The sequence below is a fragment of the Ranitomeya variabilis genome, chromosome 2 (genome assembly GCF_051348905.1).
Source record: "Ranitomeya variabilis isolate aRanVar5 chromosome 2, aRanVar5.hap1, whole genome shotgun sequence".
Classification (NCBI taxonomy): domain Eukaryota; kingdom Metazoa; phylum Chordata; class Amphibia; order Anura; family Dendrobatidae; genus Ranitomeya; species Ranitomeya variabilis.
The window spans coordinates 1,008,203,979-1,008,348,157 of record NC_135233.1 but is presented as its reverse complement, the minus strand read 5'-3'; the positions used below and the strand labels follow the sequence as shown (position 1 = coordinate 1,008,348,157).

The 144,179-nt window shown below is 43.1% G+C and overlaps 3 protein-coding genes and 3 long non-coding RNA genes across 11 annotated transcripts; 5 read left to right on the top strand and 1 right to left on the bottom strand.

Moving 5' to 3' along the window:
- Nucleotides 1–27,503: 27,503 nt before the first annotated feature.
- LOC143808524 (uncharacterized) lies at nt 27,504–135,564 on the bottom strand. Its single transcript, XM_077291284.1, has 12 exons — nt 135,409–135,564; nt 132,724–132,774; nt 128,598–128,657; nt 124,607–124,681; nt 123,203–123,265; nt 115,716–115,757; nt 114,576–114,658; nt 62,129–62,234; nt 54,179–54,296; nt 42,943–43,131; nt 31,275–31,465; nt 27,504–29,743 (listed from the first exon to the last, which is right to left on the bottom strand). The coding sequence occupies exons 1-12, from the start codon at nt 135,503–135,505 to the stop codon at nt 27,774–27,776; spliced, it is 3,045 nt and encodes a 1,014-aa protein (XP_077147399.1). The 5' UTR covers nt 135,506–135,564; the 3' UTR covers nt 27,504–27,773.
- On the top strand, nt 67,096–69,783 carry LOC143810127 (uncharacterized). 5 transcript variants are annotated; one of them, XM_077293016.1, is made up of 5 exons: nt 67,096–67,423; nt 67,674–68,581; nt 68,687–68,824; nt 68,916–68,974; nt 69,083–69,783. In XM_077293016.1, the coding sequence occupies exons 3-5, from the start codon at nt 68,783–68,785 to the stop codon at nt 69,276–69,278; spliced, it is 297 nt and encodes a 98-aa protein (XP_077149131.1). In that variant the 5' UTR covers nt 67,096–67,423; nt 67,674–68,581; nt 68,687–68,782; the 3' UTR covers nt 69,279–69,783. The 5 variants fall into 5 exon arrangements, 2 of the variants coding, with proteins under 2 accessions (XP_077149131.1, XP_077149132.1); XR_013222666.1 differs by having other exon boundaries at nt 67,099–67,423; nt 67,674–68,282; nt 68,378–68,581; nt 68,916–69,783; XR_013222667.1 differs by having other exon boundaries at nt 67,099–67,423.
- On the top strand, nt 79,659–80,804 carry LOC143810126 (uncharacterized). The gene is made up of 2 exons (XM_077293015.1): nt 79,659–79,894; nt 80,145–80,804. The coding sequence occupies exons 1-2, from the start codon at nt 79,825–79,827 to the stop codon at nt 80,663–80,665; spliced, it is 591 nt and encodes a 196-aa protein (XP_077149130.1). The 5' UTR covers nt 79,659–79,824; the 3' UTR covers nt 80,666–80,804.
- LOC143810125 (uncharacterized) lies at nt 80,839–81,804 on the top strand. Its single transcript, XR_013222664.1, has 5 exons — nt 80,839–80,917; nt 80,994–81,052; nt 81,158–81,295; nt 81,387–81,445; nt 81,554–81,804. It is a non-coding gene; the product is annotated as an uncharacterized LOC143810125 (long non-coding RNA).
- Nucleotides 92,057–92,989, top strand: LOC143809002 (uncharacterized). The gene is made up of 3 exons (XR_013222024.1): nt 92,057–92,535; nt 92,627–92,685; nt 92,794–92,989. It is a non-coding gene; the product is annotated as an uncharacterized LOC143809002 (long non-coding RNA).
- Nucleotides 105,351–107,937, top strand: LOC143810124 (uncharacterized). Of its 2 annotated transcripts, none has more exons than XR_013222663.1 (6): nt 105,351–105,735; nt 105,832–105,900; nt 105,977–106,035; nt 106,203–106,278; nt 106,370–106,428; nt 106,975–107,937. It is a non-coding gene; the product is annotated as an uncharacterized LOC143810124 (long non-coding RNA). The 2 variants fall into 2 exon arrangements; XR_013222662.1 differs by having other exon boundaries at nt 106,141–106,278.
- Nucleotides 135,565–144,179: the final 8,615 nt, after the last annotated feature.

Sequence of the window (144,179 nt, the reverse complement as noted above, 5' to 3'; positions counted from 1 at the left end):
AACGCAAGAAATGAACTAGGTTTTAGCAAAGAGAGGCCCGCTAACTAATAGCAGAATATAGGAAGATGACTTATATGGTCAGCAAAAACCCTCACAAAAACTCCACGCGGAATATTCAAGAACCCCCGAACCGTCTAACGGCACGGGGGGAGAACATCCGCCCCCTAGAGCTTCCAGCAATATAAGGAATCACATTTAGTACAAGCTGGACAAAAATAAGAGCACAGAAAATAACCAAAAACAAGAAAGCAAGACTTAGCTTAATTTTGCAAAGAACCAGGACCAGCAGATAGGAGCAAACAGAAGGATCTGATTACAACGATGCCAGGCACCAGACTGAAAATCCAGGAAGTTCAAATAGCGACACCCCTGGACTAACGAGGCCAGGTGGGTACCAAGCAAGGGAAGGAATATCAAAGTGTCATATCACTAGTGACCACAAGAGGGAGCCAAAAAGTCTAATTCACAACAGCCCACAATGTGTTAAATACATCTCTAAAGAGGGAAAAAAAAGTTCTGAGTCATTTTTTTTTTTTCCCCTTAATCTTTGGGTGGTTCAGGATTTGGGTACTGATATGGAGGTTCAGGGTCTGTCCTCGCGTGTTGATCATCTCGCTGCAAGGGTACAGAGTATCCAAGATTATGTTGTTCAGACTCCGGTTTCTGAGCCTAGAATTCCTATTCCTGATTTGTTTTCTGGGGATAGATCTAAATTTTTGAACTTCAAAAATAATTGCAGATTGTTTTTTGCTCTGAGACCCCGTTCCTCTGGTGACTCCGTTCAGCAGGTGAAGATTGTTATTTCTCTGCTCCGTGGAGACCCGCAAGACTGGGCATTCTCCCTTGAGCCAGGGAATCCTGCATTGCTCAATGTAGATGCATTTTTTCAAGCACTCGGACTGCTTTATGATGAACCTAATTCTGTGGATCAGGCAGAAAAAATCTTGCTGGCTCTGTGTCAGGATCAGGAAGCAGCAGAAATTTACTGCCCGAAATTTAGGAAGTTGTCTGTGCTTACAAAATGGAATGAGGATGCCCTTGCAGCTATTTTCAGAAAGGGTCTTTCTGAAGCCCTTAAGGATGTTATGGTGGGGTTCCCCACACCTGCTGGTTTGAACGAATCAATGTCTCTGGCCATTCAGATTGATCGGCGCCTGCGTGAGCGTAAGGTGGTGCACCATATGGCGGTGTCCTCTGGGCAGAGTCCTGAGCCTATGCAATGTGATGGGACTTTGACTGGAGTGGAACGGCAGGAATTCAGACGTCAGAATAGGCTGTGTTTTTACTGTGGTGATTCTGCTCATGCTATTTCTGATTGTCCTAAGCGTACTAAGAAGGTCGCTAGGTCTGTTGCCATTAGTACTATACAGCCTACATTTCTCTTGTCTGTTACTCTGATTTGCTCATTGTCGTCCTTTTCTGTAATGGCATTTGTGGATTCTGGCGCTGCCCTGAACTTAATGGACTTAGACTTTGCCAGGCGCTGTGGTTTTTCCTTGGAGCCTTTGCAGAGCCCTATTCCCTTGAGGGGGATTGATGCTACGCCATTGGCCAAGAATAAACCTCAGTACTGGACACATTTGACCATGTACATGGCTCCAGCACATCAGGAAAATATTCGCTTTTTGGTGTTGCATAATTTGCATGATGTTGTTGTGCTGGGTTTTCCATGGTTACAGGTACATAATCCGGTGCTGGATTGGAAATCTATGTCTGTGACTAGTTGGGGTTGCCAAGGGATACATAGTGATATTCCTGTGATCTCAATTTCCTCATCCCCTTCTTCTGAAGTTCCTGAGTTTTTGTCGGATTTCCAGGATATATTTGATGAGCCTAAGTCTAGTTCCCTGCCTCCTCATAGGGACTGTGACTGTGCTATTAATTTGATTCCTGGCTGTAAGTTCCCTAAGGGTCGACTTTTCAATCTGTCTGTGCCAGAGCATGCCGCTATGCGGAGTTATGTAAAGGAGTCCTTAGAGAAGGGGCATATTCGCCCGTCTTCGTCACCCTTGGGAGCGGGGTTCTTTTTTGTTGCCAAGAAGGATGGCTCCTTGAGGCCCTGTATAGATTATCACCTTCTCAATAAGATCACGGTCAAATTCCAGTACCCTTTACCTTTACTTTCTGATTTGTTTGCTCGGATTAAAGGGGCTAGCTGGTTTACCAAGATCGACCTTCGAGGGGCATATAATCTTGTTCGTATTAAACAGGGTGATGAATGGAAAACAGCATTTAATACGCCCGAAGGCCATTTTGAATATCTGGTGAGGCCTTTCGGGCTCTCTAATGCTCCATCTGTGTTTCAGTCCTTTATGCAGGATACTTTCCGGGAATATCTGGATAAATTTATGATTGTATATTTGGATGATATCTTGGTTTTCTCCGATGATTGGGAGTCTCATGTGAAGCAGGTCAGGATGGTATTTCAGATCCTTCGTGCTAATGCACTGTTTGTGAAGGGGTCTAAGTGCCTTTTTGGAGTTCAGAAGGTTTCTTTTTTGGGTTTCATTTTTTCACCCTCGGCTATTGAAATGGACCCTGTTAAGGTCCAGGCCATTCATGATTGGACTCAACCTACATCTGTGAAGAGCCTTCAGAAATTTTTGGGCTTTGCTAATTTTTATCGTCGCTTCATTGCTAATTTTTCTACTGTGGTTAAACCTCTGACTGATTTGACCAAGAAAGGTGCTGATGTGGTGAATTGGTCCTCTGCGGCTGTGGAGGCCTTTCAGGAGCTTAAGCGTCGTTTTACTTCTGCCCCTGTGTTGCGTCAGCCAGATGTTTCTCTCCCTTTTCAGGTTGAGGTTGACGCTTCTGAGATGGGGGCAGGAGCCGTTTTGTCTCAGAGAAGTTCTGATGGCTCTTTGATGAAACCGTGTGCTTTCTTCTCCAGAAAGTTTTCGCCTGCTGAGCGTAATTATGATGTCGGCAATCGAGAGTTGTTGGCTATGAAGTGGGCATTTGAGGAGTGGCATCATTGGCTTGAGGGAGCTAAGCATCGCGTTGTGGTCTTGACCGATCATAAGAATCTGATTTACCTCGAGTCTGCCAAGCGGTTGAATCCTAGACAGGCTCGATGGTCTTTGTTTTTCTCCCGTTTTGATTTTGTGGTCTCATATCTTCTTGGATCTAAGAATGTGAAGGCGGATGCCCTTTCTAGGAGTTTTCTGCCTGATTCTCCGGGAGTCCTTGAGCCGGCTGGTATTCTCAAGGAGGGGGTGATTCTTTCTGCCATCTCCCCTGATTTGCGGCGGGTGCTTCAGGAGTTTCAGGCTGATAGACCTGACCGCTGTCCTGTGGGGAAACTGTTTGTTCCTGATAGATGGACTAGTGAGGTAATTTCTGAGATTCATTGTTCTGTATTGGCTGGTCATCCGGGGATTTTTGGTACCAGAGATTTGGTTGCCAGGTCCTTTTGGTGGCCTTCCTTGTCGCGGGATGTGCGTTCTTTTGTGCAGTCCTGTGGGACCTGTGCCAGGGCCAAGCCCTGCTGTTCTCGTGCTAGTGGGTTGCTTTTGCCTTTGCCGGTTCCTGAGAGGCCCTGGACGCATATTTCCATGGATTTTATTTCTGATCTTCCTGTCTCTCAGAAGATGTCTGTCATCTGGGTGGTTTGTGACCGGTTTTCTAAAATGGTCCATTTGGTACCTTTGCCTAAGTTGCCTTCCTCCTCTGATTTGGTCCCATTATTTTTTCAGCATGTGGTTAGTTTGCATGGCATTCCGGAGAATATTGTGTCTGATAGAGGTTCCCAGTTTGTGTCTAGGTTTTGGCGGTCCTTTTGTGCTCGAATGGGCATTGAGTTGTCTTTTTCTTCGGCATTTCATCCTCAGACAAATGGCCAAACTGAGCGAACCAATCAGACCTTGGAAACCTATTTGAGATGCTTTGTGTCTGCGGATCAGGATGATTGGGTGGCCTTCTTGCCGTTGGCCAAGTTTGCCCTTAATAATCGGGCCAGTTCGGCTACCTTGGTTTCGCCTTTTTTTTGTAACTTCGGTTTTCATCCTCGTTTTTCTTCGGGGCAGGTTGAGCGTTCGTACTGTCCTGGTGTGGATTCTGTGGTGGACAGGTTGCAGCGGATTTGGACCCAAGTGGTGGACAATTTAACGTTGTCTCAGGAAAAGGATCAACGTTTTGCTAACCGCCGTCGGTGCGTTGGTCCCCGGCTTCGTGTTGGGGATTTGGTCTGGTTGTCTTCTCGTCATGTTCCTATGAAGGTTTCTTCCCCTAAGTTCAAGCCTCGTTTTATTGGTCCTTATAAGATTTCTGAAATGTTTAATCCGGTGTCTTTTCGTTTGGCCCTTCCTGCTTCTTTTTCCATTCATAATGTGTTCCATAGATCTTTGTTGCGGAGATATGTGGTGCCCATGGTTCCCTCCGTTGACCCTCCTGCTCCGGTGTTGGTTGACGGGGAGTTGGAATATGTGGTGGAGAAGATTTTGGATTCTCGTCTTTCGAGGCGGAAACTTCAGTATCTGGTCAAGTGGAAGGGTTATGGCCAGGAGGATAATTCTTGGGTTTTTGCCTCCTATGTCCATGCGGCCGATTTGGTTTGTGCTTTTCATCTGGCTCGTCCTGATCGGCCTGGGGGCTCTGGTGAGGGTTCGGTGACCCCTCCTCAAGGGGGGGTACTGTTGTGAATTCCATTCTTGGGCTCCCTCCTGTGGTTATGAATGGTCCTTTTGGGAGTTCTGCCCTTGGGCTCCCTCTGGTGGTTTCGAGTGGAACTGCTGCTCCTGGAGTTTGGCCTGGCAGCTGACTTCACTAATCGGCTCCCTTGGCCTTGCTATTTAACAGGGCTCTGGTCTGTAATTCATGCCAGCTGTCAATGTTTTTCTAGGTTAGACTCAGTCCTCTCCTTGGATTTCCCTTATGGCCTGTCCATGTCAGCATAAGATAAGTTCTTGCTAGTTCTTGTACTTACTGTTCAGTTTAAAGTTATGTCTCTTTTTGTCCAGCTTGTCATTATGAAATATTCAGGCTAGCTGGAAGCTCTGGGGAAGCAGAATTGCCCCTCCACACCGTGAGTCGGTGTGGAGGTTATTTTTGTAATCTCTGCGTGGATTTTTAGGTTTTTTACACTGACCGCACAGTGCCCTTTCCTATTTCTGTCTATCTAGTCAGAGTTGGCCTCCTTTGCTAAAATCTGTTTTCATCCCTGCGTTTGTCATTTCCCTCTCCACTCACAGTCAATATATGTGGGGGGCTGTATTTCCTTTTGGGAATTTCTCTGAGGCGAGATAGTTTTCTATTTCCATCTTAGGGGTAGTTAGTTCTTAGGCTGTGAAGAGGCGTCTAGGGAGTGACAGGAACGTCCCACGGCTATTTCTAGTGTTTGTGTTAGGATTAGGGATTGCGGTCAGTAAAGCTACCACCTCCTCAGAGCTTGTCCATGATCTATTTTACCCACCAGGTCATATCAGCGCTGCTCCGTTCCCACCAGGTCATATCAGTGCTGCTCCGTTACCACCAGGTCATAACAGATGTGGTCCCTAAAAGAAAAAGTGTTGTAAAAATGAGAAATTGCTGGTCAACTTTTAACCCTTTTAACTCCCTAACAAAAAAAATGTTGGTTCCAAAATTGTGCTGATGTAAAGTAGACATGTGGGAAATGTTATTTATTAAGTATTTTGTGTGACATATCTCTGTGAGTTAAGGGCCTAAAAATTCAAAGATGGAAAATTGCGATATTTTCTAAATTTTCGCCAAATTTCCATTTTTTTCACAAATAAACGCAGGTAATATCAAAGAAATGTTACCACTATCATGAAGTACAATATGTCATGAGAAAACAGTGTCAGAATTATCAGGATCCGTTGAAGCGTTCCAGAGTTATAACCTCGTCAGAATTGTAAAAATTGGCCCGGTCATTAATGTGCAAACCACCCTTGGGGGTTAAGGGGTTAACAGAATGTTGTTTATCAATGAGTGCGAACAGTACTAGAGAAAATAGTATATAGCATTGAATGCGTAAGTTATCAGATTGTTCAAAGAATATATCAGATTTATTCTGTTCAGTAATCAGTAAAAAGAACACAATATAGATGAAAATAGCATTAAACATTGCGTATTTTGTTGGTGAGTGTGAATGATGCCAAAGGAAGCAATATAAATGGCTATTTACACTGGTTATAAATTTATGTCGAGTGATTTTTCATCAGTGTTTATATGCCAAAACCAAAAGTGGAACATACAGAGAAAAACTATAATTGAAAAATTGATACCTGTTCTGTGTTTTGGAGACACTCCTGGTTTTGGCATAGAAATACTGATGAAAAATCACTGAGGACTGAATAAGCCCTAGGTACTATTCAATGACACATCGGTTTATTAATTCATATGAATGGTGCATACTGAAAGAGATTTATTCATACGTGAATGAATGTAGAATTGAAATTTTTAGTTTTACTGAGGTTTTCTAAGATATGAAAATAGTGAGGATTAAAAAGATACTGCTCCAGCGTCGCCTCTCCGGTCCTCCTGCCAATCTTCTGTTTACCTGACCACAGGAACTCTCCATATGACTGGTGTAGCCAAGCGCTGGTGTAAACAGGTTATTAGGATGCAACGCACAGAGATATGCTAAGGCGGAAGTAACCAACTAAAGCTATTTTTTTTCCTAGCACAGGATGAATGAAATGGTTAATAAAAAAAACAGTTCATTGCTTGGATGCAGGTTAACAATTCACACAATATTAATGATACTGCAGACATAGATAATATAGCAGTTTCAACATCTGATTGCCTATTCTATCTGTCGCCCGATGGGAACGGCGCTGTTGGGTTCTTCTGATGTGACTCTCACGCATGTCACTCACGATGATAAGCCATCATTGCTATATGTCTTTTGAGTACTTTTAACTCATTCATCATCTTGTGATTTTTCATTTTTGGGCTTTTGTTTTTTGCTCCCCGTCTTCTCAGAGCCATAACATTTTTTATTTTTCCGTCTCTCGATGGTTACGGCTCCTATGTGTTCTTCACGCATATCACTCATGACGATAAGCCAGCACTACTGTCCTTTGAGCACTTTTAATAATATTACTGGCTCTAATGGGGGTCACCGGTATTTCCCGCTAGGCCGCAAGTCCTTACCAGCTAGTCACTCAGTTCCCTATGTGTGTTCCTCACACCAGCTAACCCTGGCACCCTCTGCAGCATAGTCCGGGCCAACACCTGTAACATGCATCTACGCTAGAAGAAACGGCCTGGTCAACTGTGTTTATCAGTGATTTGTAGCTAGGCACCTGAACAATTATGGCTATCAAACACTGCCAGGAAGTTATCAAGTTTATTGTACCATCAGATTTTATTTGCATACACACATAATAGAGTATTGCACAAATCACATATTGCACACAACACTACCTACTTATAGAGTTTGGAAACGTAGACATCACGGCTACAGTGGCCTGTAGAGCTGATTTTATTTCTGTAGGTCATGGTTCCTTCCTGATACTCTTCTAACATCCCAGTTGACAATCTCTTCACACTGTCTGATCAGCCATACTTATCATGTAGTTAGGTTCTGCTGCAGAAAAGCAAATATATCTCACAAAATTATATGCGTATCTTTGAGTGCTCTTAATGGAAGAACATGTAATATAGTGTAACGTGGCACAGCTGTGAAGGTGCACAAAGAGGGTTCCCAAACCAAAGACCGTATATAAAATAAACTTTGGCACTCAACTTGTAATGATGTGGAATTTTAATAGCAGCCACTTGTACAGACGTTTCGGTCACACTTTGACCTTCTTCAGTGTACTGCGATAATGTGCAAATAAAGTATTTACAATAATACAAAATCACATAAAATATAAATAACAACAAAGTAATGAAAAAATGGAAAATAATGAGGGGACTTATATATTATGCATCTATAGTGATGGATGGGAAGGGGAATGGGGGAATGGAGCGGAGAGAAAGAAATAAGGGAGGAGTCATACCTTGTCTCTTAGAAATGCTTATTATGTGTGGCTTGAAGTCAGATTAAGGTCCTATATTTGGATCCTAAGGTATAAATGTATCTGTTTTTAGACAGGTGTAGGTTATGGCACTTTAGACCAAACTTTAAAGAGTCAGACTAACCCCTGTTTGATGTGAATCAGGATACTGCTGTGAGGGACAATGTCCAGGGACGTTTCTCTGTTTATCTAGATAATGGACTGTATCTACGAAAAACAATATATAAGGACATATAACAGGGAATCGTTTGTCCAAACCAGTAGTATAAGGGATATAGTGATACTAACCCAAATATACCACCTGTCAGAAGTGGTGATATGCTATATATCCTTTTCAGAGGCAGAAACCGTGAGCAATCTGGTATAGCATGAATTGGCTGGGTGCGTGCGGTGTACTCAGATATATCCTCTTCAGAGGTAGAAACTATAAGCGATGTAATATAGCATATAAATAAACTGGCAGGGTGCGTGCGGTGTACCCAGATAGTGGTAATGTACGTACCCTGTATAATGGTAATGAATAAGGACCCAGTGGATGGACCAGGGTGAGAACTCCCCTGTCTAAAAGAAGAGGTGGACGGATTAGGCTATGAAAATGACAGCACCCATGATATGGAACACTGACGCTAATAAATGGGTCTTACCAGGAGAGGCAGGGATGCAGGTGTGGAACGCGGTGTCCGCCGCTTGTTCCGTGATGTGCTGCCATGCCTGCAAAGACGCCAGTATATGGCCAGGGGGCGGGACCGCTGGACGGCGTGAAACCGGAAGTGCGTCACCGGAAGTGACGCACTGTATATGCCGGCGATGCTCTGCGTGTCAGTGATGTGGAAACAATCATGGAGGTGCGTTCCACCTTCCTTTGTAATGCACAGGGACTTGGCAAATGGGGCTGACCCAAAGTGGGAGGAGCTATAAACAAAAGAAATAGTGGATGTGAGGGTGTTATTGTTAAGTCCTGTGCTAATGACCTGCACTGTAGAAAAAAGACAGAAAGGAGGGGAGAGGAGAGATTTTGAGTAATGATAAGTACAAAACCAGAGACCATAAGGATAAGTTGGGGATCCAGGGGGAAGGAGGATCGGGATGTGAACATTTGCGTGCCGTCAATTTCAATACTGATGACTCTGTAAAACAAAGCTATATGTTAATACAACATTTTAGAAGAGTGAATGCAAGCATGTACATGGTAAATAAACCATACAAAGTTAATCACAGAGTCTATAGGAAGGCCAGGAGATCATAATCCCTGTTGAGGCCTCTTGGTGTTATAGTTTCAAGTTCATGTATCCAAAAGGCCTCTCTTCTTTTGAGGGTTTGGATACGGTTGCCCCCCCGTCGAGGTGCTGGGACATGTTCTATTACCTGGAATTTCAGCTGAGGTATAGAATGTCCAGCGTCAATGAAATGGTGGGGTAGTGGCAGCAACGTATTTTTGCATCTTATTGTCGACTTGTGTTTACTGATACGGTCCCGTATCGGTTGAGAAGTTTCGCCAATATATAAAAGGCCACAAGGGCATTTAATGGAATACACCACAAAAGAGGTATCACAGGTGCTATAGTCTTTGATTTGATATCGCTTGCCCGAATGTGGGTGATAAAAGTGATCTCCCTTTAAGACATTTCCGCATTGATTGCAATGAAGGCATGGATGTGTGCCAGTCCTGGGTTGGGAGAGGAATCTCTGGGTGGAAGAGCGTGAGCCTGATCCAATGTCGGCTTTGACCAATGTATCACGGATATTACGTGCCCGTTTATAACAGGGAAGGAAGTGATTGCGGAATTCCGGTATATCCGGATATGCCTCTTGTAGTAGTCTCCAATGTTTCCTAATGCTGTGATGGAGTATATGGACGTAGGGATGGTAGGTATGTACAAATGGTAAGCGATTTGTGACAGGTTGTTTGAGGTTGGTTGGTGGATTTAGGGCATCATGTAATATGTTAGGGGGATATCCCCGTTCACTGAATTTATTGTACATCTCATTCAACCTTTCTTGCTTCTTGGATGGATTGGTAACTATACGCTCCACCCTCTGAAATTGTGAGCGGGGGATGGCATTTTTGGTAGTTACGGGGTGCAGACTACTGTAATGGAGCAAGCTATTTCGGTCAGTGGACTTTCTATATAGATCTGTACTTATGTTACCATCCTTATCCTTCAATACTAAAGTGTCGAGGAAACTGACCTGATGTTCGTCTTTCGTCATGGTGAATGAGAGACCTGGCCAAGAGGCATTTAATGTTTCAAAAAATTGGTCAAGAGTGTCAAGTGGTCCAGTCCATATACAAAAAATATCGTCTATGAACCTCTTCCAGGTGACACAGTGAGTCCTAAAGAGGGTGTTGGGGTAGACCACCCCTTCCTCGAATGCGGCCATATACGTGTTTGCATACGGAGGCGCCATGTTGGACCCCATGGCGGTCCCCTGTGCCTGGAGGTAGTAGATGTCCTCAAATAGGAAGTAGTTCCTGGTGAGAACCGTGGTAAGTAGCTCAAGACACAAATCAATCGTGTCGTGATGTAGTTCAGATGTTGTCAGTAATTGTCTGACACAGTCAATTCCTCGGTCGTGGGGGATGGACGTGTAAAGGTCCTTCACGTCAAAAGACACCAGAAAGGAGTTAATGGGGACAGTGCCTAATGTCTGTAGTGTTCTGAGGAAAGCCCCGGTGTCAAGTAGATATGACTGAGATTTTTGTGTCAAAGGGGTGAGGACTTTTTCCAAAAAAATGGATAAAGGGGATAGGATAGAGTCCGTCGCTGCGATGATTGGTCGGCCAGGTGGGTTGATAAGACTTTTGTGTACTTTGGGAAGTAGGTAAAGTACAGGCGTCACTGGATTTGTTTTGGTAAGAAAATCTTTAGTTTTAGAATCAATCACTCCCATATCAAGGTATGTGTGGAGTATGGCTGATATACTGTCACGTGTTTCCCCTGTGGGATCTCTACTCAATTTAATATAAATTCTGCTGTTATTAAGCTGGCGGTGGGCTTCTTTAATGTAGTCCGTCCTGTTCATGACTACTATGGCCCCGCCTTTGTCGGCGGGTTTAATAATAATGGATTTATCTTTACATAGGGCCTGTGATGCCTGAAAGTCAAGATTGGATAAATTGGAGGAGTAGTGTAACCTACCCCCCTCGGCATCTCGCCGGAGTTGGCTGAATGCTCTGTCTATAAATTCAATAAAAGTTTCCACCGCATGTGACTCTCTTGGTGGGCGATATGTGCTTTTATTGCGGAGACCAAGTTGGTCTATAGAGATATGAGCCTGTCGTATGGGAGGGGAAACAGTGTGCGTATTGTTTGTATTAGAGAAGTGTGTCAGTAGTCTGATACGGCGGTAGAATCGTTGTAACTCCATATCGAGTTCAAACGTACTCAATTTGGAGTATGGGCAAAATGACAGTCCTTTCTGTAGGAGATTGTGTTCCGCAATGCTAAGTGTTCTGGAGGAAATATTGATGACTAAGGAATTAGTACCTGGGAGCGTGTTACTCTGTAGAAATCTGGATTTCTTCCTCCGCTGGCTCCGACGGGGCCTTTTCTTCTTGGGTACCGCTTGCGTTGATCTAAAAAATGGCGAGTCGTGTTGATGCGATTATCTCTTCTGTCTGTGTCTGAACCAGATGTTGATGCTTCGTTTGACGAATATTGGTTGAACCTAGGAGGATCAGAGCGGGAAGTAAGGTTATTACGCCAATGATATACGCGATTATTATCATAATCTTCCAAGTCCCTCTGGAACTTAATCCTCTTTCTATTCTCAGTGTCTCTCTTGTGTTGTTCAATAACAGTTCGTACTTGACAGAGTCATCAGTATTGAAATTGACGGCACGCAAATGTTCACATCCCGATCCTCCTTCCCCCTGGATCCCCAACTTATCCTTATGGTCTCTGGTTTTGTACTTATCATTACTCAAAATCTCTCCTCTCCCCTCCTTTCTGTCTTTTTTCTACAGTGCAGGTCATTAGCACAGGACTTAACAATAACACCCTCACATCCACTATTTCTTTTGTTTATAGCTCCTCCCACTTTGGGTCAGCCCCATTTGCCAAGTCCCTGTGCATTACAAAGGAAGGTGGAACGCACCTCCATGATTGTTTCCACATCACTGACACGCAGAGCATCGCCGGCATATACAGTGCGTCACTTCCGGTGACGCACTTCCGGTTTCACGCCGTCCAGCGGTCCCGCCCCCTGGCCATATACTGGCGTCTTTGCAGGCATGGCAGCACATCACGGAACAAGCGGCGGACACCGCGTTCCACACCTGCATCCCTGCCTCTCCTGGTAAGACCCATTTATTAGCGTCAGTGTTCCATATCATGGGTGCTGTCATTTTCATAGCCTAATCCGTCCACCTCTTCTTTTAGACAGGGGAGTTCTCACCCTGGTCCATCCACTGGGTCCTTATTCATTACCATTATACAGGGTACGTACATTACCACTATCTGGGTACACCGCACGCACCCTGCCAGTTTATTTATATGCTATATTACATCGCTTATAGTTTCTACCTCTGAAGAGGATATATCTGAGTACACCGCACGCACCCAGCCAATTCATGCTATACCAGATTGCTCACGGTTTCTGCCTCTGAAAAGGATATATAGCATATCACCACTTCTGACAGGTGGTATATTTGGGTTAGTATCACTATATCCCTTATACTACTGGTTTGGACAAACGATTCCCTGTTATATGTCCTTATATATTGTTTTTCGTAGATACAGTCCATTATCTAGATAAACAGAGAAACGTCCCTGGACATTGTCCCTCACAGCAGTATCCTGATTCACATCAAACAGGGGTTAGTCTGACTCTTTAAAGTTTGGTCTAAAGTGCCATAACCTACACCTGTCTAAAAACAGATACATTTATACCTTAGGATCCAAATATAGGACCTTAATCTGACTTCAAGCCACACATAATAAGCATTTCTAAGAGACAAGGTATGACTCCTCCCTTATTTCTTTCTCTCCGCTCCATTCCCCCATTCCCCTTCCCATCCATCACTATAGATGCATAATATATAAGTCCCCTCATTATTTTCCATTTTTTCATTACTTTGTTGTTATTTATATTTTATGTGATTTTGTATTATTGTAAATACTTTATTTGCACATTATCGCAGTACACTGAAGAAGGTCAAAGTGTGACCGAAACGTCTGTACAAGTGGCTGCTATTAAAATTCCACATCATTACAAGTTGAGTGCCAAAGTTTATTTTATATACGGTCTTTGGTTTGGGAACCCTCTTTGTGCACCTTCACAGCTGTGCCACGTTACACTATATTACATGTACTCACCCTTCCGTGTGCACGCTGATCAGCATGTCCTCTCTGATTTTCTCATATAATCAGGAGGAGACTAATTCTATTCTCTCTAAGTCCAACCTATCTAGTGACTTCCTCAAGGTCCCACCTAGGGAAACCAGGGGAAGGGACCTTGAACGGGAATCTCGACATCTTGTCAATTTGGAACTACACTGTGCAACACTGTCCGAATACCTCAGAGTCAATCGCATCCCAAGGGGCCTGAGAGTACCTCTGCGACCAACACTGTTCAGCGACTCCTCCGCCTTCTGCTTAAAGTTTGAACAAATACTCAACAAATGCTCGTTCGATTTAATGACATTAACTGTTGAACATTTACAAAGTGCCATTGTTCAGTCTAGTGACACCATCAAAAATATTGAGTCCCAACTAGCCTCATCAAGTACCGCTGAAGAATTAGGCACCCTTAAGGCCAAAGTACGAACTGTTATTGAACAACACAAGAGAGACACTGAGAATAGAAAGAGGATTAAGTTCCAGAGGGACTTGGAAGATTATGATAATAATCGCGTATATCATTGGCGTAATAACCTTACTTCCCGCTCTGATCCTCCTAGGTTCAACCAATATTCGTCAAACGAAGCATCAACATCTGGTTCAGACACAGACAGAAGAGATAATCGCATCAACACGACTCGCCATTTTTTAGATCAACGCAAGCGGTACCCAAGAAGAAAAGGCCCCGTCGGAGCCAGCGGAGGAAGAAATCCAGATTTCTACAGAGTAACACGCTCCCAGGTACTAATTCCTTAGTCATCAATATTTCCTCCAGAACACTTAGCATTGCGGAACACAATCTCCTACAGAAAGGACTGTCATTTTGCCCATACTCCAAATTGAGTACGTTTGAACTCGATATGGAGTTACAACGATTCTACCGCCGTATCAGACTACTGACACACTTCTCTAATACAAACAATACGCACACTGTTTCCCCTCCCATACGACAGGCTCATATCTCTATAGACCAACTTGGTCTCCGCAATAAAAGCACATATCGCCCACCAAGAGAGTCACATGCGGTGGAAACTTTTATTGAATTTATAGACAGAGCATTCAGCCAACTCCGGCGAGATGCCGAGGGGGGTAGGTTACACTACTCCTCCAATTTATCCAATCTTGACTTTCAGGCATCACAGGCCCTATGTAAAGATAAATCCATTATTATTAAACCCGCCGACAAAGGCGGGGCCATAGTAGTCATGAACAGGACGGACTACATTAAAGAAGCCCACCGCCAGCTTAATAACAGCAGAATTTATATTAAATTGAGTAGAGATCCCACAGGGGAAACACGTGACAGTATATCAGCCATACTCCACACATACCTTGATATGGGAGTGATTGATTCTAAAACTAAAGATTTTCTTACCAAAACAAATCCAGTGACGCCTGTACTTTACCTACTTCCCAAAGTACACAAAAGTCTTATCAACCCACCTGGCCGACCAATCATCGCAGCGACGGACTCTATCCTATCCCCTTTATCCATTTTTTTGGAAAAAGTCCTCACCCCTTTGACACAAAAATCTCAGTCATATCTACTTGACACCGGGGCTTTCCTCAGAACACTACAGACATTAGGCACTGTCCCCATTAACTCCTTTCTGGTGTCTTTTGACGTGAAGGACCTTTACACGTCCATCCCCCACGACCGAGGAATTGACTGTGTCAGACAATTACTGACAACATCTGAACTACATCACGACACGATTGATTTGTGTCTTGAGCTACTTACCACGGTTCTCACCAGGAACTACTTCCTATTTGAGGACATCTACTACCTCCAGGCACAGGGGACCGCCATGGGGTCCAACATGGCGCCTCCGTATGCAAACACGTATATGGCCGCATTCGAGGAAGGGGTGGTCTACCCCAACACCCTCTTTAGGACTCACTGTGTCACCTGGAAGAGGTTCATAGACGATATTTTTTGTATATGGACTGGACCACTTGACACTCTTGACCAATTTTTTGAAACATTAAATGCCTCTTGGCCAGGTCTCTCATTCACCATGACGAAAGACGAACATCAGGTCAGTTTCCTCGACACTTTAGTATTGAAGGATAAGGATGGTAACATAAGTACAGATCTATATAGAAAGTCCACTGACCGAAATAGCTTGCTCCATTACAGTAGTCTGCACCCCGTAACTACCAAAAATGCCATCCCCCGCTCACAATTTCAGAGGGTGGAGCGTATAGTTACCAATCCATCCAAGAAGCAAGAAAGGTTGAATGAGATGTACAATAAATTCAGTGAACGGGGATATCCCCCTAACATATTACATGATGCCCTAAATCCACCAACCAACCTCAAACAACCTGTCACAAATCGCTTACCATTTGTACATACCTACCATCCCTACGTCCATATACTCCATCACAGCATTAGGAAACATTGGAGACTACTACAAGAGGCATATCCGGATATACCGGAATTCCGCAATCACTTCCTTCCCTGTTATAAACGGGCACGTAATATCCGTGATACATTGGTCAAAGCCGACATTGGATCAGGCTCACGCTCTTCCACCCAGAGATTCCTCTCCCAACCCAGGACTGGCACACATCCATGCCTTCATTGCAATCAATGCGGAAATGTCTTAAAGGGAGATCACTTTTATCACCCACATTCGGGCAAGCGATATCAAATCAAAGACTATAGCACCTGTGATACCTCTTTTGTGGTGTATTCCATTAAATGCCCTTGTGGCCTTTTGTATATTGGCGAAACTTCTCAACCGATACGGGACCGTATCAGTAAACACAAGTCGACAATAAGATGCAAAAATACGTTGCTGCCACTACCCCACCATTTCATTGACGCTGGACATTCTATACCTCAGCTGAAATTCCAGGTAATAGAACATGTCCCAGCACCTCGACGGGGGGGCAACCGTATCCAAACCCTCAAAAGAAGAGAGGCCTTTTGGATACATGAACTTGAAACTATAACACCAAGAGGCCTCAACAGGGATTATGATCTCCTGGCCTTCCTATAGACTCTGTGATTAACTTTGTATGGTTTATTTACCATGTACATGCTTGCATTCACTCTTCTAAAATGTTGTATTAACATATAGCTTTGTTTTACAGAGTCATCAGTATTGAAATTGACGGCACGCAAATGTTCACATCCCGATCCTCCTTCCCCCTGGATCCCCAACTTATCCTTATGGTCTCTGGTTTTGTACTTATCATTACTCAAAATCTCTCCTCTCCCCTCCTTTCTGTCTTTTTTCTACAGTGCAGGTCATTAGCACAGGACTTAACAATAACACCCTCACATCCACTATTTCTTTTGTTTATAGCTCCTCCCACTTTGGGTCAGCCCCATTTGCCAAGTCCCTGTGCATTACAAAGGAAGGTGGAACGCACCTCCATGATTGTTTCCACATCACTGACACGCAGAGCATCGCCGGCATATACAGTGCGTCACTTCCGGTGACGCACTTCCGGTTTCACGCCGTCCAGCGGTCCCGCCCCCTGGCCATATACTGGCGTCTTTGCAGGCATGGCAGCACATCACGGAACAAGCGGCGGACACCGCGTTCCACACCTGCATCCCTGCCTCTCCTGGTAAGACCCATTTATTAGCGTCAGTGTTCCATATCATGGGTGCTGTCATTTTCATAGCCTAATCCGTCCACCTCTTCTTTTAGACAGGGGAGTTCTCACCCTGGTCCATCCACTGGGTCCTTATTCATTACCATTATACAGGGTACGTACATTACCACTATCTGGGTACACCGCACGCACCCTGCCAGTTTATTTATATGCTATATTACATCGCTTATAGTTTCTACCTCTGAAGAGGATATATCTGAGTACACCGCACGCACCCAGCCAATTCATGCTATACCAGATTGCTCACGGTTTCTGCCTCTGAAAAGGATATATAGCATATCACCACTTCTGACAGGTGGTATATTTGGGTTAGTATCACTATATCCCTTATACTACTGGTTTGGACAAACGATTCCCTGTTATATGTCCTTATATATTGTTTTTCGTAGATACAGTCCATTATCTAGATAAACAGAGAAACGTCCCTGGACATTGTCCCTCACAGCAGTATCCTGATTCACATCAAACAGGGGTTAGTCTGACTCTTTAAAGTTTGGTCTAAAGTGCCATAACCTACACCTGTCTAAAAACAGATACATTTATACCTTAGGATCCAAATATAGGACCTTAATCTGACTTCAAGCCACACATAATAAGCATTTCTAAGAGACAAGGTATGACTCCTCCCTTATTTCTTTCTCTCCGCTCCATTCCCCCATTCCCCTTCCCATCCATCACTATAGATGCATAATATATAAGTCCCCTCATTATTTTCCATTTTTTCATTACTTTGTTGTTATTTATATTTTATGTGATTTTGTATTATTGTAAATACTTTATTTGCACATTATCGCAGTACACTGAAGAAGGTCAAAGTGTGACCGAAACGTCTGTACAAGTGGCTGCTATTAAAATTCCACATCATTACAAGTTGAGTGCCAAAGTTTATTTTATATACTTAATGGAAGAACATCTGAATCTTTTGTTCAATGCCTCATAGCTTTGTTTAATTGCAAGAAGCTAAATCATTGACTATACCTTTTAATTTACTTTACCATCTTGCTACTCAATCTGACTCCATAACTAGACTGCGAGTGTTCTGATTTTGAGACACCATTTCTGTGATGTCGCTATGTACCAGTACTCGCACAAGGAGATATCATCAGACAGCTTGACTTGACTGGAGAGGCAAATACGAAGATTCCAGAAGAAGTTTTATATTCAAACTGAATTCTTATAGTTATGCACAATTACAGTGTCAGTAGCTGCAACAGCTGCAGTAGGTAAAAAAGACTATTCTGGACAATAGCTGAAGAGATGTAGGTCTTAAGATGGCTGCCATACAGAGAATGTAGAAGAAGGGAGGGGTTACTGACATCAGAGCTAGTGAGGCAGGCAGAGGGAGAGGGACAACAAACTTCAAAACGGCAAAACGTATTGCAGAGCAACACAACTGCAATAATTCTATACAATGCTGTTTGATTCCCAACCCATGGAGCAACACAACTGCAATAATTCTATACAATGCTGTTTGATTCCCAACCCATGGAGCAACACAACTGCAATAATTCTATACAATGCTGTTTGATTCCCAACCCATGGAATATGACATTACACCTAAACAGATCAGTTACAGAATTGATGGCAAATTCCATTCCTCTATTTGGTGCACTGCAATTTTTGTAAAGGGGCACCATTTAATGTCATTTTTTTTGTCTCTAACCGAAGATCATTTCTTAAAGATGCCCTTGCCTTTACTTTGTCTTCACAAATTCTAGTGGATGCCATCATCATGTCTTGCAAAGACTCCTGCAACATCCCTACTTGTGATCTTCCATCAAATACTCATCTTCCCCTTTAATCCACGCTCTGCCTGGTTATTCCACATCCCACTTGTCACTCTTCTGCTTCTGCCTTATGCCCCTCAACTCATTGCTCAGAGAATTCAGGAGCACCTCCTCTTGTGTCTCAGACAGTCCACCAGTTAGCCATATAGTTCTTTAGCTTAGTTCTTTATTTTGAATGTAAAAAAATAAACATTAGGAATCTGTATATAGGTGGTATTCTCCCCATATACTACGACTTGGTGCCTAGCTTCTGATTTTCAGAGTTTATATACTGAGATCTTAATTCGGGATCTAAAATTCTTGGCGAATAAAGAGTAGAAAGTTAATGCCTTGATTGAATTGATACACACACAACAATGTTGTTTCATCTTCCAAACAGTAAAAGCAGCAGAAAATGACCAAAAGAACTGTAAAATGTATTCTCTGGCAATAGTATGAATCAAGCCTAATTTTTGTCAAAACAAGTAACCTTTTGCTCCCATGATGGCAGTAAATCTCCATATCATTGTGCTATAAGTGCTGAGAACTATATGTGTGACTGATTTGTGAGTGTAAGGCTACTTTCACACATCAGGTTTTCAGTGTCAGGCTAAATCCGGCGAATGTTGGAAAAACTGGATCCAGCGCAGATTGTGAAAAACTGATGTGACAGATCAGTTTTTTTGACAGATCCGGCTAGCATATCTAGATTCCTTCCGGTTCCCATAGGCTTCCATTGTAGCAAACAGCCGGAAGCGCCGGATCCGGCGCTTCAGGCTTTTTCGCCGGAGACAAATAACGTTGCTATGGACGTTTTTTCAAGAAACCGGAAGCGGCAGATTTGCCGGATCCAGCGAAAACCGGACGAAACGCAATGTCATCCGCTGCAATCCGGCACTAATACAAGTCTATGGGAAAAAAACCTAATCCAGGGGCCACATTCGCCTGATCCCTTTTTTTGAAAATTAGCCGGATTTAGCCTGACACTGAATACCTGATGTGTGAAAGTAGCATAAGACCACAATTTACATTGTGATATTGGCAAAACCCACTATTATTAAACTGACGAACGGTATATTTTATAAGAGTAACATCAACCCACAATCATACATTCACTTAAGATGTTTGTCAAATAATAAAATTTTAATTCTTGGGTCTGTTCTTCAGTCTTTGAATTTTTATTAGTGATGGGCGAACTCGTGGATGTTCGGGTCTGGCGAGGTCAGCTGCACATCCAAAAAAAGTTTGGTTCAGGTACCCAGACCCAAACCTGGACCCCTTACACATGAATTTGAGGCCCGAACATTTGTTGTTTTCCATGCTGTCATTTGCATGACAGCGCAGCAAACACAGGCTTTGATTGGCGGTAAGATTATTACCGCCAGTCTGAGATCTGTGGTTCCCACGCTGTCAGATGACAGCGTGAGCCAGCAGCTGTGACAGGTGGTAAAAAGGTTATATCTGGTCACAGGTGTCCGCTGATGAGAGTGTACTACTCCCATCAGTTTACGATTGCTGTAATTGAAAACAGTGAGAGCAGGCACCGCTGATGGGAGTATTAATCAGCTGGCGCCTGTAATGTAAATAAATAATTTTTAAAAATGCTGTGGGGTTTCTTCTATTTTTGGCGGTTTCTTCTATTTTTGGCAACTAGTGCAGGCAAAACTGGACGCTGGGGGCTGCTACACTCAGTGGTCAACTTTTTCATGGATGGTTATCAAGAATAGAGGGGTGCCCACAGTTTTTTAAATTTATTTAAATAATTAAAAAAACAGTGTGGATTGCCCACCATTTTTGACAACCAGCCCAGCTAAAGCAGATAGCTGGGGTCTGGTACTCTCAGGCTGGAAAGAAGCCATGGATATGGCCCCTCCCTGCCTAAAAACAGCAGATGGCAGCAGCCCCAGGAAAGGCGCATCATAAGGCTACGTTCACATTTGCGTTGTTGGGCGCAGCGTCTGTGACGCGACGCGACGCAACCAACAACGCATGTACACAACGCAGCGTTTTGCAACGCATGCGTTGTCATAAGATCCTACAGATCGGGACTTTCGGCGCAGGGAAAACGCTACAAGTAGCGTCCCCTGCGCCCTGTCTTGTGCGTCTATATGACGCATGCATCGTAAAACGCAATACAACGCTTCCCGGCGCATGTCCATGCGCCCCCCCATGTTAAAGATAGGGGTGCATAATGCTGCGCCCAACAACGCAAATGTGAACGTAGTCCTAGATGCATCAATTCTGTCACTTTTCCCGGCTCTTCCAACTTGCCCTGGTGTGGTGGAAGGTGGAGTAATATTTGTGGTGTTGATGTCAGCTGTTTTATGGGTGCTGACATCAAGCCCACAGGTTAGTAATGGATATCTATAAGACGTGTATTCATTACTAACCCCATAGTTAGATTGTAAAAAAGACACAGCCGGAATAAAATCCTTTATTTGAAAGACACTGACTCCTTTATTTGAAATAAAAATAAGAAAGAACATTTATACTCACATTATACCGATTCCATTGAAACCATATCACCCGTAAAAAAACAGAAAATAATAAGCAACAAAAATACTCACCTTACGCCTAAACCACCAATTCCTATGTCCCCTGTAGACAATGAAAAAGAATACACAACCTTTTCCCTTACATGTCCTGTGTGAAGATAATCCATACTGTCCCCCGACGATCCGGATGATTTGGATAGTGGTCACATCAGTGATGAAGGAATTGAGAGTAAACTGATTAAATTTGCTGATGATACAAAGCTAGGTGGGATAGCTCATACTAGAGAAGAGAGAGAGAGGATTCAAAAAGATATAAATAAACTGGAGCAGTGGGCAGAAACTAACAGAATGATTTTTAACAGGGTAAAATACAAAGTACTGCATCTGGGCAATACAAATGAAAAAACATATACAGAATGGGAGGAATAGGGCTAAGCAACAGCACATGTGAAAAAGACTTGGGTATACTAATAGATCACAGACTGAACATGAGTCAACAGTGTGATGCAGCAGCAAAAAGGCAAATACAATTCTGGGATGTATTAACAGAAGCATACAGTCTAGATCACGTGAAGTCATTATTGCCCTCTACTTCTCTATGGTCAGACCTCATCTGGAATACTGTGTCCAGTTTTGGGCACCACATTTTAAAAAAGACATCAACAAACTGGAGAAAGTTCAGAGAAGAGCGACCAGAATGGTGACTGGTCTGCAAACCATGTCCTATGAGGAACATTTACAGAATTTGGGAATGTTTAGCTTGCAAAAAAGAAGACTGAGAGGAGACTTAATAGCTGTCTACAAATATCTCAAGGGCTGTCACATTGTAGAAGGATCATCTTTATTCTCATTTGCACAAGGAAAGACTAGAAGCAATGGGATGAAACTGAATGGGAGGAGACATGTTAGATATTAGAAAAAACTTTTTGACAGTTAGGGTGAGCAATGAGTGGAACAGGCTGCCTCGAGAGGTGGTGAGTTCTCCTTCAATGGAAGTTTTCAAACAGAGGCTGGACAGACACCTGTCTGGGATGATTTAGTGAATCCTGCTTTGAGCAGGGGGTTGGACCAGATGACCCAGGAGGTCAATTCCAACTCTAACATTCTATGATTCTATGGAACACACTGAAAGGAGTGTAATCACTCCTGTCAGTGTCTAGCACTGAGCTCCCGTGAGAAAGTCCTCATGCAGTAGTGCCACAAGTGAGTTCATAGGAGTTCAGCAATGAACTCTGGTGAACTTTCTCATAGGAATATTGGCATCCATTGACTATGCATAAGGTGAGTATTTTTGTTGTTTATCATTTCCTGTTTTTTACAGGTGAGTGACACGGGCATCAATCAAATAGATGCACCTTTTTGTGGCGGCTGCAAGCTGCTATTTTTAGGTTAGGGGGTGGATATTCCTGGCCCATTACCAGCCTAAGAATACAAGACCCCCAGCTTTCTGCTTTAGCTTGGATGGTTGTCAAAAATGAGTGGGACCCCACGCCGTTTTTTTGCATAAGGAGTAAGGTGAGAATTTTTGTTGTTTATATATATTCTCTTCTGTTTTTTTTTTTACAGGGAGAAAGGGCATCAATGGAATAGATGTAAGGTTTATTTTTATTTCAAATAAAGGATTTTATTCATACTGTGTGTTTATTTCCGAACTTACTAAGGGGTTAGTAATGGGGGCGTCTTATAAACGCCTCTCCATTTCTAACCCATGGGTTTGATGTCACCTGACAATGAAAAGGTGACATGAACCCCACACATATTAACCCCACTTGCCACCTCCACAGGTCAAGTGGGAAGAGCAAGGCTAAGCACCAGATTTGGCACATCTTATTGATGTTTAGCCTTTGCTGGTTTGAAATTATGAGGGTACATTACGTCATTTTTTTTCTGAGGTCCACCCACAAAATAACCAGTAAACGCTATCGAAACAGCTGTGAGCTGATACTAATAGCCTGGGAACCTTTAGGGATATTGCCTTACTTCCCAGAATATTAACATCAGCCCTCAGCTGTCAGCTTCCCCTCTGCTGCTTATCAAAATTATGAGGGATCCCACAGTTTTTTTCATTTATTTATGGGGGAGAGTAATCGCTCCTGCAGTGTCTAACGCTGATCTTCCTTGAGAAAGTTCTCATGCAGCAGTGCTAAAAGTGAGTTCACTGCAGGTCAGCTATGAGCTCTTGTGAACTTTCTCAAGGGAGCTCAGCACTAAACATTGCAGCACTGATCATGCTTCGGTCATTGTGCTCCGGCTGGCGGGGATAGTGGTCCTATCACTGATGTGACTGCTATCCAAAACATCTGAATCGTAATGGGACAGCATGGATCATGTTTACATAGGACAGGGGAGGGATATTGTTGTTTACTATTTTTCATTTTGTATAGGGGGCATGGGCATCGGTGGATTGAGCACAAGGTGAGTATTTTTGTTGTTTATTCTTTTCTCTTTTTTACAGGTGACATGTGCTTTAATGGAAAAGGCGTAAGATGAGTATAACTGCGCTTTTGTATTTCCACTTCAAATATTCTAGGTCTTCCTTTCAAATAAAGGATTTTATTCTGGCTGTGTCTTTTTTACAATCTAACTATGAGGTTAGTAATGGAGAAGAGTCTAATAGACTCCTCTCCATTACTAACATTACTAACCTGTGGGCTTGATGTCAGCGGCCATAAAACAGCTGACATTAACCCCACAACTATTTCCCCACTTGCCACAGCAACAGGGCAAGTGGGAAGAGCAGGGCAAAGTTCTAGAATTGGCGTATTTAATGAAAGCACCTTTTCTGGTGCAGCTGCGACTGCTATTTTTGGGATGGGGCAATACCCATAGCCCCTTACCAGCCTAAAAATACCAGCACCCAGCTGTTTGCTTTAGCTTGGCTGGTTGTCCAATGGGGGACCCTACCCCATTTTTTAAATTATTTATTTAAATAATAAAAAAAATGTCATGGGGACCCCTCTATTCTTAATAACCAGCCATCATAAAGCTGACATCAGAGGGTTGCAGCCCGCAGCTGTCAGTTTTGCCTGTCCTGGCTATAAAAATGGAAGAAACCCCAAGTCATTTTTTTTTATACTTTAATACTCCCATCAACGGCACCTGCTCTCTCTGTTTTCAGCAAAAGCAGGCCTAGGCGGATAGGAGTAGTTCTTTTTCATCAGTCGACGACTTTGACTGGAGGGAATCTTTTTACGGCTAATCTCAACTACTGGCTCACACTCATCTGACAGCGCTGGAACTGCAGCTCTCTGACCGGCGGTAATGAGCTGCCGGTGTTTTTTGTGCTGTCATACAGATGACAGCGTGGGAAACACCTGATGTCCGAGGTGCCTTCCTAGAGAAGTCCGTGTTTGAGCTCTGTGCCTGAACATTTGGTGTTCAGCACGGACCCCGATATTTACTGTTCGGGTTCGGCCATCTCTAGTTTTTATACATAGGTTAATTTAGACACATCTTGTTTCGGAGGCAAATATACATAAACTCTAATTCCATAAATATATAACATTTTTACCTTGACACTTATTGCATTAGACACCATGATGCAGCATGCAATGTGTGCCAGTGCTGATCACTGGCGTTTAACCTCTCTGATGCCACTGTCCATAGAGGCAGTGACATTGATCAGTTTGCAGCAGGAGGAAGCTCCCTCTCTGATCCGATAGGCACAACACAATTGTGATCGCGCTGTCCCTGTGATCTCCCTGGTGACCCCAGGCCGAAAGATGGCCATGGGGTCATTCAGGTTTGGTGGCCTACAAGTCCCTGCTGAGAACTGAGTGCATGACCTGACATTCCTCCTCCTAGTCTGTGATTGCCTGGTCTAATGCTTTGCAATGCAAAAGCATTGCAGAATACAAGATCAGTGATCAAGACAGGGAAAGTTGGTGTCAAATAGTGGGATAAATTACAAAAAAGTGAAAGAAAAAGTTTTTTAAAAAATTGTTAAAATACTAAAAATACTCAAAAAATAAAGAGCAAAAAAAGAAAAATATTAATCCATTAATACATACAGTTGCTTCTCGCAAAAATATCATCAAAAAGTTAGTTTATTTCAGTTCTTCAATACAAAAAGTGAAACTCACATATTACATAGAGTCACTACAAACAGAGTGATCTATTTCAAGTGTATATTTCTGCTAATGTTAATTATTATGGCATACAGACAATGAAAACCCAAAAGTAATTTTCTCAGTAAATTAGAATACTTTATATAACACCAGCTTGAGCCCCACACAACCTTCTTATATACAGCATGAGCCCCACAGTCTCTCCACATACTGAATGAGGCCCCACACAGCCTCCCATATACTGCATGAGGCCCCCACAGCCTCCCCATATACTGATTGAGCCCCACACAGCCTCCCCATATATTGCATGACAGTACACAGCCTCGCCATGTGCAGCATGTCACCCCCATAGCCTCCCCATGTGCTGCATGTCACCCCTATAGAATCCTCATGTTCATCCCATAGAATCCACATGTCCACCCTATAGAATCCCCATGTTCACCCCATAGAATCCACATGTTCACCCCCATAGAATCCTCGTGTTCATCCCATAGAATCCACATGTCCACCCCATAGAATCCCCGTGTTCACCCCCATAGAATCCCCGTGTTCACCCCCATAGAATCCCCATGTTCACCCCATAGAATGCCCATGTTCACCCCCATAGAATCCCCATGATCACGCAATAGAATCCCCATGTTCACCCCCATAGTATCCCCATGTTCACCCCCATAGAATCCCCATGTTCACCCTATAGAATCCCCATGTTCACCCCATAGAATCCCCATGATCACCCCATAGAATCCCCATGATCACCCCATAGTATCCCCATGTTCACTGTCACGCTTACGCCCTGACTTGTGGGTGTGAGCTCGGGGGGTTTGTAGCCCCACTGTGCCACAAACAAGACTACCCTGGAAGGGGCGTGACTATGACAGCTGCCTTAGTTTTCACTGGAGCCTCTGATGGTGAGGTCAGGCTTGTGCAGCAGGCAGCTGCCAGGTGCTACTCCAGGGTGGTGTCTGGCTGTGACTGCTGATCCCACTTGAAGAACAGGAACACTAGGACAGGTGCGGGCATCAGGCAGGACTAGCAAATGAGCACGGATGAAACTCAGATGAGTAGGCTGGCACAGCTGAGTCACAGGGCAAGAGATTACTGCAGCAGCAGAAGCTAAGCAGAGCGGAACCACAAGGAATGCGGAGAGAAGCTGGAACAAGAGGTTTCTGCAGCAGCAGAAGCTAAGCAGAGCGGAACCACAAGGAATGCGGAGAGGAGCTGTAGCAAGAGATATCTGCAGCAGCAGGACCATTGCAGAGTAGAACGGAGCAGAACCACAGGAGTGCAGAGCAGAGGTAAAGCTGCAAGAGAGCGGAGCACAGGCAAAGCCACAAGAGCCGCAAGAGTGCACAGCATAAGCAAACAGAGGACACAAGGAAAGACACAGCAGGGTAAGAAGCCACAGACAAGGAGACAGAGGTAGGACAAAGTTCAGACAAGGTAATGGAACAAGACAAGGTACAAGAACAAAGACACAGGATATTCTGCCTCCTGGAGGGCGGACAACAAGATCAAGGCAAAGCTAGAATAGAAACACTGAGACCAGGATATACAGCCTCCCGGAGGGCAGACAGACAAGATCAAGGCAAAGCTAAGAGTAGAACCTCCAGAAGGAGAAACACAGAGCAAGGCCTGGCAGCTCAGAACCAAAACACTATCTGAGTTAACACATTGCACAGGCCCAGTCCACAGCGTGGAGCTGCCCTAAATCACTGGAGGCCTCTTGGTAATTGGTCAGGAACACATTAGACAGGTGTGCCATGGTTCTATAAGAACCAGAGAGTTCTGGCACTGCCCCCCTATGCACACAGCCAGGAAGCATGCAGAGAGCAGAAGCACAGAATATGGAGCTGGCAACAGAGAGAACACAACATGACATGGAGCTGTGGGTAAGATGGTGTGTGAGAGATAAGAGGCCATGCCGTGATGCCAGCAAAGTTGTTACATTCACCTTATAGAATCCCCATGTTCACCCCATAGAATCCCCATTTTCACCTCATAGAATCCCCATGTTCACCCTATTGAATCTCCATGTTCACCCCCATAGAATCTCCATGTTCACTCCCATAGAATCCCCATGTTCACCCCATAGAATCCCCATGTTCATACACGTGAAAAAAAAAACACCACATACTCACCTCGGTCCACCACCCAGGCACCCTGCTTCTGCTTCTGTTGCTGTCTCCAGTGCGCTGACTCTCCAGCGGTACACAGCTGACGCAATGACATGACGTATTGGCATACCAAGACCATTTATTCTTAGATTTAAAAAAATAATAATAAAAAGCAAACATTTGTGTGACTGGTATAATAACAGGCCAGGAAAACTTACAATACCTTTGTAAACATATTATCTTGCACAAAAAATATAATGTGTATGTTGCACTTGGTCTTAGGAATGAATTTGTTCATCGCTCTCAATAAATTAAGATGATTTTTTTACATCAAAATTTCGAGTAACACTATACAGTAAAAAAAAAAAGAATAAATAGTACAAACAGATTCATTTGAAGGACACCCTTTCGTTCCATCCACTGTGTAGGTTCTTCTCCCCCACTTGGTACTGTAAAACAAACTTCCTAGTTGTTGGGTCGTCCTTAGAACAGATCACGACATACATGTATTTGCATTTCTCTGTACTGCAAGTTCCTTCCCAGTAACCATCCTTTATGAGTAACAAAGGAAAAAAGTTGTTTCCTTTTATGCTCACTTCAGCAACATCAGGAATCCGAAGTTTGAAGGAAACATTGCTATTTTCAGGCAGAACACCTTCCAGTGGTGTAACAAGATCAAATTGTTCTGCCCAGTCTGTGTATGCTAATGGGAATAGTGGCCATTTCACTGTGGGGTTTTTGCATATAATGAGGTAGTTACACTGGTGTCTATACACATTACTGTTTTTAGGTTTCACATTCACATGCAGTACATATGTTCCCGGCTGTGGAAGGTGGACCCTTATCTGCACGTTGCCCTCTGTTAGAGTTTGGAAGATGTGTCTTTGAGTCATCTCTGGAGTCATTTGTATTTCATCAGAGTGTAATGTAGGAAAAATGCTTAATTCACGCAAAAATGCAAAACTGATAGTAAAGCGACCATCTTCTGAATATATTATAGGATCAGGGTGCGAAGGCTGAATGAGGCCAGCCTTCTCTATATCTGGACCTGGTCCCACAGGATTATGGAGACTAGAAGGGAAAGATGGCCATTTCACCTTGGGGTTTGAGCATGTTACTAAATAATTACAGATGTAGCCGGCAGAGCCATCAAATATCTGAAGAACGTAAGAGCCAAAGCGTGGGAGGCGAACAGTAAGCTCTAACTTATGTTTCTGTGTGCTCTGTAAAACATGCATAGCCTCCGATGCGATCTGGACTTCTTCAGATTTCAGACTAACTGTGACATTTAATATTCGGTTAGTAGAAAAGCTGAGGATGAAACATCCATCTTCCGTGTGCACAATTGGGTCTGGATGTGAAGGCTGGAGTAGTCCAGCCATTTCTGTGTCTGGATTGGGGCCTACTGGATTATGGAGAATACTTGGAAAGGGCGGCCATTTCACTTTAGGATTTGAACAATGCAATAAGTAGTTGCAGATAAAACCATTATTGCTGTCAAATATCTGGAAAACATAAAAACCAAAGTTGGGAAGACGGATATTAAACTCAACTTTATGCTTTTCTGCCCTCTGTATAACATGGTATAGTATAGTCTGTATTTTATCAGACTTTAAGCTGCTGCTTAGTTTTAGATAGTTGTTGAGCTTGAAACTGATAGTACAACATCCATCATCTGTATGAATAATTGGGTCCAGATGTGAAGGTTGGAGAAGACCCGCCTTCTCTGTGTCCGGATTGGGGCCAGCTGGGTTACGTATCAATGTTGGGAACGGCAGACATGTGACATTGGGATTTGAGCATATTATCAGATAGTTGCAGACATACCCAATACCAACATCAAATATTTGGAGAACATAATGACCAGATTGTGGCAGATGAACACTAAACTCCACTTTTTCTTCTTGTACTGCTTGTATAATATGATTAAGAATGTTTTTTCCTTCACTGGATTTGAGACAGGCTGTAAGTTTTAGCTTTTTCTTCATGGCAAAACTTACAGAGCAGCACCCATCATTTGTATAAATGACTGGATCTTCGTGTGAAGGAGAGTAGAGCCCAGTTTGCTCTGAAAACAAGCTTGGACCAACAGGGTTAATGAGGCATTTGGGAATCTTCATTTGGTTGTCAATAACTTTGCAATCAATTCTGTAATCCAAAACCATCTGGTAGGCCTCTTTTGTATCTTGTTTCCTTGCATAAATTTGTAAAATGTGTTGACCAGTCTTTTGGGGATAAATATCAAACTTGGCTTCATGATCAATGAGTCTTAGTAGACCAGGATCTTCTGTTTCTTGTAGAGTGAAGAGGAAGAGCAGGTCGTACTGGCTGTCTACAGTGATGGATACTTTCCCGTTTTCTGGAAAAGAAAAAAACATTCCTAGTTACTATAATAATACTGATCTCCATCATGTCCTAACTAAATGTATTTCCGAATACCAGAAAATGATTCAACATATAGATATAGTGTTGGCTACCTTTTTAGAGCATGTGTGTGTAATTCAGATGCAACAGATAATTTTGCAACTTGGGTAAAAAAAAGTGTTGTGGTTACTTGTTAATATTGTCTGTTTTTATTTTTCCCCTCCCTAAATTTACTTTACCTGCACTTGCATTAAACACAATTAGAAAATTAATTTCAAACTGTACTATTTTTGTCAGCACCCTTTTTTCTGCCTACACAGGTGTAGAAGAGAGGACCGGGCTGCACGTGCTGCAGAAGCGCCGGGTCCGGAACTACTGGGGACGCAGCAAGCCGGTAACCTGGGTGAAGAGGGAGTAACCAGGGGAAGTAGGTTAAAAGGGGATTGCGCAGGAACTGAAGAGGGCTTTCCGCCAGAGTGCTGAACGGGTGCGGATCGCGTCTGCAGTGAGGAGATGATAGGCCGCAGCATGCAGAGACAGGGCGGCCGCCTGAGAGACCTACCCATATCGGCGGGTACGCAGGGAGATGTGTGCCGGGCAGAGCATCACAGCACGGATGTTCAGGTATTGGCCGGCACACAGAGGAGCGCACGCCGGACAGAGCATTGCAGAGCAGCCATTGAGGTGACGGCGGCTGCTCAGAGAGACACGTGCCGAGGGGAATCTTGCGGAGAGCTCTACTATTCTGCTCTATTCTGCAGTTGAATGGACTAGGGGCTCAGCGGGCAAAATCAGTGACCACCCGCTCCCGCCAGAAGGGACCGTGTGTGGGGTGAGGACGCCTGAAGAAGATTTGAAGATTTGACTATATATTTGAAGAATCTGCACCGACCTCCGCCGGCATCCCATTACCCACTAGACTTCCCGAGAGTGACAGACAGCGGAGCCACGATAAGTGAATCTGATAACTAAAGACTGTTTAGTTAAACAACCGTTGCATCCCCTTTTCCCTGTTAACTCCCTGCAAGGAGTTTATTGTTGTTGAACAATTAATTAATAGTTAAGGCTACGTTCACATTAGCAGCGGCGCCGCATGCGTCATGCGCCCCTATATTTAACATGGGGGCGCATGGACATGCGTCGCACTTGCGTTTTGCGCCGCATGCGTCGCTGCGGCGCCCGCGTCCGGGCGCAGAGGACGCAGCAAGTTGCATTTTTGCTGCGTCCAAAATCAATTAAAAAAAGGACGCATGCGGCGCAAAACGCAGCGTTGTGCATGCATTTTGCTGCGTTTTTGTTTGCGTTGTGCGCTGCGGCGCCGACGCTGCGGCGCACAACGCAAATGTGAACGTAGCCTAACCCCTGCTCCGCGCGTCTGTGTTGCTGCATCCAAGCACCTGTGTGTTACACAAGCAAGGCGGGGAAACTTCTTTCCCCATTGTTCTGCGCCATAGAATTAATGGAGTAAAACGCTGCCATGTGAAACCAAGCTGGACGCCATCAATAATCTAGTGAGAATATTTTACCTGTTTCGATAACAGCTGCTTCTGGCTGAGAAGAAAGCAGTCCTAAGCTGTAGAAGTGGCTTCTGCGGTGAACACTTAGCACAAACTGCTTCTGGGACACTTCTGGCTCCAGTAATTGAAACTCTGTTTTCTCCGGGAAGTGATCGCCAATAAAGAGAGCAGGATGAGTCAGGAAATAAAACTCATTGTACCTTGGAAGAAAGAAGAATAAAGAAAAATAAGAAATGGTGGAAAAGTATCATTATCAAATGTGACGGGAATGATTTGAGATAGCGGCCCCAAGTCACTTGTGAGCAGTGTATTGTACTGAATTAGAATAAATGTGTGCGATTACATATATTGTCCATGTTCAATATATAAAATGTCTACTATAAATATCACAGCTAGAGGACTTGTAGACGTTTGATCAAAAATTTTAACTCAAGTTTTTACTTGTGTCACAATAGTGGAATGTATGCATTCATTAATTGCAGAGGGTTGTTGCAGAGTCCAAAAATGCACCTTTAGTCCAACTACAGGGATAGAGCGCAAAATCTTCTTTACTGAATATTTAATAAAAACATGTTTTGACAGAGTAACATTATAAAAATGAGATACAGATCCTACATGTTTCAAGTGGTTTACCTGCTGGTTTATTCATGGCATGATGCATTTTTGGACTTTCACTTGAATGCTATGGTCTGTGTACAAGATTATACTGGTGAGCTGGTTTACTTTTTCGTGTTTTTTGACCTGTTGCAGAATGTTTGTATATATGTCTGTATTATTGCATACAGTGGGTACGGAAAGTATTCAGACCCCTTTACATTTTTCACTCTTTGTTTTACAGCCATTTGGTACATTCTAAAAAGTTCATTTGTTTTCTCATTAATATACACTCTGCACCCCATCTTCACTGAAAAAAAAGCAGAAATGTAGACATTTTTGCAAATTTATTGAAAAAGATCAAACAAAATATCACATGGTCATAAGAATTCAGACCCTTTGCTCAGACACTCATATTTAAGTCACGTGCTGTCCATTTCCTTGTGATCCTTCTTGAACTAATTCTACTCCTTCATTGGAGTCCAGCTGTGTTTAATTAACCCCTTCCCGACCTTTGACGCCATGTAGGCATCATGAAAGTCGGTGCCAATCCGACCTGTGACGCCTATGTGGCGTCATGGAATGATCGCGTCCCTGCAGATCGGGTGAAAGGGTTAACTCCAATTTTACCCGATCTGCAGGGACAGGGGGAGTGGTACTTCAGCCCAGTGGGGGTGGCTTCACCCCCCCGTGGCTACGATCGCTCTGATTGGCTGTTGAAAGTGAAGCAGCCAATCAGAGCGATTTAGAATATTTCACCTATGAAAATGGTGAAATATTACAATCCAGCCATGGCCGATGCTGCAATATCATAGGCCATAGCTGAAAAACCTAATCTGCCCCCCCCCCCACCACCACCGATCGCCTCCCCAGTCCTCCTTTCTGCGCCGTACTGTGGTCCGCTCCCCTCCGTCCTCCTGTCCGCTCCCCCGTCCTCCTGTCCGCTCCCCAGTGCTTCGATCCACCCCCCGTGCTCCGATCCCCCCGTGCTCCGATCTCCCCCCCTCATACTTACCGAGCCTCGCGGTGTCCGTCCGTCTTCTTCATGGGCGCCGCCATCTTCCAAAATGGCGTACGCATGCGCAGTGCGCCCGCCGAATCTGCTGGCCGGCAGATTCGTTCCAGGTATATTTTGATCACTGTGATAAAACCTATCACAGTGATCAAAATAAAAAAAATAGTAAATGAACCCCCCCTTTATCACCCCCGTAGGTAGGGACAATAATAAAAAAAAAGAAAATATATTTTTTTTTTCTTACCCCACTAGGGTTAGGGTTAGGGCTAGGGTTAGGGTTAGAATTAGGGTTAGAACTAGAGTTAGGGTTAGATGAGACTATGTGCACACATGGTGCGGATTTGGCTGTGGATCCGCAGCGGATTGGCCGCTGCGGATTCGTAGCAGTTTTCCATCAGGTTTACAGTACCATGTAAACCTACTGAAAACCAAATCCGCTGTGCCCATGGTGCGGAAAATACCGCGCGGAAACGCTGTGTTGTATTTTCCGCAGCATGTCAATTCTTTGTGCGGATTCCGTTTTACACCTGCTCCTCAATAGGAATCCGCAGGTGAAATCCGCACAAAAAACACTGGAAATCCGTGGTAAATGTGCAGGTAAAATGCAGTACCTTTTACCTGCGGATTTTTCAAAAATGGTGCGGAAAAATCTCACACGAATCCGCAATGTGGGCACATAGTCTTAGGGTTAGTTAGGGTTGGAATTAGAGTTAGGGTTAGAATTAGGGCTAGGGTTGGAAATAGGGTTAAGATTAGGCTTGTGGTTAGGGTTAGGGGTATGTTGGGGTTAGGGTTGAGGTAAGGGTTGGGATTAGGGTTAGGGGTGTGTTGGGTTAGGGTTGTGGTTAGGGGTGTGTTGGGGTTAGGGTTATATCTAGAGTTGGGATTAGGGTTTGGGGTGTGTTGGGGTTAGTGTTGGAGTTAGAATTGAGGGGTTTCCACTGTTTAGGCACATCAGGGGTCTCCAAACGCAACATGGCGCCACCATTGATTCCAGCCAATCTTGCATTCAAAAAGTCAAATGGTGCTCCCTCCCTTCCGAGCCCCGCTGTGCACCCAAACAGTGGTTTACCCCCACATATGGGGTACCAGCATACTCAGGACAAACTGGGCAACAATTATTGGGATCCAATTTCTCCTGTTATCCTTGCGAAAATAAAAAGTTGCTTGCTAAAACATAATTTTAGAGGAATGAAAAATTATTTTTTATTTTCACGGCTCTGCGTTATAAACTTCTGTGAAGCACTTGGGGGTTTAAAGTGCTCACCACACATCTAGATAAGTTCCTTGGGGGGGTCTAGTTTCCAAAATGGGGTCACTTGTGGGGGGTTTCTTCTCTTTAGACACATCAGGGGCTCTGCAAATGCAACGTGACACCCGCAGACCATTCCATCAAAATTTGCATTTCAAAACGTCACTGCTTCCCTTCCGAGCCCCGACTTGTGCCCAAACAGTGGTTTACCCCCACATATGGGGTATCAGTGTACTCAGGACAAACTGGACAACAACTATTGGGGTCCAATTTCTCCTGTTACCCTTGTGAAAATAAAAAATTGCTTGCTAAAACATAATTTTTGAGGAAAGAAAAATGATTTTTTATTTTCACGGCTCTGCGTCGTTTACAACGCAAACTTCTGTGAAGCACTTGGGGGTTCAAAGTGCTCACCACATATCTAGATACGTTCCGTGGGGGGTCTAGTTTCCAAAATGGGGTCACTTGTGGGGGGTTTCTACTGTTTAGGCATATCAGGGGCTCTGCAAACGTAACATGATGCCCGCAGACCATTCCATCAAAGTCTGCATTCCAAAACGTCACTACTTCCCTTCTGAGCCCCGGCATGTGCCCAAACAATGGTTAATCCCAACATATGGGGTATCAGCATACTCAGGAGAAACTGAACAACAACTCTTGGGGTCAAATTTCTCCTGTTACCCTTGGGAAAATTTAAAAATTCTGGGCTAAAAAATATTTTTGAGGAAAGAAAACACATTTATTATTTTCACGGCTCTGCGTTATAAACTTCTGCGAAGCACTTTGGGGTTCAAAGTGCTCACCACACATCTAGATAAGTTCCCTTGGGGGTCTAGTTTCCAAAATGAGGTCACTTGTGGGGAGTTTCTACTGTTTAGGCACATCAGGGGCTCTGCAAACGCAACGTGACGCCCGCAGAGCATTCCATCAAAATCTGCATTTCAAAACGTCACTACTTCCCTTCTGAACCCCGACGTGTGCTCAAACAGTGGTTTACCCCCACAAATGGGGTATCATCGTACTCATGACAAACTGGACAACAACATTTGGGGTCCAATTTCACCTGTTACCCTTGGAAAATAAAAAATGCCGGGCACACAGGGGCTCTCCAAACGCGACATGGTGTCTGCTAACGATTGGAGCTAATTTTCCATTCTTAAAGTCAAATGGCACGCCTTCCCTTCCGAGCTTTGCCGTGCACCCAAACAGTGGTTTACCCCTACATATGAGGTATCTGCGTACTCAGGAGAAATTGCCCAACAAATTTTAGGATCCATTTTATCCTGTTGCCCATGTGAAAATGAAAAAATTGAGGCTAAAGAAATTTTGTGTGAAAAAAATGTACTTTTTCATTTTTACGGATCAATTTGTGAAGCACCTGAGGGTTTAAAGTGCTCACTATGCTTCGAGATAAATTCCTTGGGGGGTCTAGTTTCCAAAATGGGGTCAATTGTGGGGGAGCTCCAATGTTTAGGCACACAGGGGCTTTCCAAACGCGACATGGTGTCCGCTAACGATGGAGATAATTTTTCATTCAAAAAGTCAAATGGCGCTCCTTTCCTTCCGAGCCTTACCATGTGCCCAAACAGTGGTTTACCCCCACATGTGAGGTATCGGTGTACTCAGGAGAAATTGCCAAACAAATTTTAGGATCCATTTTATCCTGTTGCCCATGTGAAAATGAAAAAATTGAGGCTAAAATAATTTTTTTGTGAAAAAAAAGTACTTTTTCATTTTTACGGATCAATTTGTGAAGCACCTGGGGGTTTAAAGTGCTCACTATGCTTCTAGATAAGTTCCTTGGGGGGTCTAGTTTCCAAAATGGGGTCACATGTGGGGGAGCTCCAATGTTTAGGCACACGGGGGCTCTCCAAACGCGACATGGTTTCCGCTAAAGATTGGAGCCAATTTTTCATTCAAAAAGTCAAATGGCGCTCCTTCCCTTCCGAGCCCTGCCGTGCGCCCAAACAGTGGTTTACCCCCACGTATGAGGTATCAGCGTACTCAGGACAAATTGGACAACAATGTTCATGGTCCAGTTTCTCCTTTTACCCTTGGGAAAATAAAAAAAATTGTTGCTAAAAGATCATTTTTGTGACTAAAAAGTTAAATGCTCATTTTTTCCTTCCATGTTGCTTCTGCTGCTGTGAAACACCTGAAGGGTTAATAAACTTCTTGAATGTGGTTTTGAGCACCTTGAGGGGTGCAGTTTTTAGAATGGTGTCACTTTTGGGTATTTTCAGCCATATAGACCCCTCAAACTGACTTCAAATGTGAGGTGGTCCCTAAAAAAAATGGTTTTGTAAACATTTTGTTGTAAAAATGAGAAATCACTGGTCAAATTTTAACCCTTATAACTTCCTAGCAAAAAATAATTTTGTTTCCAAAATTGTGCTGATGTAAAGTAGACATGTGTGAAATGTTATTTATTAACTATTTTGTGTCACATAAGTCTCTAGTTTAACAGAATAAAAATTCAAAATGTGAAAATTGCGAAATTTTCACAATTTTCGCCAAATTTCCGTTTTTTTTCACAAATATACTCAGAAATTATCGACCTAAATTTACCACTAACATGAAGCCCAATATGTCTCGAAAAAACAATCTCAGAACCGCTAGGATCCGTTGAAGCGTTCCTGAGTTGTTACCTCATAAAGGGACACTGGTCAGGATTGCAAAAAACGGCCAGGTCATTAAGGTCAAAATAGGCTGGGTCATGAAGGGGTTAAACTGATAGGGCTTGACTTGGAAATGCTCACACCTGTCTATTTAAGACCTCACAGCTCACAGTGCATGTCAGAACAAATGAGAATCATGAGGGCAAAGGAACAGTCCAAGGAGCTCAGAGACAGAATTTTGGCAAGGCACAGATCTGGCCAAGGTTATAACAGAATTTCTGCAGTACTCAAGTGGCCTCTACGATCCTTAAAATGAAAACATTTGGAACAACCAGAAGTCTTCCTAGACTTGGCCTTCCAGCCAAACTGAGCAATCGTGAGAGAAGAACCTTGGTGAGAGAGGTAAAGAAGAACCCAAAAATCACTGTGGCTGAGCTCCAGAGATGTAGTATAGTAAGGTGATGGGAGAAAGTTCCAGAAAGACAACTATCACTGCAGCCCTCCACCAGTCGGGCCTTTATGGCAGAGTGGCCCAATGGAAGCCTCTCCTCCGTGCAAGACATATGAAAGCCTGCACAGTGTTTGCTAAAAAACACATGAAGGACTCACAGACTATCAGAAATAAGATCCTTTGGTCTGATGAGATGAAGATAGACCTTTTTTGGAGATAATTCTAAGCGGTATGTGTGGAGAAAACCAGGCACTGCTCATCACTTGCCCAATACAATCCTAACAGTGAAGCATGGTGGTGGCAGCATCATGCTATGGGGGTGTTTTTTAGCTGCAGGGACAGGACAAATGGTTGCCATTGAAGGAAACATAAATGCGGCCAAGTACAGAGATATCCTGGATGAAAACCTCTTCCAGAGAGCTCTGGATCCCAGACTTGGCCGAAGGTTCACCTTCCAACAAGATAATGACCCTAATAAAATAACAAAGGAGTGGCTTCAGAACAACTCTGTGACCCAATTGCGCATCTCTGGAAAGACCTGAAAATGGCTACATTTCTGTTTTTTTCAGTCAAGATGGGGTGCAGAGTGTACATTAATGAGAAAACAAGTGAACTTTTAAGAATTTAACTAATGTCTCTCTGTAGGAGCATCATTCTGTGTGTGAGGACTGTGGGGCCTTCATACTGTGTGGGAGGACAATGGGGGATATCATAGAATGTGTGGGAGGAGTTCTGGAAGCATTATACTGTGTCTGGGCCTCTGAAAACCATCATATCGTGTGTGGGGAGCAGTGGAGACAGTACACTGTGTAGGGGAAACTATGTGACTTTATCCTGTGTAGGGAAAAATATAAGACTCTATACTGTTTGGGGGGAAACTATGGAACTTCATACTGTGTGTATGTGTGGAGGGGTTGTGGGGCCATCATATGTGTGTTGAGGGCTGTGGCTCATCATACTGTGTATGTGGAGGCGTTGTGTGGCCATTACACTGTGTGGGAGAACAAACTGTGAATTGCTATGGTAGTATCCAGGGCCGGTTTTAGACAAAGTGGGGCCCTAGGCAAAAACTTAAAGTGGGGCCCCAAATGCTATCATTGTAAAATCACACAAACATGTAGGTTACATTACATGAGCAGGATGCGGATACAGTTGGTGGAGGGGCCTGGAGCCAGTGCTCACACCGTGGCCCCCATAATTAGGGGCCTTATCTCGGCCAACAGGTCTGCCACTATTAGCTGTATGCAGGGGCGTTGCTAGGGTCAGAAAGGATTGGGGGCCCAAGCCCCAAGACAAAGAGTTACCTCCAACCCCCTCTTAATTTTTTTTTAACACCACAGATAACACAGTGATAACTCTCTGAGTACAGATAATTTAGTAGATGTCACCTGCAGTCCTATGTAACGCCACAGATAGACATAGCGTTTCAGAGTAAGACTATGTTCACATGCAGCATTTGTTTCAGTAGCCTAAACCTTTTCTCCTAGCAGTAAAAATGTTGTTTTCTTCACACTTTTTTCAGCTTTTTTTTGGAGTGAGGATGTTTGCTTTGTCTACAGTATGTTTAAGACCACATTCATATGATCAGTATTTGGTCAGTATTTCACATCAGTATGTGTAAGCCAAAACCAGGAGGGTGAGAAATACCGAAGTGGTGACGTGTTTCTCAGGGTATGTGCACACGCTGCGGATTTTGCTGTGGATCTGCAGCAGTTTTCCATGCGTTGTACTGCACCATGTAAACCTATGGAAAACAAAAGCCGCAGTACACATGGTGCGGAAAATACCACGTAGAAACGCTGCGTTGTATTTTCTGCAGCATGTCAATTCTTTGTGCAGATTCTGCAGCGTTTTACACCTGCTCCATAATAGGAATCCGCAGGTGTAAAAACGCTGTTGAAAACCGCACAAAAAACACGGTAATTCCGCCGTAAATCCGCCCTGTGTTTTACCTGCAGATTTTTAGGAATCTGTGTGGAATAATCCACGGCAGATTCCGCAACGTGTGCACATAGCCTCATTGTTCCACTGCTGTTTCTGCATTACAAATACTGATGTGAAATACTGAACATGTAAACGAGACCTAATAGTTTAATTCACCAAAACAACTCAAAAAATGCCGTTGCAATATCTGCAGCTTTTTTATTCTTTCATTGCTTTCTACGGGTGAAAACACACTGGAAGAAGTAACACGCTGCAGATTTAAAAAGCTCTACAGTTCTGAAATCCAGTCAGTAAACAAACAAGCGCCTGCAGGAGATTTCGGAAATCTCCTATGTTTTGCTGGCACTTTGAAAAGCAGCTTTTCGCCATGTTCATATGCAGAATTTTTGCCACTTTTTCTTCTGCAAATAAGAAGTTTTGCAGCATTTTACAGCACAAGCAAAAACTGAGATTTTCAGAAATCTCCTGCACACCCTTTTATTTTCCCCTGACTGAATTTCACAACTGCAGCTTTCTTTAAATCTGCAGCATGTCGCTTTCAGCAATTTTTTTCACCAGTAGAAAGCAATGAAAAAGTTTAAAAAATGCTGCAAATGTTGCAACGTTGTTTTTCGCTGCGTTTTTGGTGAATAAAACTAACTTTATTAAACATGTACTGTAGACAAAATGCATACTGTAAAAAACAAACAGCAAAAGCTCTAAGGGCGTGTGTCCACAATCAGTAAATGCTGCAGGTCGGCTGCTATGCACTTGTACAGCGTCCAACCCTCAGCGGGCAGATGTTACAGTATAGTGGAGGGGATTTCAAGAAAATCCATCTCTACTATGCGTGCACTGACACCCGCACCTCACCTGCGGAGACGGACATGTGGCGCGACTCTCGAGACCCCAGCATGCCAATTTATGTGGCGTAGACGCGAGTCTCCGCCAGAGAAATCTCACCCATGCAATGTATAGGACGCGGTGATTCCACGCGGTTCAATGAACACATGCGGAATCACCTGTGTTCAAAACATGGCAGCACTTTGGACGCAGCGCATGTCCACTGTGTCCAAAGGGCTGCCATTTCCAGATTGTCTGCACATACCCTAAACAAATGGGTGCTTTGAAAGCAGTGTTTTTACTGCCAAGAGAGCAGGCTTTGGCTGCAAAAAAAAGCACCAAAAATGCTGATTCCTATGCACACCTGTACTATATATGTGTATGATTTACCCTTCTTGTTTCACGTGGGAATTTATTTATTTCTATATAATAAATACCCTGATACAGCAGCCAATATTCCTGCCTTGTGTCATCCAGACAGTAGTGACAGGAGGTCGCCCTGTCAGATTACAAGCAGTGACTGTGGTCAGAGCCTATGCTGATCCCTGCTGTATGTGACTGTGAAACCTGATCCTACAGCACAGAGCTCAGGGACCACATGAGTAAATCACTGCACTAAGGGGGTCTCAAGGGGGGTTTGGGAGAGATGCTCTGGGACTGCTGCTTCACTGCTGTACAAACTCTGGGCACTTCATACAGGGGTTGCAGATGCAGGGGGCCCCCTTTGTAGGTGGGGGTCCCAGGCGTCTGCCTGGTCTGCCTGTGCCAAACGCTGGCCCTGGTGGTATCATACTGTGTGCGGGGATATGTTGATCATGGTACATCTGATAATGTGTGCAAACTGTAAAGCGCTGCGGAATATGTTAGTGCTATATAAAAATAGAGATTAATATTATCTATACTTAACAGTAGTGATATGTTTAAACTTTGTAAAAAACAGTACATTATGTGGTTTCAATTAGCTGCTACAGGTATGAATACATGTTACAATAAGCCCTATCAAACATTTATTTACAGTAGCCGCTAGTTAAGATATTTAGTTCTGCTCAATATTAAGTGATAAAATAATTATAATACTAATAATAAAAAATAATTTTGACCTGTTAGTTCAACCATCCTCAACAGTCACGGTTTCTCATTTGGAAAACTACGGTAAATGTTTAGCCCTGCCATAGAGGCATACCTGGTTCCTACAGCTTCATAGTACAGAAAAAGGACTTTCTGCTTCTCTATAAAATGTTTGTGGAACGCCCACCAGGGCCATGGGGTACTTGGCACCGGGTCTGGTACTTAAGGGGATGTGTCACGGCGGCGGCGACCCGCTCCATGGCCCTGGGCACCCATGTCAAGGGAAAAGTATTTTAAGGGGTTTTGAATAAAGTTTGTGTTCGTGACGCCACCTGTGGTTCTCGGTCAGAGGTGATAGACACTGCTTAAAGGGCTCCACTGGGGTGATGTTATGGCAGCTAAGGCTACTTTCACACTAGCGTCGCGCACTGCACATCGCAATGCATCGTTGTGGAGAAAAAACGCATCCTGCAAAGTTGTCTGCAGGATGCGTTTTTCTCCATAGACTTTTATTAGCGACGCATTGCGACGCAGTGCCACACGTCGCAACCATCGTGCGACGGTTGCGTCATGTTTTGGCGCACCGCCGGCACAAAAAAAGTTACATGTAACGTTTTTTTGTGCGTCTAGTCCGCCATTTTCGACTGCGCATGCGCGGCCGAAACTCTGCCCCCTCCTCCCCGGACCTTGCAATGGGACAGCGGAAGCATCTTAAGACTGCTTCTGCTGCCCAAGTCGGGCATTTTCTTCACACTATGCGTCGGTACGTCGGCCCGACGCAGCGCGACGGCCCCATACTGATGCTAGTGTGAAAGCAGCCTAAGATGGTATAACTTCCCACAGGTGAAGCTGGGTCCCCAGGGCTACCGGTGTGTAGATGGAGATGGTGGGTAGTGCAGAAAGAAAATGAGGACACAGGTTTGCAGTCTCTTTACCTGGTTTACTAAAGACTTCAGGCAGCCACAGTCCAGGGCACCAGATCACAGGTACAGGCAGGGTCCGGCCAGCTTGGAAGCGAGTTCAAAGTCCTCTTTACCAGGTGGAGTTAGAAACCTTCCTACTAGCTCTGTGGTGTAGTCCCTTGCTGCCTGTGGCTTCCGTCAAGGTCCTTACTGTTCTCTCTGTCCTCCTTAAAGGTGGGACACTAAGCCGTATGACAGGTGGCTCGAACCTTTTTACAGGGTCTCTATCATGACCTGGGCTTTATGCACCACTGTGTCTCCTGTGTATTAGGGTGGACAGATGACGTGTAGTCCAGCTGTCCTGCCGGCTTCTGCTGTAAGTCTTGGAATCCCTCACAACCTCGGTCTTCCCGCTACCGATGTCTGCGCTCTGCAGGGAGGTAGCCCAGTTGGAGCTGTCCTCCCCAATTGTCACTCTCCTGTGCTTCGCTCTCCTGCATGCTCACTGCAAGCCATTCTTCCTTCTGTGTTATCTCTGTCCAGGAGCTGTGGAACCCCCTTTTGTTCCACGGTCCCTCTGCTTTCCTCTGTGCCTCAGACTGCTCCAGTCTGATGTCTGGCACTCCCTTTCAGGAACTAACTACTTTCCCTCCAGACCAGAATATATACAGTATATAGGTGTATATATAGGGGAGCCACCCACAAGCTGGATCAGAGCTAACCCCTTCTGGCCTGGAGTGTGAACATGTATATTGTGGTTACCTGATAAAGAAGATCTTCCCTTACTTCCAAGCGTGACATCCCGTAAGGAAAGCAATGCCACTGTAACAACTAGGACCCTGGGGTGTTACATTTGTATATCTCTATATTTCTGCCCTGTGCAGGAGATCTAGAAGTGAGGATGCCCAAGGAGAACATACTTTTTCCTCTCATGAGCTCTACTTTCTTTTTACCAACACTTACACTTACTAAGTACTGTAACTTGGAAAATATAAAGAACAGACTACTTACTGGAAAACAAACTTGCTTATATGCTCATCGACTTGTCCAGCTCCCCATGTGCAGTCCAGCAGGTGCCAATGTCCCTCCAAAAATACCATGTTCCAAGTGTGATCTGAGTCCCCAGATATTGTCTGCCCCGGCTTGAACGATGTTCCTTTACAGTAGCCGCTTACGGAGCGGCACTGAACACCAGCAAGTCTATTGGAGGATAAGGTTATTTCTTTAGTAATATTTTACATAAATATTCTACATGTAGGTATCTGGTAAGAGGTAGAGTAGAAGCACACTATAGGAAATGTCCTGTTAAAATAAGTAATAATAAGTGAAATACACTTCACTCATACTTTTTAGGCTGCTCAAATAGGGTTGTGCTCTGTAATACAACTTGTTGAAAGAACTTGGCATTCCAAAAGACGATGCTGATAAAGAATGTTTAATTCTTGCAATTCAAAAACAGTTCACAAGTAAAGTTTCAGACTTACAACTTACACACGAAATACACAAGCGAAGTAGAATGGAAGGACAAAACAAACAACTAAAAATTGTATCAATTGGGACCATATAACATATAACCTCCAGAAACCCCTTATAAAATATAACTTTTAATAAATATACTCTAAAAACTTACAAGGTCACTCATATATTAAAATAATGAAGGGGCTTATAAATGATAGGGCCATGCATAATTGATAAAAAACCGATATATTTAGAGGTCCCTAGTACAATCCTACGTTAACCCTATCTAGCCACGGAGGTTGGCAACCTGAATGATACGCAGTGGCGCTCCCGCTTAACGTCGAATGGCCCTAGATCTGCTAATCTGCACCCCTACTACACAATAAGTGCTAACACTAACTAACACATTGCAGTATGCCAATATACACAGGAATAAACAATATATTAATATTCAGTAAACACCCAGACACAATGTCAAGTTAAGCAGTGCTCTGCAAACACTATACTTAGCTGTCCTGTGGTATTGTAAGGTTCCAGAATTTCATGTAACAGCTTTCAGAATATATTTATTAAAAGTTATATTTTATAAGGGGTTTCTGTTGTGAACTCTGTTTCCGGGCTCCCTCCTGTGGTCGTGAGTGGTACTGTGTGAGTTCTCTCTTTGGGCTCCCTGTTATGACCCCAATGGCGAGGGTCTCAGAGATATCAGCAAGTCTGCGAAGTACAAAAATCCAGCTCATAGGGCAGTGGTAACTGGGTTGACCATATATCTACTCCTAACGCCAACACTAGAAGTAGCCGGGGAACATGCCTACGTTGGTCGCTAGATGTCTCGCGCCAGCCGGAGGACTAACTACCCCTAGAAGAGGAAAACAAAGACCTCTCTTGCCTCCAGAGAATAGACCCCAAAAGTAGGATACAAGCCCCCTACAAATAATAACGGTGAGGTAAGAGGAAATGACAAACACAGAGATGAACTAGGTTTAGCAAAGAGAGGCCCGCTTACTAATAGCAGAATGTAGTAAGATAACTTATATGGTCAACAAAAACCCTAACAAAATTCCACACTGGAGGTTCAAGAACCCCCGAACCGTCTAACGGCCCGGGGGGAGAACTCCAGCCTCCCTAGAGCTTCCAGCAAGGAAAGGATACAGATAATGAACAAGCTGGACAAAAATGCAAACAAAAACAAATAGCAAAAAGCAAGAAAGCGGAATTAGCTTAATCACGCAGGAACCAGGATCAGTAGACAAGAGCACTACAGATTAGCTCTGATATCAACGTTGCCAGGCATTGAACTGAAGGTCCAGGGAGCTTATATAGCAACACCCCTGACCTAACGACCCAGGTGAGCATACAAGGGATGATAGACATACCCAGAGTAAAATCACTAGTAGCCACTAGAGGGAGCCAAAAGGTAAATTCACAACAGTACCCCCCCCTTAGTGAGGGGTCACCGAACCCTCACCAAGACCACCAGGGCGATCAGGATGAGCGGCGTGAAAGGCACGAACTAAATCGGCCGCATGCACATCAGAGGCGACCACCCAGGAATTATCCTCCTGACCATAGCCCTTCCACTTGACCAGGTACTGAAGCCTCCGCCTGGAGAGACGAGAATCTAAGATCTTCTCCACCACGTACTCCAACTCGCCCTCAACCAACACCGGAGCAGGAGGCTCAGCAGAAGGAACCACAGGCACAACGTACCGCCGCAACAAGGACCTATGAAATACGTTGTGAATGGCAAACGACACCGGAAGATCCAGGCGAAAGGACACAGGATTAAGGATCTCCAATATCCTGTAAGGACCAATGAATCAAGGCTTAAATTTGGGAGAGGAGACCTTCATAGGAACAAATCGAGAAGACAGCCATACCAAATCCCCAACACGAAGTCGGGGACCCACACCGCGGCGGCGGTTGGCAAAACGCTGAGCCTTCTCCTGTGACAACTTCAAGTTGTCCACCACATGATTCCAGATCCGCTGCAACCTATCCACCACAGAATCCACTCCAGGACAGTCAGAAGGCTCCACATGTCCCGAGGAAAAACGAGGATGGAAACCGGAGTTGCAGAAAAATGGCGAAACCAAGGTGGCAGAACTAGCCCGATTATTAAGGGCAAATTCAGCCAACGGCAAGAAGGTCACCCAATCATCCTGATCAGAAGAGACAAAACACCTCAAATACGCCTCCAGAGTCTGATTAGTTCGTTCCGTTTGTCCGTTAGTCTGTGGATGAAAAGCGGAGGAAAACGACAAATCAATGCCCATCCTACCACAAAAGGATCGCCAGAACCTGGAAACAAACTGGGATCCTCTGTCCGACACAATATTCTCAGGAATGCCGTGCAAACGAACCACGTTCTGGAAGAACACAGGAACCAGATCAGAAGAGGAAGGCAGCTTAGGCAAAGGAACCAGATGGACCATCTTGGAGAAACGATCACATATCACCCAGATGACAGACATGCCCTTAGACACCGGAAGATCCGAAATGAAATCCATAGAGATGTGTGTCCAAGGTCTCTTCGGGACAGGCAAGGGCAAGAGCAACCCGCTGGCACGAGAACAGCAAGGCTTAGCTCGAGCACAAGTACCACAGGACTGAACAAATGACCGCACATCCCTTGACAAGGAAGGCCACCAAAAGGACCTGGCCACCAGATCTCTGGTGCCAAAAATTCCCGGGTGCCCTGCCAACACTGAGGAATGAACCTCGGAAATGACTCTGCTGGTCCATTTAGCAGGCACAAACAATCTGTCAGGTGGACAAGAGTCAGGCCTACCAGCCTGAAATCTCTGCAACACACGTCGCAGATCTGGAGAAATAGCTGACAAGATAACTCCTTCCTTAAGAATACCCTCAGGTTCAGCGACTCCAGGAGCATCAGGCACAAAGCTCCTAGACAGAGCATCGGCCTTCACATTCTTAGAACCTGGTAAATACGAGACCACAAAGTCAAAACGGGAGAAAAACAATGACCAGCGGGCCTGTCTAGGATTCAGGCGTTTAGCAGACTCGAGATACATCAAATTTTTGTGATCAGTCAAGACCACCACACGATGCTTAGCACCCTCGAGCCAATGACGCCACTCCTCAAATGCCCACTTCATGGCCAACAACTCCCGATTGCCCACATCATAATTTCGCTCTGCCGGCGAAAATTTCCTAGAGAAAAAGGCACAAGGTCTCATAGTAGAGCAACCAGGGCCTCTCTGCGACAAAACGGCCCCTGCCCCAATCTCCGAAGCATCCACCTCAACCTGAAAGGGAAGTGAGACGTCAGGCTGGCACAAAACAGGCGCCGAAGTAAACCGGCGTTTCAACTCCTGGAAAGCCTCCACGGCAGCAGGAGCCCAGTTAGCTACATCAGAGCCTTTCTTGGTCATATCCGTCAGCGGTTTAACAACGCTAGAGAAATTTGCGATAAAACGACGGTAGAAGTTAGCAAAACCCAAGAACTTCTGAAGACTCTTAACTGACGAGGGTTGAGTCCAATCATGAATAGCTCGGACCTTGACTGGATCCATCTCCACTGCAGAAGGGGAAAAAATGAACCCCAAAAAGGGAACCTTCTGTACACCAAAGAGACACTTTGAGCCTTTTACAAACAAAGAATTTTCACGCAGAATCTCAAAAACCATCCTGACCTGCTCCACATGCGAGTCCCAATCATCAGAAAAAAACAGAATATCATCCAGATAAACAATCAAAAATTTATCCAGATACTTCCGGAAAATGTCATGCATGAAGGACTGAAAAACTGAAGGTGCATTAGAGAGCCCAAATGGCATCACCAAGTACTCAAAATGACCTTCGGGCGTATTGAATGCGGTCTTCCATTCATCGCCCTGCCTAATGCGCACAAGGTTGTACGCACCACGAAGGTCTATCTTGGTGAACCACTTGGCACCTTTAATCCGGGCAAACAAATCTGACAACAGCGGCAAAGGATACTGAAATTTGACAGTGATCTTATTTAAAAGCCGATAGTCAATACAAGGCCTCAAAGATCCGTCCTTTTTGGCCACAAAAAAGAATCCCGCACCAAGAGGGGAAGAAGAAGGACGGATATGCCCCTTCTCAAGAGACTCCTTGATATATGAACGCATCGCGGTATGTTCAGGTACCGACAGATTAAACAGTCTCCCCTTAGGAAACTTACTGCCAGGAATCAAATCTATTGCACAGTCACATTTCCTATGAGGAGGCAGTGCACTGGACTTAGACTCGCTGAAGACATCCTGATAATCAGACAAATTCGCCGGAACTTCCGAAGGCGTAGAAGATGCAATAGACAAGGGCAGGGAATCTCCGTGAATTCCATGGCAGCCCCAGCTTGACACTGACATAGCCTTCCAGTCCAAGACTGGATTATGGGTCTGTAACCATGGCAAACCCAAAACAACCAAATCATGCCTTTTATGTAGAACAAGAAAACGTATTACCTCCCGATGTTCGGGAGTCATGCACATGGTAACCTGTGTCCAAAACTGCGGTTTATTTTTTGCCAATGGCGTAGAGTCAATGCCCCTAAGAGGGATAGGATTTTCCAATGGCTCAAGCACAAATCCGCAGCGCTTGGCAAATGACAGATCCATAAGGCTCAGGGCAGCACCTGAGTCCACAAACGCCATGACAGGATACGATGACAGTGAGCAAATCAAAGTTACAGATAGAATAAATTTAGGTTGCAAATTACCAATGGCGACCGGATTAACAACCTTAGTAAGACGTTTAGAGCATGCTGAGATAACATGTGTAGAATCACCACAGTAGTAACACAAGCCATTCTGGCGTCTATGAATTTTCCGCTCATTTCTAGTCAGGATTCTATCACATTGCATTAAATCAGGTGCCTGTTCAGACAACACCATGAGAGGATTTGCGGTTTTGCGCTCCCGCAACCGCCGGTCGATTTGAATAGCCAGGGCCATAGAATCATTCAGACCTGTGGGAATGGGAAAACCCACCATCACATTCTTAATGGCTTCAGAAAGGCCATTTCTAAAATTTGCAGCCAATGCACACTCGTTCCACTGGGTCAGCACGGACCATTTCCGAAATTTTTGGCAATACACTTCGGCCTCGTCCTGGCCCTGAGACATCGCCAGCAAGGCTTTTTCTGCCTGAATCTCAAGATTGGGTTCCTCATAAAGCAAACCGAGCGCCAGAAAAAAACGCATCAATGTCAGCCAATGCCGGATCTCCTGGCGCCAGCGAGAAGGCCCAATCCTGAGGGTCGCCCCGTAAAAAAGAAATAACAATTTTTACTTGCTGAGCGGAGTCTCCAGATGAACAGGGTCTCAGGGACAAAAACAATTTACAATTATTCCTGAAATTTCTAAATTTAAATCGGTCTCCGGAAAATGGTTCAGGAATCGGTATCTTAGGTTCTGACATAGGATTTCTGATAACATAATCTTGTATGCCCTGCACACGAGCAGCAAGCTGGTCCACACTTGTAATCAAGGTCTGGACATTCATGTCTGCAGCAAACACAAGCCACTCAGAGTTAAAGGGGAAAAGAAAAAAAAATGAGAAAGAGAAAAAAAAAAAAAACTCAGAACTTTCTTTCTTATAATCCCGCTTCTGCAATGCATTTAACATTTAATACGGGCCTGGCAAACTGTTATGACCCCAATGGCGAGGGTCTCAGAGATATCAGCAAGTCTGCGAAGTACAAAAATCCAGCTCATAGGGCAGTGGTAACTGGGTTGACCATATATCTACTCCTAACGCCAACACTAGAAGTAGCCGGGGAACATGCCTACGTTGGTCGCTAGATGTCTCGCGCCAGCCGGAGGACTAACTACCCCTAGAAGAGGAAAACAAAGACCTCTCTTGCCTCCAGAGAATAGACCCCAAAAGTAGGATACAAGCCCCCCACAAATAATAACGGTGAGGTAAGAGGAAATGACAAACACAGAGATGAACTAGGTTTAGCAAAGAGAGGCCCGCTTACTAATAGCAGAATGTAGTAAGATAACTTATATGGTCAACAAAAACCCTAACAAAATTCCACACTGGAGGTTCAAGAACCCCCGAACCGTCTAACGGCCCGGGGGGAGAACTCCAGCCTCCCTAGAGCTTCCAGCAAGGAAAGGATACAGATAATGAACAAGCTGGACAAAAATGCAAACAAAAACAAATAGCAAAAAGCAAGAAAGCGGACTTAGCTTAATCACGCAGGAACCAGGATCAGTAGACAAGAGCACTACAGATTAGCTCTGATATCAACGTTGCCAGGCATTGAACTGAAGGTCCAGGGAGCTTATATAGCAACACCCCTGACCTAACGACCCAGGTGAGCATACAAGGGATGATAGACATACCCAGAGTAAAATCACTAGTAGCCACTAGAGGGAGCCAAAAGGTAAATTCACAACAGCTCCCCCTGGTGGCTCTTTTTGTTATTTTGCAGGTTTCTGGCAGGATCAGCTGTCTCGTCATCTGCTAGTTAGGTTTCCTATTTAATCCACCTGGTCCTTCATTCCTTGCCTGTTGTCGTTGTATTCAGTGCTATTCTGATTGCTCCTGTCTACATCCGTTATCAGTCTCTCCAAGAGAAGCTAAGTTTTGTTTGCTTATTTTTTCTCATCTGTGTTCAAGATGTTTCCTAGTATATGATGAGTTTTGTCCAGCTTGCTAATATGTGATTTCCCTGCTTGCTGGTGCTCTGGGGTGCTGAGTTGCTCCCCCCACATCGTTAGTTGGTGTGGGGGTTCTCGCATTCTCTGCGTGGATATTTTTGCATAGGGTTTTTTACTGACCGCACAGATCCCTTGCTATTTTCTGCTATCTAGCGTTAGCGGGCCTCATTTGCTTAACCTGTTTCATCTCTGCGTTTGTCTTTTCCTCTTAACTCACCGTTATTATTTGTGGGGGGCTTCTATATCTCTGGGGTTATTTCTCTGAGGCAAGTGAGGTCTTTACTTTCTCTTTAGGGGTAGTCAGTTTCTCAGGCCGTGAAGAGACGTCTAGGATTTCAGGAAACGTTCCACGGCTGCCTATAGTGTGTGAGGTTAGGATCAGGTTTGCGGTTAGTCCAGTTACCACATCCCCAGAGCTCGTCCTATTTTCTTCTACTTAGCTGGTTAGATTTGTGATCCTAAGCCACTAGGATCATAACAGTACAACAGGCCCAAAAGTGTTAAATGCATCGCAAAAGTGGGATAAGAGAAATCTTGAGTTCAATTTTTTTTTTTCTGCTCTGCAGTGTGTCCTGCTTCTCTCCTCCCCTTAATCTCTGGGTGGCTTTGAGTTCAGCTGCAGACATGGATATTCAGAGTCTGACTTCTAGTGTGGATCATCTTGCTGCAAGGGTGCAAAGCATTCAGGATTTTGTTGTTCACAGTCCTATGTCTGAGCCAAAAGTACCTATTCCTGAGTTTTTTTCTGGAGATAGATCTAGGTTTCTGAATTTTAAGAATAATTGTAAATTATTTCTTTCTTTGAGACCTCGTTCCTCTGGTGATTCCGCTCAGCAAGTTAGAATTGTTATCTCTCTGTTACGTGGCGACCCTCAAGATTGGGCTTTCTCCCTGGCGCCAGGAGATCCTGCATTGCTGAGTGTGGATGCGTTTTTTCTGGCGCTTGGATTGCTTTATGAGGAACCTAATCTGGAGAACCAGGCAGAAAAGGCCTTGCTGGCTCTCTCTCAGGGTCAGGATGAAGCTGAGGTGTATTGTCAAAAATTTCGTAAATGGTCGGTGCTTACTCAATGGAATGAGTGTGCCCTGGCTGCAAAATTCAGAGAAGGTCTTTCTGAAGCCATTAAGAATGTTATGGTGGGGTTCCCCACGCCTGCGAGTCTGAATGAGTCAATGGCTTTGGCCATTCAGATTGATCGGCGTTTGCGGGAGCGCAAACATGCGCACCATCTGGCGGTGTTTTCTGAACAGAAACCTGAGTCTATGCAATGTGATAGGATTCTGACCAGAATTGAACGGCAAAATCATAGACGTCAGAATGGGTTGTGCTTTTACTGTGGTGATTCAGCTCATGTTATCTCAGCATGCTCTAAGCGCAAAAAAAACTTTGCTAGATCTGTCACCATTGGTACTGTACAGCCTAAATTCATTTTGTCTGTTACTTTCATTTGCTCTCTGTCATCCTACTCAGTTATGGCGATTGTAGATTCAGGTGCCGCCCTGAATCTGATGGATTTGTCATTTGTCAAGCGCTGTGGTTTTATCCTTGAGCCATTACAGTTCCCTGTTCCATTGAAGGGAATTGATGCTACACCATTGGCCAAGAATAAACCTCAATACTGGACTCAAGTGACCATGTGTATGACTCCTGCACATCAGGAGGTGATTCGCTTTCTTGTGTTATATAATTTGCATGACGTTGTCGTGTTGGGTCTGCCATGGTTGCAGGCTCATAATCCAGTCCTGGATTGGAAAGCTATGTCTGTGTTGAGTTGGGGTTGCCATGGAATTCATGGCGATGCTCCCTTGGTATCAATTGCTTCCTCTACTCCTTCTGAAGTCCCTGAGTTTTTGTCGGACTACCAGGATGTATTTGATGAGCCCAAATCCAGTGCCCTACCTCCTCATAGGGATTGTGATTGTGCTATAAATTTGATTCCTGGTAGTAAGTTCCCTAAGGGATGACTGTTTAATTTGTCTGTACCAGAGCATGCCGCTATGCGGAGCTATGTAAAGGAGTCTTTGGAGAAGGGACATATTCGCCCCTCCTCGTCCCCTCTTGGTGCGGGATTCTTTTTTGTGGCCAAGAAGGATGGTTCGTTGAGACCCTGTATAGATTATCGCCTTCTAAATAAAATCACGGTCAAATTCCAGTATCCCTTGCCATTGTTGTCTGATCTGTTTGCTCGGATTAGGGGGTCTAGTTGGTTCACCAAGATAGATCTTCGCGGTGCGTATAATCTTGTGCGTATAAAACAGGGCGATGAATGGAAAACAGCATTTAATACGCCCGAAGGCCATTTTGAGTACTTGGTGATGCCTTTTGGACTTTCTAATGCCCCTTCTGTGTTTCAGTCCTTCATGCACGATATCTTCCGAGAATATCTGGATAAATTTATGATTGTGTATCTGGATGATAGTTTGGTCTTTTCAGATGATTGGGAATCCCATGTGAAGCAGGTCAGGATGGTATTTCAGGTCCTGCGTGCCAATACCTTGTTTTTGAAGGGTTCCAAATGTCTCTTCGGAGTCCAGAAAGTTTCCTTTTTGGGCTTTATTTTTTCTCCTTCTTCTATTGAGATGGACCCAGTCAAAGTCCAGGCTATTCATGATTGGACTCAACCTACATCGGTTAAGAGTCTTCAGAAGTTCTTGGGTTTTGCTAATTTTTACCGTCGCTTCATTGCTAATTTTTCTGGTGTGGTTAAACCTTTGACGGATTTGACCAAGAAGGGTTCTGATGTGACTAACTGGTCTCCTGCGGCCATTGAGGCCTTTCAGGAGCTGAAGCGCCGGTTTTCTTCGGCTCCAGTTTTAGCTCCAGATTTAGCAAATTGGTATGAAGAGCACATCTCAAAATGGTGAACTTTGTGAGAGGACCTGCAGAGAAGAGCAGATTTGGGTACACTTCTACTGGTCTTGGAGGATTAGAGATAATTGAAGTATGGTACGCTGGAGAGAGGATGATACTACTGGTCAGAGGAGGTGCTTGAAGAGGGATGTGACTGTGTTGGGAGTGCGTGATGGGAGAATACTGAATGTGATGGGGTGTAGTGGGAACCCCTGGATCTTGGTATACTGCTTCGGGGTGATTTGTGTGGAAAAGCTTTGGTTTTCATTATACCCATAATGGGGGCTTTGATTGCTACTACTATGAGGGGGGCAGTAGCTTGATGTGGCTCGTGACCCTCTTACAGAGCTGAATGTGGCTCTCAAGGTCAGAAAGTTTGGGGACCACTGGTATAAGTTATTGTATTAAGACTTGCTAGCAACTTTCATAGTTGTCTTGCACAGTTCCAGCCAACAGTCATCAGGATGTCTCCTGGCTGTCTGTGATTTCCCATCCCTGAGTTATTTGTCCGTAGTTTCCAGTAACCCTGCTATCTGCCAGTGGTCTTCAGGACTTCACCTGCTTGTCTGCACTTTCCAGTAACCTTGCTACCTGTGGGTGCAGGACTTCACCTACTTATTTGTGACTTTCAGGACCCCTTTAATACTTTCAGTTTGCCTCTATGTGTCCACCTGCAGCTTTCAGGATGTCTCCTCGCTGCTTGAAGCTTCAAGGACCCCTTTAAAACCTTCAATTTGCTTCAATGTGTCCGCCTGCCGCTTTGAGGACATCTTTTGTCTGCTTGCAGCTTCCAGGACCCCTTCAAGACTTTCATTTTATCTCTAAGTGTCCACCTGTGGCTTCTAGTAAATCCACTAACTGTTTCCAACACCATTGGACCGTGCGCTCAACCAGACCTTGGGTGTAGAGGATGCACCTCCCCTAGCGAGCCCACTTTGTGTAACACAGTGTTTCATCAGCAGGAGATCATCACTACAGGAAAACGGGCCAACTACACCCCCATCACTAATTAGCAGCTCCTCATTGCTACACATTGTACACTGAAAGCAGTGGTGTGGATGAGGTTTCTCTGCTGCAGATCTAGCAGAGCTCAGTTGTTGAGCTGTGTACCAAGAAGGCTGAGACATGTAGATTTGCATAGAAGCTGTGCACGTAGACTTTTTTCTCATAAAGATAAAATCTTTAATCTATAAAATCTGCTGCCTGCATGCAACCTGTGATATATATAGATATTGATTTGGTTAAAAGAGGATTAATATAAGGCCATGATGAACATCACCTGCACATGTGCTCAAAGAGTGCGCTGTATCCTGTGCAAACACCTTTCTTGGTGCGAAACACGACTTCTGGGTCAGATGATACCAGGTCTTTATTCTTTAGCGCTGTGGTGTCATACTCTGAGATAACGAGAGAGAGAAATGACTCTTTTAAAGTACGGTATGTTGTAAAGTCTTGTAAAGGAGTTATACATTTATGCTATATTTATCAAAAATGTCTTCATGGGTTTAAATAGTTTGACTGGCCAAGCAAAGAAATAAAGGATTCCAAAATATGGCAATTTTCAACAAGGTCATGAGCTTTAGTCGTGAGCAATAGAAGCTGACAGAGAAGTAGATTGCTTACTGTTAAGGTTTATGATTTTTTTGGCAGGGTTCCCTCTAATCACCCATTAGCCATCATTGATTATATATTGTATGTGTTAGATAGCAGTAGAATTTACTACTATACAAAAGAACATGCATTGGTTCTCTAGATGTATGGGCTAAAGACATTTTTTTCTAGTTTTGGGATCTACAGTCTAAGATTCAAGAAGTAAGAGTCCAAACACCTACTACAAATCACAGAAACAAAGTTATACTTATATGGGGATCAGAAGTAGCACTCACACCCTGGTGCCTATAATGGCCTTTTTTTTTCATCATTACGGGACCTCAAAGTGGTGGTCCGAAATCCAAACTCATTTTCATCCTGAATCCCTATCTATTTAATGTCATTATGTAAACTATTTTCTAGTACACTTGAATAAAAAATTCCCTATGCTTTCCTCACTACACTACCTGTATTATCTTCCACTTCCTTTTTGATGACATTTCGTTGAACAATCCCAGTGAGTTCAGAGATACTAAAACAGGGGGCAGAGGCTGTAGTCGCTCCTTCAGCCCCTGCTCCCTCCCTGAAATGAAGTGTCATCAGTGACGCTCGTTTCAGGGGCTGGGCTGCATGATGTGCACGATGACAGCTCGCTATCTCTCTACCAGCTAAGATCAGCAGTAACAGCAACAGAGCTCTCTGTTAGTGCGCAGTGTCAGAATAACCGGCATGCAGAGATCAGCACTGCCCCTGCAAGTGATGCCACCAGATTGTTACTGCTGATCTTAGCAGGCGAGGGAGCGTGTTATTAACTGGTGGCCTAGGAGAAGCGTGGACGAGCTCTGGAGTAGGTGGCCTCTATACTGACCGCAGACCCTGAACTTAACACATCAACTAGAAGTAGCTGTGGAATGTTCCTGTCACTCCCTAGACACCTCGTCATGGCCGGAGGACTAATTACACCTAAAGAAAGAAACAGGAAAACTATCTTGCCTCAGAGAAAATTCCCAAAGGAAAGGCAGCCCCCCACAAATATTGACTGTGAGAGGAGAGGGAAATTACAAACGCAGACTGAAAACAGAATTTAGCAAAGGAGGCCACGCTACCTAGAAAGAAAAGACAGGAAAGAGTACTGTGCGGTCAGTATAAAAAAATACTACAAAATCCACCACAGAGAATACAAAAATCTCCACACCTAACTAAAGGCATGGAGGGTAACTCTGTGACTCCAGAGCTTCCAACTAGGCTGAGTAAATCTTAACACAGACAAAGCTGGACAAGAAAAAACATAGCAATTCACAGAACTATTAAGTCCACCGCATGTGGACTGCAAAAACAGAGCCAGGACTTATCTTTGATGATTTGGACAATCCAGAAGGAGAAACCAAGCAGAGATGTGGATCCCTAGAAAACAATGGATAATTGGCTCCCACTAAAGGAAGGAGCCAGACTAAATAGCCCCGCCCAAAGTGGAAGCAGCTGATGACTGTTGTGAAGAACAAACAGCAGCACTACCACTTATAACCATCGGAGGGAGCCTAAGAGCAGAACCCACAACAGAATTCACAACAGTACCCCCCCCCCTTGAAAAGGGGTCACCGAACCCTCACCAGAGCCCCCAGGCCGATCCGGACGAGCCAAATGGAAGGCACAAACCAAATCGTCAGGATGAACATAGGAGGCAACAACCCAAGAATTATCCTCCTAGCCATAACCCTTCCACTTGACAAGATACTGAAGCCTCCGTCTAGAAAAACGAGAATCCAAGATCTTCTCCACAACATACTCCAACTCCCCATCAATCAACACCGGGGCAGGAGGATCAACAGAGGGAACCACGGGCACCACATATTTCCGCAACAAAGATCTATGAAAAACATTATGGATGGAAAAAGAGGCTGGAAGGGCCAAACGAAAAGACACTGGATTGATAATCTCAGAAATCCTATAAGGACCAATAAACCGAGGCTTGAACTTCGGGGAAGAAACCTTCATAGGAACATGACGAGAAGACAACCAGACCAAATCCCCAACCCGAAGCCGGGAACCCACACGCCGACGACGGTTGGCAAAACGCTGAGCCTCCTCCTGAGACAACACCAAATTGTCCACAACATGAGCCCAAATCTGCTGCAACCTGTCAACCACAGAGTCCACCCCAGGACAATCAGAAGACTCAACCTGCCCTGAAGAAAAACGAGGATGAAACCCAGAATTACAAAAGAATGGTGACACCAAGGTAGCAGAACTAGCTCGATTATTAAGGGCAAACCCGGCCAATGGCAAGAAAGCCACCCAATCATCCTGATCGGCAGACACAAAGCATCTCAAATAAGTTTCCAAAGTCTGGTTAGTTCGCTCGGTTTGGCCGTTTGTCTGAGGATGAAATGCGGAAGAAAAAGACAAATCAATGCCCAGCTTAGCACAAAAGGAACGCCAAAACCTAGAAACAAACTGGGAACCTCTATCGGACACAATATTCTCCGGAATGCCATGGAAACGAACCACATGCTGAAAAAACAACGGAACCAACTCAGAAGAGGAAGGCAACTTACGCAAAGGTACCAAATGAACCATCTTAGAAAACCGGTCACAGACCACCCAGATAACAGACATCCTCTGGGAAACAGGAAGATCCAAAATAAAATCCATAGAAATATGAATCCAAGGCCTCTCAGGGACCGGCAAAGGCAAAAGCAACCCACTGGCGCGGGAGCAGCAAGGTTTGGCCTGCGCACAAGTCCCACAGGACTGCACAAAAGAACGCACATCCCGTGACAAAGAAGGCCACCAAAAGGACCTACTAACCAAATCTCTGGTACCAAAAATCCCAGGATGGCCAGCCAACACAGAACAGTGAACCTCAGAAATCACTTTACTAGTCCATCTGTCAGGAACAAACAGTTTCCCCGCTGGACAGCAATCAGGTTTATCAGCCTGAAACTCCTGAAGAGCCCGTCGCAAATCAGGGGAGATGGCAGAAAGAATCACCCCCTCCTTAAGAATACCAACCGGCTCAAGAATCCCAGGGGAATCAGGCAAAAAACTCCTAGAGAGGGCATGAGCCTTAACATTCTTAGAACCCGGAAGATACGAGACAACAAAATCAAAACGGGAGAAAAACAGGGACCATCGGGCCTGTCTAGGATTCAGCCATTTGGCAGACTCGAGGTAAATCAGATTCTTATGATCGGTCAAGACCACAATACGGTGCTTGGCCCCCTCAAGCCAATGTTGCCACTCCTCAAATGCCCACTTCATAGCCAACAACTCACGATTGCCGACATCATAATTGCGTTCCGCAGGCGAAAACTTTCGAGAAAAGAAGGCACACGGTTTCATCAAGGAACCATCAGAATTCCTCTGAGACAAAACGGCCCCTGCCCCAATCTGAGAAGCGTCAACCTCAACCTGAAAAGGAAGAGAAACATCCAGCTGACGCAACACAGGGGCAGAAGTAAATCGGCGCTTAAGCTCCTGAAAGGCAGAAACGGCCTCAGAGGACCAATTAGCTACATCAGCGCCCTTCCTCGTCAAATCGGTCAGGGGTTTAACCACACTGGAGAAGTTGGCAATGAAACGGCGATAAAAATTAGCAAAGCCCAAAAATTTCTGAAGGCTCTTCATGGATGTGGGTTGGATCCAATCATGAATGGCCTGAACCTTAGCCGGATCCATTTCTATAGATGATGGAGAAAAAATGAAGCTCAAAAAAGAAACCTTCTATACTCCAAAGAGGCACTTAGACCCCTTCACAAACAAGGCATTGTCAGGAAGGACCTGAAATACCATCCTAACTTGTTTCACATGAGACTCCCAATCATCTGAAAAAATCAAAATATCATCCAAATATACAATCATGAATTTATCAAGATAATTCCGAAAAATATCATGCATGAAGGACTGAAACACAGATGGGGCATTAGAGAGTCCGAATGGCATCACAAGATACTCAAAATGGCCCTCGGGCGTATTAAACGCAGTTTTCCATTCGTCACCCTGCTTAATACGAACCAGATTATATGCCCCTCGAAGGTCAATCTTAGTAAACCAACTAGCCCCCTTAATTCTGGCAAACAAATCAGAAAGTGAAGGCAAAGGGTATTGGAATTTGACCGTGATCTTATTCAAGAGGCGATAATCAATACAGGGTCTCAAGGAGCCATCCTTGTTGGCAACAAAAAAAAAAACCTGCTCCTAATGGAGAAGAAGATGGCCGAATATGCCCCTTCTCCAAAGACTCCCTTACATAGCTCCGCATGGCGGCATGTTCAGGCACAGACAGGTTGAAAAGTCGGCCCTTAGGAAACTTACAGCCTGGAATCAAATCAATAGCACAATCACAGTCCCTATGCGGTGGAAGGGAACTGGACTTGGGCTCATCAAAAACATAATGGAAATCTGACAGAAACTCAGGAATTTCAGAAGAGGGGGAGGAGGAAATTGACATCAGAGGAACGTCATCGTGAACCCCCTGACAACCCCAACTAGTCACAGACATAGATTTCCAATCCAACACCGGATTATGTACCTGTAACCATGGAAACCCCAGCACAACAGCATCATGCAAATTATGTAACACCAGGAAGCGACAATCTTCCTGATGGGCTGGCGCCATGCACATGGTTAACTGTGTCCAAAACTGAGGTTTATTTTTAGCCAATGGTGTAGCATCAATCCCCCTCAAAGGGATAGGACTCCGCAAAGGCTGTAAGGAAAAACCACAACGTCTGGCAAATTCTAGGTCCATTAAATTTAAAGCGGCGCCTGAATCCACAAATGCCATGACAGAGAATGACGATAATGAGCAGATCAGGGTCACAGATAACAGAAATTTAGGTTGTACAGTACTGATAGTAACGGAATTAGCGATTCTCTTGGCACGCTTAGGGCAATCAGAAATAACATGAGCAGAATCGCCGCAGTAAAAGCACAACCTATTCTGACGTCTGAATCCTTGGCGTTCCGCTCTAAACACAATCCTATCACACTGCATAGGCTCAGGACTCCGCTCGGAAGACAACGCCATAGTGTGCACAACTCTGCGCTCACGCAAGCGCCGATCAATTTGAATGGCCAGAGACATAGAATCACTCAGACCTGCAGGCGTGGGGAACCCCAGCATAACATCTTTAACAGATTCAGAAAGACCCTTTCTGAAAATTGCCGCCAAAGCATCCTCATTCCACTTAGTAAGCACAGGCCATTTTCTGAATTTCTGGCAATATGACTCTGCCGCTTCTTGACCCTGATACAGGGCCAAAAGTGTTTTCTCAGCATGCTCTACAGAGTTAGGTTCATCATACAATAACCCAAGCGCCTGAAAAAAGGTATCTACATTAAGCAAGGCCGGATTCCCAGATTCCAGGGAAAATGCCCAATCCTGCGGGTCACCGCGCAACAGAGAAATGACAATTTTTACCGGCTGGATGGGATCACCAGAGGAAAGGGGCTTAAGAGCAAAAAACAGTTTACAGTTATTTTTAAAGCTCAAAAATTTGGACCTGTCCCCGAAGAACAGATCGGGGGTAGGAATTCTAGGCTCTAAAACAGGAGTCTGCACGATATAATCAGAAATACCCTGTACTCTAGCAGCAAGTTGATCCACCCGAGAAGCAAGTCCCTGAACAGCCATGTCAACGCCTAACTCCTAAGCCACCCAGAAATGAAGAGGGGAAAAAAAACACAACAGAGTACAGAAAAAAAAATGGCTCAGCACTTTCTTTCCCGTCTTTTGAGATGCGGTTAACTCATTGTTGGCCAGTTGTACTGTTATGAACTGGTGGCCTAGGAGCAGCATGGACGAGCTCTGGAGTAGGTGGCCTCTATACTGACCGCAGACCCTGAACTTAACACATCAACTAGAAGTAGCCGTGGGATGTTCCTATCACTCCCTAGACACCTCGTCATGGCCGGAGGACTAATTACACCTAAAGAAAGAAACAGGAAAACTATCTTGCCTCAGAGAAAATTCCCAAAGGAAAGGCAGCCCCCCACAAATATTGACTGTGAGAGGAGAGGGAAATTACAAACGCAGACTGAAAACAGAATTTAGCAAAGGAGGCCACGCTACCTAGAAAGAAAAGACAGGAAAGAGTACTGTGCGGTCAGTATAAAAAAATACTACAAAATCCACCACAGAGAATACAAAAATCTCCACACCTAACTAAAGGCATGGAGGGTAACTCTGTGACTCCAGAGCTTCCAACTAGGCTGAGTAAATCTTAACACAGACAAAGCTGGACAAGAAAAAACATAGCAATTCACAGAACTATTAAGTCCACCGCATGTGGACTGCAAAAACAGAGCCAGGACTTATCTTTGATGATTTGGACAATCCAGAAGGAGAAACCAAGCAGAGATGTGGATCCCTAGAAAACAATGGATAACTGGCACTCACTAAAGGAAGGAGCCAGACTAAATAGCCCCGTCCAAAGTGGAAGCAGCTGATGACTGTTGTGAAGAACAAACAGCAGCACTACCACTTATAACCACCGGAGGGAGCCTAAGAGCAGAACCCACAATAGAATTCACAACAGGAGCGCACTGATATTGTGCACATCACACTAGAACTAGCCCAGCCCCTGAAAAGGGCATCAATGATGATGCTTCATTCCAGAGAGTGGGCAGAGGCTGCAGCAGTGACGGCAGCCCCTGCCCCAGGGTCTGTTTGATTTGTGCACCTGTGTCTGGGCCTGTCTCACTCTTTATCTGTGGTGCTGGTTAGGCAGTGTGGAGGTCAGATCTGAAATGTCTATGTTTGGACATGGTCGACCTTTATCTGCGCGTACCCTTTCTGGCGCCATGGGAGTGATTATGAAACGCTATAGGTACAGTTTGCATTCAATATGGTCCCGCTTTTAATACATTTAGGAGGCCGTAATGGCACAGCGAATATAAAAAACATAAAGTGGGATTAATGTGGTCTTGCTTCCAACACGTTTAGGAGGCCTTAATGGCACAGCAAATATAAGAATCGTAGAGTAGGACTGCCCCATTATGAGAATGCCTTGGCGTGGCGGGGTGGCTCAAAGAATTGATCAATTGTTTGCTAAATGCCTCATTTTGATATACAGTTAGAAATCAATATGTGCATGTGTACTTTTTGTATTGCGTTCTGACCATAAGCAGCGCTGGCTTCTCCCCTTTTATTCTGCCCACTAATGATGCTTCGTTTGACTATCCCTCCATGCACTGGGATTCTTTAACAAAGCATCATCAAAAAGGGAGTAGTAAAACAAAAAGAGTTGGATAGTGTAGTTAGGAAAGGATAGGGGATTTTTAATTTGAGTATATTTGAAAATAGTTTAGATTATGGCATTAAATAGATAGGTATTTAGGATGAAAATTACCATAATTTGGATTTCTGACCACCCTTTAAACTTTGTATATAGCACATGATGTATGGAGGGGGCTATTACAGATATTTCAATGAGGCCCAAAAGTTTCAAATTATGACTCGTCTTAGCAAATGCAAAATGGAGTAACACTGGAATATATGACTATCAAAAGTAGCATAAAAGAAATGCACTACACTCCTACTGGATCTCAAAATTATGACCTTCATTCTGGATTGAATCCAGAATGTTTTATTATTTGAGAACATTGTACTAATTTTTAGATGACACATATAACATACCAATATGATGACATATCCACATCCAGATAACTCGAGTCTTCTCCAAATCTGTGTTAGCACCACATGTAAGTTCATTTACTAACTGTTCCAATGTAACACCAGTCACCTGTAAGAGGGAGAGCATCATCATCTCACTTACATTTAAGCCTGCAGGGTAGAGTAGTAAGGGTTCACTCACATCTGTGTATAAAATCGTCGAGTGCAATGTGAGAATACATTGCATGGCACTCCACAATATTATTCAATTAGGCAGTGTTTTTACTCACCGGGAATTGGGGTGAGGAAGAAAATCGCAGTATGCTACGCATAGAGATGTAAAACAGTCGAGACTCACCAATGCAAGTCAATGGGTGCGATTTTTATGCTCCCATTCCATAGGAAACCCAACATTTTATCAGCCAAGTACAGTAAATTCACAGCATGAACCGTCAGAATAGAATAGATAGAATAGCTATATAGATGGAATAGATATATATATAAATAGAGATAGAAAGAGTTAATTGAGATATACAATTAGCGCAGTGCATGTATAGTTTTCTGTACTTGTATTTAGTTAAAAAATATAAATAAAATTAAAAAATGGCGTGGAGTCCCCCTAATTTTTATTAACCAGCTGAGGAAAAGCAGACAGCTGAGAGTTGGTCTTAATAGTCTGGTAAGGTGGCAATAAACATGGAGCTTCCCAGGCTATTAATATCAGCTCACAGCTGTCTGCGTAGCCTTTACTGGTTATTAAAAAGGGGGACACACCAAAAAAATTATGTGCGGTCTCCCTATTTTAATAACCTGCAAAGGCAAAACAGAAAGCTGCAGGCTGATATTAATAGACTGGGAATGGGCCATGGATATTGGTCCCTTCCCAGACTAATAACAACAGACCCCAGCCACCCCAGAAATGGCACCTCCATTAGATGCACCAATTCTGGCTCTTAGCTTTGGCTCTTCCCACTTGCCTTGGTGTGTTGGCCAGTGGGGTAACAGTTTTGGGGTTGATGTCAGGTCAGCTGTTTTATGTCAGCTGACATCAAACTCAGTGGTTAAAAATTACACAGGTCTGCAAAAAAAATTTTTTTCAAGAGCTGCTTTGGTTATTCCACGTAATCTTCATGTTTTTAAGTGCGCTGAATCCGAAAATGACCTCCATTTTGTCATAGGACATCACGTTTTCTGACAATTTAAGTAACTATGTTAAATGAACCTACTGAACCGCTGCACAACCAGCTCTGCCCTCTCCTAGTGTATCATCACCCATACCCTGCAGACTGTGAGCCCTCGCGGGCAGGGTCCTCCCTCCTTATGTACCCGTGTGCCTTGTTTTTGCTCATGTTTAATGTATTTGTCTATATTTGCCCCGTATTTCACATGTAAAGCGCCATGGAATAAATGGCGCTATCAAAAAAGAATAATAATAATAATAATAAATGAGACAATACCTCAAAATAAATGAAAATAGACTCATAAAATTAATTTTTTATTGCAAATGTTTCATGAAAATCATTTTTTAACTGCAATGAGCTCACTAACCCACACTAAAATTGATTCTTCTTCCCTGTGAGGCTTCTCTTGGTACATTTACGCTTGTGAGTAGCATCTGGAATGTCTCTCTGAAGCGTCCAACAGTAGTCTGCCATCATTGTAATTCTCCATCTTCCCTGGTATCTTCTTTCCATCTCTTTAATGTCCTGGTGGAATCGTTCACCTTGCTCTTCACTCACAGCTCCCAAATTTTCAGGAAAGTTGTCAAGGTGGGAATGGAGGAAATGCACTTTCAAACTCATCAGGCAACCTAAAGCTTGAAATGCTTTCAGCGTTCGTCCGACGATTTTTTTTGTCGTCAGGGTCTTTGTTATTGCCTAAAAATTTCTCTACGACCTCTTTAAATGCAAACCACCCTTCTTTTTGAGGATGCGTCATGGTATTGATAAACTCTTGATCAGCTATAAGCCTTCTAATGTCTGGTCCGATGAACACACCTTCCTTCAATTTTGCTTCCGAGAGGTCTGGAAACTTGGTGACCAAGTATTTTAAGCATTCTCCATCTTTTGGAAGTGATTTTATGTATTGCTTCATCAATCCCAATTTTATGTGGAGAGGTGGTAGAAGAACTTTATGGGGAGGAACCAAAGTTTCTCGGAGGACATTTTTTTCACCAACTGTGAGCACCCTCGGCTGCCAATTCTTCTTGATTCAGTGATTTTGTCAGTCTCGAATGTCCAATAGACACAGAAAACAAGGGTATTTGGTATACCCAGCTTGTTGCCCGAGCAGCATGCACCAGACTTTCAAATCCCCGCACACTTGCCAACCGTGGTCTTCATATTTAAGTTTACGAAGAGCCAATTCCAAGTTCTCGTAGGTTTCATTGAGGTGTACAGAATGACCTACAGGGATGGAAGCATTAAAACCGCCGTTGTGGAGTAAAACTGATTTGAGACTTCTTTTTGAAGAATCTATAAAAAGACGCCAATGCGCTGAATCATATTGGATTTTGAACTGAACCATCAAACCTTCGACATCGATGCAATAAACCAACTTATCTTCCTGGGCAAAGTAAGGAACAAACTCGTTTTCACGATGTCTGAACCATGAAAAAGACACTCCTGGCAACAATAAATTCTTGCTTTTGAGCCTTGATCCGAGTAACTCAGCGGCATCTTTGAGAAGATTCAAGTCTCTTACCAAATCATTCATCTCCTCCTCGGAAAACAATTTTGGTCTTGTATCATCTTCAAAGTCAGAACTTGATTCATCATCTGGTTCAGGTATGACTCCACCTTCATCGGAGCTAGTTATCTCTTCCAAGGTAGCAGGGGCCTTGGTTACTGGTATAACTGTGCCATGGGGGATGGGACGAATTGCTGAGTGAATATTGGGGTATGAAATGGAATGCTTCCATTTTGAATTATACCCTTTCGCATTGCATGAACAAAAGTAACAATTGTCACTATGGTTCCTTTGCTCTCGTCATACCATAGGAATCCCATAATGGAAAGCTTTTTTCTTACCCTTGAACCAATTTCGGAGGTCCTCAACACACCGTTTGCACACTTTATGAGGCGCCCAAGCTTTATCTTGATCTCCAAGATTTAGTCCGAAATAAGCGAAGTATACTTTTTTCACAAAGTTTGTAATATTCAGCTGTTGCTTCAACACTGTATATTCACCACAAATGTAACAGAAACTGTCAGGCGAATTAATACACTTCCACTGAGCCATAATGCTAATTTTGGGAAACACGGTTGAATATGACGAGCTAACATGAACTGAGATGAAAAAGTGTGAACAGGCGAGAACCAAGATAAAACAATCGAATCAAGACCGAGCATGTCAGAGCCTGTTCGTTCAGCAACATGTTGATGCTGGTTTCATTAGCTCACTCTGAAAGTTCTATTCTTTAAAAGTTATATTTTTTTGGCATTGTATATCTTCAATGCATTGATGTGAATTAATTAATAGCAATTTTGACTTTCAAAACCCTAATATAAAAAAAACACCAAAAATTGTTAAAAATATACTAAATTTGAAGAGAATTTTGCATTTTGTGGCAAATTCTGACGTCCAGAATTTTTTGCAATATTTTTTTTGTTTTCAGCACACCAAAATACATGGAAAATAGATGAAAATAATCAAACAGCTTTTTAGTCTCACACCTGTGTTATTTAGTCTGGAAAAAAGACGACTGAGGGGCGATCTAATAACCATGTATAAGTATATAAGGGGACAATACAAATATCTCTCCGAGGATCTGTTTATACCAAGGAATGTGACGGTCACAAGGGGGCATTCTCTGCGTCTGGAGGAGAGAAGGTTTTTCCACCAACATAGAGGATCCTTTACTGTTAGGGCAGTGAGAATCTGGAATTCCTTGCCTGAGGACGTGGTGATGGTGAACTCAATCGAGTGGTTCAAGAGAGGCCTGGATGTCTTCCTAGAGTGTTAACAATATTGTATCTTACAGTTATTTGGTTCTTTAGAAGGACGTAGATCTGGGGATTTATTCTGACCGAATATAGGCTGAACTGGATGGACAAATGTCTTTTTTCGGCCTTGCTAACTATGTTACTATGTTACTTTGTTGCTATGTAAAATGGAAGGTGGATGGAAAATTAAAAAATGTTGTTGAAAAATAAAAAGTTGTGGATTTTAGGAAGGAAGGGAAAACTGAAGACGCAAAAAAGAAAAATGTAAGTAATGGAAATCATGGCAGAAATAAATATTTAAACATTTCTTCTGCTAAAACCTCAATCTCTATGGTTTTATACATGAGAAAAATCACGGATGTCTGAATGAGGTTTTAAGAAGATAAATCAGTTTAGGTCTTGGAAGGGTAATGTCACCATCTCCCTCTGTAACTCTGCATCAGGCATGTGTCCCACTGACCAGCCCACCCGAGGTGTCCACAGGGAATTTGCCAGATATGAAGAAACCTGCCTGGTCCTGTTGTAATACATACTGTACTTTTGTGGATGTGAGATAACTGAGTGATATGGACACATGTATGTCATGTAATATGGCCACGGTGGTACAGAAAACTAAAAAAAGGAAGTCTTTTTTTAAAAATTTTTTATTATAATTATTTGTATGCTTTAGCCTCTATTATTTTTTTATTTTCACTTATTTATAACCTACGGTAATCATTTCCCTGACAGTCCGGTAGGCAGCTGCTGAGTTGTGTACTGTTTAGCAATAATGTATCACCCACAACAATAAATGATAAAGAAAAGCATTACATTCTTATAATTTACAGCAGAGGATATAATCTGTTTATAAAATCCACTATTTACAAACAAGGAGAAAACTGATTTTTCAATCTTTTCCAACCCAGATTTAAACATTTCTACTATATTAAACAGATGGGATATTTCTGTTCCCCATTCTCTGCCTCATTCACCAGTTGGCAGCAAACATGGCGGCCCAGCTGCTCTGATGTCACAATATTATGCTCAGGACTAGGGGGTCACTCAGAATTATGATGTCATAATGGCCTCATGGAATGTCCTGAGGGTATGTAATGTCTGAGCGCTGTGACATCAGCGCCATTTCTAGAGTTGATGCTTTTGCGGACACTTCACTTTGGCTGTGGAAGAGCGAACTAGTTTGTGTTACACATCTGGTGATTACTTCCATTGATTCTTTTTGATCTTTGATCAGAGCACAATAACACCGGTGCCACCGGAGAGCTTAGTTCTCCCATATTCGATCAGCCAGCTTCAGGTAACTTAGTCATGAGTGCCCGGGAGCTGCGTCAGCTGATTGCTGACAATGAGGCATGGCTGCGCCGACCAGAAAACCAAGGTAAGTGATATTTGGGGGAGACAGACAATATTCCCACCCTATAGGGCTCTCTTGGGAGGAAATATACCTGGGGTATGATGGGTCACATTTCAGGATAGACAGTGCAGGTTTACGAAGTCCAAAATAATGTCAGTTCTTTGAAGGGTTCCCTTTTCCCTAAACACCACAGCAGCAGATAGATCCATGACTATAGCCCAAAAGTGTTTGCTAACATTGGGAAAAATTCTGATAAATTCTCATTCATTTATAGGTCAGGCCACAATTGTCCATAGGTTACGGTCTCATCAAAGAGATCAGGAAAGACCTTCCACCAGTGATGGACATCAGAGAGACAGCAACGCTGTCACTGAGAGGAGAAGGAGGACCCGAGATCCTCCAACGCGTAGGGGACAGGAAGAGAGAAGAGAAAGAAGCCGCTCTCCTCTAAGGCCAGCCCCTGCGGAGCCCTCCAGAACAACAGGAGAGAGCAGCAGGGGTGGTGACCGTCCCCTCCCATCTATTCAACAACAGGAAGTGGATGTGATTACACCACCAGTGCCACAGGTGGCGGTGGCGATTCCTATTGGCAGCAGAGTAAATATAATTCTCCCAACAAGGGATGTAACCCCAGAGGAGGAGACCCAGTCATGTGTCATCTGTATGACCGAATATGAGATTGGAGAGCAGGTCATAGTCCTTCCATGTGACCACAGCTTCCATCAGGGATGTATTTCTAGATGGCTCCGCTCCAACCCTCTGTGCCCCCTGTGCCGTAACCACGTCTTCCAGTGATGCACCAAAATGGAATCACAAGGCTTTAGGAAGAAAGCTATGTCCATGGTGCAGAAAGTGGAAGAGACCATACTGAATTCCAGCCCAGGTAAGGGACCTGTGCATACATTAAAACTACATTCCTTTCAAGGCTGTAAAAAAAAAATCACTTTTAATTTTCCTGAATTTCTGGTCTTTTCTTAGTTTAACATCAGCTTTGGTCAACATCTCACCAAGCATGAAGGGCCATGAACATCCCATAAACACCAGACGGTAAGTCATCTCTCATTCCCTCTGTCCCATGATATGTATGTCACATGTAACATATAAATAATTGTTCTTTTCACAGAAGGATGATCCAAGTCTGGAGAACATTGAGGAATTAGATCAAAATGACTTGTACTTTATGTAAGTAGATATTAGAATTTGTTTTCTTTTATTTTCCACAGATTATTAACTTTTTACTGGGAATCTATTGCTGTCATGTAATAATTTGTCATTTTCTCTTCACAGAAATGTGTATTATTTTGCACATAAATCACCTTTATCTTCCCGCTGTTCTGGTCTCTCTTTAGTTTGCCATCAGCTTTGGTCAATATCTCACCAGGCATGAAGGGTTTTGTGACCATGGAAATCCCAAAACAGCTAATGGTAAGTTACCTCATTCCCTCTTCTCTCTCCACCCAATAATGATCACATTACATGCAATATAGAATTAATTGTTGTTTTCTCCTTTTTATAGAAGGAAGATCCAAGTCTGGAGAACATTGAGGAATTAGATCAGAACGACCTGCACTCCATGTAAGTAGATATTAGAATTTCTTTCTTTTAGTCTCCAGCTCATATTTAGTTACTTTTTATTAGGAATCTACTGATGAGATGTAATAACTTGGTGTCTTCTCTTCACAGAAATCTGCAGAAGTTACAGATCATTTCCATAATGATCCACAGATTCCTCATCTGCTTCATTGAGTCACCGATTCCATCACGTGCAGTGATGCTGATAACAGCTGAAGCTCCAGATTCGGATGTTACCATAAATTCTATTAATTGCAAACAATTTATAAAATTAAATAATATTTATCATCAATATGTCTGGTTGTGACTTTTTACTGTACAAATTGTTACATAACTTTCAGAGTACACAATTATAAGTGAGGGAGGTATCTATCATTAGTTGGTATAGGGGTAGCGATCACACTTAAAGAGGTTATGTACTTTGTATTGATGGACGATTCTTAGGATAGGTCAGAAACATCAGATCAGTTTGGGTGTGACACAAAGTGATCAGCTGTTCCCCTAGTCCCCTTCCTGCAGTATGTGTCCCATCCTAATCCCATTCCTCAAGTAATTTGCCCCATCCTGGTCCCCTTTCTGGGGTATTGTGCCCCATCCTGGTCTCCCTCCTTCCAGGCTAATGTGCCCCCATCCTGGAGTAACGTGCCTCATCATGGGCCCCTTCCTGGGTAATAAGCTCTGTTCTGTTCGACTAAAAAAAAATAAATTCTTACCACCACCACCCTAATTCCCATGATGTGCAGTGTCCTCTTTTTCAGCCGGCTCAAGCGCTGGCAGCTGACATCGGTATGCCCACCATGGTGTATGACATCACTGCCATGTGCCTCCAGGCACGACGATATTAGCTGCCATAATGAGGTGACGTGTGCACAACTATAGAAGGTGCCAGAGTAGGTTCCCACATCATAAATATATGTCCAAAAACTTGGCACTGAACTTGATACGATCGATAACAGTATTTAATGTTGTTCACGAGGAAGTAAACAGGAAACGTTTCGGTCAAAATTAGACCTTCATCAGTTACAAGTAAGAAAAACAAAATAAATCCAACGAAAGGTTACATCAAAACACAAAATAAAGTATATACAATAGTATTGGTTAATCGTATTGTAGAAAATGACGGTAAAGCAGACAATAGCAAATTACTCCAGTGTCACACATTAGAGTGCAAGGGTTAATATCCCTTGAGCAGGAAAGAGCGTGGACCGAAGGAGTTTTGTTGTGAAACAGTGAGAAAAAATTGAAATTTATACCCGTTCACTTTACTTCAAAAATGTCTGAAAACCACAAGAGTGCTAACTCAGTTGCCAACTACCGTATATACTGGAGTATAAGCCGTGAATTTCAGCCCATTTTTTTAGGCTGAAATTGACCCTCTGGGCTTATACTCGAGTCATACCCAGGGGTCGGCAGGGGAGAGTGAGCGGCAGCGGTCTAATAAAACTCATCTGCTCCTGGCACGGTCCATGCATGTCTGTTCTCCGGGCGCTGACGGCTTGCTCCTCTAGTGAGCGGTCACATGGTACCGCTCATTACAGTAATGCATATAGACTCCACTCCCATAGGGGTGGAGCCACATATTCATTACTGTAATGAGCGGTACCATGTGACTGCTCACTACAGGAAGAAGCTGCCGGCACCAGGGAACAGACGTGCAAGGACCACGCCAGGAGCTGGTGAGTATAATGCAGTGTGCGATATTCACCTGCTCCCCGTTCCACCGTCGGCGCCGCTGTGTCTTCTGTGTCCTCTGCACTGATGCTCAGGTTAGAGGGCGCGATGATGCAATTACTGTGCGCCACCCTCTGCCTGAACAGTGCAGAGGACGGGGAAGACACAGCGGCAGTCGGCGGTGGAACGGCAAAGGTGAATATAGCAAGTGCCGAGGGCCTGAGAAGTGAGTATGTCATTTTTTATTTTTTTTATTGCAGCAACAGCATATGGGGCAAATATCTGTATGGAGCATCTTATGGGGCCATGTGCAACATTATATGGGGCAAATATCTGTATGGAGCATCTCATGCGGCCATGTGCAGCATTATATGGGGCAAATATCTGTATGGAGCATCTTATGGGGCCATGTGCAGCATTATATGGGGCAAATATCTGTATGGAGCATCTCATGCGGCCATGTGCAGCATTATATGGGGCAAATATCTGTATGGAGCATCTTATGGGGCCATGTGCAGCATTATGTGGGGCAAAGGCAGCAAAAATTGAGACAGAGAGACTCATTGCCACAGACAGTAAAAATAATCCCCAAATATTCTTTAGCTACGTAAATAGTAAGAAACTAAAACATGATAGTGTTGGCCCCCTTAAAAACAGTCTGGGTGAAATGCTGGATGAGGATGAGGAAAAGCCAATATGCTAAATGACTTTTTTTTCATCAGTATTTACACAAGAAAACCCCATGGCAGACAATATGATCAGTGATAACAAAATTTCCCCATTAAATGTCACCTGCTTAACCCAGCAGGAAGTACGGTGGCGTCTAAAAATCACTAAAATTGAAAAATCTCCGGGCCCGGATGGGATACACCCCCGAGTACTGCAGGAATTAAGTACAGCCATTGAAAGACCATTATTTTTAATCTTTAAAGACTCCATAATAACAGGGTCTGTACCACAGGACTGGCATATAGCAAATGTGGTGCCAATATTCAAAAAGGGGACAAAAAATGAACTCGGTAATTATAGGCCAGTAAGCTTAACCTCTACTGTGGGTAAAATCCTGGAGGGCATTCTAAGGGATACTATCCTGGAGTATCTGAAGAGGAATAACCTCATGACTAGTGTTGAGCATTCCGATACTGCAAGTATCGGGTATCGGCCGATACTTGCTGTATCGGAATTTCCGATACCGAGATCCGATACTTTTGTGGTATCGGGTATCGGGTATCGCAACAACATTAATGTAATAATGTGTAAAAAAGAGAATTAAAATAAAAAATATCGCTATACTCACCTGTCCGACGCAGCCGGGACCTCAGCGAGGGAACCGGCAGCGTTGTTTGTTTAAATTTCGCGCTTTTACTTGGTTACGTGAAGTCCCGGCTTGTGATTGGTCAGGGCGGCCATGTTGCCGGGACGCGGACCAATCACAGCAAGCCGTGACGAAATTACGTCACGGCTTGCTGTGATTGGTCCGCGTCCCGGCAACATGGCCGCCATTAACCAATCACAAGCCGTGACGTCACGGGAGGCTGGACATGCGCGTATTTTGAAAAGCGCGCGTGTCCAGCCTCCAGTGACGTCCCGGCAACATGGCCGCCATTAACCAATCACAAGCCGTGACGTCACGGGAGGCTGGACATGCGCGTATTTTGAAAAGCGCGCGTGTCCAGCCTCCAGTGACGTCCCGGCAACATGGCCGCCATTAACCAATCACAAGCCGGGACGTCACGGGAGGCTGGACATGCGCGTATTTTGAAAAGCGCGCATGTCCAGCCTCCAGTGACGTCCCGGCAACATGGCCGCCATTAACCAATCACAAGCCGGGACGTCACGGGAGGCTGGACATGCGCGTATTTTGAAAAGCGCGCGTGTCCAGCCTCCCGTGACGTCACGGCTTGTGATTGGTTAATGGCGGCCATGTTGCCGGGACGCGGACCAATCACAGCAAGCCGTGACGTAATTTCGTCACGGCTTGCTGTGATTGGTCCGCGTCCCGGCAACATGGCCGCCCTGACCAATCACAAGCCGGGACCTCACGTAACCAAGTAAAAGCGCGAATTTTAAACAAACAACGCTGCCGGTTCCCTCGCTGAGGTCCCGGCTGCGTCGGACAGGTGAGTATAGCAATATTTTTTATTTTAATTCTTTCTTTTACACATTAATATGGTTCCCAGGGCCTGAAGGAGAGTTTCCTCTCCTTCAGACCCTGGGAACCATCAGGAATACCGTCCGATACCTGAGTCCCATTGACTTGTATTGGTATCGGGTATCGGTATCGGATTGGATCCGATACTTTGCCGGTATCGGCCGATACTTTCCGATACCGATACTTTCAAGTATCGGACGGTATCGCTCAACACTACTCATGACCCAATATCAACACAGGTTTACTAGGGACAGTTCCTGTCAGACTAATCTGATCAGTTTCTATGAAAAGGTAAGTTCCGGAATGGACCAAGGGAACGCAGCGGACGTAGTGTACATGGACTTTTCAAAAGCTTTTGATACGGTGCCACACAAAAGGTTGATACATAAAATGAGAATAATGGGGTTAGGGGAAAATATGTGTAAGTGGATTAAGACCTGGCTCAGGGATAGGAAACAAAGGGTGGTTATTAATGGAGCACTGGGTCGTGGTTAGCAGTGGTGTACCACAGGGGTCAGTATTGGCCCATCTTCTTTTTAACATATTTATTAATCACCTTGTAGGGGGCATACAGAGCAGAATTTCTATATTTGCAGATGACACTAAACTCTGCAGGGTAATAAATACAGAGGAGGACAGTTTTATATTGCAGGAGGATTTATGTAAACTAGAATCTTGGGCTGATAAACGGCAAATGAGCTTTAATGGGGATAAATGTAAGGTCATGCTCTTGGGTAGAAGTAATAAGATGTATAACTATGTGATTAATTCTAAAACTCTGGGCAAAACTGTCACTGAAAAGACCTGGGTGTATGGGTGGATGACAAACTCACATTTAGTGGCCAGTGTCAGGCAGCTGCTACAAAGGCAAATAAAATAATGGGATGCATTAAAAGAGGCATAGATGCTCATGAGGAGAACATAATTTTACCTCTATACAAGTCACTAGTTAGACCACACTTAGAATACTGTGTACAGTTCTGGTCTCCGGTGTATAAGAAAGACAAAGCTGAACTGGAGCGGGTGCAGAGAAGAGCGACCAAGGTTATTAGAGGACTGGGGGGTCTGCAATACCAAGATAGGTTATTACACTTGGGGCTATTTAGTTTGAAAAAAAGAAGGCTAAGGGGTGATCTTATGTTAATGTATAAATACATGAGGGGACAGTACAAAGACCTTTCTGATGATCTTTTTAATCATAGACCTGAGACAGGGACAAGGGGGCATCCTCTTTGTCTGGAGGAAAGAAGGTTTAAGCATAATAACATATGCGGATTCTTTACTGTAAGAGCAGTGAGACTATGGAACTCTGCCGTATGATGTTGTAATGAGTGATTCATTGCTTAAATTTAAAAGGGGACTGGATGCCTTTCTTGAAAAGTATAATGTTACAGGTTATACAGTTGTGGCCAAAAGTATTGACACCCCTGCAATTCTGTCAGATAATACTCAGTTTCTTCCTGAAAATGATTGCAAACACAAATTCTTTGTTATTATTATCTTCAATTAATTTGTCTTAAATGAAAAAACACAAAAAGAATTGTCCTAAAGCCAAATTGGATATAATTCCACACCAAACATAAAAAGGGGGTGGACTAAAGTATTGGCACTGTTCGAAAAATCATGTGATGCTTCTCTAATTTGAATAATTAACAGCACCTGTAACTTACCTGTGGCACCTAACAGGTGTTGGCAATAACTAAATCACACTTGCAGACAGTTGACATGGATCAAAGTTGACTCAACCTCTGTCCTGTGCCCTTGTGTGTACCACATTGAGCATGGAGAAAAGAAAGAAGACCAAAGAACTGTCTGAGGACTTGAGAAACCAAATTGTGAGGAAGCATGAGCAATATCAAGGCTACAAGTCCATCTCCAAATACCTGAATGTTCCTGTGTCTACCGTGCGCAGTGTCATCAAGAAGTTTAAAGCCCATGGCACTGTGGCTAACCTCCCTAGATGTGGACGGAAAAGAAAAATTGACAAGAGATTTCAACGCTAGATTGTGTGGATGTTGGATAAAAAACCTCGACTAACATCCAAACAAGTTCAAGCTGCCCTGTAGTCCAAGGGTACAACAGTGTCAACCCGTACTATCCGTCAGCGTCTGAATGAAAAGGGACTGTATGGTAGGAGACCCAGGAAGACCCCACTTCTTACCCCGAGACATAAAAAAGCCAGGCTGGAGTTTGCCAAAACTTACCTGAAAAAGCCTAAAACGTTTTGGAAGAATGTTCTCTGGTCAGACGAGACAAAAGTAGAGCTTTTTGGGCAAAGGCATCAACATAGAGTTTACAGGAGAAAAAAAGAGGCATTCAAAGAAAAGAACACGGTCCCTACAGTCAAACATGGCGGAGGTTCCCTGATGTTTTGGGGTTGCTTTGCTGCCTCTGGCACTGGACTGCTTGACCGTGTGCATGGCATTATGAAGTCTGAAGACTACCAACAAATTTTGCAGCATAATGTAGGGCCCAGTGTGAGAAAGCTGGGTCTCCCAAGTCAAAATCATAAATCTACACTACATATAAAAATATTCTTTATTATTAAAAACAAGGCAAACTCTGCTACCTATAGTGACAAAACACACACAAAAAGAAAACCAAAGTGCTAAAAAACTGCCCAAGACTTATTGGGGGTATCTAGACACCCTTGCTGAGGCTCCTACACCTGACCCCTACCTGGCTGCGGAGGTACACGCCCTAGGGGGGAACGTTATAGCGCCCCCGCTCCACGATGGTTAGCCCTACTGGCCCTAATGCACCCTGTAGCCACTAGTGAGAGCCTCTACCCACGGACTCAATGAACCTCTGTAACTATACACAGAACACCTTTGCTAGGGAAAAGCTAGGTCCCCAATATATATAAAATCAATATGAACACATATGGCGAAATGTGATATATAAAATAGGTGATGACTACTTTAGCTGTGAGCAATATTATTCCAATAGATGTGAATATAATACATATACCATAAATAGTCCACACCTTAAAACTATATTAGGGGCTAGCAGTGGTGTAACTACAAAGTTATGGGCCCCGGTGCGAACTTCCAAATGGGCCCCCCCTCTACCCCCGCCCCACCCCGCCAACCCCTACCCCACCCACCCCCGCCCACCTTCCCCTAGATATGCCTCGGACTGTTGCAGGAATCTCCTGCACTGCAACATGGTGTTGGGTGCCAGCACAGCCCGCACAGTGGAATATCCAGCACAGCCCGCACAGTGGTATATCCAGCACAGCCCGCACAGTGGTATATCCAGCACAGCCCTCACAGTGGTATATCCAGCACACCCCGCACAGTGGTATATAGAGCACAGCCCGCACAGTGGTATATACAGCACAGCCGGCACAGTGGTATATACAGCACAGCCCGCACAGGGATATATCCAGCACAGCCCGCACAGTGGTATATACAGCACAGCCCGCACAGTGGTATATACAGCACAGCCGGCACAGTGGTATATACAGCACAGCCGGCACAGTGGTATATACAGCACAGCCCGCACAGTGGTATATACAGCACAGCCCACACAGTGGTATATACAGCACAGCCAGCACAGTGGTATATACAGCACAGCCCGCACAGGGATATATCCAGCACAGCCCGCACAGTGGTATATACAGCACAGCCAGCACAGTGGTATATACAGCACAGCCGGCACAGTGGTTTATACAGCACAGCCCGCACAGGGATATATCCAGCACAGCCCGCACAGTGGTATATCCAGCACAGCCCGCACAGTGGTATATCCAGCACAGCCCGCACAGTGGTATATCCAGCACAGCCGGCACAGTGGTATATACAGCACAGCCCGCACAGGGATATATCCAGCACTGCCCGCACAGTGGTATATATATTTAATGGGGATAAATGTAAGGTCATGCACTTGGGTAGAAGTAATAAGATGTATAACTATGTGCTTAATTCTAAAACTCTGGGCAAAACCGTCAATGAAAAAGACCTGGGTGTATGGGTGGATGACAAACTCATATTCATTGGCCAGTGTCAGGCAGCTGCTACAAAGGCAAATAAAATAATGGGATGCATTAAAAGAGGCATAGATGCTCATGAGGAGAACATCATTTTACCTCTATACAAGTCACTAGTTCGACCACACTTAGAATACTGTGCACAGTTCTGGTCTCCGGTGTATAAGAAAGACATAGATGAACTAGAGCGGGTGCAGAGAAGAGCAACCAAGGTTATTAGAGGACTGGGGGGTCTGCAATACCAAGATAGGTTATTACACTTGGGGCTATTTAGTTTGGAAAAACGAAGGCTAAGGGGTGATCTTATGTTAATGTATAAATATATAAGGGGACAGTACAAAGACATTTCTGCTGATCTTTTTAATCATAGACCGGTGACAGGGACAAGGGGGCATCCTCTACGTCTGGAGGAAAGAAGGTTTAAGCATAATAACAGACGCGGATTCTTTACTGTAAGAGTAGTGAGAGTATGGAACTCTCTGCCGTATGATGTTGTAATGAGTGACTCATTGCTTCAATTTAAGAGGGGACTGGATGCCTTTCTGGAAAAGTATAATATTACAGGGTATATATATTAGATTCCTTGATAAGGCGTTGACCCAGGGAACTAGACTGATTGCCGTATGTGGGGTCGGGAAGGAATTTTTTTCCCCATGATGGAGCTTACTCTTACCACATGGGGTTTTTTTGCCTTCCCCTGGATCAACATGTTAGGGCATGCTAGGCTATGGGTTGAACTAGATGGACTTAAAGTCTTCCTTCAACCTTAATAACTATGTAACTATGTATAATGGAAAGCTTTTTTTTTACCCTTGAATCAATTTCGGAGGTCCTCAACACACCTTTTGCACACTTTATGAGGCGCCCAAGCTTTATCTGGATCTCCAAGCTTTAGTCCGAAATAAGCGAAGTATACTTTTTTCACAAAGTTTGTAATATTCAGCTGTTGCTTCAACACTGTATATTCACCACAAATGTAACAGAAACTGTCAGGCGAATTAATACTCTTCCGCTGAGCCATAGTGCTAATTTTGGGAAACACGGTTGAATATGACGAGCTAACATGAACTGAGATGAAAAAGTGTGAAGAGGCGAGAACCAAGATAAAACAATCGAATCAAGCCCGAGCATGTCAGAGCCTGTTCGTTCAGCTTGCAACATGTTGATGCTGGTTTCATTAGCTCACTCTGAAAGTTCTTTTCTTTGAAAGTTATATTTTTTTGGCATTGTATATCTTCAATGCATTGATGTGAATTAATTAATCGTAATTTTGACTTTCAAAACCCTAAGATAAAAAAATACCCAAAAAAATACAAAAAATTTAGAAAAATATACTAAATTTGAAGAGAATTTTGCATTTTGTGGCAAATCCTGACGTCCAGGATTTTTTGCAATATTTTTTTCGTTTTCAGCACACCAAAATACATGGAAATTAGATGAAAATAATCAAACAGCTTTTTAGTCTCAGACCTGTGTTATTTAGTCTGGAAAAAAGACGACTGAGGGGCGATTTAATAACCATGTATAAGTATATAAGGGGACAATACAAATATCTCTCCGAGGATCTGTTTATACCAAGGAATGTGACGGTCACAAGGGGGCATTCTCTGCGTCTGGAGGAGAGAAGGTTTTTCCACCAACATAGAGGATCCTTTACTGTTAGGGCAGTGAGAATCTGGAATTCCTTGCCTGAGGACGTGGTGATGGTGAACTCAATCGAGTGGTTCAAGAGAGGCCTGGATGTCTTCCTAGAGTGTTAACAATATTGTATCTTACAGTTATTTGGTTCTTTAGAAGGACGTAGATCTGGGGATTTATTCTGACCGAATATAGGCTGAACTGGATGGACAAATGTCTTTTTTCGGCCTTGCTAACTATGTTACTATGTTACTTTGTTGCTATGTAAAATGGAAGGTGGATGGAAAAATACAAAAGTTGTTGAAAAAAAAAGTTGTGGATTTTAGGAAGGAAGGGAAAACTGAAAACGCAAAAAAGAAAAATTTAAGTAATGGAAATCATGGCAGAAATAAATATTTAAACATTTCTTCTGCTAAAACCTCAATCTCTATGTTTTTATATATGAGAAAAATCACGGATGTCTGAATGAGGTTTTAAGAAGATAAATCAGTTCAGATCTTTGGGAGGGTAATTTCACCATCTCCCTCTGTAACTCTGCATCAGGCATGTGTCCCACTGTCCAGCCCACCCGAGGTGTCCACAGGGAATTCACCAGATAGGAAGAAACCTGCCTGGTCTTGTTGTAATACATACTGTACTTTTGTGGATCTGAGATAACTGAGTGATATGGACACATGTATGTCATGTAATATGGCCATGGTGGTACAGAAAACTAAAAAAACGGAAGTCTTTTTTTTATTTAATTATAATTATTTGTATGCTTTAGCCTCTATTATTTTTTTATTTTCACTTATTTATAACCTACGGTAATCATTTCCCTGACAGTCCGGTAGGCAGCTGCTGAGTTGTGTATTGTTTAGCAATAATGTATCACCCACAACAATAAATGATAAAGAAAAGCATTACATTCTTATAATTTACAGCAGAGGATATAATCTGTTTATAAAATCCACTATTTACAAACAAGGAGAAAACTGATTTTTCAATCTTTTCCAACCCAGATATATACATTTCTACTATATTAAACAGATGGGATATTTCTGTTCCCCATTCTCTGCCTCACTCACCAGTTAGCAGCAAACATGGCGGCCCAGGTGCTCTGATGTCACAATATTATGCTCAGGACTAGGGGGTCACTCAGAATTATGATGTCATAATGGCCTCATGGAATGTCCTGAGGGTATGTACTGTCTGAGCGCTGTGACATCAGCGCCATTTCTAGAGATGAAGCTTTTGCGGACACTTCACTTTGGCTGTGGAAGAGCGAACTAGTTTGTGTTACACATCTGGTGATTACTTCCATTGATTCTTTTTGATCTTTGATCAGAGCACAATAACACCGGTGCCACCGGAGAGCTTAGTTCTCCCATATTCGATCAGCCAGCTTCAGGTAACTTAGTCATGAGTGCCCGGGAGCTGCGTCAGCTGATTGCTGACAATGAGGCATGGCTGCGCCGACCAGAAAACCAAGGTAAGTGATATTTGGGGGAGACAGACAATATTCCCACCCTATAGGGCTCTCTTGGGAGGAAATATACCTGGGGTATGATGGGTCACATTTCAGGATAGACAGTGCAGGTTTACTAAGTCCAAAATAATGTCAGTTCTTTGAAGGGTTCCCCTTTCCCTAAACACCACAGCAGCAGATAGATCCATGACTACAGCCCAAAAGTGTTTGCTAACATTGGGAAAAATTCTGATAAATTCTCATTCATTTATAGGTCAGGCCACAATTGTCCATAGGTTACGGTCTCATCAAAGAGATCAGGAAAGACCTTCCACCAGTGATGGACATCAGAGAGACAGCAACGCTGTCACTGAGAGGAGAAGGAGGACCCGAGATCCTCCAACGCGTAGGGGACAGGAAGAGAGAAGAGAAAGAAGCCGCTCTCCTCTAAGGCCAGCCCCTGCGGAGCCCTCCAGAACAACAGGAGAGAGCAGCAGGGGTGGTGACCGTCCCCTCCCATCTATTCAACAACAGGAAGTGGGTGTGATTACACCACCAGTGCCACAGGTGGCGGTGGCGATTCCTATTGGCAGCAGAGTAAATATAATTCTCCCAACAAGGGATGTAACCCCAGAGGAGGAGACCCAGTCATGTGTCATCTGTATGACCGAATATGAGATCGGAGAGCAGGTCATAGTCCTTCCATGTGACCACAGCTTCCATCAGGGATGTATTTCTAGATGGCTCCGCTCCAACCCTCTGTGCCCCCTGTGCCGTAACCACGTCTTCCAATGATGCACCAAAATGGAATCACAAGGCTTCAGGAAGAAAGCTATGTCCATGGTGCAGAAAGTGGAAGAGACCATACTGAATTCCAGCCCAGGTAAGGGACCTGTGCATATATTAAAACTACATTCCTTTGAAGGCTGTAAAAAAAAACGTCACTTTTAATTTCCTGAATTTCTGGTCTTTCCTTAGTTTAACATCAGCTTTGGTCAACATCTCACCAAGCATGAAGGGCTATGAACATCCCATAAACACCAGACGGTAAGTCATCTCTCATTCCCTCTGTCCCATGATATGTATGTCACATGTAACATATAAATAATTGTTCTTTTCACAGAAGGATGATCCAAGTCTGGAGAACATTGAGGAATTAGATCAAAATGACTTGTACTTTATGTAAGTAGATATTAGAATTTGTTTTCTTTTATTTTCCACAGATTATTAACTTTTTACTGGGAATCTATTGCTGTCATGTAATAATTTGTCATTTTCTGTTCACAGAAATGTGTATTATTTTGCACATAAATCACCTTTATCTTCCCGCTGTTCTGGTCTCTCTTTAGTTTGCCATCAGCTTTGGTCAATATCTCACCAGGCATGAAGGGTTTTGTGACCATGGAAATCCCAAAACAGCTAATGGTAAGTTACCTCATTCCCTCTTCTCTCTCCACCCAATAATGATCACATTACATGCAATATCGAATTAATTGTTGTTTTCTCCTTTTTATAGAAGGAAGATCCAAGTCTGGAGAACATTGAGGAATTAGATCAGAACGACCTGCACTCCATGTAAGTAGATATTAGAATTTCTTTCTTTTAGTCTCCAGCTCATATTTAGTTACTTTTTATTAGGAATCTACTGATGAGATGTAATAACTTGGTGTCTTCTCTTCACAGAAATCTGCAGAAGTTACAGATCATTTCCATAATGATCCACAGATTCCTCATCTGCTTCATTGAGTCACCGATTCCATCACGTGCAGTGATGCTGATAACAGCAGAAGCTCCAGATTCGGATGTTACCATAAATTCTATTAATTGCAAACAATTTATAAAATTAAATAATATTTACCATCAATATGTCTGGTTGTGACTTTTTACTGTACAAATTGTTACATAACTTTCAGAGTACATAATTATAAGTGAGGGAGGTATCTATCATTAGTTGGTATAGGGGTAGCGATCACACTTAAAGAGGTTATGTACTTTGTATTGATGGACGATTCTTAGGATATGTCAGAAGCATCAGATCAATTTGGGTGCGACACAAAGTGATCAGCTGTTCCCCTAGTCCCCTTCCTGCAGTATGTGTCCCATCCTAATCCCATTCCTCAAGTAATTTGCCCCATCCTGGTCCCCTTTCTGGGGTATTGTGCCCCATCCTGGTCTCCCTCCTTCCAGGCTAATGTGCCCCCATCCTGGAGTAACGTGCCTCATCATGGGCCCCTTCCTGGGTAATAAGCTCTGTTCTGTTCGACTAAAAAAAAATAAATTCTTACCACCACCACCCTAATTCCCATGATGTGCAGTGTCCTCTTTTTCAGCCGGCTCAAGCGCTGGCAGCTGACATCGGTATGCCCACCATGGTGTATGACATCACTGCCATGTGCCTCCCCTCCAGGCACGACGATATTAGCTTGCCATAATGAGGTGACGTGTGCACAACTATAGAAGGTGCCAGAGTAGGTTCCCACACCATAAATATATGTCCAAATACTTGGCACTGAACTTGATACGATCAATAACAGTATTTAATGTTGTTCACGAGGAAGTAAACAGAAAACGTTTCGGTCAAAATTAGACCTTCATCAGTTACTACAAGTAAGAAAAACAAAATAAATCCAACGAAAGGTTACATCAAAACACAAAATAAAGTATATACAATAGTATTGGTCAATCGTATTGTAGAAAATGACAGTAAAGCAGACAATAGCAAATTACTCCAGTGTCACACATTAGAGTGCAAGGGTTAATATCCCTTGAGCAGGAAAGAGAGTGGACCGAAGGAGTTTTGTTGTGAAACAGTGAGAAAAAAATTGAAATTTATACCAGTTCACTTTACTTCAAAAATGTCCGAAAACCACAAGAGTGCTAACTCAGTTGCCAACTACCGTATATACTGGAGTATAAGCCGAGAATTTCAGCCCATTTTTTTAGGCTGAAATTGACCCTCTGGGCTTATACTCGAGTCATACCCAGGGGTCGGCAGGGGAGAGTGAGCGGCAGCGGTCTAATAATACTCACCTGCTCCTGGCGCGGTCCCTGCATGTCTGTTCTCCGGGCGCTAACAGCTTGTTCCTGTAGTGAGCGGTCACATGGTACCACTCCCATAGGGGTGGAGCCGCATATTCATTACTATAATGAGCGGTACCATGTGACTGCTCACTACAGGAAGAAGCTGCCGGCACCAGGGAACAGACGTGCAAGGACCACGCCAGGAGCTGGTGAGTATAATGCAGTGCGCGATATTCACCTGCTCCCCGTTCCACCGTCGGCGCCGCTGTGTCTTCTGTGTCCTCTGCACTGATGCTCAGGTTAGAGGGCGAGATGACGCAATTACTGTGCGCCACCCTCTGCCTGAACAGTGCAGAGGACGGGGAAGACACAGCGGCAGTCGGCGGTGGAACGGCAAAGGTGAATATAGCAAGTGCCGAGGGCCTGAGAAGTGAGTATGTCATTTTTTATTTTTTTTATTGCAGCAACAGCATATGGGGCAAATATCTGTATGGAGCATCTTATGGGGCCATGTGCAGCATTATATGGGGCAAATATCTGTATGGAGCATCTCATGCGGCCATGTGCAGCATTATATGGGGCAAATATCTGTATGGAGCATCTTATGGGGCCATGTGCAGCATTATATGGGGCAAATATCTGTATGGAGCATCTCATGCGGCCATGTGCAGCATTATATGGGGCAAATATCTGTATGGAGCATCTCATGCGGCCATGTGCAGCATTATATGGGGCAAATATCTGTATGGAGCATCTTATGGGGCCATGTGCAGCATTATGTGGGGCAAAGGCAGCAAAAATTGAGACAGAGAGACTCATTGCCACAGACAGTAAAAATAATCCCCAAATATTCTTTAGCTACGTAAATAGTAAGAAACTAAAAAATGATAGTGTTGGCCCCCTTAAAAACAGTCTGGGTGAAATGCTGGATGAGGATGAGGAAAAAGCCAATATGCTAAATGACTTTTTTTTCATCAGTATTTACACAAGAAAACCCCATGGCAGACAATATGATCAGTGATAACAAAATTTCCCCATTAAATGTCACCTGCTTAACCCAGCAGGAAGTACGGTGGCATCTAAAAATCACTAAAATTGAAAAATCTCCGGGCCCGGATGGGATACACCCCCGAGTACTGCAGGAATTAAGTACAGTCATTGATAGACCATTATTTTTAATCTTTAGAGAGTCCATAATAACAGGGTCTGTACCACAGGACTGGCATATAGCAAATGTGGTGCCAATATTCAAAAAGGGGACAAAAAATGAACTCGGTAATTATAGGCCAGTAAGCTTAACCTCTACTGTGGGTAAAATCCTGGAGGGCATTCTAAGGGATACTATCCTGGAGTATCTGAAGAGGAATAACCTCATGACCCAATATCAACACGGGTTTACTAGGGACCGTTCCTGTCAGACTAATCTGATCAGTTTCTATGAAAAGGTAAGTTCCGGACTGGACCAAGGGAACGCAGTGGACGTAGTGTATATGGACTTTTCAAAAGCTTTTGATACGGTGCCACACAAAAGGTTGATACATAAAATGAGAATAATGGGGTTAGGGGAAAATATGTGTAAGTGGATTAAGACCTGGCTCAGGGATAGGAAACAAAGGGTGGTTATTAATGGAGCACTGGGTCGTGGTTAGCAGTGGTGTACCACAGGGGTCAGTATTGGCCCATCTTCTTTTTAACATATTTATTAATCACCTTGTAGGGGGCATACAGAGCAGAATTTCTATATTTGCAGATGACACTAAACTCTGCAGGGTAATAAATACAGAGGAGGACAGTTTTATATTGCAGGAGGATTTATGTAAACTAGAATCTTGGGCTGATAAACGGCAAATGAGCTTTAATGGGGATAAATGTAAGGTCATGCTCTTGGGTAGAAGTAATAAGATGTATAACTATGTGATTAATTCTAAAACTCTGGGCAAAACTGTCACTGAAAAGACCTGGGTGTATGGGTGGATGACAAACTCACATTTAGTGGCCAGTGACAGGCAGCTGCTACAAAGGCAAATAAAATAATGGGATGCATTAAAAGAGGCATAGATGCTCATGAGGAGAACATAATTTTACCTCTATACAAGTCACTAGTTCGACCACACTTAGAATACTGTGCACAGTTCTGGTCTCCGGTGTATAAGAAAGACATAGCTGAAATAGTGCGGGTGCAGAGAAGAGCGACCAAGGTTATTAGAGGACTGGGGGGTCTGCAATACCAAGATAGGTTATTACACTTGGGGCTATTTAGTTTGAAAAAAAGAAGGCTAAGGGGTGATCTTATGTTAATGTATAAATACATGAGGGGACAGTACAAAGACCTTTCTGATGATCTTTTTAATCATAGACCTGAGACAGGGACAAGGGGGCATCCTCTTTGTCTGGAGGAAAGAAGGTTTAAGCATAATAACATATGCGGATTCTTTACTGTAAGAGCAGTGAGACTATGGAACTCTGCCGTATGATGTTGTAATGAGTGATTCATTGCTTAAATTTAAAAGGGGACTGGATGCCTTTCTTGAAAAGTATAATGTTACAGGTTATACAGTTGTGGCCAAAAGTATTGACACCCCTGCAATTCTGTCAGATAATACTCAGTTTCTTCCTGAAAATGATTGCAAACACAAATTCTTTGTTATTATTATCTTCAATTAATTTGTCTTAAATGAAAAAACACAAAAAGAATTGTCCTAAAGCCAAATTGGATATAATTCCACACCAAACATAAAAAGGGGGTGGACAAAAGTATTGGCACTGTTCGAAAAATCATGTGATGCTTCTCTAATTTGAATAATTAACAGCACCTGTAACTTACCTGTGGCACCTAACAGGTGTTGGCAATAACTAAATCACACTTGCAGACAGTTGACATGGATCAAAGTTGACTCAACCTCTGTCCTGTGCCCTTGTGTGTACCACATTGAGCATGGAGAAAAGAAAGAAGACCAAAGAACTGTCTGAGGACTTGAGAAACCAAATTGTGAGGAAGCATGAGCAATATCAAGGCTACAAGTCCATCTCCAAATACCTGAATGTTCCTGTGTCTACCGTGCGCAGTGTCATCAAGAAGTTTAAAGCCCATGGCACTGTGGCTAACCTCCCTAGATGTGGACGGAAAAGAAAAATTGACAAGAGATTTCAACGCTAGATTGTGTGGATGTTGGATAAAAAACCTCGACTAACATCCAAACAAGTTCAAGCTGCCCTGTAGTCCAAGGGTACAACAGTGTCAACCCGTACTATCCGTCAGCGTCTGAATGAAAAGGGACTGTATGGTAGGAGACCCAGGAAGACCCCACTTCTTACCCCGAGACATAAAAAAGCCAGGCTGGAGTTTGCCAAAACTTACCTGAAAAAGCCTAAAACGTTTTGGAAGAATGTTCTCTGGTCAGACGAGACAAAAGTAGAGCTTTTTGGGCAAAGGCATCAACATAGAGTTTACAGGAGAAAAAAAGAGGCATTCAAAGAAAAGAACACGGTCCCTACAGTCAAACATGGCGGAGGTTCCCTGATGTTTTGGGGTTGCTTTGCTGCCTCTGGCACTGGACTGCTTGACCGTGTGCATGGCATTATGAAGTCTGAAGACTACCAACAAATTTTGCAGCATAATGTAGGGCCCAGTGTGAGAAAGCTGGGTCTCCCAAGTCAAAATCATAAATCTACACTACATATAAAAATATTCTTTATTATTAAAAACAAGGCAAACTCTGCTACCTATAGTGACAAAACACACACAAAAAGAAAACCAAAGTGCTAAAAAACTGCCCAAGACTTATTGGGGGTATCTAGACACCCTTGCTGAGGCTCCTACACCTGACCCCTACCTGGCTGCGGAGGTACACGCCCTAGGGGGGAACGTTATAGCGCCCCCGCTCCACGATGGTTAGCCCTACTGGCCCTAATGCACCCTGTAGCCACTAGTGAGAGCCTCTACCCACGGACTCAATGAACCTCTGTAACTATACACAGAACACCTTTGCTAGGGAAAAGCTAGGTCCCCAATATATATAAAATCAATATGAACACATATGGCGAAATGTGATATATAAAATAGGTGATGACTACTTTAGCTGTGAGCAATATTATTCCAATAGATGTGAATATAATACATATACCATAAATAGTCCACACCTTAAAACTATATTAGGGGCTAGCAGTGGTGTAACTACAAAGTTATGGGCCCCGGTGCGAACTTCCAAATGGGCCCCCCCTCTACCCCCGCCCCGCCCCGCCAACCCCTACCCCACCCACCCCCGCCCACCTTCCCCTAGATACGCCTCGGACTGTTGCAGGAATCTCCTGCACTGCAACATGGTGTTGGGTGCCAGCACAGCCCGCACAGTGGAATATCCAGCACAGCCCGCACAGTGGTATATCCAGCACAGCCCGCACAGTGGTATATCCAGCACAGCCCTCACAGTGGTATATCCAGCACACCCCGCACAGTGGTATATAGAGCACAGCCCGCACAGTGGTATATACAGCACAGCCGGCACAGTGGTATATACAGCACAGCCCGCACAGGGATATATCCAGCACAGCCCGCACAGTGGTATATACAGCACAGCCCGCACAGTGGTATATACAGCACAGCCGGCACAGTGGTATATACAGCACAGCCGGCACAGTGGTATATACAGCACAGCCCGCACAGTGGTATATACAGCACAGCCCACACAGTGGTATATACAGCACAGCCAGCACAGTGGTATATACAGCACAGCCCGCACAGGGATATATCCAGCACAGCCCGCACAGTGGTATATACAGCACAGCCAGCACAGTGGTATATACAGCACAGCCGGCACAGTGGTTTATACAGCACAGCCCGCACAGGGATATATCCAGCACAGCCCGCACAGTGGTATATCCAGCACAGCCCGCACAGTGGTATATCCAGCACAGCCCGCACAGTGGTATATCCAGCACAGCCGGCACAGTGGTATATACAGCACAGCCCGCACAGGGATATATCCAGCACTGCCCGCACAGTGGTATATATATTTAATGGGGATAAATGTAAGGTCATGCACTTGGGTAGAAGTAATAAGATGTATAACTATGTGCTTAATTCTAAAACTCTGGGCAAAACCGTCAATGAAAAAGACCTGGGTGTATGGGTGGATGACAAACTCATATTCATTGGCCAGTGTCAGGCAGCTGCTACAAAGGCAAATAAAATAATGGGATGCATTAAAAGAGGCATAGATGCTCATGAGGAGAACATCATTTTACCTCTATACAAGTCACTAGTTCGACCACACTTAGAATACTGTGCACAGTTCTGGTCTCCGGTGTATAAGAAAGACATAGATGAACTAGAGCGGGTGCAGAGAAGAGCAACCAAGGTTATTAGAGGACTGGGGGGTCTGCAATACCAAGATAGGTTATTACACTTGGGGCTATTTAGTTTGGAAAAACGAAGGCTAAGGGGTGATCTTATGTTAATGTATAAATATATAAGGGGACAGTACAAAGACATTTCTGCTGATCTTTTTAATCATAGACCGGTGACAGGGACAAGGGGGCATCCTCTACGTCTGGAGGAAAGAAGGTTTAAGCATAATAACAGACGCGGATTCTTTACTGTAAGAGTAGTGAGAGTATGGAACTCTCTGCCGTATGATGTTGTAATGAGTGACTCATTGCTTCAATTTAAGAGGGGACTGGATGCCTTTCTGGAAAAGTATAATATTACAGGGTATATATATTAGATTCCTTGATAAGGCGTTGACCCAGGGAACTAGACTGATTGCCGTATGTGGGGTCGGGAAGGAATTTTTTTCCCCATGATGGAGCTTACTCTTACCACATGGGTTTTTTTTGCCTTCCCCTGGATCAACATGTTAGGGCATGCTAGGCTATGGGTTGAACTAGATGGACTTAAAGTCTTCCTTCAACCTTAATAACTATGTAACTATGTATAATGGAAAGCTTTTTTTTTACCCTTGAATCAATTTCGGAGGTCCTCAACACACCTTTTGCACACTTTATGAGGCGCCCAAGCTTTATCTGGATCTCCAAGCTTTAGTCCGAAATAAGCGAAGTATACTTTTTTCACAAAGTTTGTAATATTCAGCTGTTGCTTCAACACTGTATATTCACCACAAATGTAACAGAAACTGTCAGGCGAATTAATACTCTTCCGCTGAGCCATAGTGCTAATTTTGGGAAACACGGTTGAATATGATGAGCTAACATGAACTGAGATGAAAAAGTGTGAACAGGCGAGAACCAAGATAAAACAATCGAATCAAGCCCGAGCATGTCAGAGCCTGTTCGTTCAGCTTGCAACATGTTGATGCTGGTTTCATTAGCTCACTCTGAAAGTTCTTTTCTTTGAAAGTTATATTTTTTTGGCATTGTATATCTTCAATGCATTGATGTGAATTAATTAATCGTAATTTTGACTTTCAAAACCCTAAGATAAAAAAATACCCAAAAAAATACAAAAAATTTAGAAAAATATACTAAATTTGAAGAGAATTTTGCATTTTGTGGCAAATCCTGACGTCCAGGATTTTTTGCAATATTTTTTTCGTTTTCAGCACACCAAAATACATGGAAATTAGATGAAAATAATCAAACAGCTTTTTAGTCTCAGACCTGTGTTATTTAGTCTGGAAAAAAGACGACTGAGGGGCGATTTAATAACCATGTATAAGTATATAAGGGGACAATACAAATATCTCTCCGAGGATCTGTTTATACCAAGGAATGTGACGGTCACAAGGGGGCATTCTCTGCGTCTGGAGGAGAGAAGGTTTTTCCACCAACATAGAGGATCCTTTACTGTTAGGGCAGTGAGAATCTGGAATTCCTTGCCTGAGGTGAACTCAATCGAGTGGTTCAAGAGAGGCCTGGATGTCTTCCTAGAGTGTTAACAATATTGTATCTTAAAGTTATTTGGTTCTTTAGAAGGACGTAGATCTGGGGATTTATTCTGACCGAATATAGGCTGAACTGGATGGACAAATGTCTTTTTTCGGCCTTGCTAACTATGTTACTATGTTACTTTGTTGCTATGTAAAATGGAAGGTGGATGGAAAAATACAAAAGTTGTTGAAAAAAAAAGTTGTGGATTTTAGGAAGGAAGGGAAAACTGAAAACGCAAAAAAGAAAAATTTAAGTAATGGAAATCATGGCAGAAATAAATATTTAAACATTTCTTCTGCTAAAACCTCAATCTCTATGTTTTTATATATGAGAAAAATCACGGATGTCTGAATGAGGTTTTAAGAAGATAAATCAGTTCAGATCTTTGGGAGGGTAATTTCACCATCTCCCTCTGTAACTCTGCATCAGGCATGTGTCCCACTGACCAGCCCACCCGAGGTGTCCACAGGGAATTCACCAGATAGGAAGAAACCTGCCTGGTCTTGTTGTAATACATACTGTACTTTTGTGGATGTGAGATAACTGAGTGATATGGACACATGTATGTCATGTAATATGGCCATGGTGGTACAGAAAACTAAAAAAACGGAAGTCTTTTTTTTATTTAATTATAATTATTTGTATGCTTTAGCCTCTATTATTTTTTTATTTTCACTTATTTATAACCTACGGTAATCATTTCCCTGACAGTCCGGTAGGCAGCTGCTGAGTTGTGTATTGTTTAGCAATAATGTATCACCCACAACAATAAATGATAAAGAAAAGCATTACATTCTTATAATTTACAGCAGAGGATATAATCTGTTTATAAAATCCACTATTTACAAACAAGGAGAAAACTGATTTTTCAATCTTTTCCAACCCAGATATATACATTTCTACTATATTAAACAGATGGGATATTTCTGTTCCCCATTCTCTGCCTCATTCACCAGTTGGCAGCAAACATGGCGGCCCAGCTGCTCTGATGTCACAATATTATGCTCAGGACTAGGGGGTCACTCAGAATTATGATGTCATAATGGCCTCATGGAATGTCCTGAGGGTATGTACTGTCTGAGCGCTGTGACATCAGCGCCATTTCTAGAGTTGATGCTTTTGCGGACACTTCACTTTGGCTGTGGAAGAGCGAACTAGTTTGTGTTACACATCTGGTGATTACTTCCATTGATTCTTTTTGATCTTTGATCAGAGCACAATAACACCGGTGCCACCGGAGAGCTTAGTTCTCCAATATTCGATCAGCCAGCTTCAGGTAACTTAGTCATGAGTGCCCGGGAGCTGCGTCAGCTGATTGCTGACAATGAGGCATGGCTGCGCCGACCAGAAAACCAAGGTAAGTGATATTTGGGGGAGACAGACAATATTCCCACCCTATAGGGCTCTCTTGGGAGGAAATATACCTGGGGTATGATGGGTCACATTTCAGGATAGACAGTGCAGGTTTACTAAGTCCAAAATAATGTCAGTTCTTTGAAGGGTTCCCCTTTCCCTAAACACCACAGCAGCAGATAGATCCATGACTACAGCCCAAAAGTGTTTGCTAATATTGGGAAAAATTCTGATAAATTCTCATTCATTTATAGGTCAGGCCACAATTGTCCATAGGTTACGGTCTCATCAAAGAGATCAGGAAAGACCTTCCACCAGTGATGGACATCAGAGAGACAGCAACGCTGTCACTGAGAGGAGAAGGAGGACCCGAGATCCTCCAACGCGTAGGGGACAGGAAGAGAGAAGAGAAAGAAGCCGCTCTCCTCTAAGGCCAGCCCCTGCGGAGCCCTCCAGAACAACAGGAGAGAGCAGCAGGGGTGGTGACCGTCCCCTCCCATCTATTCAACAACAGGAAGTGGGTGTGATTACACCACCAGTGCCACAGGTGGCGGTGGCGATTCCTATTGGCAGCAGAGTAAATATAATTCTCCCAACAAGGGATGTAACCCCAGAGGAGGAGACCCAGTCATGTGTCATCTGTATGACCGAATATGAGATCGGAGAGCAGGTCATAGTCCTTCCATGTGACCACAGCTTCCATCAGGGATGTATTTCTAGATGGCTCCGCTCCAACCCTCTGTGCCCCCTGTGCCGTAACCACGTCTTCCAATGATGCACCAAAATGGAATCACAAGGCTTCAGGAAGAAAGCTATGTCCATGGTGCAGAAAGTGGAAGAGACCATACTGAATTCCAGCCCAGGTAAGGGACCTGTGCATATATTAAAACTACATTCCTTTGAAGGCTGTAAAAAAACACCTCACTTTTAATTTTCCTGAATTTCTGGTCTTTCCTTAGTTTAACATCAGCTTTGGTCAACATCTCACCAAGCATGAAGGGCTATGAACATCCCATAAACACCAGACGGTAAGTCATCTCTCATTCCCTCTGTCCCATGATATGTATGTCACATGCAACATATAAATAATTGTTCTTTTCACAGAAGGATGATCCAAGTCTGGAGAACATTGAGGAATTAGATCAAAATGACTTGTACTTTATGTAAGTAGATATTAGAATTTGTTTTCTTTTATTTTCCACAGATTATTAACTTTTTACTGGGAATCTATTGCTGTCATGTAATAATTTGTCATTTTCTCTTCACAGAAATGTGTATTATTTTGCACATAAATCACCTTTATCTTCCCGCTGTTCTGGTCTCTCTTTAGTTTGCCATCAGCTTTGGTCAATATCTCACCAGGCATGAAGGGTTTTGTGACCATGGAAATCCCAAAACAGCTAATGGTAAGTTACCTCATTCCCTCTTCTCTCTCCACCCAATAATGATCACATTACATGCAATATAGAATTAATTGTTGTTTTCTCCTTTTTATAGAAGGAAGATCCAAGTCTGGAGAACATTGAGGAATTAGATCAGAACGACCTGCACTCCATGTAAGTAGATATTAGAATTTCTTTCTTTTAGTCTCCAGCTCATATTTAGTTACTTTTTATTAGGAATCTACTGATGAGATGTAATAACTTGGTGTCTTCTCTTCACAGAAATCTGCAGAAGTTACAGATCATTTCCATAATGATCCACAGATTCCTCATCTGCTTCATTGAGTCACCGATTCCATCACGTGCAGTGATGCTGATAACAGCTGAAGCTCCAGATTCGGATGTTACCATAAATTCTATTAATTGCAAACAATTTATAAAATTAAATAGTATTTACCATCAATATGTCTGGTTGTGACTTTTTACTGTACAAATTGTTACATAACTTTCAGAGTACATAATTATAAGTGAGGGAGGTATCTATCATTAGTTGGTATAGGGGTAGCGATCACACTTAAAGAGGTTATGTACTTTATATTGATGGACGATTCTTAGGATATGTCAGAAGCATCAGATCAATTTGGGTGCGACACAAAGTGATCAGCTGTTCCCCTAGTCCCCTTCCTGCAGTATGTGTCCCATCCTAATCCCATTCCTCAAGTAATTTGCCCCATCCTGGTCCCCTTTCTGGGGTATTGTGCCCCATCCTGGTCTCCCTCCTTCCAGGCTAATGTGCCCCCATCCTGGAGTAACGTGCCTCATCATGGGCCCCTTCCTGGGTAATAAGCTCTGTTCTGTTCGACTAAAAAAAAATAAATTCTTACCACCACCACCCTAATTCCCATGATGAGCAGTGTCCTCTTTTTCAGCCGGCTCAAGCGCTGGCAGCTGACATCGGTATGCCCACCATGGTGTATGACATCACTGCCATGTGCCTCCCCTCCAGGCACGACGATATTAGCTTGCCATAATGAGGTGACGTGTGCACAACTATAGAAGGTGCCAGAGTAGGTTCCCACACCATAAATATATGTCCAAAAACTTGGCACTGAACTTGATACGATCAATAACAGTATTTAATGTTGTTCACGAGGAAGTAAACAGAAAACGTTTCGGTCAAAATTAGACCTTCATCAGTTACTACAAGTAAGAAAAACAACATAAATCCAACGAAAGGTTACATCAAAACACAAAATAAAGTATATACAATAGTATTGGTCAATCGTATTGTAGAAAATGACAGTAAAGCAGACAATAGCAAATTACTCCAGTGTCACACATTAGAGTGCAAGGGTTAATATCCCTTGAGCAGGAAAGAGAGTGGACCGAAGGAGTTTTGTTGTGAAACAGTGAGAAAAAAATTGAAATTTATACCAGTTCACTTTACTTCAAAAATGTCCGAAAACCACAAGAGTGCTAACTCAGTTGCCAACTACTGTATATACTGGAGTATAAGCCGAGAATTTCAGCCCATTTTTTTAGGCTGAAATTGACCCTCTGGGCTTATACTCGAGTCATACCCAGGGGTCGGCAGGGGAGAGTGAGCGGCAGCGGTCTAATAATACTCACCTGCTCCTGGCGCGGTCCCTGCATGTCTGTTCTCCGGGCGCTAACAGCTTGTTCCTGTAGTGAGCGGTCACATGGTACCACTCCCATAGGGGTGGAGCCGCATATTCATTACTATAATGAGCGGTACCATGTGACTGCTCACTACAGGAAGAAGCTGCCGGCACCAGGGAACAGACGTGCAAGGACCACGCCAGGAGCTGGTGAGTATAATGCAGTGCGCGATATTCACCTGCTCCCCGTTCCACCGTCGGCGCCACTGTGTCTTCTGTGTCCTCTGCACTGATGCTCAGGTTAGAGGGCGAGATGACGCAATTACTGTGCGCCACCCTCTGCCTGAACAGTGCAGAGGACGGGGAAGACACAGCGGCAGTCGGCGGTGGAACGGCAAAGGTGAATATAGCAAGTGCCGAGGGCCTGAGAAGTGAGTATGTCATTTTTTATTTTTTTTATTGCAGCAACAGCATATGGGGCAAATATCTGTATGGAGCATCTTATGGGGCCATGTGCAGCATTATATGGGGCAAATATCTGTATGGAGCATCTCATGCGGCCATGTGCAGCATTATATGGGGCAAATATCTGTATGGAGCATCTTATGGGGCCATGTGCAGCATTATATGGGGCAAATATCTGTATGGAGCATCTTATGGGGCCATGTGCAGCATTATGTGGGGCAAAGGCAGCAAAAATTGAGACAGAGAGACTCATTGCCACAGACAGTAAAAATAATCCCCAAATATTCTTTAGCTACGTAAATAGTAAGAAACTAAAAAATGACAGTGTTGGCCCCCTTAAAAACAGTCTGGGTGAAATGCTGGATGAGGATGAGGAAAAAGCCAATATGCTAAATGACTTTTTTTTCATCAGTATTTACACAAGAAAACCCCATGGCAGACAATATGATCAGTGATAACAAAATTTCCCCATTAAATGTCACCTGCTTAACCCAGCAGGAAGTACGGTGGCGTCTAAAAATCACTAAAATTGAAAAATCTCCGGGCCCGGATGGGATACACCCCCGAGTACTGCAGGAATTAAGTACAGTCATTGATAGACCATTATTTTTAATCTTTAGAGAGTCCATAATAACAGGGTCTGTACCACAGGACTGGCATATAGCAAATGTGGTGCCAATATTCAAAAAGGGGACAAAAAATGAACTCGGTAATTATAGGCCAGTAAGCTTAACCTCTACTGTGGGTAAAATCCTGGAGGGCATTCTAAGGGATACTATCCTGGAGTATCTGAAGAGGAATAACCTCATGACCCAATATCAACACGGGTTTACTAGGGACCGTTCCTGTCAGACTAATCTGATCAGTTTCTATGAAAAGGTAAGTTCCGGACTGGACCAAGGGAACGCAGTGGACGTAGTGTATATGGACTTTTCAAAAGCTTTTGATACGGTGCCACACAAAAGGTTGATACATAAAATGAGAATAATGGGGTTAGGGGAAAATATGTGTAAGTGGATTAAGACCTGGCTCAGGGATAGGAAACAAAGGGTGGTTATTAATGGAGCACTGGGTCGTGGTTAGCAGTGGTGTACCACAGGGGTCAGTATTGGCCCATCTTCTTTTTAACATATTTATTAATCACCTTGTAGGGGGCATACAGAGCAGAATTTCTATATTTGCAGATGACACTAAACTCTGCAGGGTAATAAATACAGAGGAGGACAGTTTTATATTGCAGGAGGATTTATGTAAACTAGAATCTTGGGCTGATAAACGGCAAATGAGCTTTAATGGGGATAAATGTAAGGTCATGCTCTTGGGTAGAAGTAATAAGATGTATAACTATGTGATTAATTCTAAAACTCTGGGCAAAACTGTCACTGAAAAGACCTGGGTGTATGGGTGGATGACAAACTCACATTTAGTGGCCAGTGTCAGGCAGCTGCTACAAAGGCAAATAAAATAATGGGATGCATTAAAAGAGGCATAGATGCTCATGAGGAGAACATCATTTTACCTCTATACAAGTCACTAGTTCGACCACACTTAGAATACTGTGTACAGTTCTGGTCTCCGGTGTATAAGAAAGACATAGCTGAACTAGTGCGGGTGCAGAGAAGAGCGACCAAGGTTATTAGAGGACTGGGGGGTCTGCAATACCAAGATAGGTTATTACACTTGGGGCTATTTAGTTTGAAAAAAAGAAGGCTAAGGGGTGATCTTATGTTAATGTATAAATACATGAGGGGACAGTACAAAGACCTTTCTGATGATCTTTTTAATCATAGACCTGAGACAGGGACAAGGGGGCATCCTCTTTGTCTGGAGGAAAGAAGGTTTAAGCATAATAACATATGCGGATTCTTTACTGTAAGAGCAGTGAGACTATGGAACTCTGCCGTATGATGTTGTAATGAGTGATTCATTGCTTAAATTTAAAAGGGGACTGGATGCCTTTCTTGAAAAGTATAATGTTACAGGTTATACAGTTGTGGCCAAAAGTATTGACACCCCTGCAATTCTGTCAGATAATACTCAGTTTCTTCCTGAAAATGATTGCAAACACAAATTCTTTGTTATTATTATCTTCAATTAATTTGTCTTAAATGAAAAAACACAAAAAGAATTGTCCTAAAGCCAAATTGGATATAATTCCACACCAAACATAAAAAGGGGGTGGACAAAAGTATTGGCACTATTCGAAAAATCATGTGATGCTTCTCTAATTTGTATAATTAACAGCACCTGTAACTTACCTGTGGCACCTAACAGGTGTTGGCAATAACTAAATCACACTTGCAGACAGTTGACATGGATCAAAGTTGACTCAACCTCTGTCCTGTGTCCTTGTGTGTACCACATTGAGCATGGAGAAAAGAAAGAAGACCAAAGAACTGTCTGAGGACTTGAGAAACCAAATTGTGAGGAAGCATGAGCAATCTCAAGGCTACAAGTCCATCTCCAAAGACCTGAATGTTCCTGTGTCTACCGTGCGCAGTGTCATCAAGAAGTTTAAAGCCCATGGCACTGTGGCTAACCTCCCTAGATGTGGACAGAAAAGAAAAATTGACAAGAGATTTCAACGCTAGATTGTGTGGATGTTGGATAAAAAACCTCGACTAACATCCAAACAAGTTCAAGCTGCCCTGCAGTCCAAGGGTACAACAGTGTCAACCCGTACTATCCGTCAGCGTCTGAATGAAAAGGGACTGTATGGTAGGAGACCCAGGAAGACCCCACTTCTTACCCCGAGACATAAAAAAGCCAGGCTGGAGTTTGCCAAAACTTACCTGAAAAAGCCTAAAACGTTTTGGAAGAATGTTCTCTGGTCAGACGAGACAAAAGTAGAGCTTTTTGGGCAAAGGCATCAACATAGAGTTTACAGGAGAAAAAAAGAGGCATTCAAAGAAAAGAACACGGTCCCTACAGTCAAACATGGCGGAGGTTCCCTGATGTTTTGGGGTTGCTTTGCTGCCTCTGGCACTGGACTGCTTGACCGTGTGCATGGCATTATGAAGTCTGAAGACTACCAACATATTTTGCAGCATAATGTAGGGCCCAGTGTGAGAAAGCTGGGTCTCCCAAGTCAAAATCATAAATCTACCCTACATATAAAAATATTCTTTATTATTAAAAACAAGGCAAACTCTGCTACCTATAGTGACAAAACACACACAAAAAGAAAACCAAAGTGCTCAAAAACTGCCCAAGACTTATTGGGGTATCTAGACACCCTTGCTGAGGCTCCTACACCTGACCCCTACCTGGCTGCGGAGGTACACGCCCTAGGGGGGAATGTTGTAGTGCCCCCGCTCCACGATGGTTAGCCCTACTGGCCCTAATGCACCCTGTAGCCACTAGTGAGAGCCTCTACCCACGGACTAAATGAACCTCTGTAACTATACACAGAACACCTTTGCTAGGGAAAAGCTAGGTCCCCAATATATATAAAATCAATATGAACACATATGGCGAAATGTGATATATAAAATCGGTGATGACTACTTTAGCTGTGAGCAATATTATTCCAATAGATGTGAATATAATACATATACCATAAATAGTCCACACCTTAAAACTATATTAGGAGCTAGCAGTGGTGTAACTACAAAGTTATGGGCCCCGGTGCGAACTTCCAAATGGGCCCCCCCTCTACCCCCGCCCCGCCCCCCCTACCCCACCCACCCCCGCCCACCTTCCCCTAGATACGCCTCGGACTGTTGCAGGAATCTCCTGCACTGCAACATGGTGTTGGGTGCCAGCACAGCCCGCACAGTGGTGTATCCAGCACAGCCCGCACAGTGGTATATCCAGCACAGCCCGCACAGTGGTATATCCAGCACAGCCCGCACAGTGGTATATCCAGCACAGCCCTCACAGTGGTATATCCAGCACACCCCGCACAGTGGTATATAGAGCACAGCCCGCACAGTGGTATATACAGCACAGCCGGCACAGTGGTATATACAGCACAGCCCGCACAGGGATATATCCAGCACAGCCCGCACAGTGGTATATACAGCACAGCCCACACAGTGGTATATACAGCACAGCCAGCACAGTGGTATATACAGCACAGCCCGCACAGGGATATATCCAGCACAGCCCGCACAGTGGTATATCCAGCACAGCCCGCACAGTGGTATATCCAGCACAGCCCGCACAGTGGTATATCCAGCACAGCCCGCACAGTGGTATATCCAGCACAGCCGGCACAGTGGTATATACAGCACAGCCCGCACAGGGATATATCCAGCACTGCCCGCACAGTGGTATATATATTTAATGGGGATAAATGTAAGGTCATGCACTTGGGTAGAAGTAATAAGATGTATAACTATGTGCTTAATTCTAAAACTCTGGGCAAAACCGTCAATGAAAAAGACCTGGGTGTATGGGTGGATGACAAACTCATATTCATTGGCCAGTGTCAGGCAGCTGCTACAAAGGCAAATAAAATAATGGGATGCATTAAAAGAGGCATAGATGCTCATGAGGAGAACATCATTTTACCTCTATACAAGTCACTAGTTCGACCACACTTAGAATACTGTGCACAGTTCTGGTCTCCGGTGTATAAGAAAGACATAGATGAACTAGAGCGGGTGCAGAGAAGAGCAACCAAGGTTATTAGAGGACTGGGGGGTCTGCAATACCAAGATAGGTGCACTCTGTGCGCATCTACTCCCCCTCCAACCTCCAACTGGCTGTCATTTACCGCCCCCCAGGGCCAGCCACCACCTTCTTTGACCACTTCACCACCTGGCTACTTCATTTCCTTTCTGCGGACATCCCCACTATCATCATGGGCGATTTCAACATACCCATTGACACTTCCCTCTCAGCTGCCACTAAACTTCTATCTCTCTCTTCCTCCTTCGGCCTCACTCAATGGTCTTCTGCAGCCACTCACAAAGATGGTCACACACTGGATCTCATCTTCACCCGCCTCTGCTCCCTATCTAACCTCTCTAACTCGCCTCTTCCTCTCTCTGACCACAACCTTCTCACATTCTCATCTCTCTCCACTCCATGTCTAGAGTCCCCACCCCACAAACTTTCACACCCTCGCAGAAATCTTAAACATCTTGACCTACATTCATTCTCTGAATCCCTCCTCCCTCTCACAGACATAAGTTCCATACACAATGCGGATGACGCTGCCGCTCTATATAACACCACAATAGCTGTAGCTTTGGAATCTGCTGCCCCACTTACACATACCAAAGCTCGCAAAATCAACAGACAGCCCTGGCACACCAGCCTGACCAAAGAACTGAGGCAAGCTTCCAGGGCTGCTGAGCGCAGATGGAAAAGATCCCACTCCAACGACCACTTAATCGCACTCAAACAGTCCCTCACTACTTTCAAGACCGCACTCGCCACAGCTAAACAAACCTACTTCTCATCTCTCATATCCTCCCTGTCTCACAACCCTAAACAATTATTCAACACCTTCAATTCTCTCCTCCGTCCCCCAGCACCTCCTCCCTCCTCACTTATCTCTGCTGAAGACTTTGCCTCATTCTTCAAGCAGAAGATTGATAACATCAGAGACAGTTTTGGTCAACAAGCCCCAGAGCCCTTCCTCCCAACTTCCCTACCCTCCACCTCCAAAACCAACTACTCCACCAATACAGAAGATCAACTCGCCACTCTACTCTCAAGATCGCATCTCACCACCTGTGCACTTGACCCGCTCCCAACCCACCTCATCCCAAACCTCACCACAATCTTCATCCCAACCCTAACCCATCTCTTCAACCTATCACTAACAAATGGTGTTTTCCCCTCAAGCTTTAAACATGCCTCCATCACACCTATCCTCAAAAAGCCCTCTCTTGACCCATCCTCTGTATCTAGCTATCGCCCTATATCACTTCTCCCCTATGCCTCAAAACTACTGGAACAACACGTCTACTTTGAACTGTCCTCCCATCTCTCTTCTTGCTCCCTCTTTGACCGCTTACAATCTGGCTTCCGGTCACACCATTCCACTGAAACTGCCCTAACTAAGGTCACCACTGACCTTTTAACCGCCAAGAGCAAGCGACACTACTCTGTTCTCCTCCTCCTCGACCTGTCGGCTGCCTTTGACACAGTGGACCATTCCCTATTATTACAGACCCTCTCATCCCTTGGCATCACAGACTTGGCCCTATCCTGGATCTCATCATACCTAACAGACCAGACATTCAGCGTCTCCCACTCACACACCACCTCCTCACCTCGCCCCCTCTCTGTCGGAGTCCCACAAGGTTCAGTCCTTGGGCCCCTGCTCTTCTCCATTTACACCTTTGGCCTGGGACAGCTCATAGAATCTCATGGCTTTCAGTATCACCTCTATGCTGATGACATACAGATCTACATCTCTGGACCAGATATCACCTCCCTACTAACCAGAATCCCTCAATGTCTGTCCACTATTTCATCCTTCTTCTCCGCTAAATTTCTGAAACTTAACATGGACAAAACAGAATTCATCATCTTTCCCCCATCTCACGTGACCCCCCCAACGAACCTATCCATTACAGTAAATGGCTGCCCACTCTCCCCAGTCCCACAAGCTCGCTGCCTCGGGGTTATCCTTGACGCTGATCTCTCCTTCAAACCACATATCCAAGCCCTTTCCACTTCCTGCCGACTTCAACTCAAAAATATTGCACGAATCCGTTCATTCCTCAACCAAGAATCTGCAAAAACCCTAGTCCATGCCCTCATCATCTCTCGTCTTGACTACTGCAACCTCCTGCTCTGTGGCCTCCCCTCAAACACTCTCGCACCCCTCCAATCTATTCTAAACTCTGCTGCCCGACTAATCCACCTGTCCCCCCGCTATTCTCCGGCCTCTCCCCTCTGTCAATCCCTTCACTGGCTCCCCATTGCCCAGAGACTCCAGTACAAAACCCTAACCATGACGTACAAAGCCATCCACAACCTGTCTCCTCCTTACATCTGTGACCTCATCTCCCGGTACTTTCCTACACGCAACCTCCGATCCTCACAAGATCTCCTTCTCTACTCCCCTCTTATCTCCTCTTCCCACAATCGTATACAAGATTTCTCTCGCGTATCACCCCTACTCTGGAACCCTCTACCACAACACATCAGACTCTCACCCACCATCGAAACCTTCAAAAAGAATCTGAAGACCCACCTCTTCCGACAAGCCTACAACCTGCAGTAACCACCGATCAACCAACCGCTGCACGATCAGCTCTATCCTCACCTACTGTATTCTCACCTATCCCTTGTAGATTGTGAGCCCTCGCGGGCAGGGTCCTCACTCCTCCTGTACCAGTTATGACTTGTATTGTTCAAGATTATTGTACTTGTTTTTATTATGTATACCCCTCCTCACTTGTAAAGCGCCATGGAAAAAATGGCGCTATAACAATAAATAATAATAATAATAATAGGTTATTACACTTGGGGCTATTTAGTTTGGAAAAACGAAGGCTAAGGGGTGATCTTATGTTAATGTATAAATATATAAGGGGACAGTACAAAGACATTTCTGCTGATCTTTTTAATCATAGACCGGTGACAGGGACAAGGGGGCATCCTCTACGTCTGGAGGAAAGAAGGTTTAAGCATAATAACAGACGCGGATTCTTTACTGTAAGAGTAGTGAGACTATGGAACTCTCTGCCGTATGATGTTGTAATGAGTGACTCATTGCTTCAATTTAAGAGGGGACTGGATGCCTTTCTGGAAAAGTATAATATTACAGGGTATATATATTAGATTCCTTGATAAGGTGTTGATCCAGGGAACTAGACTGATTGCCGTATGTGGGGTCGGGAAGGAATTTTTTTCCCCATGATGGAGCTTACTCTTACCACATGGGTTTTTTTTGCCTTCCCCTGGATCAACATGTTAGGGCATGCTAGGCTATGGGTTGAACTAGATGGACTTAAAGTCTTCCTTCAACCTTAATAACTATGTAACTATGTATAATGGAAAGCTTTTTTTTTACCCTTGAATCAATGTCGGAGGTCCTCAACACACCGTTTGCACACTTTATGAGGCGCCCAAGCTTTATCTGGATCTCCAAGCTTTAGTCCGAAATAAGCGAAGTATACTTTTTTCACAAAGTTTGTAATATTCAGCTGTTGCTTCAACACTGTATATTCACCACAAATGTAACAGAAACTGTCAGGCGAATTAATACTCTTCCGCTGAGCCATAGTGCTAATTTTGGGAAACACGGTTGAATATGACGAGCTAACATGAACTGAGATGAAAAAGTGTGAACAGGCGAGAACCAAGATAAAACAATCGAATCAAGCCCGAGCATGTCAGAGCCTGTTCGTTCAGCTTGCAACATGTTGATGCTGGTTTCATTAGCTCACTCTGAAAGTTCTTTTCTTTGAAAGTTATATTTTTTTGGCATTGTATATCTTCAATGCATTGATGTGAATTAATTAATCGTAATTTTGACTTTCAAAACCCTAAGATAAAAAAATACCAAAAAAAATACAAAAAATTTAGAAAAATATACTAAATTTGAAGAGAATTTTGCATTTTGTGGCAAATCCTGACGTCCAGGATTTTTTGCAATATTTTTTTCGTTTTCAGCACACCAAAATACATGGAAATTAGATGAAAATAATCAAACAGCTTTTTAGTCTCAGACCTGTGTTATTTAGTCTGGAAAAAAGACGACTGAGGGGCGATTTAATAACCATGTATAAGTATATAAGGGGACAATACAAATATCTCTCCGAGGATCTGTTTATACCAAGGAATGTGACGGTCACAAGGGGGCATTCTCTGCGTCTGGAGGAGAGAAGGTTTTTCCACCAACATAGAGGATCCTTTACTGTTAGGGCAGTGAGAATCTGGAATTCCTTGCCTGAGGACGTGGTGATGGTGAACTCAATCGAGTGGTTCAAGAGAGGCCTGGATGTCTTCCTAGAGTGTTAACAATATTGTATCTTACAGTTATTTGGTTCTTTAGAAGGACGTAGATCTGGGGATTTATTCTGACCGAATATAGGCTGAACTGGATGGACAAATGTCTTTTTTCGGCCTTGCTAACTATGTTACTATGTTACTTTGTTGCTATGTAAAATGGAAGGTGGATGGAAAAATACAAAAGTTGTTGAAAAAAAAAGTTGTGGATTTTAGGAAGGAAGGGAAAACTGAAAACGCAAAAAAGAAAAATTTAAGTAATGGAAATCATGGCAGAAATAAATATTTAAACATTTCTTCTGCTAAAACCTCAATCTCTATGTTTTTATATATGAGAAAAATCACGGATGTCTGAATGAGGTTTTAAGAAGATAAATCAGTTCAGGTCTTTGGGAGGGTAATTTCACCATCTCCCTCTGTAACTCTGCATCAGGCATGTGTCCCACTGTCCAGCCCACCCGAGGTGTCCACAGGGAATTCGCCAGATAGGAAGAAACCTGCCTGGTCTTGTTGTAATACATACTGTACTTTTGTGGATGTGAGATAACTGAGTGATATGGACACATGTATGTCATGTAATATGGCCATGGTGGTACAGAAAACTAAAAAAACGGAAGTCTTTTTTTTTATTTAATTATAATTATTTGTATGCTTTAGCCTCTATTATTTTTTTATTTTCACTTATTTATAACCTACGGTAATCATTTCCCTGACAGTCCGGTAGGCAGCTGCTGAGTTGTGTATTGTTTAGCAATAATGTATCACCCACAACAATAAATGATAAAGAAAAGCATTACATTCTTATAATTTACAGCAGAGGATATAATCTGTTTATAAAATCCACTATTTACAAACAAGGAGAAAACTGATTTTTCAATCTTTTCCAACCCAGATATATACATTTCTACTATATTAAACAGATGGGATATTTCTGTTCCCCATTCTCTGCCTCATTCACCAGTTGGCAGCAAACATGGCGGCCCAGCTGCTCTGATGTCACAATATTATGCTCAGGACTAGGGGGTCACTCAGAATTATGATGTCATAATGGCCTCATGGAATGTCCTGAGGGTATTTAATGTCTGAGCGCTGTGACATCAGCGCCATTTCTAGAGTTGAAGCTTTTGCGGACACTTCACTTTGGCTGTGGAAGAGCGAACTAGTTTGTGTTACACATCTGGTGATTACTTCCATTGATTCTTTTTGATCTTTGATCAGAGCACAATAACACCGGTGCCACCGGAGAGCTTAGTTCTCCCATATTCGATCAGCCAGCTTCAGGTAACTTAGTCATGAGTGCCCGGGAGCTGCGTCAGCTGATTGCTGACAATGAGGCATGGCTGCGCCGACCAGAAAACCAAGGTAAGTGATATTTGGGGGAGACAGACAATATTCCCACCCTATAGGGCTCTCTTGGGAGGAAATATACCTGGGGTATGATGGGTCACATTTCAGGATAGACAGTGCAGGTTTACTAAGTCCAAAATAATGTCAGTTCTTTGAAGGGTTCCCCTTTCCCTAAACACCACAGCAGCAGATAGATCCATGACTACAGCCCAAAAGTGTTTGCTAACATTGGGAAAAATTCTGATAAATTCTCATTCATTTATAGGTCAGGCCACAATTGTCCATAGGTTACGGTCTCATCAAAGAGATCAGGAAAGACCTTCCACCAGTGATGGACATCAGAGAGACAGCAACGCTGTCACTGAGAGGAGAAGGAGGACCCGAGATCCTCCAACGCGTAGGGGACAGGAAGAGAGAAGAGAAAGAAGCCGCTCTCCTCTAAGGCCAGCCCCTGCAGAGCCCTCCAGAACAACAGGAGAGAGCAGCAGGGGTGGTGACCGTCCCCTCCCATCTATTCAACAACAGGAAGTGGGTGTGATTACACCGCCAGTGCCACAGGTGGCGGTGGCGATTCCTATTGGCAGCAGAGTAAATATAATTCTCCCAACAAGGGATGTAACCCCAGAGGAGGAGACCCAGTCATGTGTCATCTGTATGACCGAATATGAGATTGGAGAGCAGGTCATAGTCCTTCCATGTGACCACAGCTTCCATCAGGGATGTATTTCTAGATGGCTCCGCTCCAACCCTCTGTGCCCCCTGTGCCGTAACCACGTCTTCCAATGATGCACCAAAATGGAATCACAAGGCTTTAGGAAGAAAGCTATGTCCATGGTGCAGAAAGTGGAAGAGACCATACTGAATTCCAGCCCAGGTAAGGGACCTGTGCATATATTAAAACTACATTCCTTTGAAGGCTGTAAAAAAAAACGTCACTTTTAATTTTCCTGAATTTCTGGTCTTTCCTTAGTTTAACATCAGCTTTGGTCAACATCTCACCAAGCATGAAGGGCTATGAACATCCCATAAACACCAGACGGTAAGTCATCTCTCATTCCCTCTGTCCCATGATATGTATGTCACATGTAACATATAAATAATTGTTCTTTTCACAGAAGGATGATCCAAGTCTGGAGAACATTGAGGAATTAGATCAAAATGACTTGTACTTTATGTAAGTAGATATTAGAATTTGTTTTCTTTTATTTTCCACAGATTATTAACTTTTTACTGGGAATCTATTGCTGTCATGTAATAATTTGTCATTTTCTCTTCACAGAAATGTGTATTATTTTGCACATAAATCACCTTTATCTTCCCGCTGTTCTGGTCTCTCTTTAGTTTGCCATCAGCTTTGGTCAATATCTCACCAGGCATGAAGGGTTTTGTGACCATGGAAATCCCAAAACAGCTAATGGTAAGTTACCTCATTCCCTCTTCTCTCTCCACCCAATAATGATCACATTACATGCAATATAGAATTAATTGTTGTTTTCTCCTTTTTATAGAAGGAAGATCCAAGTCTGGAGAACATTGAGGAATTAGATCAGAACGACCTGCACTCCATGTAAGTAGATATTAGAATTTCTTTCTTTTAGGGTACCGTCACACATTGAAATTTCCATCGCTACGACGTTACGATTCGTGACGTTCTAGCGATATCGTTACGATATCGCAGTGTCTGACACGCTACTGCGATCAGACACCCTGCTGAGAATCGTACGTCGTAGCAGATCGTTTGGAACTTTCTTTCGTCGCTTGATCACCCGCTGACATCGCTGGATCGTTGTGTGTGACAGCGATCCAGCGATGTCTTCGCTTGTAACCAGGGTAAACATCGGGTAACTAAGCGCAGGGCCGCGCTTAGTAACCCGATGTTTACCCTGGTTACCCGGGGACTTCGGCATCGCTCCAGCGCCGTGATTGCAACGTGTGACCGCAGTCTACGACGCTGGAGCGATGATTATACGACGCTGCGACGTCACGAATCGTGCCGTCGCAGCGATGAAAATTTCAATGTGTGACGGTACCCTTAGTCTCCAGCTCATATTTAGTTACTTTTTATTAGGAATCTACTGATGAGATGTAATAACTTGGTGTCTTCTCTTCACAGAAATCTGCAGAAGTTACAGATCATTTCCATAATGATCCACAGATTCCTCATCTGCTTCATTGAGTCACCGATTCCATCACGTGCAGTGATGCTGATAACAGCTGAAGCTCCAGATTCGGATGTTACCATAAATTCTATTAATTGCAAACAATTTATAAAATTAAATAATATTTACCATCAATATGTCTGGTTGTGACTTTTTACTGTACAAATTGTTACATAACTTTCAGAGTACACAATTATAAGTGAGGGAGGTATCTATCATTAGTTGGTATAGGGGTAGCGATCACACTTAAAGAGGTTATGTACTTTGTATTGATGGACGATTCTTAGGATAGGTCAGAAACATCAGATCAATTTGGGTGTGACACAAAGTGATCAGCTGTTCCTCTAGTCCCCTTCCTGCAGTATGTGTCCCATCCTAATCCCATTCCTCAAGTAATTTGCCCCATCCTGGTCCCCTTTCTGGGGTATTGTGCCCCATCCTGGTCTCCCTCCTTCCAGGCTAATGTGCCCCCATCCTGGAGTAACGTGCCTCATCATGGGCCCCTTCCTGGGTAATAAGCTCTGTTCTGTTCGACTAAAAAAAAAAAAATTCTTACCACCACCACCCTAATTCCCATGATGGGCAGTGTCCTCTTTTTCAGCCGGCTCAAGCGCTGGCAGCTGACATCGGTATGCCCACCATGGTGTATGACATCACTGCCATGTGCCTCCAGGCACGACGATATTAGCTGCCATAATGAGGTGACGTGTGCACAACTATAGAAGGTGCCAGAGTAGGTTCCCACACCATAAATATATGTCCAAAAACTTGGCACTGAACTTGATACGATCGATAACAGTATTTAATGTTGTTCACGAGGAAGTAAACAGAAAACGTTTCGGTCAAAATTAGACCTTCATCAGTTACAAGTAAGAAAAACAAAATAAATCCAACGAAAGGTTACATCAAAACACAAAATAAAGTATATACAATAGTATTGGTCAATCGTATTGTAGAAAATAACGGTAAAGCAGACAATAGCAAATTACTCCAGTGTCACACATTAGAGTGCAAGGGTTAATATCCCTTGAGCAGGAAAGAGCGTGGACCGAAGGAGTTTTGTTGTGAAACAGTGAGAAAAAATTGAAATTTATACCCATTCACTTTACTTCAAAAATGTCTGAAAACCACAAGAGTGCTAACTCAGTTGCCAACTACCGTATATACTGGAGTACAAGCCGTGAATTTCAGCCCATTTTTTTAGGCTGAAATTGACCCTCTGGGCTTATACTCGAGTCATACCCAGGGGTCGGCAGGGGAGAGTGAGCGGCAGCGGTCTAATAAAACTCATCTGCTCCTGGCACGGTCCATGCATGTCTGTTCTCCGGGCGCTGACGGCTTGCTCCTCTAGTGAGCGGTCACATGGTACCGCTCATTACAGTAATGCATATATAGACTCCACTCCCATAGGGGTGGAGCCACATATTCATTACTGTAATGAGCGGTACCATGTGACTGCTCACTACAGGAAGAAGCTGCCGGCACCAGGGAACAGACGTGCATGGACCACGCCAGGAGCTGGTGAGTATAATGCAGTGCGCGATATTCACCTGCTCCCCGTTCCACCGTCGGCGCCGCTGTGTCTTCTGCGTCCTCTGCACTGATGCTCAGGTTAGAGGGCACGATGACACAATTACTGTGCGCCGCCCTCTGCCTGAACAGTCAGTGCAGAGGATGGGGAAGACACAGCGGCAGTCGGCGGTGGAATGGCAAAGGTGAATATAGCAAGAGCCGAGGGCCTGAGAGGTGAGTATGTCATTTTTTATTTTTTTAATTGCAGTAACAGCATATGGGGCAAATATCTGTATGGAGCATCTTATGGGGCCATGTGCAGCATTATATGGGGCAAATATCTGTATGGAGCATCTCATGGGGCCATGTGCAGCATTATATGGGGCAAATATCTGTATGGAGCATCTCATGCGGCCATGTGCAGCATTATATGGGGCAAATATCTGTATGGAGCATCTCATGCGGCCATGTGCAGCATTATATGGGGCAAATATCTGTATGGAGCATCTTATGGGGCCATGTGCAGCATTATATGGGGCAAATATCTGTATGGAGCATCTTATGGGGCCATGTGCAGCCTTATATGGGGCAAAGGCAGCAAAGATTGAGACAGAGAGACTCATTGCCACAGACAGTAAAAATAATCCCCAAATATTCATTAACTACGTAAATAGTAAGAAACTAAAAAATTATAGTGTTGGCCCCCTTAAAAATAGTCTGAGTGAAATGGTGGGTGAGGATGAGGAAAAAGCCAATATGCTAAATGACTTTTTTTTATCAGTATTTACACAAGAAAACCCCATGGCAGACAATATGATCAGTGATAACAAAAATTCCCCATTAAATGTCACCTGCTTAACCCAGCAGGAAGTACGGTGGCGTCTAAAAATCACTAAAATTGACAAATCTCCGGGCCCTGATGGGATACACCCCCGAGTACTGCAGGAATTAAGTACAGTCATTGATAGACCATTATTTTTAATCTTTAAAGACTCCATAATAACAGGGTCTGTACCACAGGACTGGCATATAGCAAATGTGGTGCCAATATTCAAAAAGGGACAAAAAATGAACTCGGTAATTATAGGCCAGTAAGCTTAACCTCTACTGTGGGTAAAATCCTGGAGGGCATTCTAAGGGATGCTATGCTGGAGTATCTGAAGAGGAATAACCTCATGACCCAATATCAGCACGGGTTTACTAGGGACCGTTCATGTCAGACTAATCTGATCAGTTTCTATGAAAAGGTAAGTTCCAGACTGGACCAAGGGAACGCAGCGGACGTAGTGTATATGGACTTTTCTAAAGCTTTTGATACGGTGCCACACAAAAGGTTGATACATAAAATGAGAATAATGGGGTTAGGGGAAAATATGTGTAAATGGATTAAGAGCTGGCTCGGGGATAGGAAACAAAGGGTGGTTATTAATGGAGCACTGGGTCACGGTTAGCAGTGGGGGTACCACAGAGGTCAGTATTGGGCCATCTTCTTTTTAACATATTTATTAATCACCTTGTATGGGGCATACAGAGCAGAATTTCTATATTTGCAGATGACACTAAACTCTGCAGGGTAATAAATACAGAGGAGGACAATTTTATATTGCAGGAGGATTTATGTAAACTAGAATCTTGGGCTGATAAATGGCAAATGAGCTTTAATGGGGATAAATGTAAGGTCATGCTCTTGGGTAGAAGTCATAAGATGTATAACTATGTGATTAATTCTAAAACTCTGGGCAAAACTGTCACTGAAAAGACCTGGGTGTATGGGTGGATGAAAAACTCACATTTAGTGGCCAATGTCAGGCAGCTGCTACAAAGGCAAATAAAATAATGGGATACATTAAAAGAGGCATAGATGCTCATGAGGAGAACATAATTTTACCTCTATACAAGTCACTAGTTCGACCACACTTAGAATACTGTGCACAGTTCTGGTCTCCGGTGTATAAGACATAGCTGAACTAGAGCTGGTGCACAGAAGAGCGACCAAGGTTATCAGAGGATGGGGGGGTCTACAGTACCAAGATAGGTTATTATTAGGGTTGAGCGAAATGGATCGGACATTTTCAAAAATCGCCGACTTTCAGCAAAGTTGGGTTTAATGAAGCCCGATCCGATCCCGCTGTGGGATTGGCCATGTGGTCGGCGATCTTCGTGCCAAAGTTGCGTTTCATATGATGCTTTCCCCGCCATTTTTCAGCCAATGAAGGAGTGCAGGCAGCGTGATGACATAGGTTCCGGCTTGCTTTCTGTGGCGTCACAGGGGGTATAACCGCCATTTTACCGTTTGGGATGCAGCGATTTCCACAGTCAAACACAACCTATGCTTTTCAGGGACGGAGAGAGAGAGACTGACTTTGATTCCCCATTGACTTTCATTGGGTTTCGTGTTTCGGTCGATCTCCGACTTTGCGCGGTAATCGGCCGATTTCACTCGACTCGACTTTTGAGAGAGTCGGGTTTCGCGAAACTCGACTCGATCCTAAAAAAGTCAAAGTCGCTCAACCCTAGTTATTACACTTGGGGCTATTTAGTTTGGAAAAAAGAAGACTAAGGGGTGATCTTATGTTAATGTATAAATACATGAGGGGACAGTACAAAGACCTTTCGAATGATCTTTTTAATCATAGACCTGAGACAGGGACAAGGGGGCATCCTCTTTGTCTGGAGGACAGAAGGTTTAAGCATAATAACAGATGCGGATTCTTTACTGTAAGAGCAGTGAGACTATGGAACTCTCTGCCGTATGATGTTGTAATGAGTGATTTATTACTTAAATTTAAGAGGGGACTGGATGCCTTTCTTGAAAAGTATAATGTTACAGGTTATACAGTTGTGGCCAAAAGTATTGACACCCCTGCAATTCTGTCAGATAATACTCAGTTTCTTCCTGAAAATGATTGCAAACACAAATTCTTTGTTATTATTATCTTCATTTAATTTGTCTTAAATGAAAAAACACAAAAAGAATTGTCCTAAAGCCAAATTGGATATAATTCCACACCAAACATAAAAAAGGGGTAGACAAAAGTATTGGCACTGTTCGAAAAATCATGTGATGATTCTCTAATTTGTGTAATTAACAGCACCTGTAACTTACCTGTGGCACCTAACAGGAGTTGGCAATAACTAAATCACACTTGCAGACAGTTGACATAGATCAAAGTTGACTCAACCTCTGTCCTGTGTCCTTGTGTGTACCACATTGAGCATGGAGAAAATGAAGAAGACCAAAGAACTGTCTGAGGACTTGAGAAACCAAATTGTGAGGAAGCATGAGCAATCTCAAGGCTACAAGTCCATCTCCAAAGACCTGAATGTTCCTGTGTCTACCATGCATAGTGTCGTCAAGAAGTTTAAAGCCCATGGCACTGTGGCTAACCTCCCTAGATGTGGACGGAAAAGAAAAATTGACAAGAGATTTCAACGCTAGATTGTGTGGATGTTGGATAAAATACCTCGACTAACATCCAACCAAGTTCAAGCTGCCCTGCAATCCGAGGGTACAACAGTGTCAACCCGTACTATCCGTCGGCATCTGAATGAAAAGGGACTATATGGTAGGAGACCCAGGAAGACCCCACTTCTTACCCCGAGGCATAAAAAAGCCAGGCTGGAGTTTGCCAAAACTTACCTGAAAAAGCCTAAAACGTTTTGGAAGTATGTTCTCTGGTCAGATGAGACAAAAGTAGAGCTTTTTGGGCAAAGGCATCAACATAGAGTTTACAGGAGAAAAAAAGAGGCATTCAAAGAAAAGAACACGGTCCCTACAGTAAAACATGGCGGAGGTTCCCTGATGTGTTGGGGTTGCTTTGCTGCCTCTGGCACTGGACTGCTTGACCGTGTGCATGGCATTATGAAGTCTGAAGACTACCAACAAATTTTGCAGCATAATATAGGGCCCAGTGTGAGAAAGCTGGGTCTCCTTCAGAGGTCATGGGTCTTCCAGCAGGACAATGACCCAAAACACATCAAAAAGCACTAGAAAAAGGTTTGAGAGAAAGCACTCGAGACTTCTAAGGTGGCCAGCAATGAGTCCAGACCTGAATCCCATAGAACACCTGTGGATAGATCTAAAAATTGCTGTTTGGAGAAGGCACCCTTCAATTATCAGGGACCTGGAGCAGTTTCCCAAAGAAGAATGGTCTAAAATTCCAGCAGAGCATTGTAAGAAACTCATTGATGATTACCGGAAGCGGTTGGTCGCAGTTATTTTGGCTAAAGGTTGTGCAACCAAGTTGGTCACAGTTATTTTGGCTAAAGGTTGTGCAACCAAGTATTAGGCTGAGGGTGCCAATACTTTTGTCTGGCCCATTTTTGGAGTTTTGTGTGAAATTATCAATGTTTTGCTTTTTGCTTCATTCTCTTTTGTGTTTTTTTTTCTTTAAGACAAATTAAATGAAGATAATAATACCAAAGAATTTGTGATTGCAATCATTTTCAGGAATAAACTGAGTATTATCTGACAGAATTGCAGGGGTGTCAATACTTTTGGCCACAACTGTATATACTAGATTCCTTGATAGGGCGTTGATCCAGGGAACTAGTCTGATTGCCGTATGTGGAGTCGGGAATGAATTTTTTTCCGCAAAGTGGAGCTTACTATTTGCCACATGAGGTTTTTTGCCTTCCTCTGGATCAACATGTTAGGGCATGTTAGGTTAGGCTCTGGGTTGAACTAGATGGAGTTAAAGTCTTCCTTCAATCTTAGTAACTATTTTACTATGTTACAAAGGAGGGCAGCAAAATTAACAAAAAGGATGGGGGAAGTACAATACCCAGATAGATTAGCAAAATTATGATTATGGAGAAATATATCAGACACACCCATTACTAAACTCATAGTCAAAAGTAATAAAGACACACTGAGAATAGTGATTTCATTGAAAAAAACACTTCTCAACCCTCTTTTAGCCATTTATTCCCATAGAAATGAAATTTATACACACGTGTCTACCGTAATTCCAGAGTAAAGATGTCTCACGATGATCATCAACTCTGCTACATCCACATGTTGTGTTGAGCGGTGACATGATGCGACCACTCAGTACACCAGTCAGAACACATGGACAGTAGCGTGAGATTGCACCTGCAGTGATGAGCGCTGAGGTCAGTAAGGAGACCAGATTTTGTACCACACATCACTTTTTTGGGGCGTCCCCCCTTTTTAATAACCAGTAAAGCTATGCAAACAGCTGTGAGATGATATTAACAGCCTGGGAAGCTCCATGTTTATTGCCCCATTCCCAGACTGTTAAGACCAGCTCTAAGCTATCTGCTTTCCCTCAGCTGGTTAATAAAAATAAGCGAGACCCCACAACAAGCACTGATTATATATCTCAATGACATCTATCTATCTATCTATCTATCTATCTATCTATCTATCTATCTATCTATCTATCTATCTATCTCTAGATCGCTCTATATATATATATACAAGATTGTTTTATTAGATAGAAAGCTAGCTTGAAATGACAAGGAATTACTGTATGTAAAAGCTGATGTGAAAAACGAATTGAGGCTTCATAACTGTTTATGCATCTGTTAAGCCCTTGTGGTATGAGAGGTGGTAGGCCACCATGAGCCCTGGCACCAAGAAACCTTGCTATTGTTGCTGCCCACTAGAAACAGGCCTAGTTTCATCCCAGCTTTCTGGGCTGAATTGTAGCACAAAAGGTTTTGAAATGTCGCAAAAGTTTTACACAAGAGGCTGCACAAATTTTTCAAACTTTTACCGTTTCTACTCTACTTTTGCCCAGCTCAAACAAAGTGTGCAGAGCTGGGGCAGAACGGGTCTGTGATAACCCTCACTTTTCAATTTCATGACGAAAGGCAACATTCCTTATGCTGTTGAATAGATCTGATTAATAGCCATTAGTGAGGAGCGAGCGAGGTCAGCATATTTGGCATGCTCTAATACTATGTTCAAGTCGCCGTAGCTGCATGTCTTGTTTTTTTTTTATATTATTGTTTCTTGGATCCATATAAAAAGGATAATTACTGGAAATATGAACTCAGTGGAAGAACATTATTGTACCTTTGTGGCATGGAGGTCCATGTTCTCAAAAACACTTAAGTCTACCTCTAGAGACTTCAGGTTTCTTTTGTCCCAGGGATAAGCTGTGTAAAACAACAGCAGAAAACAGTTAGCAGCCTCATTTATCAACATTTGATTTAACCTTCTAACAGTTCAGCTGGGAACAGGGGTATAGCTGTAGGAGGTGCAGAGGTAACATTGGTGCCAGATCCCTGATGACCAATATATTGGTGCCAAATAGAAGTTTCATGCTATGGCCATTAATATGTGTTGCACAGTTGATTTGCAAGAATATTAGGTTTACTGATGGGAACGAAGGTCACAGAAAACAAATATTTCATCATTGAGTTTGTAAAAATATAGAAGATTCTATGATGGTTACGGTATTCAAAGGTGTCTTATTAACTTATAAGGGCTCATGCAGACGTCCATGGATCTCAGTCCGATCACAAACCGTAATGGATGGACTTGCCGTGGTTCTCCCGACCAGAACATGACAGCCTCATAAAAACATATGAAACTGTCATGCTCCAGTCAGGAGACCCGCAGCCAGTCCATGCATTGCGGTCCTTGATTGGACCGAGATCCGTGGTGTCTGCATGAACCCTAATAGTTGGCCAATAATGGAATTATCCATACTTTTAGTGCAGTGAAAAATGAATCTTTCTCTCCTTTACATTGCTATGAGCACTTGCGGGACTGAATTGCATTACAAAGTACAACCCTTGGTCAGGGCAGGTGCTGTTTCTAAAAAAAAAAAAGCAGCCATGTTTATCTAATCCTGGACATCACTCCAGTAAAAATCAGTGTGACAGTGGAGAACATTGTAGTTTTCGTAGATATTCATTGGGTTTGAGGCTATTGCTAGCCTTACACAAGTCTCTGGCAGATACAGGAATTGAACTCTCCATGGGTAAATGTGGGTTAAAAACTTTCCACTTTTGCACATTTTCCAGGGCAGTATTTAGTTATGTATCTACTCCTTCACTCTTGGTCCCTGAATTTGTTGTTTCTTTTTCGAAGAATAGGACGTCGTGTGCAATTAATAAATTGTTCATATCTTTGAAATTATATTTCTGTGTTAAACTATAAGGAGATATGAAGATGCACTCCAAATAGGATACATAATGATTATCTTACTATTTGCTGATGTCGGGTTGCTTTCTCTGTTCTGTATGTGATCTGTAACAGACACAGAGATACAATCAGGAGAGACATTGTTGCTTCTTATAATTATAGGAGAATTATTCTACTGTTATGCAGATATTGAGATGATACATATTTCATTAAAGCCTATCTGTTATTTAGGCTAAATCCTGTGGAAAGTCATGCTTTTGTTATACTGCTTATACTACTTGCATAATTTGTTCAGGAAAACAAGCTACAGTGGGTGAAAAAGTATTTAGTCAGTGACCAATTGTGCAAGTTCTCCCACTTAAAAAGATGAGAGAGGCCTGTAATTGACATCATGGGTAGACCACAACTATGAGAGTCAAAATGAGAAAACAAATCCAGAAAATCACCTTGTCTGATTTGACAAGATATATTTTAAAAATTATGGTGGAAAAAAAGCATTTGGTCATTAACAAAAATTAATCTCAATATTTTGTTATATATCTGTTTTTGGCAATGAAGAGGTCAAATGTTTACTGTAAGTCTTCACAAGGTTGGCACACACTGTTGGTGGTATGTTGGCCCATTCCTCCATGCAGATCTCCTCTAGAGCAGTGATGTTTTGGGCCTGTCGCTGGGTAACACAGACTTTCTACTCCCTCCAAAGGTTTTCTATGGGGTTGAGATCTGGAGACTGGCTAGGCCACTCCAGGACCTTCATATGCTTCTTACAAAGCCACTCCTTGTTGCCCTGGCGGTGTGCTTGGGATCATTATCATGCTGAAAGACCGATCCACATTTCATATTCAATGCCCTTGCTGATGGAAGGAGGTTTGCACTCAAAATCTCAGATACATGGCCCCATTCATTCTTTCATGTACACGGATCAGTTGTCCTGGTCCCTTTGCAGAGAAACAGCCCCAAAGCATGATAGTTACATAGTTACATAGTTATTTAGGTTGAAGGAAGACTGTAAGTCCATCTAGTTCAACCCATAGCCTAACCTAACATGCCCTAACATGTTGATCCAGGGGAAGGCAAAAAAAACCCATGTTGCAAAGAGTAACTCCACCATGGGGAAAAAAATTCCTTCCCGACTCCACATACGGCAATCAGAATAGTTCCCTGGATCAACGCCTTATCAAGGAATCTAGTGTATATACCCTGTAATATTATACTTTTCCAGAAAGGTATCCAGTCCCCTCTTAAATTTAAGTAATGAATCACTCATTACAACATCATACGGCAGAGAGTTCCATAGTCTCACTGCTCTTACAGTAAAGAATCCACGTCTGTTATTATGCTTAAACCTTCTTTCCTCCAGACGTAGAGGATGCCCCCTTGTCCCTGTCACCGGTCTATGATTAAAAAGATCATCAGAAAGGTCTTTGTACTGTCCCCTCATATATTTATACATTAACATAAGATCACCCCTTAGTCTTCGTTTTTCCAAACTAAATAGCCCCAAGTGTAATAACCTGTCTTGGTATTGCAGACCCCCCAGTCCTCTAATAACCTTGGTCGCTCTTCTCTGCACCCGCTCCAGTTCAGCTATGTCTTTCTTATATACCGGAGACCAGAACTGTGCACAGTATTCTAAGTGTGGTCGAACTAGTGACTTGTATAGAGCTAAAATTATGTTCTCCTCGTGAGCATCTATGCCTCTTTTAATACATCCCATTATTTTATTTGCCTTTGTAGCAGCTGCCTGACACTGGCCACTGAATATGAGTTTGTCATCCACCCATACACCCAGGTCTTTTTCATTGACGGTTTTGCCCAGAGTTTTAGAATTAAGCATATAGTTATACATCTTATTACTTCTACCCAAGTGCATGACCTTACATTTATCCCCATTAAAGCTCATTTGCCATTTATCAGCCCAAGCTTCTAGTTTACATAAATCATCCTGTAATACAAAATTGTCCTCCTCTGTCTTGATTACCCTGCAGAGTTTAGTGTCATCTGCAAATATTGAAATTCTACTCTGAATGCCCCCTACAAGGTCATTAATAAATATGTTAAAAAGAAGAGGGCCCAATACTGACCCCTGTGGTACCCCACTGCTAACCGCGACCCAGTCCGAGTGTGCTCCATTAATAACCACCCTTTGTTTCCTATCCCTGAGCCAGCTCTCAACCCACTTACACATATTTTCCCCTATCCCCATTACTCTCATTTTATGTAACAACCTTTTGTGTGGCACCGTATCAAAAGCTTTGGAAAAGTCCATATACACTACGTCCACTGGGTTCCCTTTGTCCAGTCTGGAACTTACCTCTTCATAGAAGCTGATCAAATTAGTCTGACATGAACGGTCCCTAGTAAACCCGTGCTGATACTGGGTCATGAGGTTATTCCTCTTCAGATACTCCAGTATAGTATCCCTTAGAATGCCCTCCAGGATTTTACCCACAGTAGAGGTTAAGCTTACTGGCCTATAATTACCAAGTTCAGTTTTTGCCCCTTTTTTGAATATTGGCACCACATTTGCTATACGCCAGTCCTGCGGTACAGACCCTGTTATTATGGAGTCTTTAAAGATTAAAAATAATGGTCTATCAATGACTGTACTTAGTTCCTGCAGTACTCGGGGGTGTATCCCATCCGGGCCCGGAGATTTGTCAATTTTAGTGATTTTTAGACGCCGCTGTACTTCCTGCTGGGTTAAGCAGGTGAAATTTAATTGGGAATTTTTATCACTAGTCATTTTGTCTGCCTTGGGATTTTCTTTTGTAAATACTGATGAAAAAAAGTCATTTAGCATATTGGCTTTTTCCTCATCCTCATCCACCATTTCACCCAGACTATTTTTAAGGGGGCCAACACTGTCATTTTTTAGTTTCTTACTATTTATATAGTTAAAGAATATTTTGGGATTATTTTTACTCTCTCTGGCAATGAGTCTCTCTGTCTCAATCTTTGCTGCCTTGATTTGCTTTTTACAGAATTTATTTAATTTTCTGTATTTATTTAATGCCTCTTCACTACCTACTTCCTTTAATTCTCTAAATGCTTTCTTTTTGTCCCTTATTGCGCCCCTTACAGCTCTATTTAGCCATATTGGTTTCCTCCTATTTCTAGTATGTTTATTCCCATACGGTATATACTGTGCACAGGTCCTATCCAGGATGCTAATAAACGTCTCCCATTTTCTTTGTGTATTTTTGTGTCTCAGGATATCGTCCCAGTTAATTGCACCAAGATCCTCTCTCATCCGTTGGAAATTTGCCCTCCTGAAGTTTAGTGTCCTTGTCACCCCTCTACTACACATCTTATTAAAGGAGACATGAAAACTATTATTTTGTGATCACTATTCCCCAAGTGACCCCCAACCCTTATATTTGATATGCGGTCTGGCCTGTTGGTTAATATTAGGTCTAGCAGTGCCCCCCTTCTTGTTGGGTCCTGAACCAGTTGTGAAAGGTAATTGTCTCTCATAGTTGTCAAAAACCGATTACCTTTGCTGGAACTGCAGGTTTCTCTTCCCCAATCTATTTCAGGGTAGTTGAAGTCCCCCATAATAATGACTTCTCCTTGAGTCGCAGCTTCATCTATTTGCTTTACGAGGATATTCTCCATTGCTTCCATTAGTTTTGGAGATTTATAACAAACCCCTATCAGTAATTTATTATTTTTTCCCCCTCCCCTTATCTCCACCCACAGGGACTCTACATTTTCATTAGATTCACCTATATTATCACGCAGGATGGGTTTTAAGGTCGATTTTACATACAGACACACCCCTCCCCCTCGCTTATCTGTACGGTCATTTCTGAACAGGCTATAGCCCTGCAAGTTAACAGCCCAGTCATGGCTCTCATCCAGCCACGTCTCAGATATCCCCACCATGTCATAATTATGCTCCAACAACATTAGTTCTAATTCATCCATTTTGTTGGCGAGGCTTCTGGCATTAGTATACATGCACTTGATGTTACTCTCTGTACCTCTATTCTTTCTTAAATTACTAACTGTTCTAACCCCACCCCCCATGCCACCGCCACCCCCAACTTCCTTATTTGTGCCCAGGTCTCTCTCTGCACTATCTTCCCCTCCTATAAAATGAATACCCTCCCCCCCAATCCCTAGTTTAAACACTCCTCCAACCTTCTAACCATTTTCTCCCCCAGCACAGCTGCACCTTCCCCATTGAGGTGCAGCCCGTCCCTAGCGTAGAGCCTGTAGCCAACTGAGAAGTCGGCCCAGTTCTGCAGGAACCCAAACCCCTCCTTCCTACACCAATTCTTGAGCCACTTATTAACCTCCCTAATCTCCCGTTGCCTCTCTGGCGTGGCACGTGGTACAGGCAGTATTTCGGAAAATACCACGTTGGAGGTCCTTGCTTTCAGCTTGCAGCCTAATTCCCTGAAATCATCTTTAAGGACCTTCCACCTACCTCTAACTTTGTCATTTGTGCCAATGTGCACCATGACCGCTGGGTCCTCACCAGCCCCTCCCAGTAATCTGTCCACCCGATCAGCGATGTGTCGGACTCGAGCGCCAGGTAGGCAGCACACCGTCCGACGATCCCTGTCTTTGTGACGGATTGCCCTATCTGTTCCCCTAATAATTGAGTCCCCCACTACCAGCACCTGTCTGGCCTGCCCTGCTCTCCTATTTCCCTCCTTACTGGAGCAGTCACTCCTCCGGCTTTCAGAGGACATGCCTGGCTGCAGCAGTGCTACCCCTGTACTGGCACCCCCCCTCATCTGCCAACTTAGCAAACTTATTGGGGTGTGCCAGATCAGGACTAGCCTCCCTGGCACTCTTCCCTCTACCCCGCCTTCTATCTGTCACCCAGCTAACTGCCACACTGTCCTGCAGCTCCATCCTACCATCCCCCTCCTCATCTATCCCATTGAGCGTCTGCTCTGTGAGCAGAAGACTCCTCTCCATATTGTCTATGGATCTCAGTGTTGCCAGCTGCACATTTAGATCCAGTATCTGGGTTTCCAAATGCACAATGTGCTCACATCTCGCACAGCAGTATGCACCCTCGACCGGCTGGTCAAGGACTGCATACATGTGGCAAGATGTGCACTGGATGGCATTAACAATTGTGGAGCACATTTCCTAATGGGGATTGCACCACACAGAAACGTTAATTAAAAATAAATACAAAGTATTAAAAAAAAAAAAAAAAAACAGAAGCAATTCCTCCCTTGGAAACTCCCTGATTCCAAAGTCACTGAATCACAAGTCACACACTTACCGCCGTTCACACTTACGCTCAGGTCACACTCAGCTCGCTCACACTCGCTGTGCTGAAGATTTATAGATTTTTATTTTTTTTTCTCTCTATCTCCCCTCAACAGCAATCAACCTTGCTGTTCAGATGCACTTCCAAAAAGGACTTGAGCCCCAAACAGCTGCCCCTTATATCCCCTTAATTATGAGCCCCCACCCTAAGTTAACTCCTTATGAATATAGCTACTCCCAATTCAGCAACTCACACAAATTCACACAGGTATTTGTTAAAGGCCTTCCAAATACCTCTTCACTGAATCACAAGTCACACACTTACCGCCGTTCACACTTACGCTCAGGTCACACTCAGCTCGCTCACACTCGCTGTGCTGAAGATTTATAGATTTTTTTTTTTCTCTCTATCTCCCCTCAACAGCAATCAACCTTGCTGTTCAGATGCACTTCCAAAAAGCCACCCCCATGCTTCACAGTAGGTATGGTGTTCTTTGGATGCAACTCAGAATTCTGTCTCCTCCAAACACGACGAGTTTTGTTTCTACCAAACAGTTCTACTTTGATTTCATCAGACCATATGACATTCTCCCAATACTCTTCTGGATAATCCAAATGCTCTCTAGCAAACTTCAGACCGGCCCGGACAAGTGCTGGCTTAAGCAGGGGGACACATCTGGCACTGCAGGATCTGAGTCCCTGGCAGCGTAGTGTGTTACTGATGGTAGTCTTTGTTACGGTGGTCCCAGCTCTATGCAGGTCATTCACTAGGTCCACTGTGTAGTTCTGGGATTTTTACTCACTGTTCTTGTGATCATTTTGACCCCACGGGATGAGATCTTGCATGGAGCCCCAGACTGAGGGAGATTATCAGTGGTCTTGTATGTCTTTCATTTTCTTATTATTGTTCCCACAGTTGATTTCATCACACCAAGCTGCTTGCCTATTGCAGACTCAGTCATCCCAGCCTGGTACAGGACTACAATTTTGTTTCTGATGTCCTTCGACAGGTCTTTGGTCTTCACAATAATGGAGTTTGGAGTATGACTGTATGAGGTTGTGGACAGGTGTCTGTTATACTGATAAATAACAAGTTCAAACAGGTGCCATTACTACAGGTAATGAGTGGAGAACAGAGGAGCCTTTTAAAAAAGAAGTTACAGGTCTGTGAGAGCCAGAAATCGTGCATGTTTTTAGGTGACCAAATACTTACTTTCCACCATAATTTGTAAAATAAATATTGCCAAATCAGACAAGGTGATTTTCTGGATTTGTTTTCGCATTTTGACTCATAGTTGTGGTCTACCTATGATGTCAATTACAGGCCTCTCTCTACTTTTTAAGTGGGAGAACTTGCACAATTGGTGGCTGACTAAATACTTTCTTTCCCCACTGTAAATGCTTGTTCATCGTTCTCAGAGGTGCATCATCCTGCGTATACAGTACTCACGCTGCTGAGAACTGGCAGGCTATGCACGCTGAATGATCTAGTACAGATTGCTCAGTGCACATTGTTTCCTTTGGTCTGCCTGTGTAAACAGGCATTTAAATAACCCCTGATTGGTAATCGCTTATTTCCAATGAATGATAATGGTATTACTATGGCATACAAATACATTTTTGGTAATTGTATACTTCCAACTTTCAAGCAAGAGCTTGAGGAAGGCCTTTCTTTGCTGTACTATGATTTTGTCCCTTTGTGCAAAGTGAAGTCTGTGCAAACAAGGCTTGGTTTTTTTCTGGAGCAACTCCATTAGCCTGTACAAAACCATGACCTCAACCCAATGAAACACTTTTGCGATGAATTAGAATGCCAATTGAGAGAGAGACCTTTTCAATCATCCTCACATTCCAAAATGTTGTAGAAATTCCTCCAGGAAAAATGGACATTGTTATAGCCATTACACCGTAGTGGAAGCAATATGGTTTTGGAATGAGATGTCCAACAAAGCTCACAAGTATATTGGTCAGTTGGCCATATACTTTTGGCCCCATAGTGTTTGTGAGGAAATTGATCATAAACCCGTCTCCTAATCTTCCTTATTTCCAATACTTCCTGAAGACGAATACTGTAATTACCTAGTATATTTGTTTTGTCCATTGACTTCTATTTAGTTCCGCTTCCATAAAACAAATCTATTTACTGTCTTTACAGAGACCCTGCGTTCTCCATGGTCGGCTCATGAGCGCTCACTATAGTCAATTGATAAGAGGAGAAAGTGTTTTTTAATCTAGTTGTTCTTTACATCTTATTCCGTCCTCTGTGGGTGTGCAGGCAATAACCCCAAGCTATTTACTTTGTGATTACTCACCAGAACTGTGATTACTTTTCTTTCGCTTGATTTCTTCCTTGTTCTCGTAAGAGCTTTTCCTTCCTTTATAAAGAGTAAAAAGACTGATATACAGGAGGCAATACGTGTGTATTCACTGGCAGGTTTGTCACAAGTTTCTTTGTCTGAAAATCATGTTCATGTAAAAGGGACAGAACAAGTTGTCGGGGTTTAGCGGGAGAGAAGGGGCACCCAATTTCTGATAGATTTCCTCATAATATAAACTAGAAATCGGTGTACGTTATAACAGAAATCTTGTATATCTAAAAAAAATAATGATTTAATGAGGTATTGTTTGTTTTTAAATTAATTGAATACAGCGTACATGTAGACCTGTTCATATATGGCATAAATCTTATTTTATACAAATTACTTTAAAGCATTTTTTATCCCAGGATTTGCTAACTATAGTAAGAGATGCGTGCTTCAGAAATAAATCTGTGGTACATCTGAGCAGGCTTGGACTGGCCCACAGGAGAATCCTCCGGTGGGATACTGTGGAAGAGATAGTCACCACCCTCTTATTTGACCAGTACTTGGCAAAACGTACTCGAATCACATTGTACATTTGTGATTATGGATAATGTCACATTTGCATGTAGCAGAAAAGTGAGGCCCTGGAGTTGGTTTCTGGTGGGTCCTTGGCACCCCAGTCCGGCACTGCATCTAAGTGTGCTTCTGTTTTGGCCAGTCTTAGCAAATTCCCTAATTATTGTGTGAAAATGGATGTGTAGGCACTATGTTTGCACCACCTACAAGTCTGCACACGGATAGTGAAATGCTAGAGGCCTAAGGATGTGCGACATGTTAGCAGCCCAGCGAACCATCCTTTGGTTGCATGTAGTTCTGCGTATGTCCCTCCTGTGATGCTCCCCATGAAGGGGTTCTCCACTACGTAGATATTGATGACCTATATTAATGCCTTCAATATGAGACTGGTGGGGATCTGACACCGGGGACCTCTACTGATCAGCTGTTTGCAGCTCCAGTGGTGACTTTAGGTAACCAGTTTATGGAGCCGGAATAAATCCACTCCAAACACGTAGAGTTTCCATCGTCAAGTTCTACAGCTCCGTTCCTACCGCACTCCACCCATCTGATATTGGTGACCCATCCCAAAGATAGGTTATCACCAATATCTAAGTAGTGGAAGGTGTGTCATAAATACACCATATGATCTTAGTCATCGGGGCCAGTGAAATTCCTATTAGTGCGAGTGGTACTCCTTCTACTTTAGTAATGAAACCCCTAAGGTTGACTTTGGGTGTAAGTACTAAGTACCTTTCCTATATACTAATTTCATAATGGAGTCGGAACTCATTTTTCACTGTTATTTCTGTAATCCAACATGCATTTACTCTGTGACTTTCCTAATGGCGGTCTTACCAGATTCAATGGCTGGTTGAACTCCTTGTTGCTTATTTTCTGCAATGCAAGAGTTTATTTCATCCTCCAAGGTGACTAGAAAATAACAGCAGATGTTACACAGCATAAGAAATACCAACAACCTGGTCAACTACGAGGAATAAGTCTGCCTTATATGTCATTATGGTCAATAATAATCAAATTATATTCTGTTCTAAAGTGAAAATGGAGCATGTTTCTTTAATAAGTACTATTTCACATCTGCCTCTCCTTAACCTTTGAAACCTTGTGGAATGATAGGAATGTTTTATAAATGAAAGGAGGAAAAGTCAACTTTTCTGTACAGCAATTATTAACCTATGCCACGCCTTAGTGTCACAGAAAAGGCGATCATGTTTTGTATAGTAATGATTTTTTCCATGCTGAACTAGGATTGATTGAATGGATTTTTGGCTTTATGCATACAACAATGGTCCATAAGATGTGTTTAGCAAAAAAGTGAAAGTGCCAAAAAACTGTAGTATGACAACAACTAGCATTTCCCTAATTTCAATGACCTTGACACAGTAAGAAGTGCCATATTTCTATAATACTGTTTGCCATTCTGGTGAGTTTGTCACAGAAAAGAAAACATAAATTGTATTAGGGGAATAATTCTCTGGAGATTCAGTCATAAGCAGGGGCATCGCTAGCATCAGGGATCCGGGGCTCTGCCTCTGAACTTCTTACCAGGAACCCCGGATCTTAGGCAATGGCTGCAATGAAACGTGTCAGCATCAACATTATTATTTATTATTATTATTATTATTTATTATTATAGCGCCATTTATTCCATGGCACTTTACATGTAAGGAGGGGTATACATAATAAAAACAAGTACAATAATCTTAAACAATACAAGTCACGACTGCTACAGAAGGAGAGAGGACCCTGCCCGCGAGGGGTCACAATCTACAACATGATGCCAATACAATTCAATCCCGTCCATCTCCATCACTGTCCATCTCGTATGACCGACCATAGGCATGCAGCTTACAAGACGTCAGAGTACTCATAGCATGATGACATCAATGCATCCCGAAGGCCCGATATAAAAGTCAGAAAAGGAGATGAAGGCTGCTGTACAGGATATCAGGATTAGGCGACTATAATCTTTATTGTTTTTTATATTATTGGTTTGTGGGGGACATCATACTATATGTAGTGATCCGTGGGGGATATAATGCAGTATATAGGGTGGCAGTAGGCCATCATACTATATATAGGGAAATGTGGGACCTCATACTACATAGAGAGGAGCTGTGGGTACTATCATGCTAAATATATATAGCAGTCATCAAAGCAAAAGGTGGCTACTTTGAAGAACCTAGAATATAAGACATAATTTCAGCTGTTTCACACTTTTTTGTTAAGTATATAATCCCACATGTGTTAATTCATAGTTTTGATGCCTTCAGTGTGAATTTACAATTTTCATAGCCATGAAAATACAGAAAAATCTTTAAATGAGAAGGTGTGTCCAAACTTTTGTTCTGTTATATATATATATATATATATATATATATATATATATATATATATATATATATATATAGCTGTAGATCCTCACACAATATATAGAGGGGCTGTGGGGACCATGATATTATACATAGGGGCTGTGGGACCATCATGCTATATATGGAGGGGCTAAGATGACATCATATTTAAGTGTAGAGGGGCTGTGCAAATATCATACTATATATAGGGGGCTGTGCTGGCCTCATACTAAATATAGAAGCGTTATGGGGATGATCATACTATTTACAGCTCTGGCAAAAATTAAGAGACCCATGAAAAATGTTCAGTCTCTCTGATTTTTCTCTTTATAGGTATATTTTTGAGTCAAATGTAAATTGTTCTTTTATTCTGTAAACTTCTGTCAACATGTCTCTGAATTTTCAAGCAATAAATTTTGTATCTTTTTTCTGAAAAGGAGAAATGCTCAAAATTTTTTTTAAAAACCGCTGCTTTCAGATTTCAAATAATGCAAAGAAAACAAGTTCCTAATCATTTAGAAACAACAATACTAATGTTGTAACTCAGGAAGAGTTCAGAAATCAATATTTTGTGGAATAACCATGATTTTTAATCACAGCTTTCATGCGTCTTGGCATGCTTTCCACCAGTCTTTCACACTGCTCCTGGCGCAAAAATGTAAGCAGTTCTTCTTTGTTTGATGGCTTGTGACTATCCATCTTCCTCTTGATTACATTCCAGAGGTTTTCAATTGGGTTCATGTCTGGAGATTGGGCTGCCCATGATTTTGATGTGGTGGTCTCATAATTTTTGCCAGCGCTATATATAGAGGCTGTGGGGACATCACTCTACATATAGATGGGCTGTGGGGACATCACACTTTATAGAAGGAGCTAGTAGATCATCATACTATATAAAGAGCTGTGGAGACATCACACTAAGTATAGGGAGCTGTAGAACCATCACATAATAAATAGGTGACTATATAGAGCAGGTTGTTGGGAACATACAGTAATACAGTATTTAGAGAGCGGTAGGGTCCATCATACTATATGCAGGGGATGAGAGGCCTCATACTCTAGATAGAGGAGCTGTGTGGACATCACATCACACTACATATATAGAAGCTGAGGGGCCCATCATAGTATATATAGAGGGGCAATGAAGGATATAATACAGCATATAAGGAGCTGTTCAGGCCATCATACTACATATAGGGGTCTCTTGGGACATAATACAATATTTAAGGGGGCTGTGGGGACAACATACCATGGGGGCCATAGGAACCTCATATTACATAGGGAAGGCTGTTTGGACATCAAACTATTTTGGGGGTTAACGGAACATAGTCACTGGTGGCTGTAAGCACATCCTGGCACAGTAACTGACAGCCGGCTGCAGTGTATCAGTGCAGAGCGAGCTGTCAGTCGATGTGCCGGATGTGCTTACTGCCGCCACTTACTATGTACTGAGTTGTGACTGAAGCCATGCAAGCTGCACCTCTATGACTGAAAGCCGGAGGCTGTCAGGAGGAATAAAGTTCATTTTCTACTGGTTGTGGGTATTTCACTGAGGCAGCCAGGCAGCTTTAGAACACTATTAACCTGCAGATTAACCCAATATATTCAGGTTAATAAGATTTGGGAGCATGACAGATAACATTCAATGACATGTACTCCAAGTGTCGTTTGACAATGGGCCATTCCACCTTGACCAAAAGTAAAAAAAAAAAACTTTCAGAATATGCTGTTCCATGTGCACATGAGGAATCACACTATTTCTGTAAAATATATGAGTTGAATGCTACTTTTCCACCAGCTTCCCCTCTGCAGACTATCTCTCAGTTTAAAATTGACTCTGAGCTGGTGCGAGGAGACTAGCTGCTATGATGTCTTTGATACGCAGCACACATAGACATGAGAAATTACTGACCTTCAGTCCTTAGTTATCATACAAGAGAAACAAAAGCAGAATGGAAGAAATTATTCAGAAGTATTGAGTAGTGTGCATGTGAATCCAGCACAATGGTGATGTAAAAGTCTTGGTATAAAGCTCAGCATGATCTGTCTCCCTCTGCTTGTTTTCTCACATTGCTCCTCACTCCATGTTTCCCTATCCTTCTCCATGGTAAATAATAGGGGTTAGCATTTGACACCTCACTGTGCTAGCTGTCCAATTTGTCTTGAGTAGGATGGAATGAGCTTTTTTTTTCAAAGTGATGACAAAATTTAGGAGGCAGGGAGGCTAAGAAGAAGTGCATAAGTGGAGAAAGAAGAAAACTCTGATAAGATATATTGCAAAGTTTCTATTATTTGCTTGTACTATTGATTTATGCAAAGTTTGTTGAAAATAAATTTCCTTTTTAAGGGCTAGTAGAAGTACGGTAACTTAATGATTGTCACAAATGATGGAAAGCCTAGCTATAATTCTATTTCATATGCAGCCATTATTTTACGTGTATACACTATTTACTATAGAACATGAGTTTCTTTCATACCATTATTATTATTGGCTGACAGTCCCATTCTTACATCCTCGGTGGTATTGTTGGAAACTTCTGTAAGACAAGATTTTTAAATTATAAATAGAAGAGCCATTATTAATTTCTCATTTCTTGTACGCTTACAATGGAGAGAAGTTTAAGGGTACATTCCCACATTCAGGAATTGCTGCAGGCTGGATGCTGCGTATTTATGCAGCATCCAACCCGCAGTGGCCAGATGTGACTGCATAGCGGATTCTAGAAATCCCATGTCCACAATGCGACTATGTGAACCTGCAGACTACCCATGGAAAATGACATGCAGCGCATCTTTCAGGACCGCAGCATGTCAATTTCTCTTGCGGAGATGCAAGTCTCAGCAAGAGAAATTGAATCAATAGAATGTACTGAATGCGGTAAATCAGCATGGTTCAGTGAACACATACGGATTTACCTTGAGTGCAGGGAAAATATGCTGCATCCAAAGCGCTGCTAGTTCCGACTCATGGGCACATAGCCATATAATATTGTAGTTAAGCAGTATACACTGTATGGTCAAAAGTATTGGGACACCTCCACGTTACACTAACAGGAGCCTTCATGGCATCATTTTCTAAATTCATAGGCATTAATCTTGGGTTTCCTCCACCCTCTCACCCCTTCCAAGTTTTACTCTTCTGAGAAACCTTTTTACAAGATTTTGGAGCTTGCCTTTCAGAATTCTTACCAATTCATCCAAAAGAGTATTTGGATGGTCACACACTGTTGTTGGAAGAGAGAGCTGGGCTCATGATCTCTGTTTTAGTTCAGTGTAAGGGTCTTGGATGGGGCTGAGCTCCAGGGCGGACAGCCAAGTTCTTCCACATCAAACTACCCAGCTATGTCTTTGTGCATGAGGAAATAGTCAATCCAGAGTAGGAAAGGGACATCCCAAAGTGTTCTCACAAAGTTGGAAGCGTGCAACTTTCCAAATGTCTTGTATTCTAAATCATTAAGATTTTCCTTCGCTGGAACTTAGGAACCACGGTTGACCGCTGAAAACAAACCCATAGTATTATCCCTCTTCATTGCACTTTACAGCTGACACTTTACACTCACCGGCCACTTTATTAGGTACACCATGCTAGTAACGGGTTGGACCCCCTTTTGCCTTCAGAACTGCCTCAATTCTTCGTGGCATAGATTCAACAAGGTGCTGGAAGCATTCCTCAGAGATTTTGGTCCATATTGACATGATGGCATCACACAGTTGCCGCAGATTTGTCGGCTGCACATCCCAAAGATGCTCCATACAAGGCAGGATGGATCCATGCTTTCATGTTGTTTACTCCAAATTCTGACCCTACCATCCGAATGTCGCAGCAGAAATCGAGACTCATCAGACCAAGCAACGTTTTTCCAATCTTCTACTGTCCAATTTCGATGAGCTTGTACAAATTGTAGCCTCAGTTTCCTGTTCTTAGCTGAAAGGAGTGGTACCCGGTGTGGTCTTCTGCTGCTGTAGCCCATCTGCCTCAAAGTTCGACGCACTGTGAGTTCAGAGATGCTCTTAGGCCTACCTTGGTTGTAACGGGTGGCGATTTGAGTCACTGTTGCCTTTCTATCAGCTCGAACCAGTCTGCCCATTCTCCTCTGACCTCTGGCATCAACAAGGCATTTCCGCCCACAGAACTGCCGCTCACTGGATTTTTTTTCTTTTTCGGACCATTCTCTGTAAACCCTAGAGATGGTTGTGCGTGAAAATCCCAGTAGATCAGCAGTTTCTGAAATACTCAGACCAGCCCTTCTGGCACCAACAACCATGCCACGTTCAAAGGCACTCAAATCACCTTTCTTCCCCATACTGATGCTCGGTTTGAACTGCAGGAGATTGTCTTGACCATGTCTACATGCCTAAATGCACTGAGTTGCCGCCATGTGATTGGCTGATTAGAAATTAAGTGTTAACAAGAAGTTGGACAGGTGTACCTAATAAAGTGGCCAGTGAGTGTATATGGTTTCCACTTCTTGATGGAGTTACTGTGATTCGTAAACACGTAATTATTTTTTCAATACTACTACTCATAGGTGATTGTGGAACACTGATCAGGGAAGAAATTGCATGCATGACCTGACTTGTTACAACAGTGGCTCCTATTACAGGACAGAGCTGGTACTAGTGGTGCTCTATAGAACGAGCCATGCTTTTCTAAATGTTAGTACAGGAAAATGTCACGACGATGGGCTAGATTTTCTACATCTGTGGTAAGGAGACTAAATACAAAATCTGAAGTCAATTATTAAGAAGTATGGCCCAAATTTTTAATCCATATAGTGTAGATACAGTGCCTTGCGAAAGTATTCGGCCCCCTGGAACTTTTCAACCTTTTTCCACATATCATGCTTCAAACATAAAGATACCAAATGTACATTTTTGGTGAAGAATCAACAACAAGTGGAACACAATTGTGAAGTTGAATGAAATTTATTGGTTATTTTAACTTTTTGTGGAAATTCAAAAACTGAAAAGTGGGGCGTGCAATATTATTCGGCCCCTTTTCCTTAATACTTTGTTGCGCCACCTTTTGCTGCGATTACAGCTGCAAGTCGCTTGGGGTATGTCTCTATCAGTTCTGTACATCAAGAGACTTAAATTCTTGCCCATTCTTCCTTGGCAAACAGGTCAAGCTCAGTGAGGTTTGATGGAGATCGTTTGTGAACAGCAGTTTTCAGCTCTTTCCATAGATTCTCGATTGGACTGAGGTTTGGACTTTGACTTGGCCATTCTAACACCTGGATACATTTATTTGTGACCATTCCATTGTAGATTTTGCTTTATGTTTGGGATCATTGTCTTGTTGGAAGACAAATCTCCGTCCCAATCTCAGGTCTTTTGCAGATTCCAACAGGTTTTCTTCAAGAATGGTCCTGTATTTGGCTCCATCCATCTTCCTATCAATTTTAACCAGCTTCCCTGTCCCTGTTGAAGAAAAGCAGGCCCAAACCATGATGCTGCCACCATCATGTTTGACAGTGGGGATGGTGTATTCAGGGTGATGAGCTGTGTTGCCTTTACACCAAACATATCATTTGGCATTGTTGCCAAAAAGTTTGATTTTGGTTTCATCTGACCAGAGCACCTTCTTCCACATGTTTGGTGTGTCTCCCAGGTGGCTTTGTGCAGTGTACGACTGATTGTTGTCCTATAGACAGACTGTCCCACCTCAGCTGTAGATCTCTGCAGTTCATCCAAAGTGATCATGGGCCTCTTGGCTGCATCTCTGATCAGTCTCTCCTTGTTTGAAATGAAAGTTTAGAGGCACGGCCGGGTCTTGGTAGATTTACAGTGGTATGATACTCCTTCCATTTCAATATGATCGCTTGCACAGTGCTCCTTGGGATGTTTAAAGTTTTGGAAATCATTTTGTATCCAAATCCAGCTTTAAACTACTCCACAACAGTATCACGGACCTGCCTGTTGTGTTCCTTGGTCTTCATGATGCTTTCTGTGCTTCAAACAGAGCCCTGAGACTATCACAAAGCAGGTGCATTTATACGGAGACTTGATTACACACAGGTGGATTATATTTATCATCATTAGGCATTTAGGACAACATTGGATCATTCAGAGATCCACAGTGAACTTCAGGAGTGAGTTTGCTGCAGTGAAAGTAAAGGGGCCGAATAATATTGCACGCCCCACTTTTCAGTTTTTGAATTTCCACAAAAATTTAAAATAACCAATAAATTTCGTTCAACTTCACAATTGTGTTCCACTTGTTGTTGATTCTTCACCAAAAATTTACATTTGGTATCTTAAGGTTTGAAGCATGATATGTGGGAAAAGGTTGAAAAGTTCCACTGGACCGAATACTTTCGCAAGGCACTGTTGATCGACACAGATAATGCTGTAGAAAAATGACTTTGGCAAACAGGGGTTGTCCAGGGTTGGGGTTGACTTATTTATTAGTGACCTCCACTTAGGATCATATCCTATACCTGGAGACCCCCACTGCTGTTTGTAGCTCCCTCGACAGCCGAACGTACGGAGGGCGCTCCAGCGATCTAGGGCAATATTCCAAGTGATTCATTCCACAAACTGCCCGCTACTTTCCGATATTATTAATACAGTCTTATTATATAACTAAGAAATAAATCTTACCTAAATCTTGATATTTTCCATCTGGTTCTGTTTCATTTTTATTTTTAAGACCTGGATGTAAATGACATATCAGTATCAACAGAGTTGCAGGATGAATGGTGACACATACACAATATTGCCTTGTAAGTAAGATAGAATTTTTGCTTAGATGCACAGTCTGATGTCTAAGTTGGTCGTAAACCCCTAGACTTAGCATTAAATTTGCAGCAAAATCCACACCAAAATCATGTAGATGTCATTGTGGATTTTGCTGCATGAATGCCGTTTATTTGTTGCAGAATTCATCCTTTGTACCATAATTCACAGCATAAATTAATATGTTGCAAATTTCAAATCCACCCAGTCAACAGAATAAAATCCCCCTGGTTGTCCGCAATCCCATACTTGGATTGCAAAAATGCTAATTCACATAATGTCCCTAAGTGACACTAGGAATGGTAGACACAGTCGTTCTCACAATCTAGAGCAGTTTATGCTCAATTAGCCTATTATCTAATAATAATAATCTTTATTGTTATATAGCACTAACATATTCTGCAGTGCTTTACAGTCTCCACACATTATCATCGATGGGGCTCACAATCTAAATTCCCTATCAGTATATCTTTGGAGTGTGGGAGGAAACCAGAGAACCCGGAGGAAACCCACGCAAACACGGGGTTGTCACTGTCAGATTACTATGAGCGCCACCTGGTTGTTGGTGCTCATAGCAAGTGAGCAATTCTGCTACATACAGGCAATCTGATCATCGCCTGTATGTAGCAGAGGCGATCGGATTATGGCAGGTTCTAGTCTCCCATGGAGACTATTGAAGCATGCCAAAAGTAAAAATAATGTTTTTAAAAATATAAAAAAATATAAAAGTTCAAATCGCCCCCCTTTCAAAAATGGGGCATTCAAAGTAAAACAATAAAAAAAAATCGAACATACACATATTTGGTATCGCCACTTTCAGAATCGCCCGATATATCAATATTTAAAAAACATTAAACCTATCGCTAAACGGTGTAACAAGAAAAAACATAAAAACCCCAGAATTGCATTTTTTTGGTCGCTGCAACAATGCATTAAAATGCAATAATAGGCGATCAAAAGATTGTATCTACACCAAAATGATATCATTAAAAACGTCGGCACGCAAAAAATAAGCCCTCACCAAACCCGAAATCATGAAAAATGGAGATGCTAAGGGTACCAGAAAATGGCGCCATTTTTTTAAACAAATTTTGGAATTTTTTTTTCACCACTTAAATAAAAAAGACCCAGGACACGTTTATGTCTATGAACTCATAATGACCTGGAGAATCATAATTGCAGGCCAGTTTTAGCATTTAGTGAACATGGTAAAAAACAACCAAAAAACAACTATGGGATTGCACTCATCTCGCATAAACAAGCCCTCACATGGCCATTTTGACTGGAAAATAAAAAAGTTATGGCTTTTGGAAGAAGGAAGCAAAAAACGAAAACGCAAACATGAAAATACCCCAAGGAGTTAAGGGGTTAACAGTTAATATGTATTATAATTTAGTTTGAGCTTATTAGCCAAGATAAAAAAAAAACCAAACCTGAGGTTTTCCTGGTTGGCTACAAGTGTATTCTGGTGCTTTTACATTTCTATATTGTTTTACTGCTTTCTTAGTATCGGAGAGAACTGTTAGCATCTAGGCGGGGGTCAGTCCTCCGGAGTTCAGGAGATCTTTCTCATACACCTGTGAGCTTTAATTGCAGCTGTAAATACCGTACACACTCCTGAGTTATACAGAACTGCTTTGTAGAGCAGAATAACAAATGATTGGCGTGACAATGGTCACAAGACAAACAGAGATGTACAGAGACATAGAGATGACATGATAAAATAAATCCTATTCACGCCATACAGACTCTATGGTATAGAGGGCACTATTTCTCCTTGTGGAGATCCAGATGTTGTAGGGAATCTTACAGACAAGGCTTCCTGAGAAACTAATTCCCATGTTTTACCTCAAATGACTGGATCGATCTAAGGGATCTTTCAGCTTTGGGGGTAATCACATAGGAAGTTAAGTAAATCTTTTATGTCTCAATTTGTGTAATTATTAAATTTAGTATTTATTATGGTTGTGGTCAGACTGTGCATAAAAGAATATTTTCTGGACCACCACTTATCTTAACGTTTTGGCCACTACCAACCTATGCAGTCAAAGTTATAGTTATAGCCATAGAACCAAACCTATGAAAATAAAATCTCTTCACTTATTGATGAAATGAATGGAGGTTGTAGAATCCCACCTTTAGCTTTCTCTACAGGGATGGCTGGGACTGGTTTTTGGACCAGTTCTGGTCCCTTCTGTTGCACGCCACATAGTAGTGTTTTACGACATATCATGTTGACATGTTACAAAACTCCAAGTGAACATTTACATTTGCCTTCTCTCCCTTCCTATTAGCAATATTCTTGAATATAATTGGAATTATTACCTGAAGGTGGGTATGATCACACAATAAAATGCAAAGAAATTCAAAGGTCCTGTTATCTGCCCATAAATTTGCAAAAGCAGCTATTCCCATACAACAAATTTATAGACCAGGTATGGGCTAGCAGGCAAACTATGAAAAAATAGTGTTGCCTTTTCTACCCCAATTGTCTGTCAAAATGTTCCCAAATCAATGTGTCTATACTGCATAAGACAGAGTAGTACTTACATAGATAGTAAACGCACAAGTAGAATGGGAGCAGAGGAAAGCAGAGGATCGCCAGTAGTAGCCTTTGCCACTGATTGAGTCGGTGGTGCAGTGCCATGATGCATTTCCAGGGTTATATTGTGTAGGATCCTGGTTGTTTTCAGTGTTACTGACTGCATGAACTTTAAACTACAAATGCATATAAAACCTCGTAGCTACCAGCCCAATATGACGCACTGTCAACACAATCCCTTTTTTGAACTTGAGTTTGGGTGTGCTCACATGACCTTTGGTTAAACACCTTATTTCCTCAACTACGCTGCCTTACACACAAGTGACTGATAATACAAAGCTGAAAACATAACCTCTCCTCCCAGAGAGATCTGCAAATAATCTCTGTTTTTCGAGATAATGACTGAATAATTTTGTACACAGAATTGACTTGATAATAAAACTTTTGATTGAGGCTTTCAAAACACTATAAGACTGTTAGCATCGCTGAGGATTGACAAACAGTCTTATGTGCCCCTAGATGAAGCTAGATGTTACCATGACACAATGCTAAATATTTATCATAGCCCCTAGAGATGAACCAATAGGTTTGGATCACATATTTATTGAATTTCGATTTATATGAATCAAATTTTATAGGGACGAGGGCCGTGATCGGGTTAAAATAATTAACATTACTCACTCACCTCTGCCTAGCTTCTTGCTTGCTCTAATCCAGTCTTCATTCTTAGGCCACCAATCTTCATGATGTTGTAACACCTCTTCAGTGCTGGAGGCAGCGAAGATCAACAGAGACTGAATCTCAGGAGGTTAAAGAGACAGCAGCCTTCCTGTGAGGTTACAGCAACCCTACCTAGGCAACAATTAACTTCAAAGCTTCTAAGGGTAAAACCTTAAGTCCCAAGGACAAAATGTGGCTACCGTATTGTATCATCAAGTGATACAGACAAAGAGGAGACAGACTCTGGCAAGGATGTCACAGTATCCCCCCTGATATGAGAGGCCTCCGAACTCTTGGGACACAGCTTCTCAGGGAAAGGTTGATCAAACTTCCTAATAAAATTACCTGAACACCACTAAATTCAATGGGAGGCAAAACCAGAAGTATACACAACACCTAAAGGGGTGACAAAATGCTTCCCAAACAGCTAAAATTAGGGGCAGACACCATGAAAAGTGCCATCAATTGAGCCACAATAGAACATGTTATAATGGCACAGAAGCAGAGAGCCATGGTCCATGCATGATGTATCAGGGTCTGGACCAGCATTTAGAGCTTTGAATTGAAGTTTCAATTAAGACCTAGTGAGTAAGGAAGTGTTGTAATAATACTTTGCTGGGAGCCCTGATACCTCATGCAACAGCTCAATTTTTTTCCAGCCACACCCAGGTGACACAAACATCTGTTTCATAGAGTACTATTAGTAGAAACATGTAAGGATATTAACACAGGTAGTTGAGTGAAAGTTATTGTCAGACACCACTAAAGTAGCATCAATTTCCACAGAGTATAAAAAGTATAATAGGCCTCTAACACACCTTCCACTACAGGCAACTCAGGAGATAGAGACAGAATTTGGAGTCTCCACATTTCAAAATATTGTTTGTAGCATCAGCAGCAGTAGCTACAGCAGGCACAGAAGCCAAGACAATGCAGAAACATGAGATCAATGCATGACACTAAAATCAACACCATCGCCTAGTCTGCCCAGTCTGCGACTAGGGTGCAAAAGGGTGTTTTAATCGCAGCAGGACCATTACCCCTCCACAGAGAGAGAGATTTTAGTCTAAGAAGAGGATTCACAGTAGGTTCCCATTCAGATGAAGATGTTTATTCTCAGCGAGGAAAGGAAAGTCTAGGTCCTGGTATACGAGAGATGCCTTAATGTGGCTACCAAGTACCCATGAATTGGCCAATTTATGCACTAAACGCTCTCATTTTTTCATATTTCTAATGCAGTAATGCAGTTCAATTTTCATGTTTCATGTTTGCATGTTTTGGCGCCGCAGTGTGCTGCCTTATTTATTTAAACTCCTGGACTGGACTGTGAGTGAGGTGCAGGTGAAGATGTTATGATGGATTGAGAAATGTGTGTTGTGTGCTCGGTTAAACAAAAACAGCAGGCATGTCAACTTCCGTAACAGCTGACAGGCTCTCACTCACCCCGACTGTAGGGGGTAAACAAGTGGAGTTCCTGTGGCCAGAGACTTATGTGAGATCACCGTAATGGAGGAGGCAGAAGCAGATGTGGTTATTGGGACAGCCAGTGGTTGGCAAGGCCTGCTAGCCCACATTTTCAAACAGACTAAGACATGTTGATTGTGCATTTGCCGGTTCATGCATGTAGATGTCAAATTATAGCAATTTTTGCCTATACTGAGTCTTTTTTTGCAAATTTGGCAGATAACGTGAGTTTGGTCATCCTTTGCGTTCTCAGATAAGGCCTATGCTAGACAACCCTTGCCTCACCTGCGAACTGCACACTCGAGTCTGAGGATGCAGTGTTTGTCACGGTTGCATTACTCTGTGTCTGTGGGCAAGCTGCAATGTCACCTCCTTGTCTTCCTCCTCCTCCACCACTTCTGCTGAGCTAATCGGCTGCATGCATCATGGTTCACACCAAGAAGGCTCTACACCCTCATCTTCATCCTCTGTGTTCTCACACTCCTCGCCCTGAGAGTCACCCTCCTCCTATTCCTGCCCCGATACCACAGTACAGTCCACATGTGCCTCTGGTAGCTGAGTCTCTGCAGAATGGCCCATCTGTGGTTACCCAATGTTAATAGGGGTGCCACCTCTGAGGACTGTACTGTGTGTGATGTAAAGGTGGAGGAGAGGCCACTTGATGCAGCGCTTACAATATACTGGAGCACATACTCTTTATGACCCTCATCTACAAGGCATACCGCTGTGTGGCTGCCAAAGAAAGGGAGTCGAGTAGCCTGTGTATTAACATATGTTGTCAGAGGTCTTTGGATAGGACTATAATGTGTTCACTTGAGCTTTCATTAACATTAACACCTAACCCACGAACACGTAGAACACCAAGCCTATTCCCCCTTCTTCCATGATCTCATTTTTTCCTACTCATGTTGTATGTACCCTTTCCCTCTTTTAACCTGCTGTTTCACAACCTAAGGTCTATACCTGTCACATATCACTAAATAAGCAATCACTATTTATTTTCTTAGATAGTGTGTCTGAACAACACTCTTAGACCTATCGAATTAGATTAGCAAATGGGTTTCCTGATTCCATACTGCAACCCAGTTTTATCACAAATGATTTGGATTAGCAAATAGGGCCTTCTGACTGCAAGACAGTTTTAGCCCAAACTATTTGGATTCACAAATAGGGCCTCCTGGATGAACACCAATATTTCAAAATTTTTGAAATCTGACCAGTTTTACTTTATGTAGCAATAACTCTGGAATTCTTCAACATGTCCCATTGATTTGGAGATGGATTTTCGTGACACATTATACTTTACGATATTGGTAAACTTAGGTGGATATGTTTTTTGTTTATAAAAATATCAGAAATTTGACAACAATTTTAAAAATAGCAATTTTCTAACTTTGAATGATTATCCCTTTAACCCCTTCCCGACCTGTGACGCCACGTAGGCATCATAAAAGTCAGTGCCAATCCGACCTGTGACGCCTATGTGGCATCTTGGCAGGATCGCATCCCTGCAGATCGGGTGAAAGGGTTAACTCAAATTTCACCGGACCTGCAGGGACAGGGGGAGTGGTACTTGAGCCCAGGGTTCACCCCCATAGGTAGGGAACATAATAAAATAAAGAAAATATATTTATTTTTATTTTTCCACTAGGGTTAGGGTTGGAACTAGGGTTAGGGTTAGAACTAGGGTTAGGGTTAGAACTAGGGTTAGAACTAGGGTTAGGGTTGTGTTTAGGGTTGCAATTAGGGTTAGGGTTACGGTTAAAATTAAGGTTAGGGTTAGAATTAGGCTACGTGCAAATGGTGCGGATTTGGCTGCAGTTTTCCATCACATTTACAGAACCATGTAAACCTATGGAAAACCAAATCTGCTGTGCCCATGGTGTGGAAAATACTGCTCGGTATTTTTCGCAGCATGTCAATTCTTTGTGCGGATTCCGCAGCGTTTTACACCTGTTCCTGTATAGGAATCTGCAGGTGAAATACGCACAAAAAACACTGGAAGCGCATTTTACCTGCGGATTTTTAAAAAATGGTGTGGAAAACTCCGCACACACATCCGCAACGTGGGCACATAGCCTTAGGGTTGGATTTAGAGTTAGGGCTGGAATTAGGGTTAAGATTAAGGTTAGGGGTGTGTTGGGGTTAGGATTAGGCTTGTGGTTAGGGTTATGGTTGAGATTAGGGTTAGGGGTGTGTTGGGGTTAGGGTTGTGATTAGGGTTGGGATTAGGGTTAGGGGTGTATTGGGGTTAGGGTTGTGGTTAGGGGTGTGTTGGGGTTAGGGTTGTAAATAGGGTCATAGTTAGAGTTGGGATTAGGGGTAGGGATGTGTTGGGGTTAGTGTTGGAGTTAGAATTGAGGGGTTTCCACTGTTTAGGCACATCAGGGGGTCTCCAAACGCGACATGGCGCCACTATTGATTCCAGCCAATCTTGCGTTCAAAAAGTCAACTGGTGCTCCCTCCCTTCTGAACCCCGACGTGTGCCCAAACAGTGGTTAACCCCCACATTTGGGGTACCAGCATATTCAGGACAAATTGGACAACTTTTGGGGTCCAATTTCTCCTGTAACCCTTGTGAAAATAAAAAATTGCGGGCTAAAAAATCATTTTTGAGGAAAGAAAAATGATTTTTTATTTTCAAGACTCTGCATTATAAACTTCTGTGAAGCACTTGGGGGTTCAAAGTGCTCACCACACATCTAGATAAGTTCTTTGGGGGGTCTAGTTTCCAAAATGGGGTCACTTGTGGGGGGTTTCTACTGTTTAGGCACATCAGGGGCTGTGCCAACACAATGTGACGCCAGAAGACCATTCCATCAAAGTCTGCATTTCAAAACGTCACTACTTACCTTACGAACCCTGAAGTGTGCCCAAATAGTGGTTTACCCCCACATATGGGGTATCAGCATACTCAGAACAAACTGGACAACAACTTTTGGGGTCCAATTTCTCCTGTTACCCTTGTGAAAATAAAAAATTGCGGGCTAAAAATCATTTTTGAGGAAAGAAATCTGATTTTTCATTTTCACTGCTTTGCGTTATAAACATCTGTGAAGCACTTGGGGGTTCAAAGTGTTCACCACACATCTGGATAAGTTCCTTGGGGGGTCTAGTTTCCAAAATGAGGTCACTTGTGGGGGGTTTCTACTGTTTAGGCACATCAGGGGCTCTGAAAACACAATGTGACACCAGCAGACCATTCCATCAAAGTCTGCATTTCAAAACGTCACTACTTCCCTTCCGAGCCCCGACGTGTGCACAAATAGTGGTTTACCCCCACATATGGGGTATCAGCATACTCAGGACAAAGTGGAAAATAACTTTTGGGGTCGAATTTCTCCTGTTACCCTTGTGAAAATAAAAAAACTGTGGGCTAAAAAATCATTTTGGAGGAAAGAAAAAAGGTTTTGCATTTTTATGGCTCTGCGTTATAAACTTCTGTGAAGCACTTGCGGGTTGAAAGTGTTCACCACACATCTGGATAAGTTCCTTGGGGGGTCTAGTTTCCAAAATGAGGTCATTTTTGGGGGGTTTCTACTGTTTAGGCACATCAGGGGCTCTGCAAACACAATGTGACGCCCGCAGACCATTCCATCAAAGTCTGCATTTCAAAACGTTGCTACTTCCCTTCCGAGCCCCGACGTGTGCTCAAATAGTGGTTCCCCCCACATATGGGGAATCAGCGTACAAGGGACAAACTGCACAACAACTTTTGGGGTCCAATTTCTCCTGTCACCCTTGTGAAAATAAAAAATTGTGGGCTAAAAATAATTTTTGAGGAAAGAAAAATGATTTTTTTATTTTCACGACTCTGCGTTATAAACTTCTGTGAAGCACTTTGGGGTTCAAAGTGCTCACCACACATCTAGATAAGTTCCTTGGGGGGTCTAGTTTCCAAAATGGGGTCACTTGTGGGGGAGCTCCAATGTTTAGGCACACACAGGCTCTCCAAACGCGACATGGTGTCCGCTAACGATTGGAGCTAATTTTTCATTAAAAAATTCAAATGGCGCTCTTTCCCTTCCGAGCCTTGCCGTGTGCCCAAACAGTGCTTTACCCCCACATGTGAGGTATCAGTGTACTCAGGAGAAATTGGCCAACAAATTTTATGATCCATTTTATCCTGTTGCCCATGTGAAAATGAAAAAATTGAGGCTAAAAACTTTTTTGTGAAAAAAAGTACTTTTTCATTTTTACAGATCAATTTGTGAAGCACCTGGGGGTTTAAAGTGTTCACTATGCATCTAGATAAGTTACTTGGGGGGTCTAGTTTCCAAAATGGGGTCACTTTTGCGGGAGCTCCAATCATTAGGCACACAGGTGCTCTCCAAACGCGACATGGTGTCCGCTAAAGATTGGAGCCAACTTTTCATTCAAAAAGTCAAATGGCGCTTCTTCCCTTCCGAGCCCTGTCGTGCGCCCAAACAGTGGTTCCCCCCACATATGGGGTATCGGCGCACTCAGGACAAATTGGACCACAACTTTCGGGGTCCAGTTTCTCCTTTTACCCTTGGTAAAATAAAAAAATTGTTGCTAAAACATCATTTTTGTGACTAAAAAGTTAAATGTTCATTTTTTCCTTCCATGTTGCTTCCGCTGCTGTGAAACATCTGAAGGGTTAATAAACTTCTTGAATGTGGTTTTGAGCACCTTGAGGGGTGCAGTTTTTAGAATGGTGTCACTTTTGGGTATTTTCAGCCATATAGACCCCTCAAACTGACTTCAAATGTGAGGTGTTCCCTAAAAAAATGGTTTTGTAAATTTTGTTGTAAAAATGAGAAATTTCTGGTCAAATTTTAACCCTTATAACCCTTGCAAAAAAAAAATTTTGTTTCCAAAATTGTGCTGATGTAAAGTAGACATGTGGGTAATGTTATTTATTAACTATTTTGTGTCATATAACTCTCTGGTTTAACAGAATAAAAATTCAAAATTTGAAAATTGTGAAATTTTCTAAATTTTCGCAAAATTTCCATTTGTTTCACAAGTAAACGCAAAAATTATCAACAGAAACTTACCAGTAACATGAAGCCCAATATGTCACGAAAAAACAGTCTCAGAATCGCTACGATCCGTTGAAGCGTTCCTGAGTTCTTACCTCATAAAGGGACACTGGTCAGAATTGCTAAAAATGACCAGGTCATTAAGGTCAAAATAGGCTGGGTCATAAAGGGGTTAATCCAGATAGTCATATCACACAAAAACACTAATAAATAACATTTCCCTCATGTCTGCTTTACATCAGTACCATTTGTAAAATGCAGCAGTAATTTTTCATTTTTGTTCAAGGAAATTTACAAAACTTATTTTTTTAGGGACCAATTCAGTTTTGAAACTACTTTGGGGGTCCCATATTTTGGAATTCCCTAAATGCTATACCATTTTAAAAACAGCACCCCTCAACGTGTTAAAAGTTGCCTTAAGGTAGTTTATTAGCCCTTTAGGTGCTTTTCAGGAAATAATGCAAAGTGACATGACAGAAATTAAAAAATGTATTTTTACCACCTAAATGTTTCCGACTTCTTAAGAGGGTACTATAGCTGGAAGATTTTAGGGCCGATATTTGGTTATGAACTGCTATTGCAAACATCAGGACCACACAATCAAGATCTCAGGGTGCTGATGGGGTTAAAGAGGGAGCCCCCACATTCTGTTAACCATCTAGATTCTGTAGTCACTACTTACAGCAGTATTTAAGGGGTTAAGCGGCCATGGTTGGTGCCAACACTGATCATGGCTGATGCAGCAAGTTGTCAGCTATAGTGTACAGCTGACAGCCACTGGATTGTCACCTGTAGGAGGATGCTATTCTCTTACATCACAGGTCAGTTTTAAGTCATATTGATCGTCATTAAAGGGTTAAAATGACAAAAAACACTACATACAAGGAGCAAATACTGCCACATTATGACCAGATCACATATTGCACTATATAGTGACCGAATAAAACCACATACAAGGAGCAAATACCATCACACCATGACTAGATCACATATTACCACCACATAGTGACAGAATAATACCACATACAAAGAACAAATACTGCCACACCATGACCGGACATCATAATACAACCACATAGTGATTAATTACTACAATACTGATCATTAATAAAAAAAAACCCACAATACTAATATTACCATAAGTTCCATTATACACAGGAGCTCCACTTTGGGATTTGCAAGTGGCCTGGCATGCTCCCATGTGATTTTCTGCCTACACCTATAGTGGTGTGAAAAAGTGTTTGCCCCTTCCTGATTTCCTATTATTTTGCATGCTTGTCACACTTGAATGTTTAAGATCACCAAAAAAAGTTAAATATTAGAAAAAGATAACACAAGTAAACATAAAATGCCATTTTTATTATTAAGGAAAAAAGAAATCCAAACCTACCCTGTGTGAAAAAGTGAATACATGAATTAGCTATGGTTTATCACATCTTTAGGAAGCTGGGTTCAATTTCCCTAGACACACCAATGCCTGATTACTGCCACCCCTGCTCTCAATCAAGATATCACTTAAATAGCACTTGCCTGGCAAAGTGAAGTAGACCAAAATCTCCTCAAAAGCTAGACATCATGCTACGATCTAA

Coding starts and splice junctions, on each gene's coding strand:
- LOC143810127 (XM_077293016.1), top strand. CDS start 68,783: ATGAAGGGTTTTGTGACCATGGAAATCCCAAAACAGCTAATG. Junction 68,825..68,915: donor AAATCCCAAAACAGCTAATG/GTAAGTTACCTC, acceptor TCCTTTTTATAG/AAGGAAGATCCAAGTCTGGA. Junction 68,975..69,082: donor CAGAACGACCTGCACTCCAT/GTAAGTAGATAT, acceptor TTCTCTTCACAG/AAATCTGCAGAAGTTACAGA.
- LOC143810126 (XM_077293015.1), top strand. CDS start 79,825: ATGAGTGCCCGGGAGCTGCGTCAGCTGATTGCTGACAATGAGGCATGG. Junction 79,895..80,144: donor GCGCCGACCAGAAAACCAAG/GTAAGTGATATT, acceptor ATTCATTTATAG/GTCAGGCCACAATTGTCCAT.
- LOC143808524 (XM_077291284.1), bottom strand. CDS start 135,505: ATGGCACTGCACCACCGACTCAATCAGTGGCAAAGGCTACTACTGGCG. Junction 128,658..132,723: donor TGGAAAATATCAAGATTTAG/GTAAGATTTATT, acceptor CTTGTCTTACAG/AAGTTTCCAACAATACCACC. Junction 124,682..128,597: donor GTCAGCCAATAATAATAATG/GTATGAAAGAAA, acceptor GTTATTTTCTAG/TCACCTTGGAGGATGAAATA.